Source organism: Rhinopithecus roxellana, chromosome 8 (genome assembly GCF_007565055.1).
Source record: "Rhinopithecus roxellana isolate Shanxi Qingling chromosome 8, ASM756505v1, whole genome shotgun sequence".
Taxonomy (NCBI): Eukaryota; Metazoa; Chordata; class Mammalia; order Primates; family Cercopithecidae; genus Rhinopithecus; species Rhinopithecus roxellana.
In genome coordinates this window covers 139,727,777-139,871,955 of record NC_044556.1, presented here as the reverse complement: position 1 = coordinate 139,871,955, position 144,179 = coordinate 139,727,777, and positions in this window count along the sequence as shown.

Genomic DNA, 144,179 nt, shown 5'->3' with positions numbered 1-144,179 from the left:
TGTTTCTATTTAATTAGTGTATGTTACTTAAAAACAAGGACTTTGACTTCTATTTACTTTATCTGGAACAGCTAGTCCAGTGGTCTTCACAAAGCCTCAGTGAAGGATTTTCAAAGGAACGAGTAATTATCAACAATTAAATAGGATTAAGCCATAATAAATGTCTTAATATAAGCTAAATAATATTTACTATTCTCTACATTTAAAAAATAGATAACTTCTATAAGAAAAATATTTTCTTGTAAACTCATTGTAAAAACTAATGCAAATAATCTTTTTATGATAAACCTAAAATTTAAATGCCAGTATTCTGCATCTCCTAGTTATATCCAGACTGAGAATGTTTCATGGATTCAGCAAAAACTCCTTTGAAAGTATAAGAAGTAAATTGGAAGGATCTAAACAATAATTTTTACTGTTTCTCTCTTTCTTTTAGGTGATACCTTATTTTTCTATGGTAGCTGAATGTCTTTAACAAGCTTAATAGATGGAATAAATGCCATATTGAGTCTAGTGAAAGAGAATATAATTATAACTTTTCAGGATCATATAAAACATAAGCTAAATTTATTGTGAGTTCATTATTCTTAGAAGGATTTTTTCTTAAATAGTTTTAATATTTTGACATTTTGTTTTCTAGAAATGTGTCTTTAGTTTTAATAGCATAGTGTATTAAATGTCCATATTTTCTAACAAGTATATTTTGTATCTAAAACATTGCCTATAGACAGTGCAACCAGATGATTAGGAATTACGGTTTTGGAGCTGGAATACAATTCATGTTTCAGTGTTCAGTATCTGTTCATATTGGCATAAATTACATAAAATCTCTCTTCTGTCTTTTATGTGATTAAACAAATTAAACTGATACCACTTCATAGGGTTGTTTTGAGGGTTAAATATGTTAATATTTGTAAAGCACTTAAAACGTGCATAATAATAAGCACCCAAAAATGTTAACTATCATTATTGGTCTTCATTCTTTACTTAGTTTTACAAATTTAGAGTAAGATAGTCAAATATTTTATTATATCTATGATCTACCATCAATGTATCATTATTGTCAAATTAAATGTAGTTTAATTACAGTAATAATTATGAGAATCACACTCTTTGTTATGAGTAAATGCATGGAAGAAATTTCATCAAGTGGTTTAAAGAAGCCAACATTCTGTTTTGAGTTTCAATTACTTGCAGTTAATTAAAAATATATACTTTAATAAGTTATATAAATATGAAAGCATTGAGCAAAAGAAATAAAAATCTTGGCTAGACCTAGTAGCTCCGGCCTGCAATCTCAGCACTTTGGGAGGCCAAGGTAGGAGGAATGCTTGAGCCCAGGAGTTTGAGATCAGCTTGGGCAACATAGTGAGACTTCATCTCTACTAAACATTTAAAAAGTTAGCCAGGCATGGTGGCGTGTGCCTGTGATCCCAGCTACTCAGGAGGCCAAGGCCAGAGGATAGGATTGCTTGAGCCCGAAAATTCAAGGTTACAGTGAGCTATGATCATACCACTGCACTCCAACCTGTCTCAAAAAAAGAGAGAGGGAAGAACTCAAAAGCAGATCTAGTTTGTCTTAATACTATGGATTTGCATTCTATAACCACAAAGCCCTTCAGAAATTCACATATGAGAATGTGGGAAACTACTATGATCTAAATGTTTTCTAAAGGAGCAATGACTATTAATAACATTTTATCCTTTTTGTGAATCATAAAGAGGCTCCTCCATCATTATAAATCCATGTAGTTGCAATAAGCTTTTATTTTTAATTCAACTTATATAATTGCATATATTTTAATTTTGTACACAAAACTCACAACAGTATCAACATGCTTGAAAAAATAATAACTATAATCAGTGTAAGTGTCATTTATAATTGATTATTACTTATATCATTTGAATTTGATCTTTGCTAGCTAATTTACTAACAAGTGGAACAAAATCACTATTATCATGAAAAACTCATATAGATGCACTGTACACACAGTATCGAATCTCAAGCAGGGCAGATTCCTCGGATAGCAAAACTGCTAGCTGTTCTCATTCTATCATGTGAAATATTTCAACAGAAAAAATTTATTTCTATTTATTTTAGTTGGTGTTGTATAAAAAATGCAAAGTAATTGTATCTTAATATTTGAATCTAAAATTTGTGTTTCACAACTTTAGAATAGATGTGCCACTATATCCAGGTTATAATCTAAGGTTATAACACATTATTCTCTATAGAAACAAATTCTCTTTTATACCTACCTTTAAATTATGATTGGCCAGAAAATTTTACTAATGGTATTTTCCCCAATGAATGTATACTTTATTAATAGCATATACTGAAATGCTATTTAAATATTTTTATTGTGTTTTCAATAGAGCACTTAAAATTATTTTTTATTATTATATTCTATTGGTGGTATTTGTTGGATTAAAATATTCTCATAAAACATGCCCTGGAACTAATAAAGATTTTTTTAAAGCAGCCTCTGTCACATAAATAAATGCAAATAATAAAAGTTGCTAGAATGGAAAGCTTGTTAAAGATCACCTCATTTTAGGTTTTATTAACATTGCAATGGAGATGTAAGTATGTTAGAAATCGATCTAGACAAAGTCATTATTCTTCAAATACAAGACTTTTTAGTAATATTTATAGTCATAATAAGCACATTGTTTTCAGAGTAATGAATTTTATAGGTTAGAAAACATCATTTGGAGATATTTAAATATCGCTATAAAAGTATTTCCCTGTTAAGATGGACAACTAATAAGATATAAAGGTTTACTAGATCCATACTGACAGAACATATAGATAAAAGTAGTAACTAATCATATTAGAAATTTTCTTGAATTTCAATCAAGCTGATTGAGTTCATTAAATTATCACTTTTGATAATAAACACAGTATTTCTGTTGTACCATGTGTCTACTCTTCATGAATTTATATATTATATATATATATATAATATATAGTCATATATTACATTGGCTTCTTTTGCTAATTAATTAAATACAGTCATGTGTCCCATAATGACATTTCAATCAATGATGGACTGCATTTACAATGGTAATCCCATAAGACTATAATATCACATTTTTATTGTACCTTCTCTATGTTTAGATATGTTTAGTTCACAGATACTATTGTGTTACAATTGCCTATACTTTTCAGTACAGTAATATGCTGTACAGTTTTGTAGTCTAGGAGCAATAGGTTAAACAATATAGCCTACCTGTATAGTAGGCCATACTTCTAGGTTTGTGCTTTAACAAAGAGGAGAACACATTTATGTAAATATGTATAGGTAATGTCCAAGTATGTATTAAAAATGTCTCAGAAAACATCTCAGAATATAATCTTGAAAGTTCTTCCTGGATTTCCCATTGAATTTCAGAGCTGTTAAATGTACATGGAAAACATCTGTTCCTTGCCTCCCTTTTAAAATACTTATCATGCAATTATTTTTTACAATTAGAAATAATGTTTGAAACTGGAGAATTAGATTAGAGAGAAAACATTGAGTAAGTTTTAATGTGCACTACTCTGATCACTAGAAACAGCTATTCAAATGGAATTCTGGCACTGATACAGATTTAACAACAAATATAAACATAAATACAAATACCGTGTATGGTTAAAACCATGAGTGATGTTTCTGGGTATTTTATTACCTCAAACCTTCAAGTCATTAGATGGATATCTTTCAGAAAAATATATCATTCGTATGTTCACCATTATAATTAATGTGACACTGTGAAAGATGGGTGATTTGTGGGTGCATCAACAAGTGTGATCATGAAATTTATGTGTCAACTTCACTGGACAATGGGGTGACAATAGATAAAATACTATTTCTGAGTGTCTTTTTGAGGGTGTTTCCAGATGACATTAGCATTCGAATCAATGGACTCAGTAATGTAAATTATTGTCCCCATTCTGGGTAGATATCCTCCAATTCATTGAGAGCCTGAAGAGAATAAAAGGCAGAGAAAGACATAATTCACCTTTTCTTTTTTTCTGCCTCACAATTTGAGCTGGAGCATTTCATCTCATTTTCTCCTACTCTGGGACTGGAACTGATATTGTCTGGCCCCCTGGTATTCTGGTCTTAAATCTTGGATTGAATCACAGTCCAGAATTTCTGGGTCTCCAGTTTGCAGTTGGCAGAATATGGGACTTTTCATCTTCCATAATTATATGAACTAATTCTTCATAATAACTCTAAATCTTTTCCTTTCTTTCTCAAATTCTCTCTCTCCGTCTATCTCTCCTTCTCTGGGAAGAGTTCACTATGACAAAGTAGTGAGAGAAATAACATTTTGGTTGTCTTTCCTTAAAATGTACAAGAAATTTGAACCAATATTATTACCCATTATGCTTATGTCATAAACCCAGTGTGTTAGGGATGTTGGGATGGTAAACTGATGAGTAGTTACTTCCAGACTGCATACGATTAAAATGATCTTATTTCTTTGTTTGACTTGGTCATGTAAAGAAAGATTTAAGAACTAATATTTTTATAATATCCCTATGCCTATGTGGAAATGCCACTAGAATGATCTTAGATACAAACGGAAAACTTTAATACTAGGTGCTATAAAATTCAAAGAGCATTTTGAGAGAATCAGTTTATCCTATTTTGAGACCAGTGTAACTTACGAGGGTATTATTAAGGATGGGGAGAGCATGACTTCTCCTACATTTTATTGTAATCACATTGTTGAAATGTTAACTTACATTTTACTTTTATGATAACTGTACCAGTTATATAGTGCTGCTTAACAAAGTATCCCAAATTTAAGTTACTTAAAGTAACAAAATTGATTATTTTAAAATTCCTGTATCCAGGAATCTGGGCAAAGATTAGCTGAAACTTTTCTCCAGCAAGCACAGTGTCCACCAAGGCTGTGATCTCATCTGAAGGTGTAAGTGGAAAATAACCTGCTTCCAAGCTCACTTATACCATTGTTGGCAGAATTCAATGTATTGAATGTTTTTGGACTGTTGGCCTTAGTTTCTCACTCACCATTGGCTGCCTTCAGTTACTTTCCATGAGAGCCTCTCTATAGAACAGTTCACAACATGACAACTTGCTTTATCAGAAAAAGCACCCAAGAAGAGCCACAGATAGAGAAAGGGTACAAGCAATATAGAAGTTAGTTTTTTATAATCCAGTCTCAAATGTGACGTCCCATCATTTTTGCAATATTCTACTTTTTGGGAGGACACCACTAGGTGAAGTCCATATTCATTGGGAGGATGTTACACACGGGCCAGAATGTCAGGAAGCAGAGATCATTGGAAACCAGGTTAGAAAACTGCCTATCACCAAGCTGTTCTTAGGAACAAACAAATAAACAAAAATTATGTTCTTGAAATAAACTCAAACTTTTTTATCTGGTTAGTCTTTTTTCCTCACTTACCTATTACTAATTCATAATAGAACATTTCAATGTTATTTTGATTTATATGCTGAGAATATTTTCTTAAGATTTCCTAAACTATACATTTCTTTTCTGTATTGTAGCCTTTACTGAGTGAGATTTTGCAGTGGTATGCTGGTAAATGTTTAACAATAGACCTTGAAAAAAAGTTTGAGTTTATTATACTTTTACTGATATAATATAGGACACAGTTTACAAATAATAATAAAAATACAATACTGTATTGCAATTTCATGCAGCCAATTGATTTTTACAGTACATTTTTATTGATTTTTGCTGACCTCTTGTATCTGAGGCAAACTTACGTTTGCAATTTAACTATGATTTAACAAAATCAGACTATAAATAGATGCTGAATCACTATCCAATTCAGCATTCATTCACATCATTGATGAGAGCATGTTTTCTCAACATGAATGTTAGTTGATAATTTTATTTGTTTAACAAGTAAGATGAGAGTGAAACAACAGAAAGGCATTTTGGTAATTCACTCATTTGTCAAGAATATGGATGAGTTCTTTACTGAATCAGATAAGAATGTTTGACTACTAGAAGCATATGTTCTCATTTTTGTGGGGGGTGTGTGTGTGTGTGCGCGCACTAGTCACAATGTAATGATTACAAACCTGGCAGCTTTTTAAGTTTAATTTACATTATTAATGTTTTCACATCACTTTCCTAAGTCTAAGCATCAATAAAATAATGAATCAATTTTTTGTTTCCAGCATTTGTCAAATTCTATGATGTAAATATGGTTCCATCATGACTAATTTCAATCTGCCAACACGACGTCACCTAACACAGAACCAAGAAGAGATGTGCAGAAACACATGATTATTTAGTATTTTACCCTACAGACGTAATGAGCACAAATAACTTTAAAAACATAGGTTATAGTTCACGTAGTAAACTTATGAGAAAATGACAAATACTGAGTATTTGCCACCTTCGTTTTTAATAATCTGTAATTGCACATTCATAAGATTCAGTTTTAAAAAGTGATTGTATTTAAAAACATACCCATAAAATCTATGAAAACTTAACAATTGACTTTCATAAGCCAGCACAAGCCAGCTCTAATACACATGGATTATTTACATCATGTTTTCTCTTAATATTTAAGTTCCGAAAAAGGCTGCTTTGCTTTTTGCTTACAATTTTTTTCTACTAAAAAAGTAGTAAATTGATAGTTAATGATTTTATGAAGAATCATAATTTACAGTTGTATTTTTACATTGCATCATTTCAACAAAATGGATGAAAATAAATGTTTGCTACACCTGTTCTTGGGCAGCGGTCATGAAAATATGAAGAAAGTAGAGGTTAAGGACACTTACTAACTCTGCTTAGGCTCGAATGATCCAAAGTTTCCTCAATTATAAAATGAAGAGAAACAATATTCATCACACTAGGTTGTTAATAGAATTAAATAAGTTAAAGTAGTCAAGTATTAATAGTGAAATTATAGATCAGGAACCAGTATAGCAGGCAATGCCTCAAGCAGCATGACCTAATGAGAATTTGAGAGGATCTTACGTTATGAGAAGGAACGTTCTGTTTTTAAGGTATGACCCCTACTAGCTTGATACTTAACACAGTCAGGATTGAGCCATGTGTTAGAGTTGGCAGATAAGTTATTCCCCCTGAAGTACTGAGTATGATGTACTGATGCAGCAGTCGTACCTCATGTGAAGAAGATAGAATTGTATTGCATTTTAATTTAAAACATTTGGGAGGAACATTTTCTTCAATGTAGAGAAATAGGCTTCACAAATATTCATAGAATTTAACATTCTGTCCCCAAAGCAAAATAATTCTGCCATGATAAAATAAGCAATCTGTTTCTACATTGCAATGTCAATATATAACTATATCTTGAAATATATTGCCTATGTAATTCAAAATATACAGCTATAGTAAATCAGCTCTAATTCCAAATGTATTTGAAGTAAACTTCAACTTGTCATTGCTAAAACATTCTGTAAATATCAAATAAAAAAAAACTATAAAATTTACATGCTATCATTTTCCATATAGTAGAGTAAAACTTATTTTAAGTGCTTACTTTGTATTAAGAAAAATAAAGGCAGTTTCAGCAAAGCTACACTTCGTAACCTGTATCACCATATCTTTAAAGATTAGGGCCCTCATTAAAACTTGTTTTACCACTTTCTAATGAATTTTTTCTAGTCAATGTTTAATCACCAAGTTTTTAATTTTCCATTTTTTTTTCTTTGTGCATAAGGCACAGTGATTTCTGGCAAGCAATGCTATGGTAAATGCAGGTAAGCATGGCATTAAGTTCTGCTGCAAGGTTGTAGTATTAGTCACTGAAAATCAATGACTTAAAGGGTGAGTCAATAAAAATTTATGACCAGTCTTAGAAAAGCAACATGAAGGATGTATTTTACTCTCAGTTAACACCAATGTTATCATATAGTTAACACAGCATATTATGTCACAAACAGGGAAAAATATTATGACAGCCCAGTTTAAGGTGAGCTTTTGGCACCTGATTGCAAATCCATAGTTAATAGCCTATCACCAGCTCTGTGGAGTCAAGGAATCCTATCCAACAATTCCAGAAAAGCAGAGAGTATAATGACTTACAACCCAGCTCTCTTAATTCTCTGGCATCGGAAAAGCACTTGACTTCTTTGTGCCTTCATTTCCTTATCTGTAAGAGAGAGATATTGAAATAGTTTAACTTAAGGAACTACGAAGGTTAAATAAATTAGTATAAGTAAAGCACTTAGAACAATGCCTGACATTGAAATTAGTCAATAAATGTTATTTACATTGTTTGCTTGTATATAAGACAACATAGTCAATAACATTCTGTATCACTTTTATTCAAGACCTGAAACAGAACAAAACATGAAGTCTTTCAACTTTAAAATATAACACCTTTTATTTGCAAGACCAGGATTCTGTTTTAATTCCTTTTAAAAAATAAACAAGGAAAATTTTATATATTTCATATGTCAGCATCAACATCTTTGGGATTACTAGCCTGGCTGTATTAAATCATAAAACAAATTCATGTTGCAAAAGAAATATGTGTTATACACATTATATGCTAGTTATGTGTTCTATATTTATTCTTCTTATTAAAAATATTAAAGAAAACACTACATTTTCATTTTAAACTGCTTATTGGAATTTAAATAAATATAGGAACTAATTTATAAAAGTTATACAATATGAATACTGGGAAAAGTTATACAGTATGAATAAATGGGAGAAAAGGTGATGAAGCAATAGGCTGGGAGATAGTTTTCACAGTATAATTCATTCACACATATACACTGATATTCACATATACACTTGTATGCACACCCACATTTACATATACGTGTTATCTTGTGAATCTCTCTATTGATTTTACATTTTAAAAATTAATAGGTGTATGAATAAGCCTGTCTAGTAAAAGCAGACAAACTTGTACATCGTAGAAAAATAAATGTGTAACAATATTCAATAAAATATTGACAAAGTTAGTAAGGTAAGGGTGATTTGAGGCATTCTTATGGCTATTTGTTCCTTATCTAAATAATTAGGTAAAAGATTGGTGAATTTGTATGTATTACCCCATTTTTAAGCATTATACAAAAGCTTAAGTAATTTGATTTTTATCCTTTATAATCTGTTTTTTCTTTTTCACCAATTTGCAAAGTGTAAATTTTATTACCAATTTATGAAAGAGATTGTCTTTCTGAGCAGTAGTATCCTGTTTTTACACTAAGAAAAATCTGAATAAAGAAACATCAGAATTTTAATTAGATTTTCAAAATCGTATTTAATCAGGAGATTACAAACCCATTTTAATAAGTACCAATTGACACACTTGGGGAATTGTTAACCATGATTGTCATTTGGAAAACTTCTAATAACTTAAAGTAGAAAAAGCCATTTATATATTTTTTTCTTTCCAAAATAAGTATAATTTTTTCTAATAGTTTTTTTTTAATTTAACACAGATTTTGATCACATTTTGCATGTTACGCAAGATTTATAAATGCAGTAATATACTTTCCCATTCCAAAATGGAAGCTATTTTGCTAAATATCACAATATTACAATTTTATTGCATCTGGATTGATATCAATGGAACAGATATGATGTGATTCACTTAACTAGCTAAGTGAATAGTTTTAAACTAGTTTAATACAGTTCCTCCATTATCATAATTAAGTATTTCCCCTTAGTTATACCCAAAAGTTGTTCATTTCTTCTCCTTCAATTTTAAAGGCTCAGGAGTGTTGAGGTCTCTGGGCTGCAGAATAACCATGGAAAACGGGCCATTTACACATAAGCAGAGAGAGGAAGGTAAAGTCTTAGATGCAAAGGTGTGTTGCTTACATCCAGAGCTGATAGCTCTGTTGGCCTGTGGTGCTTCCTACAAATAAGGCCTACTTCCCAGTATCAAACTGGCTTCCAGCCAGGTCTCTGGAGTTTTCCTCTGTATACCTTCTCTCTCTCTTCTCCTCAGAATGTCTCCATTGTAATCTTTATGTCTGTCAGAAATTTAGTCTTTTTGTTTTCACAGACTAAGGCATACTGGAGAAGAGAAGATTCCATTGTAACACAATGGAAATAATTTAGTAAGAACAGTGGATCATACATAGATATGAAAATCAGCTCCAGGAAATATTTTCCTACTATTTCATATCCTCATGTGTTAAGAAACTTCGAAGAGTTTGGGAGGTCAAGTCAGGCAAATCACCTGAGGCCAGGAGTTCAAGAACAGCCTGGTCAACATAGGGAAATGCCATCTCTATTAAAAATACAAAAATTAGACAGGCATGGTGGTACACACTTATAATTCCAGCTACTCAGGAGGCTGAGGCAGGTGAAGAGAATTGCTTGAGCACAAGAGTTCAAGAGGCTACTGTGAGCTATGATCATGCCACTGTACTCCAGCCTGGAGTGGGGAGCAGAGAGACACCTTGTTTAAAAAAAAAAAAAAAAAAAAGTACAGGCAGGGTGGCTCATGCTTGTAATCCCAGCACTTTGGGAAGTCGAGGCAGGCAGATCGCCTGAGGTCAGGAGTTCGAGACCAGGCTGACCAACATGGCAAAACCCCATCTCTACTAAAAATACAAAAATTAGCCAGGTGTGGTGGTGGGCACCTGTAATCTCAACTACTTGGGAGGCTGAGGCAGGAGAATCACTTGAACCTGGGAGACGGAGGTTGCAGTGAGCAGTGATCGTGCCACTGCACACCAGCCTTTGTGACTGAGTTAAAAAAAAAAAAAATATATATATATATATATACACACACACACAAACACACACATACATACATGCATACATATGATGGCTTACACTGGAAAGATATTGGAGAAATAAAATTAACAAGATTTTGTGAAAGTTTTTAAGTGAAGAGAGCAAGAGATAGGTAGGGCATACAGTACTGTTCTTCCAGTAAAGGAGAAAATCAGGTTTGGGGAAGCCTTGTGGATTCTGTGATAATCATGTTGAATTTGAACTGTTTGAGATATTATTGAATTGCCCTCAGCAGAAGGGACCTACATCACCCAAAGTGATACCCCTTCCTGAAAATCAGCTTGCAAACATTGATTAGTGGAGGACATCAAGGTCCTCTTATTTTAATTTAGAACATGTGTGAAGCAACATGTCAGCTCCAGAGTTTCACATGGCACATGGGTTCATCACCAAACCACAGTTTCCCTGAAAAAAGCTTTTCAACACAAAAGCAGGGAGTGCCATAAGCAAACTAGACTAGTTGTCCTTCAGTAGCAACTGGATTGTAGTTGCTTCTCACTCTGCTCTATCCTTTTTCCTGCACTCCCTTAACTGTTGTTCATGGGAATGTTCCCTATCAACCCAATACAACCAAATCTCCATTTCAGAATCTGTTTTCTGGGGAATCCAATCTATAATAGATGTTTGTTTAAAAAAGATCATGTTCCGGCCGGGCGCAGTGGCTCAAGCCTGTAATCCCAGCACTTTGGGAGGCCGAGACGGGCGGATCACGAGGTCAGGAGATCGAGACCATCCTGGCTAACACGGTGAAACCCCGTCTCTACTAAAAACTACAAAAAACTAGCCGGGCGACGTGGCGGCGCCTGTAGTCCCAGCTACTCGGGAGGCTGAGACAGGAGAATGGCCTGAACCCGGGAGGCGGAGCTTGCAGTGAGCTGAGATCCGGCCACAGCACTCCAGCCTGGGTGACAGAGCGAGACTCCGTCTCAAAAACAAAAACAAAAACAAAAACAAAACAAAACAAAAGATCATGTTCCACAGAGAAAAAACATTCAGTGCTGTAACCAGCCTCAAGGGGTCCAATATTTAATGGATGTAGATAAGATTCCAAGATACCCAGAGCAAATTATCACTTGTTCTTGCTTGTCTCTCTTTCTTCTCCATTTGTGTATACTATCTTTAATTTATACACCTCACATCGCAAGTATTTATATTATCCATAAATTTATGTATGCATGCAGAATGAAGATTTTAGATTAAATCTCTGGAATCTCACTTTCCGTTGGAATATATAATCAAGTACTAATAATACATGAAATAGGTTAAAATTAGAATAGGGCTTTTTGAACAAAGTTTTTTTTTCTCTTTGTATTCGGGTTAAAGATTCATCTAGTATTTATTAGACTTTGTTACTACTGCTAAATCATTATTCTCTGAGATCAATTTTCTTTTTTTTTTTTTTTTTTTTTTGAGACAGAGTCTCGCTCTGTCGCCTGGGCTGGAGTGCAGTGGCCGGATCTCAGCTCACTGCAAGCTCCGCCTCCCGGGTTTACGCCATTCTCCTGCCTCAGCCTCCCAAGTAGCTGGGACTACAGGCGCCCGCCACCTCGCCCGGCTAGATTTTTGTATTTTTTAGTAGAGACAGGGTTTCACCGTGTTAGCCAGGATGGTCTCGAACTCCTGACCTCGTGATCCGCCCGTCTCGGCCTCCCAAAGTGCTGGGATTACAGGCTTGAGCCACCGCACCCGGCCGAGATCAATTTTCTTTTACACTTTTTGTTGTTGTTGTTGTTGCATTGTATTAGTCTCTGCTTAAAACTAGAATTTTTGACTGGGTGCAGTGGCTCACGCCTGTAATCCCAGCACTTTGGGAGGCCAAGGCAGTTGGATCATGAGGTCAGGAGATCCAGACCATCCTGGCCAACATGGTGAAACCCAGTCTCTACTAAAAATACAAAAATTAGCTGTGCGTGGGGGTGCTTGCCTGTAATTCCAGCTACTCGGGAGGCTGAAGCAGGAGAATGGCTTGAACCAGGGAGTCGGAAGTTGCAGTGAGTCGAGATCCTGCCATTGCACTCCAGCCTGGTGACAGAGAAAAAAAATTAAAAAAAAAAAAAAAAAAAAAAAAAAACTAGAATTTTTCCAATATTGTTCTCATAACCCCTGATTTTAAAACAGATCTTTTCCTACAGCGATGGACATACTGTCATCATCTTTCTCCAAAACAAAAGGTGTAGTTTAAATCTTCTTACATGGAGTTCTCTAAAATTTTCCCCTTTTGTGTTTTTCTAACATGATTTCAAGATTTAAAATATTTTACGTCTGTGATGGTTAATACTGTTGTCAACATGATTGGACTGAAGGATGCAATATTGATCCTGAGTGTATCTGAGAGGGTGTTGCCAAAGGAGATTAACATTTGAATCAGTGGGCTGGGGAAGGCAGACCTACCCTTAATCAGTTGGGCACCATCTAATCAGCAGTCAGTGAATATACAGCAGACAGAAAAATGTGAAGTGAGAGACAGGCCTAGTCCCCAGCCTACCTCTCTCTCCTGTGCTGGATGCTTCCCGCCCTCAAACATCGGATTTCAAGTTCTTCAGTTTTGGGACTCATACTGGCTCTCTTTGCTCCTCAGCTTGCAGATGGACTATTGTGGGACCTTATGATTGTATAAGTTAATACCTAATAAACTCCCCTTCATGTATACATACAGGATGAATGAAGATTTTACATTAAATCTCTGGAATCCCACTTTCCAATAGAATATATGAACAAGTATTAATAATGCATATAATAGGTGAAAATTAGAATAGGGCTTTTTGAAGAAATTTAATATTTTTTCTTTTTATAAACATTCATATTAAATATATATATTATTCATCTAATATATATATGATGTGTATATATATATTACTGTGCATATATATGTGTATATATATGTGTGTGTGTATATATATGCATGTGTATATGGGACCATGGGTTACACCGTTAATCCCAGCTGGTTGAGTGGCTGAGGCAGGAGAATTGCTTGAGTCTAGGAGTTCTACGCTGCACAGGACTATGATGTTCACACTGCATGCACTGCAGCCTGGGTGACAAAGGGAGACTTTGTGTGTAAAAAAAGAAAAAAATATATATATATCGAGATGTTAAAACCAATGTCAAATTGAAATAATTCTTTACAAACTTGTCAGTTTCATACAAAGCCCTATCATCACTGTGAATAACCATAAGAGTTATTTTAAGAAACAGATACCGATCACTTGAGTTTATCAAGTTATGCTCTTGTCTTTCCCCCATCTCTCCCACTCTGTCGAGTTAATTGATAGAAAGTATGCCACAGACTCTCACACACTATTCTTCTCATAAACTAGTTTGAAAACTGTTATATTCAAGTGGCAGAATTGCATTTTCAGTTCTGGCCTCAACAGTATCACCCATTCTGCATGATCTTTTACAATGTCAATTTACCACTCCTCCCCCAAAAGTAGTACCTAATCTCCCCTTGCTGAACCTGGGTAAATTTATGAATACTTCAAACAATTAAATATGGCAAAAATGGTGCTATGTGGCTTCCAATGCTAAGTGAGAAAAGCCCAAACTCCTTTTGCGTGGAACTTTTGAACACTTGGACTTTTTTGGACCAGCTTTGTGCACTTAGACCTTTTTGAGATTTTGGACACAAACTTCACAGGAGAAATTCAACAACTCTGAGACCATTAGGTTGTAAAGGCCATATATAGTAGTGGTCAGCCAGGATTAACTGCTTTACATCAAGATATTTTGGGGAAGAGGGCACATGGCATAAGAGAATATTTAATATTTATTTTATAAAGAATCACAGTGGAAATATTAATTTGACATTCTTAATTAGTAAAATTCAAAAAATATTCAGTATGTATGTATTAATGTGTGAGTTACTGGATAAAATTAAAATTAAACAGCATTAAATATATTAAATAATTTTTAATAACAGTTTTTTAAATAATTGGGTATTTCCAGTGTTAAAACATGAAAATATTAGAAAGATACAATTTCTCTCAGTAGAAACACTGTGATCATGACCAGTATCCTGGAGAATAAAATAGCTTCATCTAAAATATTTCGATATTTTTCAGAAAGAAGTTGCCTAGAATAAGAGCAGTATTTCATATGTGTTATAAGGAATAATAGCAGAAATATTAATTTTGGCAGTCTTAATTATCAATATGAATCCTAGCATTATTTTGCAATGCTCAATTCTAGTCATAAATTTAATGTTTATAAATTATTGCCTTGTGCTCATTTCCATCTACCTTATACAGATATAGAAACTAAAATATCACTGTTAGAAAAATTATTCATAGTATGGATTTAGATTATTGTGCAAGGTAAATTTTACTTAAAAGTAGGACATTTCTGCCTTAATGGGTTATATTTAAATCTAGATCAAATATAGTACATTTGCTCAGTACAAATTTTCCTTGGAGTGGCTACATATAACTCTTCAATTAAGAATATTGAATGGATGTCATGTCTATTAAAAACCACAATATGTGAAATTTATGAGTCAAGTACTTAACTTGGAATGTAATTGTTTATCAGTATATCTTAAAATATACCAAACCAAGGCTTATTTTAACACAATTTCTCTTTTTCAATTTTGTTACAGCATTCCTTTTTTTCTCAAAGAAAAAAAATCAGAGATAATTGATATGATTATACTTAACCTTATTTTAACTTATATCATAAATTGCCATAAACAGAAATATATCTGTGAGGGTCTTATTTCTGCCCATGTTTACTACTTAAATTCTAACTAATGGTTTTTCTGGTACATTAATACTTACAGCAAGCAAATGTCCTAGACTACTTAAGAATGGGAAAGTATTGATCATAATTAGGATTATTTATTTTATTTGACATTAAACATGCATCTCCATAGCATCAGAGAGGTTTTAAACATGATAGAAAAATATGATAGCCATTTATAATTTAATGTTTGAATTGTGACAAATATTTTGTATTATCAAAATTTCGTGTTTTTTTTGAATTTTTTAATGTTGATATCTTAAATTGAGGCAGAAAGCAGAATTTTTTTCTACAATGAAGAAATCAAACGTCTCTTGGCATTTTAATCCTGAGGAAACCTCAGTTATTCAATTAAGTCTCTGCCATAACTGTAAGGGATTAACTGACTTTGTGAATTTTGGAAATATTACTGTCTCTTTTTTGCTTGATAAATATATGTAAATGCTACCAAACAGAAGTATGGTAAAAACATAGAATAATTATAAGCTGAATTTTCATATTACTGTAGATCACACCCTAATAATTGCCTCATATTTACTTTTTATTATGAAAAACAAAAAAATTACTAATTGTGACATTCAAATTATTTTCAAGATACAGAATTTTTTGTAAACCTCAATGTACATTTTAAATTGAGTAATTCAGTCATATTAATTGTGATAATAATAATGTGATACATTACTATTAGACATGAGTAATAGTAATGTGAGTAATAGTGTTTGTTGTGTGGCAAAGAGACACGAGGGCATTTAGAGAAATCCTGGAAGCGCTCCAGCAAAGGCTGGGAAAGTTGCCCAGTGAGCCCTTCGCTCACAGGAGGGGAAGAATAGGTCAGAGATTGGCAGGTGCCAAGGGAAGGACAACATTGTATTTAAATCACAATATTGACATCATAATTAAGCTTTCCAAATAGGATATTTGTTTGAATACTTCATATTCAATAATATTGCTATCAAGTGCACTTTCAAAATATTTAATACATTCTCTAAAAATGATAAATTTAGAATATTTTCTCACAATGCACTATAAAATTATTCCTTTATTATTTTTGCTACCTAAACTTATATCTAGTATATTTTTTGTGGAAATAAATAAGAATTCATAGGATAATCTCCTTGATCTAATAAGTTTCTTGCCTATTTTTTGTAAATCATGCATGATTTTGTGCTTTCATTTTCAGAGTATATATATTTTCAGCAACACTGGTGTGATTGAGAGTTGTGTGTATGAGTGGCTGGAGTGGTGTAAAAGTGAGTGTAGGAGTGGGAATTAATTCTCATAACTTATATAATTAAGATAGTATCAGAAAATAATTATGTTGTCCACTTAAATATCTCTTTAGAAAAAAACTGTTTCTTCATCTTTATCCATCCCGATAATTGTGATCTGCAAGTTTTATGTACAATAACACAAAAATACAATGGCAAATGTTTCTATATGTTGTAAGATTTCTTTATATATGGACACACAGAATAAATAGGCAAATGTTATTATTGATTCATCTGCATATTCTTATAATATGTCTAAAGAAACATGATTCATCCAACATTTTCATTGAGATTAAAATAATTCTTACACATTGGCTATGTTGACTATCAAGATTTCTGATTTTAAGAAAATGTAATTTGCTAGGTAAGAATATTAAGAAGGAAAGTTGACTCATATCTAGAACAACCACCACCAAAGTTAAAGAACAAATCAATAGCAACCAAACATAAGATAGCCCATATTTTGAAATTAGCATGTAGATTTATTCACAGTGACACAATATTTAAAAAATTGATAAATGGAAATTTTTGAAATGGAAAATAATGACAAGTGATGTATATACATAAAATTGTATACTATTTAAATAAAATTTGCTTAGAAACAAAATAAAATGAGAATACAGCAACACAAATAGCTGAAGAAATAATAATCTGAACATTCCCACATTAAAAAATATATATGTGTATTAGTCCATTCTCACACTGCTATAAAGAAGTACTTAGAACTGGGTAATTTAAGAAGAAAAGAGGTTTAATTGACTCACAGTTCTACAGGCTCAACAGGAAGCATAATTGGGAGGTCTTAGGAAATTTACAATCATGGCAAAAGGTGAAAGGGAAGCAAGAACCTTCTTCACGTGGTGGCAGGAGAGAGAGTGAAGGAGGAAGTGTCTCACACTTTTAAACAATCAGATCTTGTGAGAACTCACTCACTGTCATGAGAAGAGCAAGGGGAAAACCCACCCCCCGATCCAATCACCTCCCTGAAGGCCCCTCTTCCAATCTGACATGATTATTTAGGCAGGGACACAAATCTAAACCTTGTCATTCTGCCACTGGCCCTTCCCAAATCTCATGTCCTTCTCACATTGCAAAATACAATTATTCCTTCTCAAAGGTCCCCCAGTCTTGACTCATTTCAACATTAACTCAAAAGTCTACATTCTGAAATCTCATCTAAGACAAGGTAAGTCTCTTCCACCTATGAGCCTGTAAAATTAAAAACAATTTAGTTACTTCCAAGACACAATGGGGGTGCAGGCATTGAGTAAATGCTCCCATTTTAAATGGGAGAAATTGGCCAAGACAAAGGGGCGATAGGTCCCATGAAAGTCTGAAATTCAACAGGGCAATCGTTAAATCTTAAAGCCCCAAAACACACTCCTTTGACTCCATGTCTCACATACAGGGCATGCTAATACAAGAGGTGGGCTCCCAAGATTTTGGGCAGCTCTGCTCCTGTGGATCTGCAGGATACCACCCACTCTATGGCTTTCACAGCCTGGTGTTGAGTGCCTGTGGCTTTTCCAGGCACACAGTGTAAGCCGTTGGTGGATCTACTATTCCAGGGTCTGGAGGACAGTCACCCTCTTCTCACAGCCCCACTATGCAGTTTCTCAGTGGGGACTCTGTGTGGGGGCTCCAACCCCACATTTCCCCTTCACACTGCCCTAGTACAGGTTCTCCATGAGTGCTCCACCCCTACAGCAGACTTCTGCCTGGACATCCAGGCATCCTCTGAAATCTAAGCAGAGGTTTCCAAACCTCAGTTCTTGCCTTCTGGATACCTGCAGGCCCAACACCTCATGGAAGCTGCTTGGGGCTTGCAACCTGTGAAGCCATGACCCTTGCTATACCTTGGCCCCTTTTAGCCATGGCTGGAGCTAGAGTGGCTGGGACCCAGAACACCATGTCTCAAGGCTGCACTGAACAGGTGGGCCCTGGTCCTCCCCCACAAAACCATTTCTCTTCATAAGCCTCTGGTCCTGTGATGGGAGGGACTGCTGTGAATGCCCTGGAGACATTTCCTCCCCTATCTTGGTTATTAACATTCTGCTCCTCTTTACTTACGCAAATTTTTGAAGCAGGCTTGAATTTCTCTTCAGAAAATGTGTTTTTCTTTTCTACTACATGGGCAGGCTGCAAACTTTCCAAATCTTTATGCTATGCTTTTTTTTTAAAAATATAACTTCTAGTTTCAGAGGAAATCTTTGTTCGTGCATATGAGCATATATTTTTAGAAACAGCTAGGTTATATCTTGATGCTTTGTTGCTTAGAAATTTATTCTGCCAGATATCCTAAATTATCTTTCTCAAGTTCAAAGTTCCAAAGATCTCTAGGCCAGGGGCAGAATGCCACCAGTCTCTTTGCTAAAGCATAGCAAGAGTGACCTTTACACCAGTTCCCAATAAGTTCCTCATCCCCATCTGAGACCACATCAGTTCCCAATAAGTTCCTAATCTCCATCTGAGACCACCTCAGCATGGACTTCTTGTCCATACCACTATTGGCATTTTGGTCAAAACTATTCAGTAAGTCTCTAGGAAATTCCAAACTTTCCGACATCTTCCTGTCTTCTTCTGAGACCTCCAAATTGCCCCAACCTCTGCCTGTTACCCAGTTCCAAAGTCATTTCCACATTTTCAGGTACGTTTATAGAGGTGCCCCACTTTTTTGGTACCAATTTTCTGGATTAGGCAGTTCTCACACTGCTATAAAGAACTACCTGAAACTGAGTAATTTAAGAATAAAAGAGGTTTAATTGACTCACAATTATGCAGACTTAACAGGAAGCATGACTGAGGGGCCTCAGGAAACTTGACATGAGATTTTGGTGGGAATACAGATCCAAACCATATCAATATGTTAAATGGAAGACCCAGGAAGCCCAATCAAGCCTAAGTAGTAAGCAGTGTAAAATCAAATAGGATCACTCCATAAACATCAGAATTAAGTGAGAAAAACAAAGGTAAAAAGAAAATCTTGAAAACAGCTATAGAAAAGAGACACGTTATATGTAGTTTAAAAATGATATGAATGTGGAGCAACTTCCCAGGAAGCAATGGAAGGTGAGAAAACAATGGAATGACAGCTATAAATGTTCCCAATGCTGACAGCTATAAATGCTCACAATTCTGGGAAAGAATACACACAAATACACACACACACACACAACTGTCAACTCAAATTTTATAACCAGTGAAATTACTCTGGAAAAAAATGAGGAAAATAATACATCTTCAGATAAATGAATGCTGAGTACATAGCCACATCCACTTATTCCTTGTTATTTGGGGGTAGTTTTACAAAATATTTTACATGCACATCTGTTATTGACCCATAAATCAATGTTATAATTTATGGTGTAGTCTTTGTCCTTACATGATACTTTACACATTTATACCCACACTTAACTGTTATCCTTCCTTGGGTTTAAGTAAAATCTGGTGACATTTCAGTCTGAAAAAGTCCCTTTAATATTTCTTGTAGTCTAGGTCTGCATATAATGAATTCTTGTATGGAGTTTCATGTTTAATGCTTAACATTTAAAATTATGAAAAAAATATATAGAGGAAGTATATAGATAAAATAGTACATAAAAATTTAAGGTTATATCAAACATTAAATATAAATCATTCTAAAATAATTGTAAGACAGACGCAACATGCAATAACAAAATCAAGGCCCATCCCGAATTGGAGTAATTTATTTCCCATTCCTTTAGGGGATCAGCCCAAAGTGTCTGACCACAGATGTTTCTCCAATTGACATTCATTGGAAAAGCCACCATGCTCAAGATCTCTTAAACTCTCATCTTGTCCTTGCAACACAGAGATTTAGTGTCAGCAAATAAGCCAGCATTGGAAATTACATGGCATTACCAAGTGTGTTAAGACTGCAGCTGCTTAAAAGCAGGCATGAGATGAACAAGTACGTAATGAAACTATTTTCTGCAAATTTACTGCACTTTTTCATTTCTACACATTTTTATTGATATTAGATTTTACTGATACAATATTTTACACGAACTACTTTTATTAACAGTTTTATTGCAACTGCCAGCCAATACACTTTTAAAAGCGCATAAAGGTCTGTTAGAGAAATTGAAATCAAGATGATCTCTTGTGAGACTTAATTTTATGTGTCAACTTCAATGGGGCACAGTGTGCTCAGATATCTGGTGAAACATTATTTTGCATGTTTTTCTGGGGGTGTTTTTGTATGAGATCAAGGTTTAAGTCAATAGACAGAGTAAAGCAAATTGCCCTTCATAATGTGGGTGTGCCTCATCCAATTTTCTGAAGGCCAAATAGAACAATGTTTGAATCTCCCCTGAGTAAGAGGAAATTTTACTGCCTAAAGAATTCTCCTCATTCAACCTAGGACATTGGTTCTTCCTGGTCTCCAGCAACCTGCCAACCTTTGGATTCAAACTGGGACTACAGATTGGTTCTACAGATTTGGACTTGCCATCCTCCATAACCATGTGAGTAAATTGGTCATAAAAAATCCATACATATGCACACACACACATATATATATACTGATAATGTGTGTGTGTGTGTATATATATATATAATTTGTGATATATATCTAGATTCTTATTGGTTCTGTTTCTCTGGAGAACATGGAGTAATACACCCCTTTTCATTCTACATTTACCTAGCTATTTTGTTAAAAAGGAAAGAGGTTTAATGGACTCACAGATCCCCATGGTTGGAGAGGCCTCACAATCATGGCAGAAGATGAAGGGGAAGCAAGACATGTCTTACATGGCAGCAGGAAAGAGAGCTTGTGCAGGGGACCCCCCGTTTATGAAACCATCAGATCTCGTGACACCTATTTATTACGAGGAGAATAGTATGGTGGAAACCACCTCCATGATTCAATTACCTCCAACTGGCCCAGCCCTTGACACGTGGGGATTATTACAATTCAAGGTGAGATTTGGGTGGGCACAGAGAATAAAACCATAGCAACATCTATACAGATTAAGATAAACTATTGTTCCCATCAACAGTAAGAGGAGAAGAAAAATGGTATATTGACATGTAGGCAATTGAAGTACTTGTAAAGAGGTTTCTTTCTTCTCTTTCTCAATGAGGGGTGCGTCTACTTCCTAAAGCTAACTGGCCAATATTCCAATAAAGTTACTGTAAATCTGGAGAAAGTCTAGTTCCCTGGTAGGATGTGTGTCTAAACAGTGGTCTTGTTCTCCAGTGCCTGCACACAGGAAAAGATATGGACAGACTTTGCAGCAGTTTCACACTTGACATTTCCACAATGTGAATTTTCCCTGGTATGAGAGCTCACCATGGGAGGTGAATGGGCTTGAGCAGTCTTGTTGACACTTCAAAAAGTGGCATTCACCAAGCTAGTGAATATGCGTCTTCCTTGAAAGATGATATAGCCATATTCTTCACCTCCATTGATCATCTGATTTTTGTTTAGTAGTTTAAAAAATCTATCCATGTATGCATTCATATATGAATGTGTAGATATATGAATGTACATACGTATGCATGTCTTTTATTGTATGTCAGATGTACCTCATTTGGTGAGAGCTGGAGAGGAAAAAGAATAGCAGCAAGAAGTCAAAATAGAGTTCCATTTTCTGTATCAAGAAACATTAGTAGGGGAGGCCCCCACAGACTTCAGAAGAACCTCCTGAAGTATGCCATCATGAAAGCCAGCAGAGAGCTCATCAGTCAGCCTTAGTCACAGAAGAAAACTGGCCACACGCAGCCACTTATGGAGATCCATCCCCTCTGACTCTTCCCTGCCCTAGCACCAGGATGGGAGCTAATGGAAAGAAACAGAGGGAGTCAATGAAGCATAGACCACCTGAAGCCCATTGAAATATAAACAAATTGAACTACACTTTGAAAGGAGTTTGAAAGTTTTAATGTAAATAAAACTGAGCTTTTATTGTGACTAAATCTACTGTATTAACTAAAATTGACTCCAAAAGTATAAAACAAGGCTCATTTGTTATTAAAGGATATTTTAATAAGTAGGTGAGAGTAAGGGGAGATTCGATACATAGCAGAATCAAGAGACCAATATTAAAGAAAATAAACATGATCTACATTTATGCTATCATATTTAGAGCATTCTTGAATTAATGCTGAACTTTGTAAACTCAGTTATATTTTTACCATTGACTGATGGTATAATATGTATGTATGTATGTATATGTGTATTTACTAAAACAGGGTCTTGCTCTGTCACTCAGGCTGAAATGCAGTGGCATAATCACAGCTCATTGCAGCCTCCACCTCCTGGCCTTAAGCAATCCTCCCACCTCATCCTCCCAAGTAGCTGGGACAACACGCATGCACCACCATGTCCAGAGCAATTTTTTTTTTTCTTTTTATGTTTTGTAGAGATAAGTTCCCATTATGTTGCCCAGGATGGCCTCAAACTCCTGAGTTCAGGCAATCCAACTGCTTAGGCCTCCCAAAGTGCTGGGACTATAGGTTTGTGCCACCATGCCCAGCCTTGATGGTATAATTTTAGTTGTATCTATTTTCACAAGTTCCAGTAACAGTTAAATATTTTTCAGTAGTTTTAGCTCAGTCTTTTTGTTAGTATTTATTTGTTGGTAAACAAACAATTTAAAACAATAGGACAACTTTAATTAAATGAATCAATTTTCTATTCAGAGGAATCATTTCACATGGAAAATAATCACTGTTTAATCTGTTTTGTAACTCTATAATGTAGTACTTAGGAGTGTTTTCAATTAACACAAGTGTAATCTAAATTAATGAGATAATTATATAAAATCTTTATTCATTTTCTCTGTGTAATGATGGACACCATTAATGTCTTTCTCTCTCAAACATTGTCACATCAATAACATTTCTCTAGGGCTCATGATCAACAGATTCCTATTTGCTTCTAAAATATAGAACACAGTCACTTGATCCTTGAATCAACCAGTAAATATTTAACCAAAATAAAGTACCAATTACATTTGAGGGCCACACAAAATAATTTTCAAAGGTAAAGTTGCTTGAGACACTTTAATATTTCACAATAAATATTTTTCTCAATTTTTTTTTTTTTTTTTTTGAGTTGAAGTCTTGCTCTGTCGCCCAGGCTGGAGTGCAGTGGCGCAATTTTGGCTCACTGCAAACTCCGCCTCCCGGGTTCAAGCAATTCCCCTTCCTCAGCCTTCTGAGTAGCTGAGATTACACATGCTGGCCACCATGCCCAACTAATTTTTGTGTTTTTAGTAGAGACGGGGTTTCACCATGTTGGTCAGGCTGGTCTCAAACCCCTGACCTCGTGATCCACTCACCTCGACCTCCCAAAGTGCTGGCATTACAGCCATAAGTCACTGCGCCCGGCCCTATTTTTCTCAATTTCTAAAAACTAGACAGAAAATACATTGCAAGCATAAAGACTTCAGTTACAGATCTTTGTTTAAAAAAAGAAAGGCAATAGTAATCCTCTGTTTCAATAACAAAACGATTTATTTTGTTGAAAATTCCTTGAAAAACCCTTTATATAACCATATTCTTACTTCACTTTTAAGATCATCTGATTTATGTTCAGTAGTTTAAAAATCTCTCTATATATGCATGTATGTATAAATGAATGTATGTATTTAACTATCTCTAATCTATTTAGTTCCTTTGTTCTTATTTATGATGCCCTGATTTAATCAAAGAAATGTGATACCACTATTGTGACATGGTTACTCCCCATGCAATATAGTATATTATTTCATCAGCCTCCTCAACCGTCCTCTTGTCTACTTGATTTTAGGGTTTGTTCTGTGTTTTTTGTTTGTGTGTGGTTTTTTTTTTTTTTTTTTTTTTTTTTTTTTGAGACGGAGTTTCACTCTTGTTGCCCAGGCTGGAGTGCAATAGCATGATCTTGGCTCACTGCAACCTCTGCTTCCCAGGTTCAAGTGATTCTCCCTCCTCAGCCTCCCGAGTAGCTGGGATTGCAGGCATATGCTATCACACCCTGGCTAATTTTTTGTATCTTTAGTAGAGACAGGGTTTCTCCATGTTGGTCCGGCTGGTCTCGAACTCCCAACCTCAGGTGATCCACCCACCTTTACCTCCCAAAGTGCTGGGATTACAGGTAAGAACTACCACGCCCAGCCTAGGGTTCATTCTTATTATCAGGCTGCTACCAATACATTTATATTGAAACCAGACCTTGTTTACTCACTTTGGAAACTTAACCTCTCTCTTACTACCTCTCCAGAAAAATGACAAGCCTGTATTTATGGTTTTGCACTGTAGGTGATTATAGAAATAACTAAATCTGTATAATTGTTAATGTGGCAAGCACTATACTAGGTACATTATATAAATAATTTTATTTACACAATCAAAGTATAAATTAGTTACTATTATAATCCTCATTTTACATATGAGGAAAATGAGACACCAGTATTTAAGAACTATACCTAAATTACACCACTAGGAAGTAATAAAACCCACATTTAAACACACATTTCTCTCCCTGAAGAGCTTGAACTCCTGACATTTATGTTATACTTATTAGTTATCATTTTTGACTCTCATTTTATCATCTAGAAAAACAACTGATTCATGTATCCATTCATTCAGTTAGTCATTTAATTGGTGTCTACTATGTGGTATAATATATGTAGGTACAGGCACAACTATTAGCCAAGAACAAAATAGACTATGTGTCCACTCTCAAGGGCGTTACTTTGTAGTGAGAAGTCACGGAGTGAACAAGGAAATAAATTGCTATAACTGGTCATGTGGAGACAAGAGCTTCTTTGAAAAGATAATGTAGGCTAAAGAGAGAGAAAGTATTGTAATGGGAGTTCTATTTTATATAAATGGGAAAGACTCAGCTAAGGAGACAAATAACAGTAAAAAAAAATTCTAGAAAATATCAAAACACATTTAATTAGGAGAATGTTCTAGCAACAATGTGTCCGTCAGTGTGGCCAGAGCCCAGTGAACAAGGGGAGCATCGTAGTTGAAAATTTCAGAGCAATACCAGGAACTAAATAATGCAGAGCCTTGGAAAACGCTATTGCCAATGACTCTCCAACTAGGATATGGAAACCTACGTGGTAATTTGAATAGGGGAAGTTTAATGTCACTAATTATTGCAGAGATTTATCTATTAAAGGGTAAGAGAACACTAAAAAATATAGGGATAACAGATACAGGGAGCTGCCACTGCTCCCTCTAGCACTTTAGGCAAGTACTCAAGGAAGATACAAATCTGAAAGAACCCTCGACCCACCAGAATTGATATCTAGACCTCCTTGAAAAGTGTGGTTGTGGTCTGCTAGGTAGCAGAGATTGCTGAGGCACTAACTGACAAAGCTTATTGGGAAGCTGCTTCCTGAGATGCCACAGGTGAGGTGCTGTGTCCCCAGCAAGGTGATGTCCACTGTTGGCTACTATGCACCATAAGAACAAGGTAAGAGAAGCACTCAGGAACTAGGAAGTAGAGTCCCATCCTTCTGCAGTGCCCCTGTAGCACTAGATGATGTTTAACAATGAGCCACAGACAAAGCAAAGCAAAAATGTTCCAGTATCACAAGTAGGGTAAACACGGTAGGTGCAAAACTGATGGTAATTGTTCAACATCGCAAGAAAACTGGGTATTGTCCTCATTTCAATAATCTGAACTGAAGTGTAGCATTTTAAAATATATTTTTGAAAAATAAGCAAGGCCACCACATGGAAAGATAAAACGAACAGTAGAAGGAGAAAAAAAAAAAAAAATATATATATATATATATGGAATCGAGAAGGATAGGCTGATAATCAAGACCTGAAATGATGGTGGCTTGGCTAGGGATAGTCACAGTAGAGTGACAAGAAATGGATCAATTGAGGTCAGCAGTTCGAGACCAGCCTGGCCAACATGGTAAAACTCTGGCTCCATTAAAAATACAAAAATTAGCCAGGTGTGGTGGCACATGCCTATAGTCTCAGCTACTCAGGAGACTGAAACAGGAGAACTGCTTGAACCTGGGAGGCAGAGGCTGTAGTAAGCCAAGATCACACCACTGCACTCCAGCTTGTGTGACAGAATGGACTCCATCTTAAAAAAAAAAAAAAAAAAAAAAAAAAGGCTTGGATTCACAATATATTTTAAAAGCATCACCAATAGGATTTACTGATGAACTGGTTTGGAGTATGAGGGAAAGAGAGTAGTCCCAGAATAGTCCAAATTTCTTATGTAAGAATAGGAGTGACATTTAGTAGATGCTAAAGGTGGGGAGGGGGGCGGGGAGACAGAGGGGTGGGGGGACAGGGGGCGGGGAATAAAACTAAAAAACAGAAAGCTTGTCACTTCAAGGAAAACTGACAATATCCTATGTTAATTATACAATTAAACATTTAATTTGAAAATTCAAATTTTGGAAAAATATTGTCAACTGCTTTCCCTAAACTAGTCTCCAAAAACAAAGTGTTTTTCCTGATTAGATTGACAATGCCTTTTTTTGATGAATGTAGGTTTTTCTTAAATGGACAACTTGTTCTCTTTGATTTGGAATTGATACAGTCTTTTACTCTCCTTTTAGTGATTTATTAGAAATTACAATATACTTTTTGACTTATAATTTAATACTTTTAGTACTTTTACCATTCTTCTGGAAAATGCAAGGACCTTAATTCTATTACCCCTTAATTCTATTACATGTACTTGAATTGGGTCTCAGTTGTATATTTAATACCTCTAAGGCATTGCTAGTTTAGTCAATTTCTTTGTTTTATTGTCTTAATATTTGTCATTTTTGTTGCTCTTCATTCATCCCTACATCTTTGAAAAGATTTGTTCGTGACCATTTTCCTTTTTCTTCCTTCTTAATTAATACTCTTTGGAATATTTTTTAGAGTGTACCTACTCATTAAAAAATTCTATTAGTTTTTATTTGAAAATATTTTAATGTTATCTTTATTTTTAAAATATATTTTTGTTGTGCAGAAAATTATTGGCTAGTGGTTAGTTTCTTAGATCACACTGAGGTCCTATTCACTTCTGTTTGTTCTTGGCTTTCTACAATTTCTTTCTTTCTTTTTTTTTTTTTTTTTTTGTGAAATGGACTCTCAGTCTATCTCCCAGGCTGGAGTGCAGTGGCATGATCTGGGCTCACGGCAAGCTCTGCCTCCCGGGTTCACGCCATTCTCCTGCCTCAGCCTGCCAAGTAGTTGGGACTACAGGCGCCCGCCACCACAACCGGCTAATTTTTTGTGTTTTTAGTAAAGACGGGGTTTCACCATGTTAGCCAGGATGGTCTCCATCTCCTGACCTCCTGATCTGCCCACCTCGGCCTCCCGAAATGCTGGGATTACAGGCGTGAGTCACCGCACCCGTCCCCTTCTGCAGTTTCATTACTGGAGATTTGCTGTCCTGAAATTGTAGGTTAATATATTTCATTAATTTTAGAAAATTCTTAGCAATTGGCTTTTAATATTTTATGTGTCATTATTTTCATCATTTGCCTTCAATTTATATTAGATTTTATTACATATCCTCAGTGACTCTTAAGCTCTCATATACACGTGTATTGACGCTTTTTTGTGTATGTGTATATATATATAAATATATTAATACTTTTTTTCTGGTTAGTTTCCTATGATATCAATTCTGAATCACTTCTTTTTTACATAACTGTGTCTAATTTGCTATTCAATTCATTTATTGAATCATTTTGTTTGTTTTTTCTTCACATTTTTAGTCTTAGGATGTGTGTGGTTTTATTTATCCTAATATACCACTTTTACAGTATGTACTATCTTGTTGAAGTTTCTAAGCTTGACTTCATCTCCTTGAACATAGTAATAGTTGCTTTAACATAGACTTTTTCTTTTATTCTTTTGTGTGTGTTGATTTCTTCTCACAGTGTCTTCTCTTCATCAAACTTCATTTCTTTGAGTGGATGTACAAAATGTGGTATATGAAAAGCTTATTTGGTCTGTTCTTAGATGCCTGAATAATGCTTTCTCTCAAATGATTATTAATTGCTTTTGCCAAAAGGATAAGGACAGTCAAAATTCTGAATTACTTTAATAAAAATTCGGAGTTCAAAATTTTCTGGGCCCTCAGGTGAATAACAGCCAGCCTGCATGTGGTAAATTGCTTGAATTCTGATTCCCTTTTACTAATTTAGTATACTAATAACTTTCAGTATCTTTGCTCAAACCGGGTCCTCACAACTTATTGGGCCTAGTTTCCAACTCTTGCTTCCTTAGGTTTTCAAGTCTTTAGCCAAAGTTTCACTAAACTGGTTAGATGTCTTATCTAAAATAACAAATGACTCCAGGGCAAAAGCAGCTCTTATCTCTGTAAATGCCTTTTCTCTCCTAGATCTGAGCCTGGCAATTCTTGACTGTGCATTAACTCTGTCCCTGTTAGCGAAAACAAAAAAATAAATAAATGATTACCTTCTATTTATTTTATAGTCTTAAAATGCTGTCTTACATACAAAAATGGTTTAAATTATTCTAAGGTATCTTGTTTGTCATTATCAGAAGCATAAGTTTGACAATTATTTACTACAAAACAATGGTATTTGAAATTTTTTCTCATTTGTGATCTGTTTTGCCACTGACCTCACAAAATCATGTTTTAAAAATGTGCTTGATTATACCCAACAATATTATTTCACTTGAACAAATTAAGAATGTTTTGTTCTTTGTCCCATTCTTGAAACTTTTACATTATAATTGGTTAAATGAAAGGAATTAAACATGTATTTTAAGCTGGTGTTACAAAGCAGTGCTTAATAAATATATATACGATAAAAGAGAAATTGTAATATTCATCAATATATCTTCCAAGAATCTAATTTAAATATATCCTATACTGCAAATAAAAATGCTCATATTTATAAACATGTCTTTTGTTCTCTCAAAGCAAATAATTATGTTTAACAAAAAGACATAAGCTCTAACAGTCAGTAATAGTCACTGATGTCTCTCAGAATTAGTCAATGTAGATTGTGATTTTTGTGATGTTATTTTCTCATCAATGCAAGCCCAGGAAGAGAATGATTAGTCCAAATCTGTCAAGGGACTCTGACTCCATCAGAAGAATACTTTAAAAAGTGATCTGGGCACAGAAATTGATGTTAGTATTCATTTGTTCAATGATTTATTATACACATGTTGAATCCCTGCCACGTGTAAGGCATGGTGCTGACAATACAAACAATATTTAGTTAAGACAAAATCATAATGATTATAATGGCATCTGCAATAACAAGGTGCTTCCTTTGATATTAAGCTGTGTAACCTTAAAAAATAAGGAAATTCTGTCATTTGAGACAATGTCAATAAATCAAGAGTATATTATGCTAAGTGAAATAAGCCAAGTGCTGAAGTATAATCTTGTTTATGTGGAATTAAAACATGCCAAACTCATGGAAATAGAGAGTAGAATAATGATTTCTAAAGGCTGGGGTTAGGAGGCAAGGGGTGATGGGGAAGAGTCAGATGTTTGTTAAATGGTACAAGTTTCAGTGAGAAAGGGGAAAGAAGTTTTAGTGATCTGCTCTGCAGCAGTGTGACCATAGTGAATAATATTGTACTGTATAGTTCACAGTTGCTGAAACAGTAGATTTTAAATGTTCTCACCACAAAAATATAAGTATGTGAGAAAGATGTTTATTATCTTGATTTAATAATTCCATAATATATACCTATATTAAAAAAATCACATTTAACCCCATAAAATATGCCACTATTATATGTCAATTTAAACATGTAAAAAAGTAAAAACAAACAAACAAGCAAACAAAAAACTTTATAAAGATCTTATTAAAATTTAAAATATAGTGCCCGAGCTATGGAATATATCATGGTCAGTTTTAATCCAGATATAAAAGATGAAGAGACAGTGCAAGGAAAGATTTCTCAGATAGTAAAAAGGTCCAAAATAGCTCAAAATTATCTTATTAACTGTTAGTACTGGGAGTTCACAGTGAGGTAGGAGAATCAGAAAATCTCAGCAAATTTAACTTTTAAAAAGTCATGCGTATGGTGCTCCATGTTCTGAGTAAGCAACTTGTGATTTTCCAGGAAAATCTGTTCAGGAAACAGAGCTATTATTTGGTCATGGACACATATATTTTTAGTCTGGAAGAACATCATTATCTTTTTCATGAAGTAATTGCAGTGCTTATGTCATTTATCTTTTTAAGTCAACAGAATAGTTATTATATGATATTTTTCCAAATGAATAAAATGAAAAACCAAATGTTAAGTCACAGTTCCATAACATTGCTGGTATATGGAATGGTTGAGATGATAGGATGCTTTTGTAACTCCAAAAGAGAAATATCTATCTAAGAAATTGAAACCCTAAGAAATTATTGTATTATCTGATAAAAGTCTATCTTATGATAAGCTCTTTTCCAGATTTTTCTAGAAATGGAGACAGAGATAAAATTTCATGTGGTCCCAAGAGAAAGAATCATAATTAATTGTTTATGGGCTTGACAGTTTAAACAAAGACCACCCCGCCAAGACACAGTTACTAATATTTACATAACTGCTGGTACCACTGAACTAATCTGATGTATTAAAACAGTTTTCTCTGATCATTCAGTATTTGTCCATGACAAATCAAACTATCAAATTTATATGCAAATTACAAGTCAAATCTTAATTTTAAAACTCTAAACTCTGAAGATTTGCCTTAACAATGACAAAGCAATTTATTGAGAACAGATGTTTTTCACCATCCAATCAACTATTTCACCTAAGAATACACTATAGATATATATTTAATTTCTATTGAAATAAATTAATATAGTGGTTAATACTACATAGTCCCAGGTTTACTTGATTTATAAAAAATCCAATGAAAGATGTTAATCCTGCAGTATCAAACCCCAGTGACTTTGCTAATTCTGATTCTGAATTCAGTGATTTGGAAACAAATTTAAGTAAAATATTAATAATTTCATGATACCCTCTTACTTTTTTCAGAATTAGAAGAGTAATACGTTTATTTTATCTCTGCTTGCTGATTATTAAAGAATTTTCTTAATATCTATTTTTTCATTGCAAATGCAAGCACTGAATTTTAAATAACATTATCTTATTTTTAAAAATCACATACCTTCCACGCATCTGCAACCATCTGATCTATGAGTGGAAAACTTGAAAGTGAATAAATATCAGTGGGATACTCTAAGAGTCACATTTAATTGGCTGGGCCCAGGGCTTTTAAATTTCTATCTAGAATCCTCAGAGATTAATATAAAAGAAATCATATTCTGCATAAAAACAGCTTTAAATGTTGGACATGGTTTTAATATTAGAGTACTTTTAAACTATACTGTAATCTACACAATCGCTTTGTTTTTCTTGAATATTTTCTTTCCTCCATTGGTAAAGAGTTTAGCATATTGTGCGCATATTTTCATTTCTGTTTCTCTCACGGATGAAAAAGAAAAAAAACAACAATGATGCAAGCGAAGTTGTATTTAACAAAATAAAGCAACTTAACCACAAATAGGTTTTGAATTTAATTCTACAGTACATGTTTAACAACAAATTTCTTTGTATTAATAGTAGGCCATTTCACATACAGGTGGCAGAGCAAGTTTGAGGACCATTGAACACAGCTAATTTTGCTAATGTATCACAATTACAGAAACACCTGTGCTAAATAACCTTGTCCTATTTCCATGAAAATGAATAGTGTTCAATAACCCTCAAAATGTCTCATTTCATGCTGATTCAGATTTTCTCTAGCTATTTTTTTTTCTGTGACATTGTTTCCACAGTAACATAGCACATTTTTTAAAAGGCTATTGTTATTGGTTTATATATATATATATACACACACACACAGGTATATAATACTTATTTCATTTTTGTTTTATAAAAAAACACTGTCTTGAAACTACTATCATGGATACTCTAATTTTTTTGCCTACAAAGGGCAAAAGGATGTAATTTGTTTTAAAAAGTCAATCCAAACACTGTCACTCTGGCTGTATAAGGGGAGTACATACTGTTAAATTGCACATAGAGATGATCAGTGATTAAGAATGACTTGAAATTAGCTGTGTGTGGTCACATGTCTGTAGTCCCAGCTACTCGGGAGACTAAAGCAGGATAATGGCTTGAACCTGGGAGGTGAAGTTTACACTGAGCCGAGATTGCATCATTGCACTCCAGCCTGGCGACAGAGAGGGATTCCGTCTCAAAAAAAAAAAAAAAAAGACTTGAATTGCAGCTTCCTGTTTTAATGTTCCAAAAGTTACTTATGCCTGATGATGTGTTAAATAGCCAAAAATTGTAAATGGGGAGCTAACAATTTACCTTTTCACTGAGACAGTGGTATACATTTGTGCTTCTAGAATCTTTATCCACTTGACTTTATAGAAAAAAAAAAAAAAAAAGACTAAAAACAAAGCAGAAACTATGTGCTCCAAGAGCTTTTGATTTAAAACCAAAAACAACCATGGGATACTTAATATTAAAAGAAAATACTTAAAACATGTTGAACATGTGTGGAAAGTTAGCATACTACGCATTAGATATAGATGTATCTACAGGCAGTCGGGGTGATTAAGTATAGTAAATATCCAGTTGATACTATCTATTTAAGAGCAATATTGACAATTATATGTGAGAAGGTCATATTAGTATTCAACAGCAAATTCAAAAGATAAAGTCAATGAAATTTTCTGTATCCTTCATTATAACAGATGTGAAAAGCTTGGACAACATGCAGTAAGTATACTGTGTGCCCAACTCGGAGATGCTCAGACCTGTTTAACCAACTATGTGACAGAATGAATGAATGTGTGCTGTAAGTGAACCCCTTTCGGGCATGAAGGTAATTATTTTCTATATGAGTACATCAAATCTTCATTTTGTTTTCTAAGTGTAAATAGAATTTTCTGTTTGAGTAAAATATAGTTCTTGCTTAATTTCAACATTTATCTTCTGGTACAGACATTTGCTTGGAAGCACAGTATAATTAGCTGCAACCTTGTTATCATGAAACAAGTTAAGATATCAATAAGTATTCCATGACTTTAAACCAGAATACACAAGAAAGATTTTTAAAATCTAAATTATAACATGGTAGTATGAAATGTCTGTATATCCTTAAATGTAACTGCTCATTATTTTTAAAGCAATAATAGTTGTCATCTATTTTGGCAACTATTATAATTTAAAGTAAGTTCACCTGTAAGTTGATAATACAGGTAAATTTCCATAAAGTTCTACAATACCAAACAAGGAAGCAACATTTAGATTTAATATGTATTTTACATAAAGTATGATGTAACACTAAAATTACAGGACTGCACTGTCTGCAAATTATCTTGACTAGCATGAAGTTATGCTAAAAGACTAAATGCTAAGGGCAACTTAAGGGTGTTTTTTTATTTAAGGAAATCCAAATTTATGTTAATAAATGAATTAAATTGAACTTAATTGATTCAATGAAATTTTAATAGGCATATCAGTTTATCATATCTTTGTTAAAATAACATGTACTCCCCTACAAAGTAAATTCTAAATTCACAATAATGTTTAAGCCAAAACCTTAAAGATTTGGGGAAAAATACAATCTAAAATCAAATACTCTGTGTTCTATGCCAACTGTACACCCCTTAATATTTTTACCAGAAACGAGTATCTTGGAAAAGTCTTCGAACTACATAGTAAAATACACTTGAAGTAAATGTGACATTTTGTCAATAGCTTGTAAACAACATTCAATTTGACAGCACTGTGACTAACATCAGGGACTGCTCTGGACTTAAGTAGTGGAAATTAGCCACCCTACAAACACAGAAACTTCTTAGAACTGGGGATTTAAAAAAAAAAAAAAATAGTACTTGCCTCGTTTACTCCAAGAAGATGATGTTTAAATATTACTATCTCTATTCTTTGATAAAATATTTTTCCATTAAACAAAATGTTCTCATACTTTCTGTTTTTCAACTTCTACTCCTGCAGTTGATCTATTCTTTCCTTCCTTCACCTCTCTCCTAATTTTATGCAACACCCAGTTATAACTCTAACTGCCTTTCTCATTTTATATTCCCATGCTTTTTATTTCCACCAAGAAATACCATAATTGTGGTAAAAAACTTGCCGAAGTTGCAGAGCTCTGAATCCTGTCCCTGATCATGTATTTATGCCTTCTCACTGAGATTTCATGGGGTTTCATCCTATTATTTTATTTACACTAGGTATATTTCAACTTAGCTAGACCTGTTTTTTTAACCTGATTTTTTTTTCCAATTTCAAGCTTAACAATCCCAATTGTGCTACTTTTACCAATGATTTTTATCATAGAAAATGGTTCCCTTTTGCACTGTGATACATATCAAGCAATATTTCTTTTTAACTCCTTATCCTCTCTTCAGAATATTCTTGTATAGTATTGCCACAGAGTAGATGCTAAATAAGTACTTTCAAATTTATATTGTTCCTTCTTGCCATAAAATAGCAATAACTTCTATTATTTGTTTTTACTGCAATGTATATGCCCCTCTGTAATCTTGCCCTGACCTATTTGTCTAATCTTATTTCTTCTCCCATTTGTTTACACTAACAAGAAGAATAAAAGACTTTATGGCAGAGGCAAAACTTATTATTTACTTAAAAAATTATACATATGTATATATACACACATATGCAATTATACAGATACAACATACTAAATGTATATATAATTATACTATATACTGTATGTATAATTGTATGTATAAATATATAGTGTCTATGGGTGTGTGTGTGTGTGTGTATATCTATACACACACATATGTATACATATATATCAGTAAAGCAAATGTACTGGGTTGAATTGTGTCCTCCAGAAAGTCTTGTCCACCTAGATCCTAAGTTAACTTATTTGGAAACAGGGTCTCCGCAAATGCACTTAGTTAAGATGATGTCATACTATGCTGGATCAATGTAGACCTTAAACCCAAAGACTGGTATCTTTGTAAGAAGGCCATGTGAATACACAATCACATAAAGCAAAGAATACCATGTTACAAGGAGGCAGAGATTGGAGTTACATTGCTTGAAGTCAAGGAATGCCAGGGATTGCTAGTAACCACCAGAAGCTAAGAAAGATCTCCCCTGAAAGCCTCCTGAAGAAATCAATTATGCCCTCACTTTCCTATTGAATATCTGGCCTCCTGAACTATGAAATAATATGTTTCTATTGTTTTAAGCTACTGATATGATTTGGTTCTGTGTCCTCACTCAAATTTTATGTGATAATTCCCAATGTTGAGGGAGATACCTGGTAGAAAGGGATTGGATCGTGGGGGCAGATTTTCCCCTTGCTGTTCTCATCATGACAATGAGGGAGTTCTAATGAGATCTGGTTGTTCAAAAGTGTGCAACACTTCTCCATTCACTCTTTCTCTCGTGCCACCATGTAAAGACATGCTTGTTTCCCCTTCATCCTTCTGCCATGATTGCAAGTTTCCTGAGGTCTCCCTAGCCATGTCTCGTATACAGTCTGTGGAACTGAGTCAATTAAACCTCTTTTCTTTATAACTTACCAGTTTCAGGTAGTTCTTTATAGTAGTGTGAGAATGGACTAATACAGCCACTGAGTTTGTGGTTATTTGTTATAGCAGCCTTAGGAAATTAACACAGCAGGCTAAGGGAAAATATGAAAATTATGCATAAAATGTAATTTTTCCTTTAAACTTTTTCTTTCTAAAAATTACCGCCAGTAAGGGATTATTATTCCAAGATTAATATACAAAACATATATGTAGGTCAGGACATTTTTGGAGACCTATGGCATAAACAACATAATGCGATCATTAAAATTGTAATATTGACCTGCCAAGAGAGGTATTCTTTTGTAGTCACTTAAAACTGTTAAGCAGAAATCATGCATCTTATAAAACTTAATGTATTTATTTACTGTTACTGATATTTATGACATATTGAAGTATTTAGGTTTTAATTCTTTATTATACAGAGTATGATTTGTCTTACACTTTTTAAATTTTACTGCTAATTTTATATTTCAATATTATATATAGAAATATAAATTATTTCTATACTATACATAGATATATAAATTGTATATTTCTATATCTAATTTACTTCTTAAATGTAAATAACTTTGTACTAGAAAATACTCACTTATTCATGTTCTCAAAACAGCTTCTTCTATTTAATAAATATCTATTTTCATTTTTTCTACAGATTATAAATAAAATCAGTATTTTAAAAATAAAATCTGTTTTAAAATATTTATTTTTTATTATATATACTTAAAATTTATCTTATTTTACCCTAATTTGTTGACAACTTACTTAAAACATACATACAATTAAAAAAAAAAAAAAACTCTTTTCATGTACCAGGAGCTGATTACTCAGTATTGAACAGTGCAAATAAATCTCTTGTTATCATTAAGTTATATTCTATGTTCTTATTTTTTTCCAATAAAGTTACTGAAATGCTTTCCAGCAGTATTGAAATGTGTTCATATGATCATCTATCTAAATTTATTGTTGAAAGTGAAGAATATCAAAAGAGGGAAGTATATAATTAAATGAAATGATTTGGTAGCTTCTAAGGTGGTTTTAAAATTGTTTGAGTGAAATATAATGCTTACAGCATTTCTCCATGTAACTAACTTACTTTCAAAGATCATATCCAGTAAGTTGGATATCAAGTAAAGTGATTTTTGTAATCATCCATAGAATGGTCATCTTGTTGCTAGTTATTGTCAGACTCTCATCCTTACATAATTTTACATAAATGTGATAGAGACATGGGAAAATACTCCACTAAATCCCTACATGTGCAAACACACAGTTCCCCAGACACACACAAAGGGACAGGGAAAGAGTAAATGAAGTTTTCCTCTGTTAGGAGGCTAACAGACACAGAATCATTGATCGATATGCCGGACATATATAACCATGGACCTCTGCAAAGAATTATTGTAGGAGAGATTATACTATTTTTCAGGCTTTAAAAGAAAAATAATTATGACTGACATTTTATTCCAGAAACACATGTTTACTAAAATCAAATAAAACTCATAAAATTCATATCAAGCTTAGCTTTTTTATAAGTGGAAAATTTTTGAATGATGTTCTTCTGCTAAAATTCCAAAATATTTAAGAAATGGGTCACAGACGTGTGTGTCTTCTCTGACAGGTTTGGTAACATTATTTGTTTATTTTGTTTTTGCTTGTTTGCTTTTCTTTTTTATTCATTTGTTTTAGTTGACAAATAAAACATATATATATTTATTGTGTACCAACATGTTATTTTGAAAGGTGCATACATTGTGGAATGACCAAAGGGAGTGGATTAACATATGCATTACTTCACATACTCATCTTTTTGTGGTGAGAACACTTAAAATCTACATTCTTAGCAATTTTCAAGAATACGATGTATTGTTATTAGTCACTTTGTTATGAATGAATCCCTTCAAATTATTATTACTCTTATCTAACTGAAAATTTTTATCCTTTAACCACTATCACTGCAACCACCCTTCCCCAACCCCCGGTAACAACCAGTTTCACTCTCTACTTCTATGAGTTCAGCATTTTTAGATTCCACATTTGAGTTAGTTGATGTAGAGTTTGCCTTTCTGTGTCTGGCTTATTCTAATTTACCTAATGTCCTCTAGGTTCACCTATGTTGTCACAAATAAGATTTCTCTTTTTTTTTAAAGGCTGAATAGTATTTCATTGTATATATACACCACATTTTGTGTTTTCATTCATGGGTTGATGGGCACAGGTTCATTCAATGACTTGATTATTGTAAATTACATTGCAATTAACATGGAAAGGCAGGTATCTCTTTCACATACTGTTTTTATTTCCGTTTAGTATATAACCAGGAGTCAGATTGCTAGATCACAATGTGGTTCTATTTTTAATTTTTAGAGGAATTCTCATACTATTTTTCATATGGTTTGCATTCCTACCAATAGTTGGCCAGGTTCCCTTCTCTCCACATCTTCACCAACACTTCTTATCTATTGTCTTTTTGATAACAGCCATTCTAACATCTTTAAGGTGATATCTCATTGTGGATTTCATTTACATTTCTGATGACTAATGATGTTCAGAAGTTTTTCATATACCTCCTGGTCATTTGTATATCTTCTTTTGAGAAGTGTCTATTCAAGTCTATGGACCAGTTTTTAATCTGTTGTGTTGTTGTTGTTGTTGTTTTATTGATTGAATTGTTTGAGTTTTTTATATATTTTGGATATTAGCCACTTATCAGATATGTGGATTGCAAGTATTTTCTCCCATTTTGTGGACTATCTCTGCATTCTTGATTTTTTTCTTTGGCTGTACAGAAGCTTTTTGATGTAATTGCATATGTCCATTTTTGCTTCTCTTGCCTGTGGTTTAGAGGTCTTATTCAAAAAAGCATTGCCCAAACCAATGTTATGAAAAATTTCTCTATGTTTTCTTCTAGTAATTTTACAGTTTTGTGTCTTACATTTAATGCTTTCATCCATTTTGAGTTGATTTCTGTATATAATGTGAAATAAGTGTCTGATTTCATTCCTCTCTATATGGATATAGAGTTGTCCCAGCACCATTAGGTTTGGTAACATTTGATTGTAAATTTTGATTGTGTGAGAAAAATTCTGCCCCACTTTTTTTTAAACGCATGTTTTTGTAAAGGGAGTTAGACATTGATTCAAGAGCACAGTCTATACTGTCTACTAAGCATGCCCTTCTTCTGCTAGTTTTCCTCTTGAGAATTCTAACATATGGGAACGCATACCTGTCTACATCTGCTCATGGAAGTGAAGGAAATGGCTATTTGAAGTTGTTTGGGGTCTACAGGTGATCTGAAAGATAAAAATAAAACAATAAATTATATTTGAAATAAAATAAGACAATAAAACAATAAACTACTTTCAATCTGTTATTTTCTCTTCCTTTTTGCAGTCTGCAAGAACCATAATAGAGGTAGTCTGTGCATTCCCTAAGCACAGTGTCAAACTATTCTATCTCAGTTATTCAGTACAAGAAACTCATTCTAACCTACTGTTGGCAAGATGTCAAAAAATAAGCAAATGTTGACTGAATATTTTATTTACACTGTTGATAAAAATAGTATTATTTTGGCAGACAGTTGTGCTATGTACCTGCCACTCTTTCTTTTCTCTGTCGTTAGTTTTGAAAAGTCATACTTCAAAATGCATTGTTACAATAATAATTCCCCTTCTATATGCTAGTAACTATGGTTTTATAAACTAAACTCAAATTTTAGGGCTTTTCATATCAAGCCTGGTAAAAGGAGTAAAGCTTATTGCTCATTAGTCTTTCTAAACACAATAATTCAAACCTGTTTGATTTTAATACTTATCCTTTTTGAACATACACTTCATCAATTTCCATGAAAAGAGACCATTAACATGTCATGCATATGGAATATTATTGCGAAAAGAAATGATCCTGAAGGCAAAAGAGAAGTGTCTGAATAGTATTAGGCATACTTATTTCAGTGAATGTACACAATCATAATATGCCACTTAAGGAAATCATCTGTTTGAATATTACCAGTTAGGGTTAATTAGGAAAATAACCCATGTAAAGCATTCGTTTACCATTACTATTACAAATTACAAACAGTTCAATTTAAAGTGACTTTCTTAAGCATATCTTTTTTTATATAAAGGTAATATAATTTTGTGAAGGAAGTAAATTTAAGAACCATGTATAATTTTCTTTTCACAGAATTGTAACAAAAAAGTGAAGACATCATTTTAAAAGTTTTCTGAACATGTTTATCTCCTTAAGATTTGTGCAAGTATATTTATATTTAATGTTATTTTCAACCATTGCTCCACACGAGGTAAATTTGTTTTTTTACAAGAGGTGTAGACATTGCTTTTAATAGTTTTGAAGAGGAGTACAAATGCTCTTAAATTTCTAATTTACTGAAAATCTCACTTTCTAAATTTGACACACCATAGTTTTTCACAAAAACTGAGAAAGGATAAGTAAGATATCTCTAGGTAGTTCATTTCTAATGTTTTATCACAGAAAAATAGCATGATAAAAGCAATACAATTATAAGCTTATCAGTATTAGGTTTTTAAAATCCTCTTTCTGAATATTTGGACAATTTACTACCATGTGATCAAGTTTATTTTGCTTTACTTTGTAAAGTATAACAAGTCTAACTTTCTAGACATGAAACTGATCAGATATACAATTAATTGAACATATTGGATTGAAGTAATTTTTGTACTATAACTTCAGTTACAATTTAAAAAAAAATCTGTAATTCACAGTTTCTTACATGTCAAAGATTTTCTGCATAGCCTTGTGTTTCAGTGATTGGAATACCAGATAAGAAAGGTATTTTTAGTATTGCTCAGAGACAGGTGGAACGCTGAGGTATCAAAGTAGAGAAAAGTAAGAGACAATTGGGCCTTCTAAGCTCCATTAGCAACATATTATACATTGGTACAGGACATGCAGTTATACTTAATGACCCAAAAGACTGATTGCATGCAGCATTACTGAAAATGATGTATCTAAGTTGAGATTAAGGCATGGCCAAGACTAGATTTGGATGAATTTGACATTACCAAAAAAAAAATTGACAATACCATTTGCAGAATTAACTTCAAATCAGATGCCTTTCAAATGGAAGATGTAGTCTGCTTGTTTAGATGGCTGTGCGAACTTATCAGAGTCTAAAATGCTTAATAGCCACACGGATGCCAAATTGACTTTATATAATAAGACATATGTTTAATTCATACTTTAACAACAAATTGAGTGCTTTCTTATATAACTGGTACAATGCAACATTGTAAGTAAATAAATATAAATGTTAGAAAGTTATTATTTATTTATTTATTTATCTATTTATTTATTAAGATGGAATCTCACCCTGTCACCTAGGCTGGAGTGCAGTGGCATTATCTCAGCTCACTGCAACCTCTGCCTCCCAAGTTCAAGCAATTCTCCCACCTCAGCCTCCCAGTACCTGGGATTACAGGTGCGCACCACCACACCCAGCTAATTTATTTTATTTATTTTTATTTTGTTGTTGTTGTTGTTGTTGTAGAGATGGAGTTTCACCATGTTGGCCATGCTGGTCTTTAACTCCTGAATTCAGGTGATCTGCCTGACTCGGCCTCCCAAAATGCTGGGATTGCAGGCGTGAGCCACAGCGCCTGGCCAGAAAGTTATTTCTAAATTCTATGAGAAGTTAATAATTTAGATGATGGTAGGATTAACCCCTAAACAGAATATGATAATAGTAAAGAATATAACATAATATAGCATATAACATATCACAGTAGAATATAACATAATGTAACACAAATAATGTAATTTAATGTATGTAACATCTGTAGTATATACAAAGTACTATAGGGAAGATTTTTATTCAGGTCAATATGCTGATGTAAATAATAACTAGTTGAGATACAGGTACTAACACCAACAGAATTTGATGAATTTCTTCATAAATAATGTGATTTCTCCATAAAAATATCATGCTTTAGAACTTCTTGGATATTGCAGGAAACTTTCTGAATGGACATCCTCTATATTTTTTATACAGGGCATTGGTTAACTTGAGTTACTTTACCCTAATTGTCTGTATTGAAGACTGCAGGGATGAGTCAGGGAGTGACATCATTTAGATGGTTGTCCTCTCCAAATCTTATGCTAAAATGTGACCTCCAGTGTTGGAGATGGGGCCTGGTAGGAGGTATTGGTTTATGGGGGTAGATCCCTCGTGAATGGCTTAACACCATCCTCTTGGTGATGAGTGAATTCTCCCTCAGTTAGTTCACATGTGACCTGGTTGTTTGAAAGAGTCTGGGACCTCCCTCTTCTCTTTCCTGCTCCCTGTCTGGGTATGTGATGTGTCTGATCTTGCTTTGCCTTCTTCCAATTCTGTAGCTTCTCAAGGCCTCTACCAGAAACAGATGCTGGTGCCACGCTTCCTGTACAGCTTGCAGAACCAGGAGCCAGTCAAAAGTCTTTTCTTTATAAATTACTCAGCTTCAGGTATTTTCTTACAGAAATGCAAAACCAGACTAATATAGAAAATTTTTCACAATGTTCAGTGGTGATGGCACAATATAAGATGTTGTTTCAGCTGAGTATCTTTATTAAAAATGCCCAGGGCATCTTTATTTCTGTTACTTTTCCAGGATCTTGCCAAGTGTTGAATTCAAAATCACTGATTAAAAATTCTAGTTATCCATATGCTTTTGTAAAAGTTGCACCTTTTATTTTTCCTTAGAGAAAGGTTACAATAAGGCTGTTCACATATATTAAATAAAGACATTCTGTGGTAATTGTGTTACTCTGTAATAATTCAAATTAATTTTTATTTTCCAATTTGTGCATGATTGCATTCAATAGATGAAAACTTTTTTTTCTTGAAAAATAGTGAATAATTGTACTGCTACTTTTTTTTTCTTACATTTTCTGATTAAGATTCTATGTTTAAAAGTTAGGTTATCAGATAAAAGAAATAGTGATGTGACACTTTCAGTATACTCTAACTGTTAACAATAAGCAATGAAATAGCAAAAATATAGTTTGGTTAGGGTGAGTAGAAAATTGCAGAAAATTAGTACTCACCAAAAGCTTTGAACCTGTGACTTTTAAACTAATTATGCTATATATTTCCCATGTATTGTTTCAGATGTCATAATTCAAATGTATTATTGTAGTATCACAAGAGTACTACAGTGGAAAATTTTATTTCCTATCTCCACCTGGAATTCTGACAGGAATCTTAAACCCTATGTATCAGAATTTAACATACTCACCACCACTCCCCCAAATCTGTTTCTTTTAGATTTCTCTAACTCAATAAGCGACACATCCATCCTTCCAGTATCTCAAGCCTAAGGTATCTGAGCCATTCTTAACAGTTGCAATTTTCTACTATTCACATGGACTCCTTCAGTACATTATTTTGCCTAAATTATATATAATGAATATTTGACATCTCCCCACTGCTAATGTTCAATGTTACAACCTTGACCCAGCCTCATTACCTTTTCTATGAATTACTATAATCTTCTAGCAGATATTCCTACTTCTATTCTTGCCTTCATCAGTCTCTTCTACAGATGGCAGTCACAGTAATACATTTAAAATTTAAGTCATATTGTGGCACTACTCTGCCCCAAATATTTCAATAAGGTAATCTCTCACAATAAAAATGGAATTATGCAGCCATAAAAAAAGGATGAGTTTGCGTCCTTTGTAGGGACATGGCTGCAGCTGGAAACCATCATTCTTAGCAAACTATCACAAGAACAGAAAACCAAACACCGCATGTTCTCACTCATAGGTGGGAACTGAACAATGACATCACTTGGACTCGGGAAGGGGAACATCACACACTGGGGCCTATCATGGGGAGGGGGGAGGGGGGAGGGATTGCATTGGGAGTTATACCTGATATAAATGGCGAATTGATGGGTGCTGACGAGTTGATGGGTGCAGCACACCAACATGGCACAAGTATACATATGTAACAAACCTGCACGTTATGCACATGTACCCTAGAACTTAAAGTATAATTTAAAAAAAAAAAAAAAAAAGCTTATCCTAACGTAGTCAGCTCCTTTGTGTTTCTTTTTGTTTTTGTTTGTGCATGTTGGGTTGAATTTTCTGTTCTGCTCTCTTTGATTTACTCTTCTCTATTCATACTGTCATCCTTGTTCCATAAACATGGTGGACATGATTCCATCTCAGCTTCCTTGTATTTGAAGTTGTTCTGCCTATGTTACCCCTGATATTTGCTACAGGTATTCCTCAGTACCTTTTTGTTGCTCATAGGCTATTTACACTTTGTGGTCATTTGTGTCTAATTATATTTTCAATTGCAACAACACATCTTCGTTTCCACCAATACTAACAACCTTTTGTTTATCTTTCCTGCTTTATATTCCTCATTTAGTACCATGCAACCTACTACGTGGTTTATTTATTATGCATCAAATTTTTATGGATTTGTTTACTTTCTATCTTCCCATAGGAGCATGGATTTACAAGGGCAGAGATTTTTGTTTTGTTTTTATTATCATAATGTTGTTTTCCACCATCGAGAACAGTACCTAACAGACGTAGCTGCTCAAAATGAAACCCACACACTGACACACACCTTTGTTGAATAAGTGAGTAGTTCTTTTAGACTTTGTTTATTAAGCAGTCTCCAATAGTCTCACTCTTCTCAGTAGCATTTTGTTAAACCAGTAGGCACCCTCAAACAGAAGTTAAGGCAGACCCATTTTTTCAAGGGCAAATGGAAATTTGGGGGCTGGCCATTGGCCTGAAAGGACTAATTTTTATTTCACCAAAAATAAAAAAAAAAAAATTTGCACTAAAACATACACAGTTTTTGCTGGTCCATGCTAACAGCGGATTCAGTCACAGCTATTTATGTCCTCCAGTTTGAAGTTTCTCACTTTAAAAGCCTTATTGCCTGACAAATATTTGAAGTTCACATAATTAGCAGCATAGAAAATAATACAGAATCTCTCTGTGTTATATCATGAGAGTGAGACTTTTTTTCTATAAGAGTTGGGAATTTTTGAGGATGTGGATGGTACCATTTTGAATTCCTAAAACTTAATATAATATCGAACACAGAGTGGGCACTTGATTTGTTACTTTGAATGAAGAGAATAAAGGCTTTTTAAAAAGCATCTCTCTTAAGAAGTTTGGGAATTATGAAATCATGCTAACTAACTTAAAATTGTATAACCTATGTAAAAGTAATATATTTATAAAAGATTAAATATTTAAGTGTGATAACAGTAATATATCAGCACTAATTAATTAATTTTTAAATAATATTATTTAGGAACTAATTATCTCTATACTTCATAGGATTTATTGATTTTACTATTAATCCAGATAAAGTCAGTTTAATCACTTTGTTTTAATTCAGATGTCAAATTACTGACTTTTAGCAAAATGATCTTACCTACTAGGAAAATAGCAATAACAGTAGATTCTAAGAGGCAAAAAACAACATCTGACAAAACCCACACTATTGAGTGAAAATAAATGTAGGCATTCTACAGTAATATTTAACACTAAGTCAGCTCTTTAATTGCATGTACTATAAAGTATTAATTATTTCTAGTAAAAATAAAAATAAAACAATCCACAGAATAAAATTGTAAGAAAGATTTACTTGAACAGATTGCAAACACTAAAGCTAGTTGAATATTGGTCTTAAGTAATTAATTTGAAGTTAAATCTACAAATAATAATGAAATAAGTCTAGATAAAACTGAAAAAATAGAACAAAGTATATTTTTTCCAATATATGGCAAAGATTACCTTCTGTCTAGTTAAACTAAGAGTATTTCATAAAAAATATCAAATTCCAATTTGTGAATTAAATGACAAGACACAATTTTACAAATTCTCAAACTAAATAGTAAATGTAATAAAGAACACAAATCATAAGTATGCCAAAAATAGATTATATACAATTATTTAATGTATTTTTGATGTTTTAAAATGACATTATGAGAAGATATTATAAAAAATGTACTTGCCTTAGTCTTCACATAGAACATATAGTACATTTTCTATATTATGAATAATTAATATTTTTGGAGGAGAACTATAGGATCATTGAAGCATAGGCAGAAATTTGCATTTGCACTTGATTTGAAAGAGTTGTCACTGTGAAAAGTAAATTGATTCTAATTTTATTCTTTGTAGATCATAGGAACATATTTTGATGAGATGTAATTCTAGATGATCAAAGAGAAACTCCATAAAAATATTTATACAGAAAACTATAAAAGTAAAAATTTCTATATTAATTTTAGGTCCACTGATACTTAATGACATATAACCTAGATGAGAACTATTTCTACAAATGATTTTTATAATGGCATACATATCAGAAATTAATTTTAACCATATATCAAATAATACTGTTGAGGAAGTCTCAAAAATCAGTCATAATTTAATCAAATTATTAAAGTTAATAGACAAAATATAGAAATGAATTACTTAAGTCATTAATAAATGTTCAATAGAACTTAAATGGGTTTATCTAAATTAGAATGAAACATAATTTATTGATTCAGATTAAGATGCTCTTCTGTATTAATATGACATTCAACTCTTTACCAAAACTATGAAAACTTAGTGCCCCACACAAAGAAAATAACTTAGAACCATTAATTTGAGTGCTATTGAAAATAAATTTTGAGAAATAAATGTTTAAAGTATGATAAATACTTGCCATTTGAATATGTGAAAATGCTAAAGTATAAACAACCCTTTAGAAATAACCAAACATAGAGTTTTATATTAACTGGTGATAATCTCTTCATATCATATGGAAAACATTGAAAATCATTAGTCCATATTAAAAAATAGTATCATTCTACTATAAAATATATACCTACTTACGCAGATATGGCAGATTATAAGGTTAATTTTTTGGAAGTTCATGACCACCACCACTCTGTAGCCCTTTCTTTCCATGCAATTAACATTTTAACACAGGCAGAATATTGCACATATGTAACTCTTGTTTGAACAACATTATTATAAAATGGGAAGCAGCTTAAAATTACATTTTAAGAAGTGTTAAAACTTGACATTATACATAGCAACCATTTGATTAATAATGTTATGCCTGCTGTTGCATTTCATTTTTAATATCTACTTTTAAGCATTTACGTTTGCGAGATTATTGGGGTGATCAGACCCAACACCAGGCCGTGGGGGCTATGGCATCCAGCAGAGCAAAAGGAATGAGACAAGACAAGTTAAGAGTGAAAGTGGGACCAAGGGGCCAATGCTAGTATGGAGGCTGCAAAGGCCCCAAGCTCTGGAAGCCCATGCTATTTATTGGTGATCAAACAAAGAAGCAGGTGGTGAGGATGTGGGGGTTGAAAGAAAGCTGTGCATCAAGAGCATGATCTACAACTATGACAATTTAGAATTTTCTTTGAAGCATATGGAACATGTTCTGCTACTTGAGATAATCAGAAACATGTTCTAGTTTAAGAGACAATCGATCTGTAAGCCTGGGAGTGCCAGAAGCAAGGAGCCAGCAACTCTAGACACATTCCACAGTCCACGAGGGGTTTTGTGCCCTGAGCCCTGGATTCCATCCAAGCCACAAGGGGTTTTATGCCCTGGACTTAGACTGTGGTGCAGCAGGTCAGCCTTCCACCCTTTGACACAGAGTTTGGTGTTCCAAAGGCCATGAGGGGTTTTAGACCCTGGACCCTGGACATGTTCCAAGACTCTTTTACATTATGTCAGACATGCAAGCCCTGCCTCAGTCTTTTTCCCAACACTCAGCTTTTCCCCAACATAAGATCCTAATATAATTTTCTTATTAGGAAATAAGAATTTGGAACCAAGGAATTTGCCTATTTATCTCGAGTAACTGGCTTGAAATTTAGTGGAAAGGGGTAATTCCATAACTTAATCACTAATAAATTTAAATTGTGTCTATTAAAGTTTTGTTTAGTTATATATGGCTTAAATTATTTGGGACAATTCAACTAAACATTGGTCTTTAATATTTGAAATTACAATAATTGAATAATGAAAAATTATTCCCATGCATGGAGTATATATTTGATTTACTTTTCAAGGTCTTTCAACTAGGCTTAGGAAATAAGGCTTATTTTTTAGCTTCCTCTTATCCCATACATTTTGACAGTAGCAGATGCCTTTATGTTCTAGAAACTTGCTACAGTCTATTACTAGCACAGAGTAGATGCACAGTTATGTACTATAAAGATATATAAATCATATAAAACTCTAATTATATTGTATTACTTTTTTTTTTTTTTTTTTTGAGATGGAATTTCCCTCTTGTCCCCAGGCTGGAGGGCAATGGTGCAATCTCCACTCACTGCAACTTCTGCCTCCTGGGTTCAAGTGATTTTCCAGCCTCAGCCTCCCAAGTAGCTGGGAATACAGGAGTGTGCCACCAAACCTAGCTAATTTTTGTTTTCTTAGTAGAGACGGAGTTTTACCTTGTTGGCCAGGCTGCCCTCGAACTCTGACCTCAGGTGATCCACCCGTTTTGGCCTCCCAAGGTGCTGGAATTACAATCATGACCCAGCACGCCTGGCCTCATATTACATTTTAAAGGTGCAGATGACTTGCATTAGGGATACGGTTTAGATTGTAAAGGTGCACTAGGTTTACATGTGAAATATATTACATACAAACAAAATGACATTAAGAAAGTTAGATTATGCATTTTGGTCTTCAGTTTCTTTTTTGTCCAAGCAGTCCTAATAATAAGCTGCGCCAAGGTTATAGATAAGAATGTGGATAGCATACTTTATAAGTTCTTATAATTTCTAAATAAAACATTTTCTTTCCTTTTTTCACTTTAGGTGCATCACAATGTTTATGAGCTAATGAATATTAAGAAGTTAGATAACATTCCTTTGATCTTCTGCTTGCGTGATATTTAATAGTGTTATTCTAAATGTATCTTGGAAGTAAGAAAAAGTTATGCATTTTATCTTGGACAGGGATTAAGAAGTTACTTCTGCTATCAAAGGTAGAGGCAGAGATAAACTGTTAGAATAGGGGACACACAAAGTTAGATTGCTGCTTTCAGGTTAGAGCAGTACAGATTTGCAGCATCATGAAGAAATTCCCATTACCATGTGAACCAGTGTTCCAACATTTTGTGAAATTATTGAACAAGCCAAAGTCTTCTTTAGAAACTATTGATAAAGATGTATTTTTGTTTTTACTTTTATTTTAGGTTCAGTGATACATGGCAGGTTTGTTATATAGGTAAAATCTTGTCACAGGAGTTTGTTCTACAGATTATTTCATCACCCAGATACTCAGCCTAGTACCCAAGAATAATTTTTTCTGCTCTTCTCTCTCCTCTCACCTTCCACCCTCAAGTAGACCCCTGCGTCTATTGTTTCCTTCTTTGCATGCGTGAGTTCTCATCATTTAACTCCCATTTATAAGTGAGAACATGCTGTATTTCATTTTCTGTTCCTGCATCATTTTGCTAAAGATAATGGCCTACAGCTGCATTCATATTCCCACAAAAGACATGACCTAATTCTTTGTTATGGCTACAAAATATTTCATAGTGCACAATGTACCACATTTTCTTTACTCAATCTAACACTGATGGACGTTTAGGTTGATTCTGAGAAGTGAAGCCAGCTGTACATCCTGGGTCAAGTGGGGACTTGGAGAACTTTTCTGTCTAGCTAAAGGATGTAAACACACCAATCAGCATTCTGTAAAAACGCACCAGTCAGTGTTCTGTGTCTAGCTAAAGGATTGTAAATGCATCAATCAGCATTCTGTAAAAATGCACCAATCAGCATCCTGTGTCTAGCTAAAGGATTGTAAATGCACCAGTCAGCACTCTGTAAAATGGACCAATCGGCACTCTGTAAAATGGACCAACCAGCAGGATGCAGTGGGGCCAAATAAGGGAATAAAAGCTGGCCACTTGAGCCAGCAGCAGCAACCTGCTCTGGTCCCCTTCCATGATGTGGAAGCCTTGATTTTTCACTCTTCAGAATAAATCTTGCTGCTGCTCACTCTTTGGGTCTGCACTACCTTTATGAGCTGTAACACTCAACATGAGCTTCATTCCTGAAGTCAGCCAGATCACAAACCCACCAAGATGAAAAAACAACTCTGGACGTGCCACCTTTAAGAGCCGTAACACTAACTGCGAAAGTCTGTGGCTTCACTCCTGAAGTTAGCGAGACTAAGAACCAACCAGAAGGAATAAATTACAGACACAATTCAATGTCTTTGCTCTGAAATGGAATGTGTTTTCATGGGATGAACACATTCCATGTACAATAAACACACATGTGCATGCCTTTGTAGTAGGATGATTTATATTCCTCTGAGTATATACCCAGAAATGGGATTGCTGGGTCGAATGGTAGTTCTATATTTGCTCTTTGAGGAATTGCCATATTGCTTTTCAAAATGTTTGAACTAATTTATACTCACACCAACAGTATTTAAGAGTTCACTTTTCTCTGAAACTTTGCCAGCATCTGTTACCCTTTTACTTTTTAATAGTAGCCATTATGACTGTTGTGAGATGGCATCTCACTGTGGTTCTGGCTTGCACTTCTCTAATGATCAGTGATATCAGTTTTTATTCACATGTGTTTTGGCCACATGTGTGCCTTCTTTTGAAAAAAAGTCTCTTCATGTCCTTTGCCCACTTTTTAATGTGGTTGTTTTTATCTTGTACATTTGGTTACATTCCTTATAGATGCTGGATGTTAGACATTTGTCAGATGCATAGTTTACAACTTTTTTTCTCATTTTGTAGGTTGTCTAGTTACTCTTTGTTAGTTTCTTGTGCAGAAGGTGTAAAGTTTAATTAGATCCCATTTGTCAATTTTTGCTTTTGTCGTGATTGCTTTTGGTGTCTGTCATGAAATCTTCGCCAGTTCCTATGACCAGAATGGTATCACCTAGGTTATCTTCCAGGGTTTTTATACTTTTGGGTTTCACATTGAAATCTTTAATACATCTTCAGTTGATTTTTGTATATGGTATAAGGAAGGGGTCCAGTTTCAATCTTCTGCTTATGACTAGCCGTTTATCCTAGCACCATTTATTGAATAGGGCTTCTTTTCCCAATTGATTTTTTTGTATTGAAGGAAAAAAACAAATAAGGTAATAGAAAGGAATAAAGAGCATCCAAATAAAAAGGACAGAAAGTCAAACCATCCCTATTTGCAGATGACATGATTCTATATCTAGAAAACTCTGTAGTCTCATAGTTCTCTCATTCTGTAGGTTATCTGTTTCCTCTTTGGTAGTTTCTTCTGCTGTGCAGAAGGTTTTAGTTTAATTAGATCTGATTTGCCAATTTTTGCTTTTGCTGTGATTTTTTTTTTTTTTTTTTTTTTTTTTTTTTTTTTTTTTTTTTGGTATCTTTGTCACGAAATCTTTGCCTGCTCCTTGTCCAGAATAATATTGCCTAGGTTATTTTCCAGAGTTTTTACAATTTTGGGATTTATATTCAAGTCTTTAATCCATCTTGAGTTGATTACAGCTAAACAGGAAGGTGAAAGTTTTCTACAATGAGAATTACAAAGCAATGCTCAAATAAATCAGAGATGACACAAACAAATGGAAAAATATCTTATGCTCATGGATGGGAAGAATCGGTATTGTTAAAAGGGCTATACTGCTGCCCAAAGCAATGTAAAGAATGACTCTTACATTCTTTACATTGCTTTGGGCAGTTCTTATTAAACTATCAATGACATTATTTATCTAACTAGAAAAAAAAAACTATTTTAAAATTCAATACTCAAAGAAATCAGAGATGACACAAAGGAAGAGAGAACGTCAAATATCAGATGGTTGTAGGTGTGTGGCCTTATTTCTGGGCTTTCTATTCTGTTCTATTGACCTATGTGTCTGTTTTTGTACCAGCATCAAGCTGTTTTGGTTACTGTAGCCCTGTAGTATAGTTGGAAATTGGGTAGTGTGATGCCTCTAGACTTATTCTTTTTGCTTAGAATTGTTGTGGCACAATCTCGGCTCACTGCAACCTCTGCTCCCGGGTTCAAGTGATTCTCCTGCCTCAGCCTCCTGAGTAGCTTTGATTACAGGCATGTGCCACCATGCCTGGCTAATTTTTGTATTTTTAGTAGAGATGAGGTTTCACCATGTTGGCCAGACTGGTCTCAAACTCCTGACCTCATGTAATCCACCCATCTTGGCCTCCCAAAGTACTGGGATTTAAAAAACAGGCTATTCCTTAGCTACACCAGCGAAAGTTTTTACTTGGTTAAATGAATATTTATTTACTTGGAAAGCTTTCTCTCTCTCTGTGTGTGTGTGTGTGTGTGTGTGTGTGTGTTTTAATTTCTAAATTTATACAGAAGAAGTATAGCTTCCCTTTACTATTCTTATACACATTTGAAGGTGGATTTCAGTTGCCTTTATATTTACTGTATTAGTCCATTTTTACACTGCTAATAAAGACATACACAAGACTGGGAAGAAAAAGAAGTTTAAATGGAAATACAGTTCCACATAGCTGGGAGGGCCTCAGAATCATGGTGGGAGGCGAAAGGCACTTCTTACATGGCGGTGACAAGATAAAAATGAGGAAGAAGCAACAGCAGAAATCCCTGATAAACCTATCAGATCGCATGAGACTTATTTACTCTCACGAGAATTACACAAGAAAGGAAAGACAGACTCGCATGATTGAATTACCTCCTCCTGGGTCCCTCCCACAACATGGGGGAATTCAGGGAGATACAATTCGAGTTGAGATTTGGGTAGAGACACACCCAAACCATGTCAATTATCAAGTGTGTTAATAATAGCATTGACCAATGTTCTACTGAAGTCTTAAAATGAAAATTCTTAGTGTTAGTTGGTAAAACTATTTGTAAACAGCTTTCCCCAGTCAATTTTTTTTTCTCCTGACTCCAAATCTCATCTGACAAATCCATTTCACTCTTGATTCAAATTAGTTTCATAGAATATTGTATACTTCCCCCAGTATCGCCAAAATACTTTAAAAAAATAACTGACCCTAAATATTCAATCATTATTTTGAAGTGTGTTAGTTGCTTAGTTATAAATTGTACATGAAGTTATTTGGTAACACACCTCACAACCACGTTTTTATAAAATAATCTCCCATGTGTAATTAGCAAACTGTACAGATAAAGATTTGCTAAACAAATTGAGAAATCTAATTACAAATTATTCTTCACTTAAAATGTTAATTCCAGATTTGAAGAGACTTGAAGATTATAAAATCTGTAGAGATCTTTAATAAGAAAATTAATATAAAATTCACTCAATAAATAAATACTGATCTATATCAATAAACTAATTCACAACAAATTTTTAAATTAAATAAAAGCTAAGAGCTAAACCACAACATTCAGAAAAATGTTATTATCATTATTATTATTATAATTAGGATTATATATTTGTTTACTATGGCAAGAACCACATCATACCTACTCAGTTATCAAATTTTTAAGGGTCTAGTACCATATAGTTAACTAAATACACAACATAGATCAAAATTGAGGATATTGTGCTAAGTGAAATAAGCCAGTCGTAGAAGCACAACCACCACGTGATTCCACTTATTTGCGGTATCTAAAGTAGTCAAACTTAAAGTAGCAGAGTATAATAGTGGTTGTCAGGGACTGGGGATAAGAAGAAATGGATTTCAGTCATGTAAAAATGTTTTTTATTTTTAAGTTTTAGGGCCTGGCTAGTTCAGTTTGTAGAGCATGAGACTCTTAAAAAAAGTTTTAGGGTTATCATTTTGAATTAACTGCCTGACATTTTGTTTTCTACATTTTTTAGCTGATACTCTTGTTTCTTCATGTGACACAAACTTTGTAAATTGCTTTCTGTAGTGAGAATGAAAATATAATTTTATTTTTTCTAGCATGATTAATTGATTTTGTAAAAAACAATAATAATAACTAATGTTGACAACATGGTTTAGAAGAGTCTCTTTCAACTTTACAAGCCCTTATAACAAAAATACATGATAGGTTCCTCAATAACTTCTTGCTCAGACTTTTCTCCATATCCAGGGGATTGCTTTCTGGAAACTCCAGCCTTGATACATCCCTAGGCATAGTCTCTGAGACCACTGTGAAGCAGCTTGTCCAGCTGCAGCAGGTCCCTGAGGTCTCTGCTGAGTCCTGAGAAACAGTAGACAGCACCAGGTGGCTATGATCATGTACTAATTACTTCCAGCTATGATTTTTTTTTCACTTCTTTTCCATAGAAGCAAAGGTAGAGTTGGGATGCTGAATGAGATCCACTAGGGGCAGGACTTTTCTGGGAATCTGCTGAGTAACAAGCTACTGACTCAACCTACATGCCAGGAGCATCCACAAGTCACAGAGGATGACTTCCAGGCAGAATGCCATACTTCCACTCTGTGATTCTACATATAATGCTAGATCTACTGCTTTTCTCTTAACATGTCTAAATGTTTAAATCCATCCAAGAGCCATATTGACCGATGCAAAATAATTAACTGCTACAAAGGAGCCTGTATTGTTAAGTCTCATTGTATGAAGAGAGACACTCACACGGAGGAGATATGAAAATCTTAATTTTCCATAGAAATTGTTTCAAATCTTTTAACCTGGCATATATCTCTGTTTCTAGGATTTTGATTTCTGTCTCCTATTCTTATTTATTTGCTTATTTATTTTGAGACGGAGTCTTGCTCTGTAACCCAGGCTGGAGTGCAGTGATACGATCTCGGCTCACTGCAAGCTCCATGTCCCGGGTTCACACCATTCTCCTTCCTCAGCCTCCCGAGTAGCTGGGACTACAGGCGCGTACCATCACGTCTGGCTAATTTTTTGTATTTTTAGTAGAGACGATGTTTCACCATGTTGGCCAGGATGGTTTTGATCTTTTGACCTCGTGATCCTTCCACCTCGGCCTCCCAAAGTGCTGGGATTACAGGCTTGAGCCACTGCCACTGGCCTCATATTTATTTTAAAATCCTTTTCCACTCATGCTTTTTATTGTAAAAGAAGCCAAAGGATGTACAGATTAATAAAAAATGTTTCAACTTAATTAATTACTTCAGATAACACTTTAAATTGATCCACACTGAAGGTATTATTAAAAGGATAGATAGGTAGTGTAATGAAGAGATGAAAATAAGTAAACAAAAAAAGCTGGTTCTAGTAGGGCAGTTTCAGTTAATTCATTTTCTAAAACATCAAAAGAGTTTGTCTTCTGTCTAAATAAACTCATATTGGTGGAACAATTGGATTATCTACCAGTAACTGTCACATCCCTTCAGACGCAAATCACCAAAAACATATTGACAATTTGTGACTTCATATTCTCAGAAAATATAAATTTAAAAACTAAACTTTATGAACATTTTGGCTCTTTTCGTATAATCTTTTTAATATTAAAATGATTACCCCAATAGCATATCCTCTAGTACATTTCACTTAGATGCATGAAATACAGGATGCCTCAAAGTACTGCAATAGTCTTGGCTTGTATTTTTAAAATATTGTTATAATGTTTAAAGTTATTATATTGATGAGACACAAATCGGTATTGCTTTGGAGACTAATTACCTTTTTTTCACTGTGTGTGTGTGTGTGTGTGTGTGTGTGTGTGTGCACATGTGCGCATGGCTCAGAGAGCTTGCCCAACTGGACAGAGCCAGTCTATGTGGGAAATCTAATATAAGCATTGCTGGAACAGCCAAATCTTTCCTAAGGTACTTAATGTACAGACCTTGACCCTCTTGTATATAATCCTTGGGCTTGAAAATCAATTGATACATTTCTTATTATTTAGGAAAACTAAATCTTCCCTAACCCTTACTAAGCTAACCCATAAATAAATATGTAAGACAAAGGAAAGTTTGGATTCACTCTATCCACATGTTCTTAGTACCATGCAGAGCCAAACCAGTATATCCAGAAAGGCTCATTCCTGATAGAATCTTGGCTGGTGAGAATACAGACATCTCTGTACAGCTTATACCATTTAAATATGAAAGCTCAGGAAACAGTAGTTATGCTATATCTCCCCCTTTAAGTTTTTTCTCTAAAAGTCCTACATTTGCTTTCATTGTCCAATGCTTGCTACATGTGTTTATGACACCTTTGCACAATGAATATAGAATCTATGTAATGTTTGCCTTAGAAATATTTTCCTCCTAATGCATATATGAACTCTTGAATATTTGTGAATGAAAGCAAAAGTGAAAAGTTCAAAACTACTTAAAATATTCACTGACAATGGAAAATTGTTTGCCTTGGTGAATTGATAGCACAGATAGATTTGCTATCAACTTTCATGACTATAAACACAGAAAACTTCTCTTTTTTTCATTAGTTTTCTTCTATTTACCAATGTTGACACTGTTGGCAGATGAATTCTAAAAATTTGATTAACTGTGTTCATAATAAATTTATAATTAGTGTGTGTTTGTTCATTTATTAAATATTTATGTAACAGTTGGTATTTTTTAGGTACTTTTTAAGATGATCAATCAAAAAGAAATCCCTTGACAGAAGGGATAAATTAAATATGACACACATGCACATTATGGTGCATTTCTTACAAGTATATTAGAGAAATATTGTGGCATGTTGGCAGCAGAATTCATATTCATAAATGATTTCATATGCATTGATTTTTGTATATATTTCTGCCATGGTGTATATTCTACAACTGAGTGAAATTTGATTTTTTTTTTTTTATTTTAAGTCAAATTTACTGAGGTACAACTTATATTGAGATAAATACTGCTGATGTTCAGTTTCAACTCCAACATGTAAAGAGCTTGGAAACTGATACGTGGGTTCTTACAAAACATTTCATTTGGGATAACAAAACGCTCAGTGAAATCAGTGGCTTTTCTTGTATTCATCAGATAATAGGTTGCAAGGCAAATTGCCACCATGGACTCTGGCAAAACAGGTGAATCTAGAGAATCACAGCCAAGGTCTGATTTTCTGGAGTAGAAGCTGTTGGAAGCTATAAACTGATATAAACACTTAAATGGTAATTTTGATCAATTCCTAGAGGCTGACTATAAACTACCTTGGAGTTACACATTGCTTAGCTGCAGTGTTAGGGGAATGACCATACTTTCAAGGAGGTTTACCTCTAGGCACTTCACCATATTCTCATATTAAGATCCAAGAAAGATTCCCTCATGTGGCTCAGTTTTTTTATATACAACAGCAGTATAAGATTTGTGAAATAAGTAATAGATAGGTTAGATTTCATTAAAATTACAAACTTTCACTCTGCAAAATGCAGTGCTAAAAGAATTAAAAGACAAGCCTTAGCAAGAGAGGTAATACTTGCAAAACACATATCTGAAAACACAGTTGGATCCAAAATGAACAAAGAACTTTTAAATCTAACATTAAGAAAAGAAACAACACAATTAAAAATAGTCAAATTTCTGAACAGATATGTCACCAAAGGAGATGTACACCTGGCAAATAAGCATATGAAAGGCGTTCTACATTGTGTTGTTATGGGAATATAAATGAACACCACAGTGACATATGACTACATACCTATTAAAAGGATCAGAAAAAAAAAAAAAAAAAAAAAAAAAAAAAACTAGCAATACCAATTGCTGGTGAAAATACTGAGCTACAGGAATTCTCATTCATTACTGGTCATACTGCAAAATGGTATAACTACTTTTTTTTTTTTTTTTGAAATGGAGTCTCACTCTGTCACCAGGCTGGAATGCAGCAGCACTGATCTCGGCTCACTGAAACCTCCAACTCCCTGGTTCCAGCTATTCTCCTTCCTCAGTCTCCCAAGTAGCTGGGATTACAGACACGTGCCACTACGCCCGGCTAATTTTCGTATTTTTTTAGTAGAGACGGGGTTTCACCATGTTGGCCAAGATGGTCTCGATCTCCTTGGCAGTTTCTTATAGAGCTAAACATAAATTTTCCATTCAGCAATCATAGTTCTAGTTACTTATCTAATGGCTTCATATAAATATGGATAGTTACATATGCATGTATTCATAGATATTTTTATACACACAATTTAGTATACAAGCATGTATTCCTATGTTCTGTCAGCTTAGAGGGACTAGAAACAACTATATCCTTATAGAAAAAATCTTACCTAGTGTTCAAATCGTGATTTCTCATTCTCCAACAAAAGGAACTAGGACACTTAGGAAAAAATAGTTAATTATAGGACCGAGGCAGAAAACAGGCAAGATGAGCCTGGAATCTCTTATAGTTCTAGAGAAAAAGAAATCGGTCAAAAAATATGATGGGGGCATGTTAGAGGGACAAGTGTGATCTAAAAGGACTCCCAAGGAGTTGAGCCAAAGCTGGAACAATTTTAGCAGCAAAATAAATAAAATGGTATTGAGTCATGGTGTCCAATCTAAAATAAATATCCATGAGTCTATGTTGTTATAAATAAATTATTGAACAAATGAATAAATAGAAGAAAAGGCAAATCTAATCTCAGAAAAATGTGAAGTAGTTTTTGTATATACTCTACTCTCAAGAAGGTGGAGCATAATTCCCCTTGCTTGAATGTGAACTTACTTAGGGGTTTGCTGCCAAGGGGGTTAAACAAGTAAATTTACAGTGGAGAAATCTAGCAAATATTACCTTAGTTAGTTTCTCAATGATAGCAGAAACAGCGAAGCCATGTTACTAGTGCTTACACTTGATGTGATGTGATTAAAATGGAATTTTACTTCTTTAGTCTTCTTACCAAATACATATAATTACAGTTTAATCATGTGAAAAACATCAGGCATATTCCAATTTAGATACATTTACAAAATAGCTGATCAGTCCTCCTCAAAACTACCAAGGTTACGAAAAACAAAGAAAGTATGAGAAACTGTCATAGCCAAAACTGTCTTAAAGAAACCTCATTACTAAATGTAATATGGCACACCATGTGGGTTCCCACGACAGAAAAAGGGCAGTAGGTAAAAACTAAGGAAACTTGGACCAAGCATAAATTTTAGTTAATACTAATATATACTTATAGGTTTATTAATTATAACAAATTTACCTTACTCATAGAAAATGTTAATAACAGAAACTGGGTGCTGGATATATAGAAATTCTCTGGGCTACCTTAACAATTTTCCTGTTAATCTAAAACTATTCTAAATAAATAGTTTATTTTTTTACATGCAACAATCAGAGTGTACAGGTAATAATTATGAGAAATAAATTCCTCATGTGCAAGGGATTGAGTTAGTTATATAATACATCCGTAAACCTACACAATTATCTTGGGGTTTTTTATAGAGCTACAGAAAACCTCATTCATTGCTGGTGGTAAGGCAAAATGTTATAATTACTTTGAAGACTGTGTGGCAGTTCCTTACAAAGCTAAAAATGTGTTTACTATTCAGCAATCATAGTTCTGTTTATCTAATTGCTTTGTATAAATACAGATGAATATATATATATATATAGAGAGAGAGAGAGAGATGTATTCATAGACGTTTATATACACAGGGTAGTATATAAATGTGTATTCCTATGTTCTGTCAGCTTAAAGGGACTGGAAGCAACTATATCCTGATTCCAAAAATCTTACCTACTATTCAAACCTTGGTTTCTCATTCTCCAACAAAAGGAAATTAAATGCAACAATCTAAGTGTACAGGTAATAATTTTGAAAAAATCACACCCTGTGTACAAGTGCTCAAGTTAGCTATATAAAATTTCTATTAATCTAGAAAGTTCTCTTATGGTCTTTTAAAGAGGTATCGGAGCTAAGATCACTACTGGTTTTATTTTATTAGTGTGGATCATTTTTTACCAGATTTCAAATATCCTATTAATGGAGCAATATATATGTAAGTTTATGGTTTCTCCCCTTTCACACACACATACACAGAAATAAAAATAAAGAAAAATTTTCAAAATTTATTAATTTTGCTGCGTGTATTCATTTTACCCCCAACCCCTGAGTTGGATTCCCTTTAATGGATATGTGACTATAAGTTTATCTATTTATCTCTTGATGGGAATTTGGGTTCTGCACCAGTTTTTAACTATTCTCAATAAAGTCGCTAAAATATTTAGTCAGAAGTTTTCATATGGACATATGTTTACATATATATGGTGCAAATACCTCGGAGTGGAATAGCTAGGCCATATGGTATGTGCATATACACTGCCAAACTGTTTTCCAAAATAGTTCCTTCCAGATATATGAGAGTTCCAGTTGCTCCAGTACTTACCATCATTTGGCCTGTGTCTTTATTTTTGTTGGTTTAGCCATTCCAATACGTGTAAAGCATTTTATTTTCACTGTGTTTTTTCATTGTGGCATGTCTCTGGTGAGAAAAGATGTCGAACATATTTTTACTTGTTCAGTGGTCATTCCTACATCTTCTTCAGTAAAGTGTCTTTTCCTGTATTTTGTGCATTACTTACTGGGTTCTTTCTCTTTTCAGATACTGAGTTATAAAACTTCTTAATTTGTTCTGAATACAAATTTTATGCCAGGTATGTATTTTGATATTTCCCTTCAGTCAATAGTTTGGCTTTAAAATGTGTCAAACTTAGAAAAGCCCAGGACCTGATGACTTCACTAGTAAATTCTACCACATATTGAAAGAAGAAATAATGCTGTCTTCTCAAACTCTCCCACAAAATATTAAAAGGAAAGAATGCTTCCAAACTCATTTCATGAAGACAACATTATCCAAAACCAAAGAAAGACACACAAATAAAGAAAACTACAGTCCAAATTTTTACTGATCATAAAGGCAATAATCCTCAACAAAATGCTACCAAACTACATTCAACAGCAGATTAAAAAGATCATTCATGCTTGAACTGGGAGGTGGAGGTTGCAGTGAGCCAAGATTGCACCACTGCACTCCAGCCTGGGCGACAAGAGTGAAACTCCGTCTCAAAAAAGGAAAAAAAAAAAAAAAAAAAAAAAAAAAAAAAAAAGTCATTCATTCACCATGATCAAGTGGGATGGTGAAACACATGCAAAACAATAAACATGATAGGTCACATTAACAGCATAAAGAAACAGACTATATAATCCTTTCTTTTCCTCCCTCCCTTCCTTCTTCCCTCCCGCACCCTCCCTTTCCTTTTCACTTTCCCTTTTCTTTCTCTTTTTCTTTTTCTTCTTTTTATTTTTCTTTTCTTGACAGAGTCTCCTTCTTTCGCCCAAGCTGGAATGCAGTGGCGGGATCCTGGCTCACTACAAATTTGGCCTCCTGGATTCAAGTGATTCTCTTGCCTCAGCCTCCCCAGCAGCTAGGATCACAGGCTGGAGCCACCATACCTGGTTTTGTACTTTTGTTTTGTTTTGTTTTGTTTTTAGTAGAGAATGGATTTTTCCATGTTGCCCGGGCTGGTCTTGAGCTCCTGAGCTCAGGAAATTCCCCCTACCTCAGTCTCCCAAAGTGTTAGGGTTATAAGCGTGAGCCACTGTGCCCGGTCTAATCCTTTCTTTAGGTGCACAAAAAGCATTTGACAAATTCAACACTCGGCAGGGCGCAGTGGCTCATGCCTGTAATCCCAGCACTTTGGAGGCCAAGGAGGGCAGATCACTTGAGGTCAGGAGTTTGAGACCAGCCTGTTCAAAATGGCGAAACCCCGTCTCTACTAAAAATACAAAAATTAGCCGGGTGTGGCGGCATGCTCCTGTAATCCCGGCTACTCGGGAAGCTGAGGTGGGAGAATTGCTTGAACTAGGGAGGTAGAGGTTGCCATGAGCCAAGATCCGCCACTGCCCTCCAGCCTGGGTGAAAGATGGAGACTCTGTATCAAACAACAACAACAACAACAACAATTCAACACCCTTCCATGACTTCCACGATAAAATCTCTCAACATTAGTTATGGAAAAAAAAGTACCGTACCATAAAAACAGCTTTATATGACAAAGTCAGTTAACATTATACTCAAAATGGAAAATATGGAAAACTTTTTTTTTTTTTTTTTTTTTTCTCAGCAAGACAAGGAAGCCTGCTCTTGCTAATTCTGTTCAATATGATAGTGAAAGTCCCAGCCAGAGGAATTAGTCAAGATAAAGATTGGAAAGGAAGAGTATATACATTGCTCATGTTTGTTGCGGATTACACAATCATATATGTGCACACATACACACACACACACTCATATATATATTTAAAACTCAAAACTTCTGCCAAAAACTCTTAGAACTAAGAATCAATTTCAGTAAAGTGGCAGGGAGCAAACAGAAATTCAGAAATTAGTAGTGTTTCTACACACTGACACCAAACTCTTTGAAGAAGAAATCAAGAAAGCAATATCATTTATAATAGTTGCAAAAAACAAAATGAAATACCTAAGTGTCAGGTCTCTGAGCCCAAGTTAAGCCATCGTATCCCCTGTGACCTGCATGTATATGTCCAGATGGCCTGAAGCAAGTGAAGAATCACAGAAGAAGTGAAAATGGCCAATTCCTGCCTTAACTGATGGCATTCCACCATTGTGATTTGTTCCTACTCCACCTTAACTGAGCAATTAACCTTGTGAAATTCCTTCTCCTGGCTCAGAAGCTCCCCCACTGAGTATCTTGTGACCCCCTGCTCCTGCCTGTAAGAGAAAAAACATCTGACTGTAATTTTCCACCACCCACCCAAATCCTGTAAAAAGGTTCCACCCCTATCTCCCTTAGCTGACTCTCTTTTGGACTCAGCCCACCTGCACCCAGGTGATTAAAAAGCTTTATTGCTCACACAAAGCCTGTTTGGTGGTCTCTTCACATGGACGCACGTGAAACTAAGAATACATTTAATGAAGGAGGTGAAAGATTTCTATATTGACAACTATTAAAAATTGATGAATAAATTGAGGAAGACACAAATAGATGGAAATATTTCTCACATTCATGAATCAGAATAATTCATATTATTCAAATGTTAAAATTCTTATAGTGTCTACAGACTCATTGCACTCCATATCAAAAGACTTATAACAGTCTTCACAGAAATAGAAAATATATTCATAAAATTCATATGAAATCACAAAATACCCCAGATCGCCAACAGATCTTGAACAAAAAGAACAAAGCTGGACTAATCACATCATCTGACCTCAAAATATACTGCAAAGCTATAGTAGCCAAAACAGAATGGTACTGGCCTAAAAACAGACATATACAATAATGGAACAGTATAGAAATCTTCTATATAAATCCACACATTTAGAACCAACGAATTTTTGACAAAGGTGCCAAGAACACAAGTAAGAAAAGAGCAGTCTCTTCAATAAAGTGTACAGGGAAAACTGGATCTCCAAATGCAGATGTATGAAATTAGACCCTCATCTCACACTGTATACTAAAAATAACTAAATAAATTAAAGACTTAAATGTAAGACCTGAAACTATGAAATTAATAGAAGAAAACAGTGGAAAAGCTTCATGATATTACCTGGGCAATCTTTTTTTTTTTTTTTTGGATATACTCCAAAAAACACCAGCAATGAAAGCAATAATATCCAAATGGGATTACATCAAATAAAATGTTTCTGCACAGCAAAAGAAGCAATCAACAAAGTAAAGAGACAACCCACAGAACCGGAGAAAACATTTGCAAACTATATATCGAATGAGAAGTTATTATATATAAGATTATATAAGAAACTCACGCAACTCAGGAAGAAAACAAATAACCTGAATAAAATGTGGACATTTCTCCATTTAACAACTGAGTGGACATTTCTCAAAAGACAACATATGAGTCACCAATGAATATATGAAAATTACTCAACATCACTAGTCATCAGGTAAATGCAAATGAAAACCACAAGAGCTATCACCTCACACCTGTTAGAATGGCTAACAGGGGTGTTATTAAAAATGATCCAAGGTAACAATGGTTGGCAAGGATGTGGAGAAAAGGGAATCCTTGCATATTGTTGGTAGGAATGTAAATTAGTATAGCCATTATGGAAAAATTATGGGAAATGATATGGAGGTTCTTCATAAATGTAAAAGCAGAACTGAGCATATATTTCAGGAAACCAACTGAGCCTATATTTCTATTAGCATTTTGTTACATTTTCTGTATATCTATTTTCATGCCAATAGCATGCTCTCTCGATTACTGTAATTGCATCTTGGTTCTTAAAATCGAGTGGTGTAAGTCCTCTCGATTGTTCTTATTTTTTCAAAATAGATTTTATCCAGTATAGGTGATTGGCATTTTCAAACAGATTTCAGTTCAATACATCTATTTCCATGAAAACATCTTGCAAGCATTTTGATTGGGATTGTGTTGAAAATATAGGATAATTTAAAAAAATGTTATTTAAATATATTGAGTCAGTTAATCTTTGAATAGGATGTTTCTTTCCACATGCTTATTCCTTCTTAATTTCACCCAGTGATATGTCTTATAGTTTGTTAAATTACGACATATTTTGAAATTTGATTTCCCACATATATGTCACTACTTGATTGAGAGAAAAAGTCATGTACCATACTGTTTTTGAATTTTGAGTTTTGCTAAATCAACATATTGATCATAATTTTTTTGTGTGGAATTACTAGAATTTTCAGCTACAGTTTAATGATATCTGTGATTTAAGACAATTTTACTTTCTTCTTTTATACCATTATGCATTTTCTTTCTTATGCCTTGTTTTTTTTAACCTTATTCCATTGGCCAAAACCCCTAATAGCATGTTGAGTGAAAGTTGTGCAGTGATGAAAGTGTATATTTTTTCTTTGTTCCTTTTTTTATAGAAACATGTCCCATTTTCAGACCTGAAATAGCCTGTCAAATGCAGGTACATGTGTGCATGTGTGTGTGTGTGCAGTCAACACATTCATTATATTATTGTGCTTACTATTAGGCTGAAAATGATCCTGGTTGGCTATGTTCCATTTTGTCACTTAAATTTTCTGTTTCTACTGAAATTAGCAAACATATATTTTTACATCATTATTCTGTTATTATGCTGGATTGCATTCATTTTTTTCCTTTTACTCATTTTTATTGAAGTATAATTTGCATTCAGCAAATTTATCATAAAATGTGTACAGTTCTTTTATTTTTGATGAATTATTATAGTGATCTAACCACCAATGCAGTCAAAAAGAAAACAAGTACATTACTCAAAATACTCTCTGATGCTTTTCAACATTATTTCTTTTGCCTCTCCCCATTCTCCCCATCTCCCTGTCTGTAAGTCCTGGCAAATACTACTGTATTTCTGTTGCTATAACCTTTTTTTTTTAGGGATATCAATTAAAGGTAAGCATATAGTATTTAGCCATTGAGTCTGGCAGCTTTTACTTAGCATAATGCATTTATGATTCACCTATGTTTCTGAGTTTAACAAGAAGGTTTTAAAAATACATATATTTTTAATTGCTAAGCAGTGATCTCCATAAATGAATGTACCAGAGTTTATTTATCCATTTACCAGTAAGAGAATTTAGGATTATGACTAGTTGTTTGCACTTATGAATACATTTTCTGTAGACATTTGTATAGAGTTTTCTTTGTATGTACTTAGATTTTTCTCTGTTTGGGGCATATGCCTAGGGTTCTAATTGCTGGGTTGTATAACATGTGTTTTTCTAATTTTCTAAGAAACTACAAAACTATTTTCCAAAGACTCTGTATCTTTTTGAGCTTCAATCAGCATTGTTTACAATTTCCAGATGCTAGGCATCCTTGCCAGCACATGGTACCATCAGGTTTTAAAATGTTGTTTGTTTTTTCATTGCTCCTAATAAGTGCATAGTAGTATTTCACTGTGATTTCATTTGTCATTTGCATAATTACTTATGATATTGAGGACTTTGTGTGTTTCTTTGCTATTCATCTTTATACATTGAAAAAGGAGTTGTTTGAAACATTTTTTAGATACAACTCTTATCACATAATTATTTTGCAAATATTTTTATCCTGTATGTTCATTGACTTTTCATTATCTTAAATTATCTCTTGAATTGCAGAAGTTTTAATATTGATGAAGTCCAATTTTTAGCATTTTTCTTATGTGGGTCATCATTTTTATGTCATATCTAAAATTTTTGTCTAATTCAAGCTTATAAGAATTTTTGGTTATAATGTCGACTAGAATTTTCATGGATTTAGGTTTTATCTTAAGGTCTGTGATTCATTATTGAGTTAATTTTTGCATGTGGTGAAACTACAGGTTGAGGTGGAGTTTTGTGATTGTTTTTGGCATGTGGATATCAAATGTTTAAGCACAATGACTGAAAAGACTATCCATTCTCAATAAGACATTTATTTGGAATACATTTTAGTCTGCCCAAATGAAGTATTTGTGTTTATTTTTGTTATTGTTAATGATGTTTTTCTACTTTGCATTATTGCATTTTCATTTTGAAAAGTCCCCTTTTGACAAACTTTTATATGTAAAATATAAAAAGTTTACTAGATGCTAAAGAAATACAAGGATACCTGAATTTTTAAGCAATAAAATCCTGTATTTATGCCAATGAATACATTGTAACCCTTATTTTCTCATTCTATTGTTATATTGATATTACTTTATTAAACAGAATTATCAAAGAGCTTTTTATTTACAGCTTCCTTTGAAAGCCATTTTAAAGCTTCTGCTGTTTAGAATAGTCAACAAATGAATTAGCTGTGGCAATTTGGAAAATAATAATGAAAATTAGCAGTAGTTTAGCTTTTTTAACCAAAACATATACAACAAATAGCATTTTAATCACATAAAGAAATTATGCTATATGGATATTGAGAGTATGCATTTGTCCGCTGAGAATTCTGTGTTCTCAAATATATGTGACCAGATAATTATGCAGTATAATGATTTCGACTGTGATTTATATTTAAGTATAAGTTCCTAAGTAGCTGTGTGTTTGTAGTCAGTTATAAATGGCTATAGTCATAAGTTCTTGATATAAAATAGCTATTAAAACATACACAACTACACTTAAATACATTCTAAAGAGTGTGGAGTTATGTAAGAAAAATTCAGTTATACAAAACAAAGAAAATACTCAGAAACTTTTAACAATACAATCTGGTTTCCAATATATTTAGGAAGCATTATAAAAAGGGAATTGTACTTCCTGTACAGTTTCCAGTTCTAAATCATAAAGCATTCTCCTAAAATGGTTTAAAAAATCACCTGTTACAGGAGATATAAGTAAAAGAAGATATCGAGTGAGGTTTTGCCAATAGTCCAGAAATTAAATCTAAGCTCCTATTCTGAACAGAAAAAGAAGGCTGAATGCTTCATATCCTACATTCAGAAATCAGTGAAAAGTTATGGCTACCATGTTTCTCCAGAGATTATTCTGAGTAGTCAATTCAGAGAATTACCTATCAACAATGTATTCATTTCCAGGACACTTAGCATATATTAAGTGAAGACTAGGAGAGAATAAACTAATTTGGGGGAGTTCAGTGATTATCAACATTTTGTTGGGTATTTTCTTGGTCTTCTTTTTTAAAAAGCAGACTTGCAGACCTGTACATCTCTAAAAACCAGGGCAGAGGGAAAGAGAAATGCAGAAGATGGCATAGTTGGGCTGTCATATGAAGGAGATTAAAGACTGGACTACCACAATTTCCCACTTTAGTAAAAATACAGAATTTGGCTCCTTTACATGCCTGTAGAGAAGGTTGATAAGGTGGTGCTACGGATTTGGGTAGAGAGCAAAGTTATGCCATGAAAAGGTACACTTAGAAGAAGAATTTAGTATGGTACCAGTGATTGGTGGGCAGGCAGATGATGTGTTCACACTTTATCAGGGACAAGCAAAGTCTCTGATTTCTTCACAGGAGATAATTCACTATTAGTGAGTCATGTCAGACCGACCATATGCTATGTCATGAATTTAAAAAATCAATAAAAAGTAGAAATTTTGATGCAAAAAAAACACAGCAATGCCTCTGCAATGGTGGACCTTGCTATTTGCAAAGGCATTTTGCATATTGTAAGGATATAATCCTTTGAAATTCTAAGGATGGTCTCTGGCAGGCATGATTCTGTGGTGGCCCCTAAACTTCCTATTCCTTTGTGGGCACACATTGTATAGTCCCCTCCCACCCCTTGAGTGTGAGTAGAACCTATGAATGTAATGGGATATCACTTGTGTGTTTAGGTTATTAATTAGTTGATTTTGAATTAGTCAAAAGGAAAACTATCCTGGGTGGTCCTGGCCTAATCAGAGGAGGCATTATAATATCTCAGAAAGATTTGAATCAGGAAAATGATTCTCATTTAGCTCTTTAGGTAGAAAACTATAAAATGGCAGAAGAAGGTGGCTAAATAACATGTAATGTTTGTAGGCCCAAAGGGAATCTGGGAGCTGAGATTGGGTTCTAGTTAAAAAGCGGCAAGGACACAAAAACTTCACTCCTACATACAACTTCTGATAATTATCAGTAAGTTTGTACAAAGACTTCAAGCCTCAGAAAAAACGACAATCTTGGCTGACACCTTAATTTTAGCCTGGTGTGACCCTGTGCAGAGAACCACCATGTTGTGCCAGGACTTAAGACATACAGAAATGTTGAATAAATTGGTATGTTTTAATTTTGCTTAGTGTGTGGTACTTTTCTGTGCAGCAATACAGTAGTATAAATTAATGTAGTGGCAAGGTGAGGTGGTTCACATCTGTAATCTCAGCACTCTGGGAGGCAGAGGAGGACGGATGACTTCAGGTCAGGAGTTTGAGACCACTCATGGCCAAAATGGTGAAACCCCATCTCTACTGAAAATAAAAAAATAAAAATAAATTAAAGATAAAAAAAATGTCTGTAATCCCAGCACTTTGGAAGGCCGAGGCAGGCAGATCACGAGGTCAGGAGATCGAGACCATCCTGGCTAACATAGTGAAACCCCGTTTCTACTAAAAATAAAAAATAAAAATTATCCAGGCATGGTGGTGGGTGCCTGTAGTCCCAGCTACTTGGGAGGTTGAGGCAGGAGAATGGCGTGAACATGGGAGGCGGAGCTTTCAGTGAGCAGAGATGGTGCCACTGCACTCCAGCCTGGGCGACAGAGTGAGACTCCGTCTTAAAAAACAACAACAACAAAAAACCAAACAAACAAAAACAAAAATACAAAAAACTAGCTGGGTGTGGTGATGTTTGCCTATAACTCCAGCTACTTGGGAAGTTGAGGCAGGAAAATCATTTGAACCCAGTAGGTGGAGTTTGCAATGAGCCAAGAGCACACTATTGCACTCTAGCCTGGGCAACAGAGTGAGACTCTATCTCAAAATTTAAAAAAAAAAAATCAATTAATTAATTCTTGTAACTAGTAACTACAAAGTAGCTTTGATTAAAAAGTCAAATGATTTAGTAGAAAAAGTAGATAACAAGCATGAATCAATAAAGAATTTTAGTAAAGATGGATCTTATGAAAAGAATAAAATGGAAATGCTGTAATTTGGAAAAAAATGGAAAACATAAATTAAGAAGGTATTTAATAGGATCACTAGATTTCATAGATGAAGAAAAAATCAGCTAACCTGATGATAAAGTACTAGTAATTATCCAAATGGAACACAGAGAGTAAATAGAGTAAAAAAATAAAAACAAAATAGGACATCCACTAGATGGTAGGGAAAGGTTTATAGAGCAACAATAAATGGTGCCAATATACATGTGATATGAGTTCCAATAGGAAAAGAAAGAGGATATAGGGTTAAAGTTGTATTTGAAAATATGTTTGCTAAGAATATTCAAAATAAACAAAAACACAAAAGAACATTCTCAGAAAATCAGAAGGTTAAGTAAAAATAAAACACAACTAGGCACACTATAATAGTGAAAAATCTGGAAAAATAAGACTAAGACCTATTTGGGGTGCTGTAACAGAAAATCATAGACTGGGTGGTTTACAAACAACAGATATTTATTTCTCATGGTTCCAGAGTCTTGCATTTCCAAGATCAAGGCACTAGAAGATTCAGTGTCAAGTCAGAACCTGCTTCCTGGTCTGTAGATGGTTGTCTTCTCACTGTAACCTCATATAGCAGAAGGGGATAGGGAAATTCTCTGTGGCTTCTTTTACAAAAACACTGATTTCATTTACGAGGGCTCCACCATCAGGATTTAAGCAACTTTTCAAAAGTGCCAACTTCAAATACCATCACATTGGAAATTATGTTTTTCACCTACAAATTTTGGAGAGACACAAACATTGTCTATAGCACAAATTCCAGGAGAGAAAAAAGGCATTCGGAGAAAAAGAAATATTTTATTTCTTTTATTTATTTTCTACTTCTGTGTAACATATTACTACAAATTTAGTAGTTTAAAACATCACATTTATTATAACGCTGTTATGCATCTAGCACATTTTTTTGTTTGTTTGTTTGTTTTTCTCAGCTTCTTATAAGGCTGAACTTAGTGTCATTCAGTGCCATTATTTTATTAGAGGCTTGGAGTTCTTTTTCGTGCTAACTTTTGGCAGAATTCAGTTCCTGCGGTTGCAGGACTGAAGATTCTGCTTTCTTTTTTTGCCTTTCAATGGAGTTGTACTCAATTCCTAGAGGTCACCCACCTTCTGCGGCACCAGCTTTCTCTATAACTTGGCAATTGTACACTATGAGAGAGAATCTTGGAAGAAATCTTAAAATCACCTAGTGTAGTCTGCCCTCTTGAATTTCCAAGGTTCATATTCTTCCTAATGGCAAAATACATTTACTCCCTTCAGAACATTTTGTTTCATTACCAGGTCAAATCTAAAGTATTATCATCTAGATCTAAATTGTATGATCTCATCAGCTCAAAGTCTAAAATGGTCCCTAAATCTCATAAACTTAGAGTTTCAAATTTTACACTTTAAATCTTCAAATCAGGTCCACATAGGTATAAATTACTTAGTAAATCTCCTGGGGTCACATTTTTCTCTCAATCACTTTTCTGGACATGTGCATGTAAAGAGACAAGTTATTTTCGCTAACACCAATAGACATTAGTGGACAAGCACAGAATAACAGTTATGTGCATCTGGTTAAAAATGAATGAACGAGAATGGCAGATAAACATGACATCCTTAGCTGGTACCTTCATTTCAGCACTGCACAGAGAACTATTATCTCATGCTAAGACTTGTACATACCCTGGGCCACTGATCCAAAACAGTTTTGAAAATGTTGGATTCTTCTTCAGTTTCTTGATTAAGTTTCTTCTTGATTAAAGCCTGAAAATAATATCCCATGATTCTTGGCCCTACTCTCAAGGGTCTTGTATCTGCTAAGCTACATTTTCTTTTCAGTGAAAAGTTGCAAATATTTGCAGGTGAGCCATTTTATTAGTATTTTTATATCTGTCTGACTCCTGAGAGTATATTATTGGATGTTTAAAACCCCCCTCTCATTTTGAACTTTATTGATCTTTTCAGTGAAAGCTAGGGGTCCTTTGCTTACAAAATCTAACAATCTTGCAAACTTCACTTGAGTTTTATTGGTTTTGTCTCCAATTAGACAAAAGGCACATTCACAAATCTTTTATGATAACCCCTTCTCTATATTTGGCTCCTGCTTTAAAGCGTTCTAGAGTTTCTTCATTTTGCTTAAGAATATTTCTGAAGACTGGGCGCGGTGGCTCACACCTGTAATCTCAGTACTTTGGGAGGACAAGGCGGATGGATCACGGGTCAGGAGATTGAGACCTTCGTGGCTAATACAGTGAAACCCAGTCTCCACTAAATATACAAAATATATATATTAGGCAGGCAGGCAGGCGTGGGTGGTGGCAGGCGCCTGTAGTCCCAGCTACTCGGGAGGCTGAGGCAGGAGAACGGCTTGAATCTGGGAGGCGGAGCTTGCAGTGACCAGAGATCACGCCACTGCACTCCAGCCTGGGCGACAGCGCGAGATTCCATCTCAAAAAAAAAAAAAAAAAAAAAAGAAAAGAAAAAAAAATAGAATATTCCTGAAGCACACCCATTAAGTCTTAAAAATACTGTTTGTGTGAATTTATACTCTGGGCTTTGGCTTTTTATAAGGCTTTAGCACAAACCTATCCAATCACACACTTAGCATTGACTATATGCTACAGTTTTGGCTGATATTTAAGATTTTTATCACCATTAGCCATGCAAAATGGTGAACCATTTTCAAAAACATACACTACTAATTCAATTTTGTGTAACAATTCTTTCATCAATTTCTCTCTCCTCTTGCATTTTACTATAAAAAGCAAGAAGAAACAACGTAGCACCTTCAGCATATTGCTTAGAAATCTCCTTAGTAATATGTCAAGTTTTGTCATTTATAATTTCTGCTTTCCACAAAACATCAGAAGACAAAACTGTTAAGCTCTCTGCCAGTAAACAGCAAGAATCTTCCTCCAGTATCCTAGAATATGATTGTGACATCTTTTCTAGCTCTATGGCAGCATTTCTAAAGTCATGATATCCACTAAGGGTCTCTTCAAGGCAATTTATATTTTTAATACTAGTCTTTCAAAATTCTTTCTGTCACCATTTTTGAGATGCAAAATTACTTACTCATGTTTTTAAAATATATTTATTAAATCAGCACCCCACAAATATGCATTGGCTTTTTACTACCACCTAACAAATTAGCATAGATTGTGACTTGAAATAGCCTACCTATTTCATCTCTGGGTTACTGTGGGCTAGGAGTTTAATTCAGTTTTGCTGAGTACTCTGCTCAGGGTATTACTAAGATAAAATATGATGAATAGTTTTTATGTCCTAAGCTCACTACTTTGTTTGCACAACTCAGTTCTGCATGGTTATAGGACAGATGTCCCTACTTTTCTTCTGTTTGCCAAGGGGAAGCTATTATCAAGTCCTAGAGACCACTACCATATAGCCGTCTCCATATAGTTTGATCTTTCAAGGCCAGTAGGGAAAATCTCTTGCATTAAATAGCTCTGACATCTTTTATAAACTCAACTTCCTAGGTCAGTTTTGGATAATCTCTGTCTTAATTAACTAAAAATCAAATGATTGCAACCTTATTTACATCTGGCAAATCATTTGGATTAGGAAATTTAACATACTCAGAAGAATGGTATTCCACCTTAAAATTTTGCAACGATAAGAATAACAGCAAACAAATCATTAAAGCTATGAAGCCAAGAGAAAATGGAGTAGCATCTTTAAAAACTGAGCAGAAAATGAAAGAAAATGACAACAAACCTGGTATAGAATTCTATATTCAATGAAAATGTTTTTTTCTAATGAAGGTAAAATATTATTCTCAAGCATATTAATACAATTTATGGCCAGGAGATTTGTACAATAAGAAATGATTGAACATCATATACAAGAAGAAAGCTATTATACCAGATAAAAATTTGGATTATCACAACTAAATTAAGAGTGCTTTAAATAGTAAAAATGTTAAAAAGTATAAAATATTTTTAAAAAAATGTAAACACTTTAAAACATAATAGGGAGAATTCTGCTTCAGAACAAGATGGAGTAATAGACCAGATGTTCCTTTTCACCTGATACAATTAGAACAAAGAAAATCTATAGTGTTTTCTAAAATCCTGAATATTAGGCAACAAAGTGTAGTAATCCATGACAGACAGAGAACAAAGGATATGGGCGCTCTGATTTTCGTTGTTATTGCCTTGAGATTTTCTATACTGTAACATAAAGAATAAGGTGGATCACATCAAATTCCTTGACAGGAGGAGATAGAGCTGAGAATCTGGCTAGAATAAGGCTACTAGAATTCACAGGACTAAGTACCAGAGTGAGGAAAGTTACATATAGAAATTTTTAAAGATCTGCAGAGTATCCCCACTGTGTATTTGTATTTCTTGTAGGTAGGAGGTTAATGGGAAGAAACTACCTGAATTTGAGGAAAGGATCACCTGAAAGACCTGAAAGGAATAGAGGTAACTTTTTAAAAAAATTTATTTATTTTTTTTTTTTTGAGACAAAGTATTGCTCTGTCACCCAAGTTGTAGTGCAATGGCGCAATCTCGGTTCACTGCAACCTCCGCCTCCTGGATTCAAGCGGTTCTCCTGCCTCAGCCTCCTGAGTAGCTGGGATTACATGGTCCTGCCACCACACCTGAATAATTTTTGTATTTTTAGTAGAGACGGGGTTTCTCCATGTTGGTCAGGCTGGTCTCGAATTCCTGACCTCATGGCCCACCTGCCTCGGCCTCCTAAAGTGCTGGGATTACAGGTGTGAGCCACCGTGCTTGGCCTAGAGGTGCCTTTTCTAAAAGTCGGAATGAAAAAATCTCAAAATTCATTGAGCATTGCCTAGATTTTACAGAAGTGTTCTGTTCTGATACAGGGGAATAATTGTGTTTAGATATACCATTGTTCTGGTACCTCTTAAAATATCTTAAAAGCAAGGTCTATGTGGATGAAAATATTTCAAAAGAAATGTATTCCAGAACTAGGAGAAAATTCAGTCAATCTAAACTGACAAAGACCTATCACACATCTTAGAATTGGCCAAAACATCAAATAAACAATTAGTATTACTGTATTTCTTGTATTTAAAAGTGACGTAGAGACATAGAAGTTACAAAAAATACTAAAGTTGAACTTTTGGACTTTAAAGCTACTATATCTGAACTAAAAAGATACATTGGAGAGGACTAATGGCATATTAGATGTGTTACAGAAGAAAAAAAATAGTGAACTTGAAGATTTAGCAATAGAAAATATTCAAAATAATACACAGAGAAAAGTAAAATAAAGACAGGAAGAGTGCTTTAGCCAGCTGTGGGATGATTCCAAAACACATAATGTTTATGTAATTTGAGTCTCTGATAAAGAGGAGAAAGATGTAGGTACAGAAAATAATTGTTTTTAATGGCTTAAAACTTCCAGATTTGATAAAAATGTAAGTCCAAATGTTACATGAAAGGGGTTTAATTCAGACCTCAAGAAAGTGTTCTTGGATCTCACACAAGAAAGAATTCAGTGTGAGTCCCAGTGCAAAGCAAAGCAAGTTTATTAAGAAAGTAAAGTGGTGAAAGGACAGCTACTCCAGAGACAGAGTAGGACATTCCCAAAAGTAAGAGAAGGGATGCATCCACCGTGGGTACAATGGGTGCATGTATGGAGAGATGTGCTCTGCTACAAGGGTCTGTGATAGAGGATTAATTTTCTCAATTACTGCATTTTGCAGGAATTGATATTATTATCTTTAAAGCAAAATTAGGAATGACTTTTTTCTCCAGCTATTGGGATATTGGACACTCAGGTCTGGGTCTTTTAAGTAAACATTATTAATTTGTTCCATTAACTGTAAACATCTAGAGGCTAGGAATGCCTAACATTCTGGGAATGAAGCCCAGCAAGTCCCAGCCTTATTTTCCTAGCCCTCACTCAAAATGGAGTCGCTCTGGTTCCAATGCCTCTGACACAGAGATCTAATTATATAAAAAATTAAAGCACAAGAAAACGTGAAAAAAAAAACTACAGCAAAGTATATCACAATTAATCAGTTCAAAACTTGGAATAAAGCTTAAATCTTAAAATTAGGCAGACAGAAAAAACAGAAACACAAAAAAGGGGAATGGCAAATATTGCAATGAAAATATCCAGGTTTTCATAATAAAATATTTATTGAAAAAAATAAAAAATATATAAAATACAATTCTATTATCATAAACATATATATTTTAAAAACAAAACTCTTCAGAGCTAAAGTAGGTTTCATTTAGACAAAATTTAGCTAGGTCTTCACCCATTATTTTTATCCAATATGGATTCTGTCTTTACTGAACTGTGAAAATAATTTAAATTAATGTAGTTATTCTTATGGTTAACTTTAATATGTCATTCTATTTGTTTTCTATTGATACCATCTGTTTTTTGTCCTTTCCTCCCCATTTTAGGTTCTATTTTCTTCTTTTAAGTAAAAAAAAAAAAAGTTAAATTATTACATTTTTATCTACTTTGGCTTATTGATTACACAACTGTTTTGTTTTAGAGGTTGCTCTAGGGCTTAAAGAAATTAAAGGAAACAAAAGTGTAATATATCCCATGTACATAGATTGGAATAATTAATTGTTGAAATATTCATATTATTCAAAGTGATCTACATATTCAAGCCATTCTCAATCAAAATTCCAATAATACTTTTCATAGAAATAGTACAAACAATCATAAAGTTAGTAGGTAACCACAAAAGACCCCAAATAGTCAATGTACTTTTGAGACAGAAGAAGAAAACTGGAAATATCATATCCCCTGATTTCAAACTATTACAAAGCTGTAGTAATCATAACAGTATGGTTCTGGCATAAAAACTGACACGTAGACCAATGAAGCACAACAGAGAGCCCAGAAATTAATACACACGTATATGGTCAACTAATCTTTAACAAGGGCACCAACAATAACCAAGGGGAAAGGAAAGCCTCCTCAATAAGTGGTGCTGAAAAAATTGGATAGCTATATGCAAAAAAAAAAAAAAAAAAAAAAAAAATTAAATTATATCCTTGTTTCATACCAAATGTAAAAATTAACTGGAAACCCTCTTTAGTTTGATTGACAAGGGGCAAATTAGCCTTTCTTAGAAGTTTGTAGAAATTATGAAGAAATCTTCTAAAGTTTCATAATTTGTGCATATTTAATATTAAATGGCATTTGGCATGGAGATACATATATTTGTATATTTTAAAAATTATAATTGTATTACAGATGTTAATTTTAATTTGCAGTCATATATTTTTCACCTGTCATTAATTACTCTTGTAAATAATTTTAATAGTAGAGTAGGAGCCTCTCATGAAGCGATTTATATATGTAAATGTTTTTGCTGTTGTTATAACCTCCCAAAAAAGAAACCTGTATTTTTTCCTAAAATATCACGGAAATAAAAATAAATGATTAAAAGATATGCAATATGTATACACTTTTATACTAAAACTGAATGGAAATATATAAATTAACAGATGAGCCATAAATATAAAGAGACTAAGAATTAAAGAAGCCAATTCATTGAATATTGTATATCTGCTTTTACAAGGCATTATTGATGCTTGCTAAAATTTAAAGATTTCAAAGATAACTGAAAACCTTATGTTAAATTATATTTTAGACTATATACATATAATAAATATAAATTTAATCATTTTTAGAATAGCATTACTACTCAACTATCAAGGAGGTCAATGAAATCATGAATATATTTAGAAGAATAGAAAATGTTTATAATCTAATCTTCTTAGGAAAGAATGGTCAAAAATCTAAAGAGATGTAAGCAATATCCATAAAAATTTCTATAATTTGTCAAGATATTTTCATTTATTTATTTTATATATGTGTGTGTGTGTATATATGCATATATATATATATATATATATATATATATATATATATATATATTTTTTTTTTTTTTTTTTTTTTTTTTTTTTTTTTTGAGACAGAGTCTCACTCTGTCTCCCAGGCAGGAGTGCAGTGGCCCGATCTGGGTTCACTACAAGCTCCGCCTCCTGGGTTCCTGCCATTCTCCTGCCTCAGTCTCCTGAGTAGTTGGGACTACAGGCGCTTGCCACCACGCCTGGCTAATTTTTTGTATTTTTAGTAGAGACGGGGTTTCACCGTGTTAGCCAGGATGGTCTCCATCTCCTGACCCCTCGGAGATCAGCCCCCCTCGGCCTCCCAAAATACTGGGATTACAGGCGTGAGCCCCTGCGCCCAACCTTGTCATGATTTTTTTAAATGATAATTTCTATTTAATTAACCTGCTATTAACTTTATGTGCTATTCTTATTTTTAAGTGGAATATTCCAAATAATAAACACATGCATTATACTCCTCACACAATAATGTATTCTCTGTAAATGCCTGTATGTCATGGGTTCTTCTCCACCTTCTCAGGAATTCTCTGTGTATGTTCATGGTCAACAAGCATTACATCAAAAATACTTTTCTACAATTTGGTTTTCATTTTTATATTTTAAACTTTAGACTACTTTTTAGCTACTTCACTTAAAAGACAATATATTTTATATGTCAATTAAGCTATTTCTGTTTAATTGGACTCTATTTATGAATAGTTGTTGCCAGTTTGAGGCCTAGTGATATAATGCAATCCATGTTATTGATCATTGATATTTACAGTCAGCTATTTGCATACTCTAGATATAATTTTGCTACTGTAAAATTTAGACTCATAAAATTATGACTTACCGAATTTTATTCCCCTCAAATACAAGTACTGATGCCAGTAGTTATGACAGTTGGTTTCACCGAAACATGTAATCCACATGAGACTTTTAAAAGTCTTTAAACACTCTTACATGTTCTTAATGACGTTTTAAATTTCTTTATGTAGAGGTTTCTACTTATATGATCTCTTGTTCTATCATATATTTATATGTTAATTGGCTTATAATGTTTATTATTTTATTGGAGTTTGTAAGAGTACCTTGACTGTAGGAAATTAACTGTATTATATAACTGCAACAAATTAATCATGAATTTTATATTTTGATCTCTTGTTGACATTTCCTGCTATGAATTAATTTCTTTGTAGTCAATTTGTAAAATATTTTATGTCTTTCATATTATTTATTACATTTACTAGGACTTCTAACACCATTTTTGAAAATTTTCAATTTCATTTATATAAGTAATATTTTAATTTCATTATTATGCATTAAAATTATTGATCCACATAGAAAACTTTTTGTCTAGAAAAGTTAAAATTGGAATCTAGCCTTTAAGAAAAAAACAAAAAAAGATTTTCTGTAGGCAATTTACTGAGTTACTTCTCTTTCCCCATATAAAATGTCAAATGCTTTGTTTGTATTTACTAAATTTCCATATGTATTTATGGTCAAGAATAGAATTTGTTTTCATTTATTAGACTTCTGACTATACCTGATTTATCCTAAATACTTTTATTATAACAGTTTTATAGTAGTTTGATATCCTACCATGAGATAGTTTGAATATTTTGCCAATATGAATCAAACTTCTTTTTCTTTACTAGACATTATTTAATTTATCTTTTAAAAATAGAGGAACTTTTCAGGTAATCAAAAAGTCTAGCAATAAACTAATTCCTTGTATTTTCCCTGTGTAATTGTTTCCTGAAACAATTTAAGCAACAATGATTTCACATACTAGATTTGGCAGGCTGCTTTTGTTATTTCAAACCACTGAAGACAATAATTTTTTTTTTTTTCTTCCTGTCTTTATTTTCTCCATGTCTTCAGTTCTGTGCTTTCCACTTTGGGTAGGGAAGGACATGAAAGATTTTACTGGTTACAAAGCGGCTTATTTATCTCAGGTGGAGGAAGGATGATTGGCACTGTTGAGACTCCATTTTATCTCACTTTATTTGAAATGGTTCAATAGACAAGTTCATCTCTATTCTTTATCGGCAACAGTAAATGTCGATAAGCAAAATATTTGAAACTTAGATATTTTATTTTAGCTGAAGTTTTTCAGGCATATGTGAAGGAAATATAAACTACTCCAAAAATTTCTGCACTTCCCACTTTTGGTAGGGAATTACATGGAAGATTTAAAGATTATGTTGAAATGTTGTAAAAGTGTAGAAATTTTTGCCATTTTATTCCCATGAGAAAGAAAATCTTACAACCTGTGGTATCAAAAGGCTTTTACCACCTTTCCTCCACACTGCAAAAATTATGGGACTGGCAGAAGAGAAACCTCATTTCTCAAGATTTCTCAAAAATTGCCTACATTTTTATATAGGCAATAAAAAATGACTAAATTTCAGAATTTTTTATTTCAAAAATATTTACATTTCACTAGGGATTTTGGTTAATTTTAAACACATGTTTTTCACATATACAGAAAATTGTTTCCACTATTTTTAAATTTGTACTTGATTCTTTTCATCTCTTATGCAATTGCTGCTTTCACAACTTCTAGAAAAATGTTAAATAAGAGTGATATTAGGTATGTCAAGTTAGATTATTTTGCCGTGGTGACAAATGACAAACCTTCGTACACTCTTGTCTATCTCAGTTTAGCTGAAGAGCCTCTCTATTTCTGTTGTATCCCAGGACCAACGACACAGGTGTAGCCTTTGTTTCAATAAAATTGGTCTCCTAGCAGATGGAAAACTAGAGTATCTGAGAAATAGGATAATTATTAAACTAGATTCTACTTGGAAATGACAAGTCATTTCCACTCACACTTCATTGAACAAACATGCTATGTGGCCAAGTGGGTAGGAAGGACCTGGTAAAAAGTGGATGCAAATATTTTGAACCAAAAACAAGGGACATATCATTCTTGCTTTTATATTTAATGAAATTATTGTGTATATTTTAACATTAAGGATGATGATGTCTTCAGTCTCAATCTCTCTGTCTCTCTCTTTCACACATAAACACACACACAAATCCCATACACAAGTATAATCTAATTACACACATAGAGTAAAATAAAAATAAGGCTATACATGCAAATACATGCATGCATTTATACATATATATTATGTGAAAGGTAGATATATCATGTGAAACATATATATCATATATATCACGTGAGAGAGATATCCATCCATCCATTCATTCATTCATTATTAAGAGTTTTGACTTTTTAATATAGGAATCAAAGTACATTTTTCTCTAATATCTTTTCAAAATCCAATATTACAATAATGCTTTTTATTTATTTTCACACGATCTAAGTAATATTATTATAATATAATAAATTACATTGCTTTGTTTCCCAATCTTAAACCATTTGTATTCTGGAAATAAACGTCATTGGCTCATGCTCCGTGCTCTTTTTTACTATTTTTCTGTTATGGGATTATGTTCGTAAATATTTTATTTAGTATTTTATTGAGATGCAGGTGAACTATATTTTGAAGCAGTTTATTTTATTATGCTTTTTTTTTTTGACAGATTTTGGTATTAGTTTTATGCTGACTTGATTAAATATTTTGGAAACTTTCCTAGAATAGATAAAATTGCTTTTAAATGATCTTTTCCTTGAGTTAAAAAATAAGAAATCATTTTTACTTTCTCTGGTAAACAACTTTTCTGTGGAAGTGGAAAGACTCCTTTACATTTTTGGTATAACTTCTGTGGTAATGTATGTGTTTTTTTGGTTTTTGGTTTTGCACAGTTTTTCATGTTTTCCAATTTAGTGTTCAAAATAAATCACAGTGGGATTTTTAAAATTTTTTCTGTATCTCATTATTTTATATCTCTATTCTTATTTCTGATATTTTGAGTTGTCTTAATTTTATTTTTACTTCATTAGTTTAGCTAAATATTTATTCAATATTTTAAAAGGACCACATTTTTAATTCATTTATCAGGCATTCTTTTATTACTTTTTTATGTTATGCACTAATTTCTCCATGTTTATTAATATTGGAAATAACTATATAAGTTAGTTTAGTTATTGCTGACTTATAAGCTTGCTTAACAACATTCTTTCTCTTTTTATAGTTTTTAAATAATTTTTTTACATTAAATATACTATGGTAGTTCATCTTATATTTGAATTAAGAGTCTATTTTCCTGATTTTAGGCCAACAAATTACTAACTGGAATACTGGGAATTTTTCCTAAGCTCCAATTTTGAATATTGTATTCACTTGTTTATTACAGATGAGAATGAAACTATTTTGTTATGAAGATTAAATGATATATTGGGTAGACATTGTTTTACACTATGTGCTTGAGAAACAATAAACATACTTAAAAAATTGCTTTTATATTTTTCTACCAGCCTTTGGATTAATGAAAATTTGCATCTTTTAAAAATTTTTGTGGCAAACTTTAGGACACAACAGCCCCAAATTATTTAGTTATTTGTTAGTTAACCACATTGTTTATTTTGTTGATTGGCATTGTATAATATTTACATGCTGTATTAGTCTGTTCAGGCAGCTATAAGAAAATACTATTAACTGGGTGCTTTTAACAACAGACATTTATTTCTTACACTCCTGGAGACTTGGAAGTCCATGATTAAGGTGCTGACTGGTTTAGTGCCTGGTAAGGGCTCTCGTCTTGTCGTGCAGGGCACTGTTTTCTTTCTGTGTCCTCACATGGAGGAGAGAGAGAGAGGAAGCTCTCTGTTGTCTCCTTATCAGGCACTAAACCTCTAACAAGAACCCCACCATCATGACCTTATCTAAATCTAATTACCTCCAAAGGCCTTACCTCCAAATACCATCACATTAAAAGTTAGGACTTCAACATACGAGTTTCGGGGCAAACACAATTTTATTTCATAACATATACTGCTTACTTTCTGTTTCCATCTTCAGAGTTGTTTCTTTAAACTTCCTAGCTAATTGTAATATTTTGGAGGAACACTTCAATTATAATTTCCCCCTTATTGATTTTTTAATACAAAATACAATAAGCAGTGAAAAATGCTAATAGTTATTTCATAGTTGATCCTCATACTATACATATCTTGTGATACATAAAAAGTGTTCTATTTTAGAACACTTCAGAAATACAGATTTTGTATAATGCACGTAATGCTATAACTCAAGCATCTTTAATAAGCAGATTAGAAATAGAAGAGTGTTTTTCATGTTCAGTCAAACTCGGTTACATTTCAGGGCCAAATCACCAAATATAAGAATTTAGATTTATCTGTTTGTATTCAGTGATTCAACTGTTTATTTACTGTACATCAGGAACATACATTTGATTCTCCATTTTCATATCAGCAGGGTGTTGATAATGTGTATTTGTCTAACAGCAAGTAAGAAGACTAACTTTTGATAGAACCTTAACCCAATTTGGCATTTCTGTGTGTGTTTAAGTGTCTAGACTAGCACTCTCCAATACAGTTTTTTTCTGAGGCTGGAAATGTTTTCTATCTATGCTATGAAATATGCTAACCACTGCCCACATGTGGCTTTTGAGAACTTGAAATGTGTCTAATGTGACTAACTGAATTTTAAATTTTATATCACTGTAACTAAATTACATTTGAGTGAGCTAGCCATATGTGACTAGTGACTACTGTACTGGACAATATGCGTCCAGGCCAATATCATTGGTAACTAGATTGATCAAACAATTCACAGAACCTTCACAATTACTCCCATTCTCCTTTAGACCTCTATTCATTTATCTTTTTATCTCTATTTATTTTTTGGACTAGTCAATTTCCAAGCATGGGGTCTGCCACTCCATCTCTCAAAACTTTAATCACTCATTTTTTACCTTTAAATAAGTCAAAATAGACAATATGATAAACATTGTAGAAAACTAATGGCAATGCCACAGTAAACGTTTTCCTTAAACTCTTTTTTTCTTTTCTTTTCTTTTTTTTTTTTTTGAGACGGAGTCTCGCTCTGTCACCCAGGCTGGAGTGCAGTGGCCGGATCTCAGCTCACTGCAAGCTCCGCCTCCCGGGTTTACGCCATTCTCCTGCCTCAGCCTCCAGAGTAGCTGGGACTACAAGCGCCCACCACCTCGCCCGGCTAGTTTTTTTGTATTTTTTAGTAGAGATGGGGTTTCACTGTGTTAGCCAGGATGGTCTCGATCTCCTGACCTTATGATCCGCCTGCCTCGGCCTCCCAAAGTGCTGGGATTACAGGCTTGAGCCACCGCGCCCGGCCTCCTTAAACTCTTTGATATGGTTCAATAAACAATCTTGTTTTTAGTGTAATCTCTATATGTTGATTTTATTATCTATAAGATGATGATAACATTAGGAAGGTCTACTTCATATAATACTGAATTAGCCAACTGAAGTAATGCATACATCATACCATATCATGCTTTACAAAGCATGAAGTCAGGATAATGAGGTGGTTAAGAGCAGGAGCTTAGAGGTCAAACCAGTCTAGGTTCACTGATAGCCCTGCCATTTAATAATTGTATTACACTGAACACGCTATTCAACTAAGTTTCAGATTCATCATCTGTAAAATATCAGTAATAATGGTTAACTTCAAAGATGTTTGTTCAGATTAAATAAGACAATGTTGATAAAGCCCTTGGCACAGAGTACAAAGAGGTTAGCAAAAAGCAATAGCTCAAAGGAGAAGCTGTGTTCATGTTATTGTTCTTGTAAAAGCATTATAAATACAAGTTGTTTCTCCAGGATTTTTTTCAAAGCTCCTATTTCCAAGTTAAAAAACACATCTCCCAACCCATGGATTAAAAACAAGTTAATTTGAATATGCTTTGCTTGAATTACAAAACAATTATAAAACATGAAAGCAGTGGGGTGTCAGCACTGGATGATTTCTGGTTGCATTTAGGCAGTCATGCAGTATATTGTGAAGCTATCTATATGGTCACAGACCTCCTCAGACAGTAAGAGTAACAGCCTAGTCTGATGATCTTGAAAATTATGATTAATTTAATAGCCTGGCATCACAGTCATTTCTGTAGCCTGCACTTTGTCTAAATTTGACATGACAAGGGTTCTAAATAGCAAAACGTTTATGATCTTTCTAATGACAGTTAAAGTGGCTGACTAAATCACTTGGAAAATTTAAGAGATTGAAATGAACAGACACATCCCCCGGTGATTCTAATTTTTAAAGTTTCTATAAGGATATACAAGAAAAAAAAGAACAGAAATTTTTCTCACTTGAAACTGAGTCACTACTTTGACAGGCATAAAACATACTGGTGTTTTTCAGGTACTTGAGGGTTATTGAAAAAAAAATTTGTCCAGCAAATCTTCAGATCAGAAGTTGAAGTTCAGTAGTTGCCTCCCTTAATATTCCACAAATATGTTAACTCAGCCCCTAGTCTCTTCTAAGTTATCTTTGTACCTCTATTTATTTCTAGGACAATGGTAAGTCATGACTTTAGGTAATTTTTTCTCTCCACCAACATCATTGTATTACCTACTTCATTATCTGTCTGAGATTTAAACTCCTTTATGCTCTGGTTCTGTTTTTGATTATCACTCTCTATGATAGAGTGCTTTTATAATAACATGTTTATGAGAAAATAATTAGGCTACCTCCTAACTGCATATTAGCTGTTCTGTAATGCCATTGCCACTCTGTGTGTTTAGTTATGGGTAGAGTGGAAGAGTGTCATGCTACAGAGAACAATAATTTAAGAATAAAGAATAATCGCAGTATAGTTAGCAAGCATTATTCTTGACCTTTAAGACATAAATATATATTTTTAACAGGACAAAACATTACAATTTATTTACAGTTTGCATAGAGTCTTGTCTAAACATCTGCCCATTAAAGAGCTAAAAACATACCCACTTTTTTTTTTTTTTTGAGACAGGGTCTGGCTCTGTCACCCAGGCTGGAAGGCAGTGGCACCATCTTGGCTCACTGCAACCTCCGCCTCTTGGGTTCAAGCGATTCTCCTGCCTCAGCCTCCAGAGTAGCTGGGACTACAGGCACAAGCCACCACACCCAGCTAATTTCTGTTTTTTCAGTAGAGACGGGGTTCCACCATGTAGGCCAGGGTAGTCTTGATCTATCTCTTGACCTCATAATCCACCTGCCTCGGCCTCCCAAAGTGCTGGGATTACAGGCATAAACCACCATGCCTGGCCCTTAAACACAATGTTAGTCATATAAACTTTTATATATGACATATCAAATATTACCTATAATTATATAAAATCAATCTTTTAATTTTTAATATACTATTTTAAGGAAAGCACATGTAATGATAAAGTATTGTTTTTATAAATAATTATAAATAATTAGTACATTTGGAAATACATTATTTTCTAAACATAACTATTAGTTCCACTGTATAATTTTTAAATATCAGTATCAACTATTTTAAAACCTTATTTAATAAATCAGATTCACGAACTGTATCTGATTGTGAGAAACATAGCATTACTTGTCTGTTAAAAAATTAATCAAGAAAGAACATGCTGATATTTAAACAAAAAATAAATGATCTTATTTAAGTTATATTATACATATCACATTATCTATAGATTAGATTCCTGGTGTTAGATCCCACCAAAGAAAAATTTTCCTCAAATATTTCTAAATATTTTCTATAAAAAGTTATGACATTATTCACATGTTGTCAACCCATTTCCTTGTCAAAACTAAAAACTAAATATATTTTTACCTATAGAACTTTATTTGCAATGAATATTTTTGCTTAAAGTTAAATAAAATACATAATGACAAAATTTTATATTATTTACTACAGTTCTCTATTTTATTCAAACAAAAGCAATGGCAACAACAAATATTTTACTTTTAATGTACAGATACACGTAAAATCTGTTTAGCCAGATTTAGATACAGTGAATATACAAAGAATTCTGAAAATTAGTGTCTTGAAATTGCATCCTAAATATTTATGGCATGTGTGCTTGTTGTCAGGGACCTTGAATGGAGGGACCGGCTGGAGCTGTGGCAGAGGAACATAAGTTGTGAAGATTTCATGGACATTTATCAGTTCCCAAATAATACTTTTATTATTTCTTATGTCTATCTTTACTTTAATCTCTTAATCCTTGTCATCTTAAGTTGAGGATGTACATCACCTCAGAACCACTGTGACAATTGTATTAACTGTACAAATTGACTGTAAAATGTGTATTTGAACAATATGAAATCAGTGCACCTTGAAAAAGAACAGAATAACAGCAATTTTTAGGGAACAAGGGAAGACAACCATAAGGTCTGACTGCTTTTGGGGTCGGGCAAAAAGAGTCATATTTTCTTCTTGCAGAAAGCCTATAAATGGACGTGCAAGTAGGGAAGATGTCACTAAATTCTTTTCATAACAAGGAATATTAATATTAATATCCTGGGAAAGGAACGCATTCCTGGGGGGAGGTCTATAAATGACCGCTCTGGGAATATGTGTCTTATGCAGTTGAGATAAGGACTGAGATACACCCTGATCTCCTGCAGTACCCTCAGGCTTACTAGAGTGAGGAAAAACTCCTCCCTGGTAAATTTGTGGTCAGACCAGTTCTCTGTTCTCAGATCCTGTTTTCTGTTATTTAAGATGTTTATCAAGATAATACGTGCACCACTGAACACAGACCCTTATCAGTAGCTCTGCTTTTGCCCTTTGCCTTGTGATCTTTGTTGGACCCTTATCAGTAGTTCTGCTTTTACCCTTTGTCCTGTTCCTTCAGAAGCATGTGATCTTTGTTAGACCCTTATTACTAGTTCTATTTTTGGCCCTTTGAAGCATGTGATCTTTGTACCTACTCCCTGTTCTTATACCCTCTCCCCTTTTGAAACCCTTAATAAAAACTTGCTGGTCTGAGACTCAGGTGGGCATCATGGTCCTACCGATATGTGATGTCACCACTGGCAGCCCAGCTGTAAAATTTCTCTCTTTGTACTGTCTCTCTTTATTTCTCAGTCAACCGATACTTATGAAAAATAGAAAGGACCTACATTGAAATATTGTGGGCAGATTACCCTGATAACTGTTGGTCAAGAATGAGTCAGTCTAGTGCCAAAAACATAATTTATAAAATAAAAAGTAGATAAACTAGACTTCATCAGTTAATTTTTTTTTTGAAAGACACTGTTAATATAATGATGAGAGAAGCCATGGAGAAAATATTTGCAAAGATATCTCTGACTGTGGGCTTTTTCCAGAATATATAAAGCACTGTCAAAGCACACAGGAAAGAAAACAACCCAATCAGAAAGCGGACAAAAGATGTGAAGATATATTTCACCAAAGAGGAGATGGGAATAGTATATTAGCTATCTGTTGCTGCACAGCAATGTTAAAACACACTTGGCAGCTTAAAGAACACATCTTTAGTACCTTGTGGTCTCTGTTGGTCAGGAATCTAGGTATGTCTAAGCTGTACCTTCTGCTCCAGAGCCTCTCACTAAGCAGCAGTCAAGGTGTTGTGCAGAGCTGGAATCTATTCTATCAAATGGATGAATGATAAAAAATTATACTGAGTGAAATACATCAGACAAAAGAGTATGTGTGATATAATTTTATATAAAATTACAGGAAATACAAATTTGTGTTGACAGAAAGCAGAGGAGTGATTGCCTGGGGATATGGGAAAACAAATAAGAGGAAGGGATTACAAAAGGGCATGAGGATAGGTTTAAGGCAAGAAATATATTTGTTTTCTTGATTGTAGTGGTGCCTTAATGGAGTACACACTTACATGGAAATGTATTACACTCTAAATATGTGCAGTTTAATCTCTCCCATTCTGTAGAAAAACAAATCTATCTTGGCTCCAATTTCTTTTCTCGTTTGTGCCCAAAGTCACCTTTAGACAAAATATCATCTGAAAGTTTATGTAGACTGTTTCAACATCCTCTTAACCTCTTTTCCCACTGCCCCTTTTAGTCAAATACAACATTTTTTGTACACCTCTCTACCAAAAGATTCTTCAAAATCACTAATGATACTCATAGACTACAAGAATGCATTCTCAGTCTCATCTTAGTTAACGGTAGGACTTAATGCAATTAATTATATACTTTTCCAAGGACACATTTTTCCTTGGATTTTAGCATACCATGCTCAACTGCTTATCCTTACAATCCTCTTCCTACTTACTCAAAACCTCATGTTTTAATTAGTTCTTATTCCCAGACTTTTAAATACTGGTGAGTCTCATAGCTCAGACATGGTCTCTTCACATACATCTTTGCTTCTTTGCTCACTTTCTTGGTATTATGCCTTTAAATACCATCAATAAACTGATAATTTCTCCAATCTAGATCTTTTTCCTGGACTTCAGGTTTCTATGTGCAGCTCCTCATTGGATATCTCAAACTTAACATCTACAAGTTGATTTTCTGGTTTCCTCCATAACCTGAAATCTACCCATTCACAGTCTTTCCCGTCTCAGTAAATGAAAATGTAAACTTGTAAACTTTTCATTTATTTCAACTAACAATTCCTGGTGTCATTTCTAACTTTCCTCCTTTTCTCATGCCCTTAAGTCTCTCCGCCACTGGTATCAGCTCTAGTCCCAAAGTATACATAGAGTCTCATCAAGCCTTCTTTATATTCACTGTCTTCACCTCAGTGAAAATCAAAATCTCTTTTTTTTTTTGTTTTGTTTTGAATATTGCAAAACTCCCTAACATTTTTGGGAAACATTTTTCTTATCCTCCTGTAGTTTATTTTCTACTGAGAAATATTTTAAATATGTAACTCAGATTTCTAAAAATCATCTTTCAAATCCTCTAATGGGTTTTTTGGTTTGTTTCAGAGAATAAATTCCAATCCACTTTTTAATACTCTCAAATTCCTATGCATCCTAGACCATTTTTACCCTCTTACTTCCTCTCACTCATTCCAGCCTGCTAGCCTTCTGATAGGTCCTGATAACACCTTGACTAATTCTGCCTTGCAACCTTTGTATATGCAATTCTCTCTCCATGTGGCTTTCTCATCCATGGGAATTTTTTTACCTTGATATCTTATGAAATTGTTTTTCTTAAATGTCTCTTTCCAAGTGAAACAGTCTCTGATCTTCCTACTTAAAATGATATTGCTTCCTGGGAATTACATAGGAACTCCTAACCTTTATTTGTCTTCGTAGAGTTTTTCCACATTTGACATAGTACACAAATTCTCATTTATTTTCTTCATCTCTAGTTTACCTCCTATCACTGAGAATTCAACTGAATTTCATTGCTTAGAGTAATGCTCTTGCATATAAAAGACACTCAATAAATACTTATTATAAAGAAATGAAATGCTACTTTAGCAACTTGAAGGGTTGGACATTAGCCCGTGATTAAAAGATAATTTTCTTTTTTTTTTTTTTTTTTTTTTTTTTTTTTTAGACAGCGTCTTGCTCTGTCGTCTTGCTCTGTAACCCAGGCTGGAGTGCAGTGGCACAATTTTGGCTCATTGCAACCTCCACCTCTGGGATTCTAGATATTCTCTTGTCTCAGCCTCCCAAGTAGCTGGGACTAAAGGTGCCCACCACCACACCCGGCTAATTTTTTTATATTTTTAGTAGAAACGTGGTTTCATCGTGTTGGCCAGGATGGTCTTGAACTCCAGATCTTAAATGATCCACCCACCTCGGCCTTCCAAAGTGTTGGGATTACAGTTGTAAGCCACCACACCTGGCTAAAAGATAAATTTTATGGGGTAAGTCATACTAGATTTCTGATACTCTGAGTGAGCTACATTGATAATTTAAAATCCTGAACTTAGGTGCTTTCTTTCTAAGCTTACCAGTGCAATCAGATAGTTACTGCTCCCAGTAGTTATTGTATTCCTGAAATATCTAAAATAGTTCTAGTGTAGTGGCCACTGGAATTGCCACACCTTCCTTAGCACATATATTATACCTCATGAGCATAAGTGATACACTTAAGTAACTATATTTCACTGAATACTATAGGTTACCCATGACACATATTCCAATAAAATTTTTAAACTTATTTTTTACTATTACAACTAGTTTGTGTACTCAACTCTTAAATTCTGATTTGAGTATTGATTGGCTGGAACAATATCTAGTTACCAAATTACATTTAAATTAAATTTAGGAAAAAAATTGCCCAATAGTTCTTCATGTAATAATAATAATAATAATTATTATTAATTATTATTATATAAACACACATTACACACATAATAGCATGCACATTACATACATGGACAAAAATACTGAGCATGTGTTGGTATTTTATTCTTTAAACTTCTGGGAGTTATATACATTAATATCATCCTATGTTTTCTACTTTTACCTTTCTACTATTTTTCTTCAGATTTTATCACTTCTTTTGTCTATTTTCAAGTTGACAGATTCAATTATCTAACTCCTGTCTGTGGTTTAGCCTATTCATAAATTTAGTGTTCGATATATTTTTCAACTCTATTTGTTTCCTTTTTATAATTTGTATTTCTCTACTGATATTTCATATATTTTCATTTGCTATAAGCATATTTTACTTTAAGTCATTGAGACTAATCATGGCATCTGTCTAAAAATACTTCTCTTACATATTTCAGCATCATCCCCAGATGACCCAGATGTGCCAGACTGAGAAAACTACTTACATGAAGCTAGAGAGACACACGTAAAAGGAAGGACATTTCAGAAGGAAATAAGAAGAACCACAAAACAGTCAAGAATCCTTTTCAGGCAGTAGAATTAAGCCAATATATACCTACCTGGATTTTGCAATTGGTATGGACCATTGATTCATGTGGGCCCCTTGTTTTCTCTTTTGAATTGAAGGGACTATAGTGGTTATCCTATGCCTGTCTCACTATCATGTGTTGGGTGTGTGTCAAGTCTCTTGTACATAGGTTTTTCAGATTGATAAGAATTATACTCAAGGATCTATAATTAAGGAAGTACACTCAAGGAGCGTCACATAAACTCATACGTAATTGGATTGGTTCTCAGAGCTGTTAGGTGACTGGTTCACCTTCCAGCCATAATAAGATGAACATTTAAGAGGCTTTGAGAAAGAGATGGTTGTATTTTGCATGTGATGAAATGCAAATTGCTGTGGAAAGGGGATGAACTGTGTCAGAATGTATTCTCCAAATAAGATTACAGCAACATGTATGGTTTCACATGAACTTCCAGAATTGTGCCCCCTCTAATAGGAAGTAGAATCTCTATGTCCTCCCTTTAAAACTAGGAGTGGTTTTGTGATTAAAGACAAGAATGTGGCACAAGCAATTTTGTGTGATTTCCAAGGCCATATTATAAAAGGAGATAGTTTCTGACTTTTTTTTTTTTTTTTTTTTTTTTTTTTTCAGAACACTTAGCTTTACAAATTAGCTACCATCTTGTGAGAATGTCCAGCCCACATGCAGAAGCAAAGTTCAGGTGTTGCAACTGACACTTTCATCTAGTAACTCAGCCAATTACCATCATCAAATGCAATTGAACCAGCCTTAAGATTGTTCTAGCCACTAGCTTTAAGTATCTCCCCCAAGCCCTGAAAAAATCACAGACTTCAGAACAAAAAAATTATAATAAACCTCTAAATTATGATTTTTTATGTTTTTCAGTCATAGTAACTGAAAAAGGTTACTTTTGGTGAGGAGAACAACACAGGGAATAGAGAGTAAAACTGAACTTTGAAATATCCATAATGTTTTCATTTTTACCAAAAAATGTATTTATGGCCGGGCGCGGTGGCTCAAGCCTGTAATCCCAGCACTTTGGGAGGCCGAGACGGGCGGATCACGAGGTCAGGAGATCGAGACCATCCTGGCTAACACGGTGAAACCCCGTCTCTACTAAAAAATACAAAAAAAATTAGCCGGGCGAGGTGGCGGGCGCCTGTAGTCCCAGCTACTCGGGAGGCTGAGGCAGGAGAATGGCGTGAACCCGGGAGGCGGAGCTTGCAGTGAGCTGAGGTCCGGCCACTGCACTCCAGCCTGGGTGACAGAGCGAGACTCCGTCTCAAAAAAAAAAAAAAAAAAAAAAAAAAAAAAAATGTATTTATGTACTGTGTTTTAAATTAATGTGAAGTAAAAAAGGGAAAATTTGAAATGAACTATGTTAGAGATATAAAATATATCATTGCCTTTTAAATTATTAAAGATAATATTAAAAGTATGGAATTTAAAAATATTATTTAAATTACTCAGATTGTCATTCAAAATTTTAGAATGAGACAGTTGAAAATGGGCATCATGTTATAAATTCTGTATCCTGCTCTGAGTGCACATAGTCTGATATTAGGAAAGTCAATTAATGTCCTTAGTACTATTTTCCTTCTCTATAAATACTTTTGGTGAGGAGAACAACACAGGGAATAGAGAGTAAAACTGAACTTTGAAATATCCATAATGTTTTCATTTTTACCAAAAAATGTATTTATGTACTGTGTTTTAAATTAATGTGAAGTAAAAAAGGGAAAATTTGAAATGAACTATGTTAGAGATATAAAATATATCATTGCCTTTTAAATTATTAAAGATAATATTAAAAGTATGGAATTTAAAAATATTATTTAAATTACTCAGATTGTCATTCAAAATTTTAGAATGAGACAGTTGAAAATGGGCATCATGTTATAAATTCTGTATCCTGCTCTGAGTGCACATAGTCTGATATTAGGAAAGTCAATTAATGTCCTTAGTACTATTTTCCTTCTCTATAAATACCATATCCTTTAATTCCATTATTTATTACATGTGAGAAATGACCCACACATAGTCAATTAACCAGATGCATCCCTTCAGTCTGGCATAACACATATGATTAATAAAATATGTGGTGAGACACATTAGTCTCTACTTTTTAAACCAACATTCAAGTACATATGGATACATTTCCTTTTCCTTTCAATTGTCTCAATTATATAGACAAAGACAAAAGGTTATATTCTAGCTTTTAAAGAGATATTCGTTATAAATTTAAATATGAGAATATTGATATCATTCACTTGTCTATCTCATTACTCAGAGATAGCCTAAAACAAAAAGAAAAAGAAAACATATTTATTAAAATATATCACCTTACATAAAATTAATTTGACTCTATGCCTACCCTTCATTAGGATATATGCTAACTAATGAAATATTATTTTAAAGGATCTATAAATGAAGATCAAATAATCTTTAAGTACAGTTTTAAAAAAGGCTACATCTTGCTCTTGCTGTTCCTTTCATGCCCTAATTTACAGTTAATTTTCACGAGTTATAAAGTTCTGTATTACACATCCCCCACCCACGACACCTCCCAGCTTTTAAAAGAGCTTAACGATTTATTATAGCAATTTAGCAAAAGTACTCCTGCCTCCTGTCAGAATTTACTGGCATCTTTGCTCACAACCTGGACGTAAAAATATGTCAATGTGACCCTATCGGTATCCTTGTTGCATGACATTGATTGCATATTCCCTTTCCTCTGCTTTTATGCTTGTTTGATAGATCAGATCAACCTGGAACACGTCTACATTTCTGCACTAAAATTTTTAATTGCATAAAACAAATTTCTATTAGAACAATAAAGGTGAAAAATAAAACAGTAAATTTTAGTTGGAGACAATTTCTATAACCCAGTAAAAGACAAAAAAAAAAAATCCTGTATTTAATGAACTCAAACCAATCATTTACCATTATAGTAAAAATATTCAGCAGAAATTGAGATAGCTTTCTCAATGAAAAGTGATATGTGGACAATCATCCTCTAGTCCGCTTCATATTTTTCTAGTTTAGTTCTCTAGGAATAATGATAGTGTTTTCTCTTCACTCTTCTTCTGTTACTTATTTTTCTCATGCAAAGATGTGGACCCTTGTGGGAAATAATGTCTAAGATCACCAACACCTTAATAGCTTGTTAATAATACTATAAATGCAACCAGTTTTCCATATAATATTAACATCTGTGTCTGTCACCATCGTGTCAACGTTTGTGTGCTCCTATAAAATTTACAAGACACAGAAGAATGCTTTTGCATTTGCTTCTCTGCTGAATTGGCTCATGTGATATTAACATCAATAATCTTTTACTATTTACATGTCAATGAATGCCATATATCAGAAAATTTATGCTCTCAATAAAATATTGTGGCAGATAAAATGTATTTGACATAATGAAAAGCAAAGTTTTTAAAGTAATGAGGATATTATCCTAACCTTTTATTTAGTTGGAAAGCAAATGCTTTTGCAATTGATCCAATTTTTTATTCTGAAAAATTTTAATACATTTTTATAAAATGAAAGATTTACTTATTTTATGTTTCAAAATTCTATATACTTGTGCAGTCTAATGTCTCAGGTAAAAAGGTCAAATTTAAAAAGAGCAAATTTAATTACAAGTAGAAGAATGCTTGTTTGTCTGAGGGAAGCATTTACATAACAGACTCACACACATATTCACAAACATACATGTAAGTATAGACATAGATATTAATGATACAAATATATAGGGGTTTGTATCTTAAAAATTTAACTTTCTAAGTAATTTATTTCAAATTTGAAATTATTATGGTTTGAAATGATACAAATGATAAACCCTATAGAATGGTAACACAGTTGAACAAGTTATATGGTCACAGAGTACCTCAAATGATGAGCCATACATGCTGTTTTGAGGTTAGTAGTAGTAATTTTTCTCACTAAGACTTCAATTCTCATTAAATAAGCACAGCTTTTTAAAATTTTTATTTTATTTTATTTTATTTATTTTTTTGAGACAGAGTCTCGCTCTGTCACCCAGGCTGGAGTGCAGTGGCGCAATCTCGGCTCACTGCAAGCTCCGACTCCCGGGTTCACCCCATTCTCCTGCCTCAGCCTCCCGAGTAGCTGGGACTACAGGCACCCACCACCATGCCTGGCTAATTTTTTTTTTTTTTTTTTTTTTTTTTTTTTTGTATTTTTAGAGAAACAGGGTTTGACCTGTTAGCCAGGATGGTCTTAATTTCCTGACCTCGTGATCCGCCCGTCTCCACCTCCCAAAGTGCTGGGATCACAGGCGTGAGCCACCACGCTGGCCATAAGCACAGCTTTTACAGAGAGACTATGGCCTAACAAAACCTCACATACTGAGGTCATCCTTAAGCTGTTAGGTTCTGCCCACACAAAGCCAGGATGAAAGTTTTATTTCTCATAGTTTTCTGTGCTTGTGTCCCATAATACCCCCCAAAGGTGAGCATGAAAAGTTCACTTTTTTTGTTCTTTGTTATCAAACATTTAATACATGTATAAAAAAGTGACTTTAGTTTTTAAAATAAAATGTTATGCTATATTTTTATGTCTATACTTATAATATTGGCCCGTATTCTTTTGTTACTACAAGCAGAACAGGATAAACCTCCCTTCTCTGGATTAAATGCCATGACCACTGATCTTCAAGTATTATTTTTCTTAAATTAGTTTTTAAATTAGAAATGTATCTAATTTATATTAACCATTTCCTTTTCAATGAAACCACATTTCTTTTAATTAAACAGTAAATATTTGTTCTGTTATTAAAAATGTTCTGAAAACAGAATGTTTATTTTTAAAAAACATTAGAATAAACTGAAAACTTCTTCATGTTACTACTCTAAAAATACAGACTCTGGGTTTATTTGGTGTTAACATGTCTTCCAAATATTAAGGAATAGATATTTAATTACCACCCTCTTTGTTTTAAAATTTAGAAAGTGTTTCAAGCTTTTCACACCTAACCTGTAATGAATAAACACTATAGTAAAAACAAAGATTCAATAGACCAAGCCAACCAGCAATAAAATTAAACATTTCTGATTCAAATATCAAAAAACCAATTTCAATAATAAATACATGGTATGAAAACCCCATAAAGGACTAGTAGGATATATTATACCTGAATGAAATTATCGGTTGAGAATAGGAAATCTATGAACTTAACAAACCAAGTTAAAGAATATTCATGAGGAAATTAGACTGCAAGTGTTGTATTATTTGACAAGCTACTTGGTAGAACACAAAGATATCCTTAAGGAAGTTGCAAATGCATTTTAAAATGTTATTATTGAAGTTGATTTTTAAATATAATAATGAGGGCATACAAATGACTTTAAACGTATTCAGAAATAGAGAAAAATAAATTTAAGTTACATAAAATATATTTAAAAAGATGTTTGCCCTTTTTTGTTCCTTGAATAAAGGGAGCAAATATTTTAAATTCCATGCATTTTATTTTAAAATTTAGGAAATGCTCACAGCTTTCTACACTAAAATTTACAGAAACAGAGATAATGTAATCAAGCAATAAAACCAAATTAAACAGATTTTTCTAGACTGATAAAATAAAAAGACTATTTTTAAAAGTCTAAATATGCACTTAAAGAAAGAAAACTATTATTTATTGATCCAGTTATTTGAAAATATTTACTGATCACTTACCTTGCGTCAACTGAACTTCATATTATGGAGAGAAGGAGAGCAGTGAAAGCATATGTAAAGTTGTCCATCTTCATCAAGCTTCAGTCCTACAGAGGGAGAAAAAGTAGTAATCAAAGTAGGGACTTTAAAACAGGAGTGTCATAATACAGCTTAGACTTTTAATTATATACCGGTGTTGCTGTGTTGAGATAGGATTGAATAAAAGGCAATGACAGAAGTTTAAATTAGGATAAAATATGGCTATCCTACAATTTTGAAGCTCCCTGAAATAAGAATTCATAAAAATTATTGATATTTCCCCAAGCAGTCACTGCAGTAGAGTCTCAGCTTTGTGAGGGAAGTAATATTGGTAAGAGTGAGAAGGTGAATTCAAAAATACCTTTTGGAATCACTGTACTTTAAAGGTAAAGTTAACAGGATTTTCATATGTGTCAGATGTGAAAATGTGTAAGTATGTGAGAAAGAGAGCATGAATGAGAATCAGCGACATAAAGTAACAGTGACAGAGCTACAGAGATAGAAAATTAAAAGAAGACACCAATAACATTGAGCTGAGGAACTATAAAATGGTATTTGACACTAAACAAAACAGGGAAGAGCAAGTTTGGGGAATATCAGTAGCTCAGTTTGAGCATATTAATTTTGAGATCCCTAGCCAACATCCAAGTGGAGAAGTCAGACAGTGTTGGGTGTAGTGTTTAGTGTTCAGGTGTAACATTAAATACAGGAACAATAATGGGACAAAACTTAGTAAATAATCAAAGATAGGAAAGATATGCAGTCAAAGTATTGACCCTAGTGGCTCTTTAGCACTTAAAAATGCTGAAGGAAAAGTAGGTTTAGTGTGGTGTTCTGAAATTCTATCAAGGATGTTGTTCAAAAAAGGAGAGATCAACTGTGCCGAATGCTGCTAATACATAAATTAAGATGAAAGCTAAAAAATTGTGTTTCAGTTCACAATTTAACAATATGGATACTGCTTGTGCTTTGATAAGAGTAATTATGTTGGCATGAGTAGGTGAAAACCATATTGGAATGGTTGCTCAAATGAATACGTGATCTCTGTATTCTTAAGGAATTATTTTATTGGACAGCAGAGGCACAAATAGGATTAGTTTTAATTCTGGGATTAGGACACACTCTAAACATGTGTCCATGGGTGCTCTGCTTTTATTTATCTAGTTATTATATTTATTATATTTTAATAATCTAATAATAAACTATAAAACCTACATCTATTTAGTTGACAAACTACAAAGATTGATACTAGAGATTGTTGGATAGTATGTGGCTCCACATATTAACTTATGAGTTACTGATGGGCAAGTAAGCTGGTAAAATATTTTTGGAGAACAGATAATACCTGCTATATTTAAACATCAAGATACCAAACATCCCCATATTTTATATTTTAGTGTATTTCCAGAGGAAAAAAACAAGACATATGAAAACGTCCATTATTATTAAAAATAATCACACTGCATTGCCTGAGTTGTTTTTATTAGCAATTAAGTCTCTGATTTCAACAGTACCTTTATCTAATTATATTTTCTATTTTTTTAAAAAAATTACCACTCTTTGAGAACAAAGAATACTTAAAAATAACTTCTATTTTATTTTAAAATGCAGGACACCTGTAGAAGACCTGCAGGTTTGTTACATACGTAAATATGTGTCATGGTTGATTGCTGCACCTATCAACCCATGACCTAGATGAACCCCACTTGCATTAGCTATTTATCTTGATGCTTTCTCTCTTCCCTCCTCCTAACAGTTCCCACTGTGTGTTGTTTCCATCTCTTTGTCCATCTGCTCTCATTGTTCAGTTCCCACTTATAAGTGAGAAAACACGATGTTTGATTTTCTGTTGATAGTTTGTTGAAGATACTGGCTTCCAGTTCCATCCATGTCCCTGAAAACGACATGATCTTTTCTTTTCTCTTATTGCTGCATAATATTTTATGTTGTATATGTATCACATTTTCTTTATCCAGGCTATCATTGATGGACATTTGGGTTGATTCTATGCTTTTGCTATTATGAATAGTGTTGCAATGAACATATGCACATACATGTATCTTTACAATAGAATGATTTATATTTCTTCGGGTATACCCAGTAATGGGATTGTTGGATCAAAAGGTATTTCTTGTTCTAGATCTTTGAGGAATCACCACACTGTCTTCCACAATGGTTGAACTAATTTACGTTCCCACCAACAGTGTAAAAGTGTACTTATTCTCCACAGCTTCACCAGCATCTGTTGTATCTTGACCTTTTAAATAATTGCCATTCTTACTGGCATGAGATGGTATCTCATTGTGATTTTGATTTGCATTTCTCTAGTAATCAGTGATGTTGAGCTTTTTTTATATGTTTGTTGGCTGCATAAATGTTTTGTTTTGAGAAGTTGTCTGTTCAAGTCGTTTGCCCACTTTTTAATGTTTTGTTTTGTTTTGTTTTGTTTCTTAAATGTGATTAAGTTTCTTATAGATTCTGGATATTAGACCTTTGTCAGATGGATAGGGGGCAAAATTTTTCAGGCATTCTGTAGGTTGTCTGTTCACTTCTTTTGTTGTGCAGAAGCTCTTTAGTTTAATTAGATCCCATTTGTCTATTTTTGCTTTTGTTGCCATTGCTTGTGTTTTCATCATGAAATCTTTGCAGTGCCTATGTCCTGGATGGTATTTCCTAGATTTTCTTCTAGGGTTTTTATAGTTTGGAATTTTACATTTAAATTTTTAATCCATCTTGAGTTAATTTTTGTATAAGGTGTAAGGAAGGGCTCCAGTTTCAATTTTCTGCATATGGCTAGCCAGTTTTCCCAACACCATTTATTAAATAGGAGATCCTTTCCCCATTGTTTGTTTGTTCCAGGTTTGTTGAGAATCAGAAGGTTGTAAATGTGCAGTGCTACTTTTGAGATCTCTATTGTTTTCCATTGGTCTAGGTCTGTTTTAGTGCCAGTATCATGCTGTTTTGGTTACTGTAGCCTTGTAGTATAGTTTGAGGTCAGGTAGCATGATGCATGATGCTTCCAGCTTTGTTCTTTTTGCTTGGTATTGTCTTGGCAATATAGGCTCAGCTTTGGTTCAATATATATTTTAAGTAGTTTTTCTAATTCTGTGAAGATGTCAGTGGTAGCTTAATCAGAATAGCATTGAATCTATAAAGTACTTTGGGCACTATGGCCATTTTCACTATATTGATTCTTCCTATTCATGAGCATTGACTCTTTTTCCATTTGTGAAACAGTTCTTCTTTTTTTTTAGACGGAGTCTCGCTCTTTCACCCAGGCTGGAGTGCAATGGCTGGATCTTAGCTCACTGCAAGCCCCGCCTCCCAGGTTTACGCCATTCTCTTGCCTCAGCCTCCCGTGTAGCTGGGACTACAGGCGCCCGCCACCTCGCCCAGCTAGTTTTTTGTATTTTTTAGTAGAGACGGGGTTTCACTGTGTTAGCCAGGATGGTCTCGATCTCCTGACCTTGTGATACGCCCGTCTCGGCCTCCCAAAGTGCTGGGATTCACTTTGTTAACTGTGTTCCTAGATATTTTATCCTCTGTTTAACAACTGTGTGGGAGTTCATTCATAATTTGGCTCTCCGCTTGCTACTATTGGTGTATAGGAATGCTTGTGAATTTTGCACATTGATTTTGTATCCTGAAACTTTGCTGAAGTTGCTTATCAGCTTAAGGAACTTTTGGTCTGAGATGATGAGGTTTTCTAGGTATAGGATCATGTAATCTGCAAAGAGAAACAGTTTGACTCCCTGTTTTGCTATTTGAAAACACTTTCTTGGTGTTTTAGACATGAAGTCCTTGCCCATGCCTATGTCCTGAATGGTACTACCTAGGTTTTCTTCTAGGGTTTTTATGGTATTAGGTCTAACATTTAAGTCTCTAATTCATCTTGAATTAATTTTCGTATAAGGAGTAAGGAAAGGATCCAGTTTCAGCTTTCTACTTATGGCTAGCCAATTTTCCCAGCACCATTTATTAAATAGGGAATCCTTTCCCCATTTCTTGTTTCTCTCAGGTTTGTCAAAGATCAGATGGCTGTAGATGTGTGGTATTATTTCTGAGGACTTTGTTCTGTTCCATGGGTCTATATCTCTGTTTTGGTACCAGTACCATGCTGTTTTGGTTACTGTAGCCTTGTAGTATAGTTTGAAGTCAGGTAGTGTGATGCCTCCAGCTTTGTTCTTATGACTTAGAATTGTCTTGGCAATGCAGGCTTTTTTTGGTTCCATATGAACTTTAAAGCCATTTTTTCCAATTCTGTGAAGAAACTCATTGGTAGCTTGATGGGGATGGCATTGAATCTATAAATAACCTTGGGCAGTATGGCCATTTTCACGATATTGATTCTTCCTATCCATGAGCATGGTATGTTCTTCCATTTGTTAGTGTCCTCTTTGATTTCACTGAGCAGTGGTTTGTAGTTCTCCTTGAAGAGGTCCTTTACATCCCTTGTAAGTTGGATTCCTAGGTATTTTATTCTCTTTGAAGCAATTGTGAATGGAAGTTCATTCATGATTTGGCTCTCTGTTTGTCTGTTACTGGTGTATAAGAATGCTTGTGATTTTTGCACATTAATTTTGTATCCTGAGACTTTGCTGAAGTTGCTTATCAGCTTAAGGAGATTTTGGGCTGAGACAAATTGACAAATGGGATCTAATTAAACTAAAGAGCTTCTGCACAGCAAAAGAAACTACCATCAGAGTGAACAGGCAACCTACAGAATGGGAGAAAATTTTTGCAATCTACTCATCTGACAAAGGGCTAATATCCAGAATCTACAAAGAACTCAAACAAATTTACAAGAAAAAAAACAAACAACCCCGTCAAAAAGTGGGCAAAGGATATGAACAGACATTTCTCAAAAGAAGACATTCATACAGCCAACAGACACATGAAAAAATGCTCATCATCACTGGCCATCAGAGAGATGCAAATCAAAACCACAATGAGATACCATCTCACACCAGTTAGAATGGCAATCATTAAAAAGTCAGGAAACAACAGGTGCTGGAGAGGATGTGGAGAAATAGGAACACTTTTACGCTGTTGGTGGGATTGTAAACTAGTTCAACCATTATGGAAAACAGTATGGTGATTCCTCAAGGATCTACAACTAGATGTACCATATGACCCAGCCATCCCACTACTGGGTATATACCCAAAGGAGTATAAATCATGCTGCTATAAAGACACATGCACACGTATGTTCATTGCGGCACTATTCACAATAGCAAAGACTTGGAATCAACCCAAATGTCCATCAGTGACAGACTGAATTAAGAAAATGTGGCACCTATACACCATGGAATATTATGCAGCCATAAAAAAGGATGAGTTTGTGTCCTTTGTAGGGACATGGATGCAGCTGGAAACCATCATTCTTAGCAAACTATCACAAGAACAGAAAACCAAACACCGCATGTTCTCACTCATAGGTGGGAACTGAACAATGACATCACTTGGACTCGGGAAGGGGAACATCACACATCGGGGCCTATCATGGGGAGGGGGGAGGGGGGAGGGGGAAGGGATTGCATTGGGAGTTATACCTGATATAAATGACGAATTGATGGGTGCTGACGAGTTGATGTGTGCAGCACACCAACATGGCACAAGTATATATATGTAACAAACCTGCACGTTAAGCACATGTACCCTAGAACTTAAAGTATAATAAAAAAAAAAAAAGAAAAGAAAACACTTTCTTCCTTTCTCTTGCCTGATTGCCCCAGACAGAACTTCCAATACAACATTAAATAGGAGTGGTGAGAGAGAGTACACTTGTCTTGCCAGTTTCCACAGGGAATGCTTCCACTTTTGCCATTTAGTATGTTATTGGGTGTGGGTTTGTCATAAATGGCTCTTATTATTTTGAAGTATGTTTCTTGAAAACCTTGAGAGGTTTTTAACTTGAGAAGGGATGGTGAATTCTATCAAAGGCCTTTTATGCATCTATTGAGATAATCATGTGGTTTTTGTCTTTAGCTCTGCTTATCTGATGAATTGCATTTATTGATTTGCGTATGTTGAACCAGCCTTGCATCCCAGAGATGAAGCTGACTTAATTGTGGTGGATAAGCTTTTGGATGTGCTGCTGAATGCAGTGTGCCAGTATTTTATTGAGGATTTTCACATTGATGTTAGCCAGGGATATTGACTTGAAGTTTCCTTTTTTTGTTGTATCTCTGCCAGGTTTTGGTATTAGTATAATGCTGGCCTCCTAAAATGAGTTAGGGAGAAGTTCCACCTTTTCAATTGTTTGGAATAGTTTCAGAAGAAATGGTATCAGCTCCTCTTTGTATCTTTAATAGAATTCAGCTGCAAATCCATCTGGTCCTGTGCTTTTTTTGGTTGGTATGATATTTATTACTGTCTCAATTTCAGAACTTGTTATTGGTCTATTCAAGGTTTCAAATTCTTCCTGTTTCAGTTTTGGGAGGGTGTATGTGTCCAGAAATTTATTGTTTTCTTCTAGATATTCTAGTTTATTTGCATAGAGATATTTGTAGTATTCTCTGATGGTTGTTTGTATTTTTGTGAGGCAATGGCGATATTGCCTTTATCATTTTTTATTGTGTGTATTTGATTATTCTCCCTTCTTTGTTAGTCTATCTAGTGGTCTATTTTATTTTATTTTATTTTTTTAAGAGAGGTCCTGGATTCATTATTATTATTTTTTTTTAATTTTTCTTGTCCCTGTCTCCTTCAGTTCCACCTTGACCTTGGTCATTACTTGTCTTCTGCTAGACTTGGGGTTTGTTTGCTTTTGGTTATCTAGTTGTTTTAATTGTGATGTTAGGGTGTTGATTTGAGATCTTTCTGGCTCTTCGGTGTGTGTATGTAGGGCTATATATTTCCCTGTTAACACAGTCTTAGCTGTGTCCCAGATATTCTGGTACATTGTCTCTTTGTTCTCATTGGTTTCAAAGAACTTCTTCATATCTGTCTTAATGTAATTATTTACCCAGGAGTCATTCAGGAGCAAGTTGTTCAATTTCCATGTAGTTGTGTGGTTTTGGGTGAGTTTCCTTGAGTTCTAATTTGATTGCACTGTGGTCTGAGAGACTGTTATGATTTCAGTTATTTTGCATTTGCTGATGAATGTTTTACTTCCAATTATGTGATTGATTTTAGAGTAAGTGCAATGTGACACTGAGAAGAACGTACATTCTGTTGTTTTTGGGTGGATAGTTCTGTAGATATCTATCATGCCTATTTGATCCAGAGAAGAGTTCAAGTCCTGAATATCCATGTTAATTTTCTGTCTCAAAGATCTGTCTAATATTGACAGAGGGGTGTTAAAGTCCTCCATTATTATTGTGTGGAAGTCTAAGTCTCTTTGTGGGTCTCTAAGAACTTGTTTTATGAATTTATGTGCTCCTCTACTGGGTGCATATATATTTAGAATGGTTAGCTCTTCTTTTTGAGTTGATCCCTTTACCATTATGTAACACCCTTAGTCTTCTTTGATCTTTGTTGGTTTAAAGTCTGTTTCATCAGAAACTAGTATTGCAACCCCTACTTTTTTCTGCTTTCCGTTTGCTTGGTAAATTTTCCTCCATCCCTTTTTTTGAGCCTATGTGTTTCTTTGCACGTGAGATAGGCCTCTTGAATATAGCACACCAATGTGTCACAACTCTTTATCCAGCTTGTCATTCTGTGTCTTTTAATTGGGGCATTTAGTCCATTTACATTTAAGGTTAATATTGTTATGTGTGAATTTGATACTGTTATCATGATGCTACCTGGTTATTTTGTAGGCTTCTTTATGTAGTTGCTTCATAATGTTACTGCTCTGTGTACTTCAGTTTTTCTTTTTTAGTGACTGGTAACAGTTTTTTCTTTCCATATTTAGTGCTTCCTTGAGGAGCTCTTGCAAGGCAGGTTTAGTGGTGGCAAATTCCCTTAGCATTTGCTTGTCTGAAAATAAACTTATTTCTCTCTTCTTAACTTATGAAGCTTAGTTTGTTTGGATATGAAATTCTTGGTTGGAAATTATTTTCTTTAAGAATGTTGAATATTGGCCTCCAGTCTCTTCTAGTTCATAGTGTTTCTGCTGAGAGGTCTGCTGGTAGGCTGATGGGCTTCGCTTTATGGATGTCTTGGCCTTTCTTTCTGGATGCCCTTAACAATTTTTTCCTCCTTTCGACCGTGGAGAATCTGATAATTATGTGTCTTAGGGTTGATCTTCTCATGGAGTGACTTACTGGGGTCTATGGATTTCCTGAATTTGAATGATGGCCAGTATTTTTAGGTTGGGGGAGTCCTCATGGATGATATCTGGAAGTATGTTTTCCAATTTGGTTCCATTCTACCTGTCTCAGGTACCCCAGTGAGTTATAGGTTTAGTCTTTTTAAATAATTTCATAGTTCTCAGAAGTTTTGTTCATTCTTTTCATTCTTTTTTCTCTAATCTTGTCTGCCTGCCTTATTTCAGCAAAATAGTCTTCAAGCTCTGAAATTCTGCTTTGTCTATTCAGTTATTGATACTTGTGGTTGCACTGTGAAGTTCCTGGGTTGTGTTTTTCAGCTCATTCAGGTCACTTATGTTCCTCTCTAAACTGTTTATTATGGTTAATGACTCCTGTAATGTTTTTTCATGCCTGTTAGCTTCTTCACATTAGAATAGAATATGCTCCTTTAGCTCAATGAAGTTCGTTATTATTACCCACATTCTGGAGCCTATTTCTGCCAATTCATCCATCTCATCCTTCCCCAGTTCTGTGCCCTTGTAGAGAGGTGTTGTGATCATTTGGAGGAGCAGAGGCATTGTTGCTTTTTGAGTTTTTAGTGTTTTGTTGTTGATTCGTTTACATCTTCATGCGTTTATCTAGTTTCAATCTTTGAGGCTGCTAACATGTGGATGTAGTTTTTGTGGGGACATTTTTGTTGCTGTTGCTTTGTTTTTCTTTTAATAATTACGCCCCTCTTCCATAGGTTTGCTTTGGGCCCACTCCAGAACCTATTAACCTGGGTCCTTCCAATGCCTGAAGGTGTCACCAGTGGAGGCTGCAGAACAGCAAAGATGGTTGTCTGCTTCTTCTTCTGGGATTTCTGTCCCAGATGGGCACTGACCTGATTCTAGCAGGAATACTCCTCTATAAGATGTCTGGCAACCCCTGTTAGGGGGTCTCACCCAGTCAGGAGGCATGGGATCTGTGACCCACTTAACAACAGACTCTGGCTGCCACTTGGTGAAGGGGGTGTGCTGTCCTGGGGAAATCCCACTGGACTGCCTGGATTCCTCAGAGCCATCCAGGGGAACGACTGAATCTGCTGATCTGTGGAGACCACTGGCGCCCCTCCCCCAAGTGGCTCAGTTCCAGGGAGATAAGAGTTATGTCCCTATACCCTGGGCTGCAGTTGCTGAAATTCTTGCACTGAGGTCCCGCCCAGTGAGGAGTGATGCGTCAGGGTCCAGCCTAAAGACGCTGTCTTGCCACAGTCTACCACAGCGGCTGTGCTGCACTGTGGGAAATTCCCCCTGGGTTCTAAGGGTCCTGTTTCTCCAGCATCTGCAGGGGAATAATGGCAGAATGAAGCTGCAGTGATGGTTGCTGCCCCTCCCCTCGGGAGCTAAGTTGTCTTAGGCAGCCTGTAGCTACAGCGATGATGGTTTCCCCTCCTCCTGGAAACTTGGTAGTCTTAGGCAGTCTCCAGCCAAGTGGCCACTGAGAATCTGCCAAGTAGTCAAGTAGCTCTGTGACTGAAACCCAAGGTCCTGGTGGCATGAGTTCAAAAAAGGAATCTCCTGATCTGCGGGTTGCACAAATCTGTGGGAAAAGCGTGGTTTCCCATCAGGGTAGCATGAGCACTGCCTGCCTCGCTTGTCCGAAAGTGGGAGCTCGCCTTGCCCTGTGTGTCTCCCAGGTTGGTCGTCACACCACCCAGTGGTCTTACCAACTGCCTAGTCAGTCCCAATGAGAGAATCTGCATACTTCAGTTGCCAGTGCAGAATTCACTTGCCATTTTTGTTCTTGGTGGGAGTTCTGACCAAAGCTATTTCTAGTCGGCCATCTTGGCCCCTCCCCCATAACAATATATTTTATATCAAGTCTATATTCATTGTCCATAACAGAAAGCAGCATTTTGTAGGTTTTAAATAATTATTTGTTGACTTAATAATTAATAACATAAAATAAATTATTTATATTATATATATGCAAACAATATATATTATTTTGGTATACAGTGGTAACGTTTATTATGTATAAAATTATTTATATCTTTTTAAAAAATATTTTTAGGCATATGAGTTATTGATATACATAGATATGTTGTTTTGTTTATACGAAAAAGTTTGCAGTTAATATACATTTTTGGAACTTAAGCATTTTTTATCTTGTTGCTACAGCAAATGTTGTGCCTTTTAAGAATATGACTCTGAGTTTCACTTAATTTTTAACAGATTTCTTAATAATATATATTCAATATTATTTTGCATAATACATAAACAGGCACCCTATCAGAAGCAAATAGTCATCCACTCTACCACTGCCACCCCATCCCTTCACTTAATAAAGTTCCTGAAGATGTTACCTATCACAAAGGACTTTGTGTTCAACCTGAATACTTTTTAGACCTTTTATTTTCAATTAAGTATGAAATAAAATAACTTAGCAGTAATAAAAGTCACACTTCTTGGAGAATGACTCTTTTTTTTATTTTTATTTTTTCCTGCTTAACATTTTGCAGCAAAATTGAGTACACTTCTCTTTCCCATAAATCAATGTTGGTTCTACAATTTGAACACTTCATTATTGGCTTTCTTATTACCATTTGCTTGTAGTTTAGATACAATGAAATAATGTACAAAAAATATGCCACTTTCTTCCCTTCTCTTTTCTCCATATTACACAATTGTCAGTTTTCCTTTCTCTCCAACTCTTTTCCTACATGTTTTTGGCTGCCTGTTTTTTTTTTTTTTTTTTAATAAATTTCTGCACATTTTTAATCTTAGTACTGTAGAGACCAAATATGTGGTAAAATTATATATATATATATATATATGTATAATAGTGTAATACATATAAATTAAAATATATTCAAACATTAAACATAATTCCCTCTCACCTTGTTATGTAATTATTTTATATAATCAAATGTCTGCCAGAAATATATCAAACACCAATTGTTTTCAAGTTCTGCTTTGTTATCTAATTGCATCAGAATTATTCAAAAGTCCTACAATAAGTACAGATAAATTAACACAAACCTAGACTGATGAAAACAAAATTTCCAGAAGAAACCGATTAATACGCATTGGAAATGTCTCCCTCAGGTGATTTTCATGTGATATATGATCCAAGTTTAGGATGCACAGGAAAATTACCTCATGTTCCTCAAAGCAATCATGGGTAATATTGCACTAAAAGTGATTTTAAAAGAATCTGAGGGATTGGCTGAGAAAAGTGGTAGAATACGGTAAAATTTTGCCTAATACAAGAAAATGAATCAATTTAATTGGGCAGGCAGGTGCTAAAAATACTAACCTCACTGTAAATGCTGAGTTTCAATTTCATAGAGTTAGAAGAAATAAAAATGTCATCCCTTCAGTGATTGGCGTTGAGTAACCAATCCTCATCTGTCACCTTGCCTAAACTTACATTTTTATAGTGCAGTTTTGCTGAGCTGTCTTTATTTATTCTATTCATTATGTACTTTAAGGTCTTTTAAAAAATTACTCTTTCTGTCTATAATGCCAATTTTAACTTTCATAGCTTTTTAAAGCTTTCTTATTCCTAAATACCCATCTTAGATGACTTCTGTTAAAATAACTTCTTTTTTTGTTGTTTTGGTGTTTTTTTTTTTTTTTTTTTTTTTTTTTTTTTTGAGACGGAGTCTCGCTCTGTCGCCCAGGCTGGAGTGCAGTGGCTGGATCTCAGCTCACTGCAAGCTCCGCCTCCCGGGTTTACGCCCTTCTCCTGCCTCAGCCTCCCGAGTGGCTGGGACTACAGGCGCCCGCCACCTCGCCCGGCTAGGTTTTTGTATTTTTTAGTAGAGACGGGGTTTCACCGTGTTAGCCAGGATGGTCTCAATCTCCTGACCTCGTGATCCGCCCGTTTCGGCCTCCCAAAGTGCTGGGATTACAGGCTTGAGCCACCACGCCCAGCCTATAATAACTTCTTATAAGAAATATATTATAAGAAGATACTTCTCTTCTTTTGACTATTCAAGCTTACCAATTACTCCTTAACTCTCTACCTGCTTCAATCATTGTATTTATTACATTACATTGAAACCACCGTTTTCATGTTTGCCCCTCTTAATATACAATGGGCTCCTTAAGGTACAGATGGTGATTTTTGCATCTTTGTAGCCCTTACTTAGGTTACACTTATTGTCTCATGCATGAAAAGCTTCAAAAAATGTTTACCTAACCACTAAATGACACAAGATAACTGGGGAAGTTCACATTCATAGAACAATCAGACAAACACTAAAAAGACCAGAGATCTAGGTGAAGGTAGCATGGGATCCAAGAAACTTTTATTATTATAGTGAAGATTATTGCCAAGAATTAATAGATTATTCATCAATCTTTCTTATTGTAATTGTTTGGTTAGTGTTACATAACTCATTACTAAACATAAAATCATTTCCTGGTCAATGCTGCACACACACACACACACACACATGCACAGAAAAAATCATTGTTTAGCTCTACATTCCTTTTTTTTTTTTTTTTTTTTTTTTTTTTTTTTTTTGAAACAGAGTTTTGCTCTGCCGCCCAGGCTGGAGTGCAGTGGCACAATCTCTGCAACCTCCACCTCCCGGGTTCAACCTCTCCTCTGGGTTCAACCTCTCCTCCTCCGCAGTGGCTCACTGCAAGCTCTGATTTTTGGGTTCAAGCTATTCTCCCACCTCAGCCTCTGGAGTAGCTGAGATTACAGGTGTGCACCACACCTGGCTAATTTTTGTATTTTTAGTAGAGACAAGGTTTCACCATGTTGGTCAAGCTGGTCTTGAACTCCTGGTCTCAAATGATCCACCCACCTCAGCCACTCAAAGTGCTGCCATTACAGGGGTGAGCCACTATGCCTGCCTTGTATTTCTTATCTTTATGCTCACTTGTCTTTTGCCATAGATTTTATGTTGGACATGTAAGACAAATCTTATCTTGCATTACTTCTTTAGTCTTCTCAATATGATTTGAGATTAGTTTCATGAGGGAAATTTAGAAATTTCTTAAGTTATACCAGTAACACATTTACATACTATTTCTAGTGGCAGGAAACTTCTACACATGACTAATCACATATGCCATGCTGATTTTATTAGCTTCAATTTCATATTGTGTTTTTAGTTTGTGAATATAAACCATGATATAAATTTTATTAGTAAGATACATCACAATAAGATTATGTGGTTGCAACCTTTGTTTTGTAGGTTTAAATGTCAAAAATATCAGAATAAAATGTATTGTAAATTTCATGAGCCATAGTAATCCCCAAAACTACCATTTATCATATCATGAACTTTTCTGAAACCTTTAATGACTCCCCATTAACTGCATGTCCATGTTTGACATTCGAGGCTGTTGCAGCTAACCTGTCTTCAGTTAAACACAATTGTGTTTCTGGCTTACAAGAATGCTTTGACTTGCCGATAGTAGTCTTTCTGCTTCTTTCAATATCCACTATACTAATATTAGACTTATTCTGCTTTCAAACCTTGGCTCCCTTTACTTTTCTGGTATTTTCCACTCCACAGTCTTCAATGATCCAATTCCAAAAATTCTTGTTCATTTTCAGTTTTAATTTTCACCCTCTCTGGGATGGCACTGCTTGTAAAAATTCAAGATTTAAAAAAAAAAAAAAAAAGGCAATGGAGAGTTATCACAAAACATGATACATTTTTAAGTAGAATTTTAATGTTCCTAAACTTCATGTAAAATCACAACAAAAACTTTTAAAATTAGGATGTATATGGAATATTTCAAAACTTATCTTAAATGTTAAAAGGTTTGTAATTAAATATTATAAAAGCAATCTGCATTGTTTCTAGAAAATTGAGAAATCCAGGAGTCAGAGGGAAAAATTATTGTTGTACTTTTTTGCTATGAAATAATCACTACTATGGCACATTCTTTCTAGCCTTATTGCCATGGATTTTTCATACCTAATATGAATTTTATGAACACAATACATTGCAATATGCAATGAAGTATTATGTTGTTCATTACTAAATTATGAAGAGTTTAATTATGTTATATAAATTTGAAAAGGTAAAGGAGAGATAATTTTACATAATTCAGATTTTTCTACTTCTCATTTTATCAATAAACATATGCATCTGAGTGAATATAGATGAACGATTTTGTTCTGAATTTTTTTCAGATAGTTTCAAGTTCCATTTTCTTATCACTATATATGATTCTGTTGTTAAAGTATATTCACTTATTTAAAATATGCATTTAAAGGAACAAAAACATCTGCATTTGATGTTCAATCAAATAACAATGTGTTCTAAGGCCAAAAGAACAGCAAACTGCTTAAGAATTATAATGGAATTCTATGTATGAATACAGCATTTTATAGGTCACTTAAATTTTTTCAAGAGAATGTTTGACTAAATGTAATCTGCATTTTATGTAATGATATTATAATGTACCTTTATAAAGTATATTTCTTGACTGTATTAAATTTTTGGAAATACTATTTTATATATGTAAAAATATTACAAAGTCCTTGTAGAAACTTGAAAACTGTATTATCTCTTAAAGACAATAAATATTCTCCAATAAAATGACAGACAAAATAAAATTGTTGGTACATTTTTTCCAGTACATGTTGTACAAATTACATGCATTTTTTTTTAATTCCAGCAGATCCATTTTGATAATGTATTAAGTGTTAAGTCATACGTAAGGAACTAAATACAAGAAGTGAAAAAATAAACATGGTCTCAGATATGAAATTTAACATTATACTATATATATTTCAAATGATTATTATAAGAACTTTTTTATATTTTTACATAGATGATAGTACATTGACAAACTTGAGGATGTTAATATTTGCCAAAGAGCCAAAATGAAAATGAAAACATTGCTTAATTCATTCAGTATACAGTTTAAAGTTACAGAAAATAAGACACATTTCTCGGCAATTGAATATCTACATATTTTTCTCTGCAGCTTGGGTTTTGTGGAATGAGAGAAAAAATTCTTCTTCAAGAGAAAATTCTTCTTCCAGTACAATCAAGGTACAAGAGTATCTATAAATCTAATATTTTAAATGCTTATCAATATAAAGACAAGATGTTATTTCAGAATACTGAGCTCAATCATGTTACCTACAAAAAAAGTCAAAGCTGAACAGTGTTATTGGATAAGGCAAAGCCCAATAGAAGGAATTTGCTTTTTATTCTGTTACCTCAGTATAACACAGATTATACTGGCTATACAGACCCTAACTTTTCAACAGCATGGCTTATAAGGTGAGTAAAGAATAGTTCTTTTTCTTTTAGTTTTTTTGAATTGTCTCAGAATAAAAAGTGTGTAAAGAGTTTATAAGTAAGTTTTTACTGTAAGTTTATTCTAAAATGATAGCAATTTTTGAGAAAATACTTTTTTTTTTACTCTCTCACTAATGCCATGTTAGTAGTATTTATTTCTTCTAGAAATAATGCATCAATAAAAACTGTACTATATGGGTAATTAACGTGATTTCTTGAAGAAATTAGTTAGGCCACAGGTTAATTATGTATTGTTCATTGACTTTTGAGTGCCAACAATAATATTCTTTACAAGGAACAGAGATTTAGTTTTTTAAAAAAAGAAAAGTACATGTACAAGGAAAGTAGTTACTACGTGGAAGTGACAATATGAATAGATTGTAGGGCATCATCAATAGGTAGTGAAATTTGCTTGGATAATGGACTCCAACTGCATTCATGTTGCTGCAAATGGCATAATTTTGTTCTTTCATATGACTTTCATATGGCCTTGGTGTGTATGTATTATATTTTCTTTATTCAGTCCACTGAATAATGGGCACCTACGTTGAGTCCAAGAATTTTCTATTGTGAATAGTGCTGCGTTTAACATATGACTGCACTTTCTTTTTTTTTTTTTTTTTTTTTTGGTAGAATGATTTATGTATTTCTTTGGATATATACCTAGTAATGAGATTGCTGGGTTGAATGGTATCTCTGTTTTTACCTCTTTGAGAAATCTCCAGATGGCTTTCCACAGTGGCTGAACTAATATACGTTCCCACTAACAGGATATAAGCATTTTATTTTCTCCACAGCCTCCCCTGCATCTATGTTGATTTGGAATTTTTAATGATACTCATTCTTACTGGTGAAATATATCGTTTTGGTTTTAATTTGCATTTCTCTGATGATTAGTGATGTTGAGCACATTTTCATATGTTTGTTGGTTACTTGTATGTTTTGAGAAGTGTCTGCATATTAACACTAACAGAAAACCAAATAACATGTTTTCACTTATAAACGGAAGCTCAACATTGGGTACTCATGGACATAAAGATGGTAACAATAGACACTGGGGACTAATAGGGTGGGGAGGAAGGATGTGGGACAATTATTGAAAAATTAGCTCTTGGATACTATGCTTACTATCTGGATAATAGAATCATTGGTATCCCAAACCTCAGTATCATGCAACATAACCATGTAACTAACCTGCACATGTATATCCTGAATCTAAAATGAAAGTTGAAATCATTTGTAAAAATTTAGAAATAAAAGTATGAAATAATTAGAAAAAAAATAGGTGGCAAAAAGCCAACCTTTCAATAAAAATTTCCATATACAAGAAAAAGAAAAAGCAATGAAAATGATATATTTATAATTAATTTTGAAAAATAATGTTTATGGCATAAAAACAGACATCTAAACCAGTGGAACAGAATAGAGAACCCAAAAACAAATCCACACACCTAAAATGATCTTATTTTTGACAAAGGTACTAAGAATATACGCTGAGGAAATAAAACTCTTTAATAAATGATGTTGGAAAAACTGAATATGCATATGCAGAAGGGTAAAACTATGCCCTATCTCTCACCATACACAAATATTCGAATCAAAATGGATCAAAGGGTTAAACTTAAGGTCTCAAACTATGAAACTACTACAAGAAAACATTGGTGAAAATCTCAAATACATTGATCTGGGGAAACATTTATTGAGCAATACTCCACAATGACAGGCAACCAAAGCACAGATGTACGCATGGGATCACACCAAATTAAAAAGCTGTGCACAGCAAAGAAAACAATCAACAAAAACAAGAGATAACCCATAGAATGTGAGAAAATGTTTGCAGACTACCAATCTTACAAGGGATTAATGACCAGAAATATAAGGCGTTCAAACAGCTACAGAAAAAACAAAAAACAAAAAACAAAAAAAAAAAAAAACAAAAAAAACACAAAACTCACAATTCAATAAAAAATGGGCAAAATACTTGAATAGCCATCATTTCTCTCTTTTTATGTTATGGTTTTTTTTTTTTATTTTTTATTATACTTTAAGTTCTAGGGTACATGTGCACAACGTGCAGATTTGTTACATATGTATACATGTGCCATGTTGGTGTGCTGCACCCATTAACTCAACATTTACATTAGGTATATCTCCTAATGCTATCCCCTTCCTGTGTCCAAGTCTTCTCATTGTTCAATTCCCACCTATGAGTGAGAACATGTGGTGTTTGGTTTTCTGTTCTTGCAATAGTTTGGTAAGAATGATGGCTTCCAGCTGCATCCATGTCCCTACAAAGGACACAAACTCATCCTTTTTTATGGCTGCATAGTACTCCATGGTGTATATGTGCCACATTTTCTTAATCCAGTCTATCATTGATGGACATTTAGGTTGTTTTCCAAGTCTTTGCTATTGTGAATAGTGCCACAATAAACATGTATGTGCATGTGTCTTTATAGCAGCATGATTTATAATCCTTTGGGTATATACCCAGTAATGGGATGGATGGGTCAAATGGTATTTCTAGTTCTAGATCCTTGAGGAATCGCCACACTGTCTTCCACAATGGTTGAACTAGTTTACATCCCACCAACAGTGTAAAAGTGTTCCTATTTTTCCACATCCTCTCCAGCACCTGTTGTTTCCTGACTTTTTGGTGATTGCTATTCTAACTGGTGTGAGATAGTATCTCATTGTGGTTTTGATTTGCATTTCTCTGATGACAAGAGATGATGAGCATTTTTTCATGTGTCTCTTGGCTGCATAAATGTCTTCTTTTGAGAAGTGTCTGTTCATATCCTCCACCCACTTTTTGATGGGGTTGTTTGTTTTTTTCTTGTAAATTTGTTTGAGTTCTTTGTAGGTTCTGGATATTGGCCCTTTGTCAGATGAGTAGATTGCAAAAATTTTCTCCCATTCTGTAGGTTGCCTGTTCACTCTGATGGTAGCTTCTTTTGCTGTACAGAAGCTACCTGACTTCAAACCATACTACAAGGCTACAGTACCCAAAACAGCATGGTACTGGTACCAAAACAAAGATATAGACCCATGGAACAGAACAGAACAGAACCCTCAGAAATAATACCACACATCTACAACCATCTGATCTTTGACAAACCTGACAAAAACAAGAAATGGGGAAAGGATTCCCTATTTAATAAATGGTGCTGGGAAAACTGGCTAGCCATATGTAGAAAGCTGAAACTGGATCCCTTCCTTACACCTTATACAAAAATTAATTCAAGATGGATTAGAGACTTAAATGCTAGACCTACAACCATAAAAACCTGAGAAGAAAACATAGGCAATACCATTCAGGACATAAGCATGGGCAAGGACTTCATGTCTAAAACACCAAAAGCAATGGCAACAAAAACCAAAACTGATAAATGGGATCTAATTGAATAGGCATTTCTCAAAAGAAGAAATATGAATGGCACACTGTCTATATTAGTCCATTGTCATAATACTGTAAAGAACTGCCAGAGACCGGGTAATTTATAAAGGAAAGGAATTTAATTGACCCACAGTTCAGCATGGCTGGGGAGGCCTCAGGAAACTTAGTCATGGGGAAAGGTGAAGGGGAATCAAGTCCCTTCTTCACAAGGCATCAGGAAAGAGAAGTGCTGCACAAAGGGGGAAGAGTTCCTTTTAAAACCATCAGATCTCCTGAGAACTCACTCACTGTCATGAGAACTGCATGGAGGAAACCACCCATATGATTAAATTACCTCCACCTGGTCTCTCCCTTGACACATGGGGATTATGGAGATTATAGGCATTACAGTTCAAGATGGAATTTGGGTAGGGACACATAGCCTAACCATATGTCTGGTATGTGAAAAGTCACTCAACATCATTTATCCTCAGAGAAATACAAATCAAAACTATAATTAGATATCTCACTCTGTTAAAATGGCTTATATCCAAATGACAGGCAATAAAAATGCCAGTGAAGATGTGGAGAAAAGGGAATTCTTACCCACTATTGATGGGAATGCAAATCAGTATAACAATTATGGAGAACATTTTGGAGGTCCCTCAGAAAAGTAGAAATTGAGCTACAATATGATCCAGCAATCCCATTGCTGGGTACATACTCAAAAGAAAGGAATCAGTATATTGATGGGATATCGGCATTCTCATGTTTGGTGCATCACTATTCACAATAACCAAGATTTGGAAGCAACCTAGGTATCCATTAGTAGTTAAGTGGACAAAGAAAATGTAATCCCAGCACTTTGGGAGGCTGAAGCAGGTGGATTACGAGGTATGGAGATCAAGACCATCCTGGCTAACATGGTGAAACCCCATCTCTACTAAAAATACAAAAATTAGTTGGGCTTTGTGGCGGTGCCTGTAGTCCCAGCTACTCGGGAGGCTGAGGCAGGGAATGGCTCAAACCCGGGAGGCAGAGCTTGCAGTGAGCCGAGATGGTGCCACTGCACTCCAGCCTGGATGACACAGCAAGACTCCGTCTCAAAAGAAAAAAAAAAGAAAAAAAAAAAAAAAAAAACAGAAAAAGAAAATGGTATACTTATACACAACGGGGTACTATTCTGCAAAAAACAAGAATGAGATCATGTGCAACAACATGGAAGGAACTGGAGATCATTATATTAATTGATAAAAGCCAGGCTCAGAAAGACAAACATTGCATATTCTCACTTATTTTTGGGATCTGAAAATAGACAAATTAACTTATGGTCATAAAGAGTAGAAGAATGGTTACCAGAAACTAGGAAGGGCATTAGGGGAATCGGGGAGAAGGGAGGAGGTGGGGATAGTTAACAGGTACAATAAAAATAGAATGAATGAATAAGACCTAGTATTTGATAGCAAAACAGGGTGAATATATTCAAATAATAATTGTATGTTTTAAAACAACTAAAAGCCTGTAATTGGATTGTTTGTAACACAAAGGATAAACACTTGAGGGGATGGATGCCCCATTCTCCATGGTGTGATTTTTGGACATTGCATGCTTGTATCAAAACATCTAATGTACTCCATAAATATATACACTTACTATGTACACATAAAAATAAAAAATAAAAAGTAATATGTAATGTTTTATATACATGTCAAAACAAATAATACATTCTCAATTACAAAATTATTTTAAAATTTAAAATAGAAGCTAAAATGTCTAGTGATAATGATGTACTTGATGATAAAAATTAAAGGTCATTTTGGGTTATATAAGTTAAGAACAAGAACTTATTACTCAAATGAAAGGGAAGAATTTATTGTTCTCTACATCCATTTAATGCCCTAGGAAAGACACAACAATAATGTGGGTAATTAGAAAATTTAGTCTTACTTAAAATTATTTTCTCTTTTAAGCTCAATGGTTAGTTCTTAGAAATATTCTGAGATTGCATATCCCCACTTATGTAACAAGGACAGAAATAATGAGATAAGAGAACTGCGGGCATCTAAACATTATTATTTAAAAAATTTAGAACCATTGAATTTGTCTTTGTATACTTAGAAAACATCTATTTTCAAAACCCAAATAATCATAATACATCACAAGAGAAGAACTGTTTTCTTTAGTAGAAAAGAAATGCTGGATGCTAAGTACAAAAGATATAAAAATTATTTTATATTAGTACCTACTAACATTTTATTTATTACAATTTTAAAGTCAGAGATCTTACAATAATCTTTAAATGATTAATGATATTTCATTATTTTTTTCTTTTCTTTGTAAACAATATTTGAATCTTGAAATACTAAACTTTATAAACAATATTAAATAGTATATACAACTGAATTAAGATCTTCAAATATACTAGAATGCAGACATTGGTAAAAAAGAGAGAAAAACACTCAGCTGCATAAAACAGTACATGCAAAATTAAGAAGCTACTGAGAGTGTTTAAAGTACATATTCAACTCTAGTCTAATGTCTACTATAAATAATGTCTCTTTTCATTAAAACACAAATTGTTCATGAAAAAATAAGCATGTTACATTAGGGAATAATCAACATAATTTTACTCCTTGAGTACTTAGTTGTGCCTGGTATTTTATTGGTTCTCTTTTTATGTCCTTATGTCCCTGATCATTTCTTTCATGTGTTTTTTTTTTTTCCCTGAAATTATTTTCCTAGGGAAGTAGAGGTGGTTACATTACATGTATCATTCAATATAGAACCATGCAGTGCAGTAATAGTTACATGTAAAGTACATTTTAGTTTCAAGAATATTAACTATTAGAAACAAATGGTTCAAATACATTTTTATGAAGTGAAATTAATATAATTAAAAAAATATATTGATGAAAATGCCTTGTCTTCTCACTAAAATAAAACTTGTGGAGTAGCTAAATGCAAGTTTTTTTGTTTGTTCAGAGAAACATTTCTGAACTTCATTTGTGGACAAGAACGTTCACAGTATATTCCTTCAAATTCCATTGTGGTTAGTTCTGAGAGTAGTGTTGTGCCAGTGTCCCAAAGGCATGACTGGTGGTGTTCTTTATTTTTTTTCCAGCTACTAAACTTGTGTGGTTGTCATGGACTCATCTACAATACTGTGGGTAATAGTGCACAGGCAGGACATGCCCTAAGGATTTTTTCCCACAGTATAAGGACAGAGATTAGCTGTTTCTCTTCTGGCTTACTTCAGAGTGCATACCCAGTAAGGAGGAATAGGTTATACTAAAACATTCATTTTGGCTATCTTCATTTATCAAATCTTCATTTGATATATGTTGACAATCTTATACTGAGCACAAAATCCTAAAATCTTCAGCAGTAACATCACAGAAGGTCATACATCTATCTCCTTTGTGTGTTTATTATAGAACATTTCTTTCCAGGAAATTATGGCAGATATTTGTAAAGTATCAAGAGAGCTTTTAGATGGCAATTACAGCTTAACTGCATAGGCTGACAATGACAGTGCCACATTTACATCAGCTATTACAATGTCTTCATTACAACATTGTTTGTCTCTCCACATCACCATCTGCCCCCTGATTTTGGTGAGATTTTGTTCATACAACTTTATGCTATAAATTTAATGTTTGGTACATAACACTGAACATAGTTTCCTAACAATTCTATACAATCTTTTCCAACTAAACCCTTTTAAAATTAACTACATAATGTGTATCCTCTGGTGAGGTATCTGTAACCAAAGGAAAATTCCAGTTGATGGATTTGAATCTGGCACAATATCCTTAAATTCCACTGCAATTGAAAAGACATGAAAGTAGAAACAATCGCAGCAAATTGGGTAAACTTATGCAAAGCACAAATTGTATTTTTTTTTATTTCCTTACAATTGCAAGAATTAATCTTCCTTTCATCATTTTCATCTTGTCAAGCTAGAACTCTGACACTCTGTGGATGAGTATCAGGTGACTGGTAGCTTGAATCATCAGCTGAGTTGAACTTAACTTCTGAAATTTTTTATACTCCCTGTAGATAGTTACATTTCTTACCATGCCAAGAAGGATAGGAAGCTTACATCTGTTTTATATGGATGGTTTTTGAAAAAATATATAAAATTTTGATGTCTGTTTGTAAAGTTTATTATGGATACAGAGGAAATAATAGTAGACCACGGAAATAGTTCATTAGGAAGTACTGAATGTCACCATTTGAAATCAAGAAAACTGCTTGTTTAGAATTCTACAGCAAAATGGAAAGATTGATTTGGATGACAGTAGTAGTGGAACAACAGTCCTAAATTTTATTATATGATGAAGGATTTAGTGCCAGGGCTCCTGATGCTAATGCTTGAATGATATAAACACACACTTGTATCCTATTTCTCTACCCTTGCTCCAGCAAGTATGTGAATTCAGAAACAGTCAGTGACAGCTAATAATGCATAATGCCACCATCTCTACTTACATACAGACTGGGAAGGAAAATAAGTCTCTCAGAGTCAAACTCATTACTTGTGAATCAATTCTCAGACCGAGAATTTCACTTACTACCTATGACTGAGTTATTGACCTCTTCCCTGTAAGATTATTTTCTGCAAGTGCTCTAGATGCTTATTTTTACTCTCAACATGCCCCTGTATCATGGATATCAGATTTATTTTACTCACTCATTAAATATTGCATGAGTATTGTATGCCATGCGTTGTTACAGGAACTGGGGAAGTTTTTACTTTCTGAGAAATTTCGTCCAAGTGACAGGTGATAGAAATAAAATAAAACATATCTGTGTTCTGTAAGATAGTGCTAAATGCTGTGAAGTACAATAAATTCAAAAAGGAGTTAGAAGATGTGGTAGAGGTTGTAGTTTTACCTACATACAGTGATCAAGAAAGGCCTGCTCCTCTGCTGTGGAAACATTTGAACAAAGACAGAAAGGAGGTAGGAAAGTTGGTAACTGGCATTTACAGAAGCACACTCCAGGCAGAGAAAGAAAGCGCAAAGGAACTGCAGGAGTGTGTGACATGGTTAAATAATAAGGTTGTCAGTGGGGTGGTATGTAACATGTAGTGCGAAAAACAAGTCACAGTAGTAATGGGGGAAGATTCATAAGAGGTCATTCCATGTAGAATTGTATTCCCACTTATGGTCTCCATGGATTCCTTTTCACCTTTATGGCCAGGGATTCATGTTTTGGCTGTCTATTCATCTTCTAAACTTCTAAACTCTGTCTGATCCCCTCAATAATGTAGATTTCTGGACCTAAATACTTGTACTCTATTTCTTTACATATCTTATTTGTTGCTAGATTAAATGAACATTTTTCTTTGAAAGTAGAGGGAATATGAGTAACATTGAAATAAAAGCATAATAATAGCTAGTTATGTAGATTAATCTTGTTATTTTAAGATAGATTATGAAGAGGTATTGCCTACTCAAATTAAAAGTAGCAAAAATAACAAAACCGATGACTGAGACAACATAGTTTAGGGTGCTTACTGTGGGGGCATTCACTAAGGAAATAAAAGAAGGAATCAAAATCTTTCTATGTCATAGCAATGATCTCATTGAGGCCGGGCATGTGGCTCACATCTGTAATCCCAGCACTTTGGGAGGCCGAGGTGAGTGGATCACCTGAGGTCAGGAGTTCAAGACCAGACTGGCCAATATGATGAAACCCTGTCTCTACAAAAAATACAAACAGGCCGGGGGCGGTGGCTCATGCCTGTAATCCCAGCTCTCAGGGAGGCAGAGGCGGGAGGATAGCTTGAGCCCAGGAGTTCGAGACCTGCCTGGGTAATATAGCGAGACCCTGTTCTCCACAAAAAGAAAAAAAAAAAAAAAAAAAAGACAAAAAATACAAACATTAGCTGAGTGTGGTGGTGTGTGTCTGTAGTTCCAGCTACTCCAGAGGCTGAGGCAGTAGAATCAATTGAACTCAGGATGCAGAGGTTGCAGTGAGCTGAGATGGCACCACTGCACTCCAGTCCAGGCAATGGACAGAGACTACATCTCAAAAAAACAAAACAAAACAAAACAAAACAAAACAAAACTCACCGAAGTCTGGAGTCCCAATGCATAACATTGGAGGGGGCCACTCATTTGCACACATATTATTGATTACCTGTAGAAATATTTTACAATCTGGTAAGAAAAGCAGAATAACAGAATAACCAGGTGATAGAAGTAATCAAGTTATTAAGGTTTATCTACAATGTAATTGAGCATAGGGTTTACTGTCTGATAATTGGGTCTACTGTAGCCAGGAAAATGTTGAAAAACTGTGTTGACGCAGAATGAATGAGCCAGAAGGAAGTCTTAATTTATGGAAAGTGATTTCTGTTTAACCATCTTAATAAGAAACACAGCATAATTCTGCAAAGTAGCTAGATAAATTTAGGTAGCAGAAATCAACTTGTCGAAATTCCACCATAATCATCAGCACCATTTGCTTAGATTTAACACTCTTAATATCAGACATTTTAAATATGATAACAGACCAATTTAATACGTATAAGAGAATTATGACAAAAGTAACGAGAAACAAATTAAGATATTAGAAGTTGAATACAACTCTTTGGTTATAATCTTCATAAAACAGACATGATTAGAGTAGAGCTAATATAGCATAGAGAGAATATCTATATTATAGAAGTGATGAAGAGCATGGGCAAGTGCCAGTAGTTCATGAACAAACATACCTAAAAGTCAGCCTCACTTTTATTTATCTATTTGCCTGTTGAATTAGCATGGCTGATACCCGCATAACTATCCTAAATGTGTCTATATCTATTTTCTACTCTTTTTTAAGGTTTGTGACATTTGGTATGGGATCAAGTATAATGCTACATGTTGCGAAGGGACATTTCCTTAAAATAATATTGTCAATGTTAATGATTAACATCTTCAATATGAAAATTTCCCTGATTTTCCTAGACTAAGGATCTCTTCTTTTTTCGTCATATATATTTGCGTCAGATGGTGTTAAATGTTGTGAAGTAGAATAAATTTATAAAGGAAATGGAAAATGTGGTGGAAGTTACAGTATACACACACACAGATATATGATATATACACATGTGCCGTGATTATATATATGTACACACAGGCATATACATATACTTAAATACATACACACAAACCACATGGTTATAATTCCACATCATATCTCATATTATAGATGATAATTTCTTGATGGTTTCAAGTCACATATTTCTTTGTTTTCCTATTGTTTCTCCACTTTCTCACTCCACAAATAGATGCACATCTTGAGATTATATTACTTAATTGCAAGCACTCATTAACAATTTAAAGTATATATGGGTATTATGCCATAATAATTTCATCTTGGTCACAGGGTTGAATGGCATTATCATTTTTATTACACATAACCTTGACCAGGTGATATTAACACCTGATGTTAATGATGTAGATGGAATTCTTAATGAGATCCTGTGTTTTAACAAAGCAGGAAGCTGAAGGCAGAGATATGAGCTAGTATTTAAGAAGCAAATATTGGAGAGTAAAGGTGAATAATAAGAAATAAGAGAAACTCAGAAGTATTCAGTGTCATAGAAAACAGAAGGCTTATATTTTATGCAGAAGAGTGGTGAGGTATATGAAGCATTGATGAGAGTCAAGCAAGATGAAGTTTTGAATGTGCCTACTCAATGTACTGTCATGGAGGTCATTTTGGACTTATTTATTTATTTATTTTGAAATGGAGTCTCACTTTGTTGCCCAGACTGGAGTGCAGTAGCGTGATCTTGGCTCACTGCAAACCTGCCTCCAGTGTTCAAGCGATTCTCCTGCCTCAGCCTCTTGAGTAGCTGGGATTACAGGTGCCCACCACCATGCCTGGCAACTGTTTTTTTTTTTTGTTTGTTTTGTTTTGTTTTGTTTTTTTTTTTTTGTATTTTTAGTAGAGACAGGGTTTCACCATGTTGGTCAGGCTGGACTCGAATTCTGGACATCAAGTAATCCATCTGCCTCGGCCTCTCAAAGTGCTTGGATTATAGACACAAGCCACCCCTCCCGGACCATTTTGGACTTTAAATAAAGCTTTTAAAATCAACTGATGGAGTTAGATTTCTGTTTACAACATGCTGTAACAGTGTAACAAGTGGGATATAAAGAAATGAGATAAATGTGTAAATACAAGACCTTATAAGAAATTATGCTGGGATAAAAAGGAATGGATAGTACCTGAAGAGGAGAATTATGTTGTTTTGTCTATAAACAAAGAAGTGAATATCTAAGTAAAAATAGATTTATAGATTTGAGGATTAAGGCTGCGACTATTTCAGTGATTTTCATTTTCTATAAGGAATAGGTGATTAGATCATATGCCAAGAGTGAAGATAGAGCTACTGGGTTAGAGGCTTGAGATATAGAGAAGTTATGAAATAGAAATTTTGGAAATTTGAATTAAATGGTTAGTAGGAAAAGAGAAAAACTGTGGAACAGTATTGAAAGCCCCGTATAAGTCTGCCCAGTTTGTGATATTCTCTGGAAGTGCTGATCATTTTGGATCAGTTTTGAAAGGACTATACATTATTGCCTGAAACAGAGGGACTATAAGGGTCGTTTCTTTTGCTTGTAACATCAGGCATAAAGATAGCACTTATAGTCATTTAATCACTTATCATTGTCCCTAATGCAATTTTGCACTTGAATGATCTTGAGAGAATAGCTGTTCTTTCCACTAGAGTATGATGCTTTCCTAATGAACACCTGTGCATGATATAATAAATGATTCATTGAACTGCCGACACCAGGAATCAAATTCTGATCTATGAGAACTATTTCACAATCAACCAACCTCTACTAAAATATGCATTGTTGCTTGCTTTGTGGAACTAAAAGAAAGCAGAAATAGAAAGAGAAACTTTTTTGTAGTGAATTAATGAGAACTAGACATGAATGTTCGTATAAGGAAAATGCATGCCATGTTATTGCTTGTCACTTCTCTGGTTGTCATGGTGATCTGAAGCAAAAGCTGGTATATAATTAAACAAAGGTATTTGTACATATTTACTTTGTACATAGAAGTAGAAAAAGGAAGTATGCCAAAATGCCATAAAGATAACTTTAGAAAATATTGTAAATGTTCTCCCCTTAAGAAAATGGTTACTCATTTTTAATGTGTAAAGGAATCAAATTTGGATTATTTTAATAATGCAGAATTTGAGTTGGTTACTTAAGAGTTGGGAAACAGGAATCTGCATTTTAAGTAATCATACTAGCTTTCTCTGATATGAGTGGTGTAGAAATCATACTTTGAAAAACAGAACATCAAAGAGTCATTTACTGTCTTTTACAGTATGCTATACTTTATGATTTCATTCTACTTTATGATATTTTAAATAATATAAATTATACTTTCATGATACAATAGGTCAGAAAATGCAGGAATAGTCACTAATTCGTTTTTATCCCTCTCTAGACCTCTTTGAAGAACTTCATGGGATAGTATTGCTAACATAATACATAACATTTCATGCTTCTACCTAGGTATACACACACAGACAAATTATTATTTTTTTAAAATGAGTAAACACACACACACACACACACATGCATGGTTTCTATTAGAATGGAACAAAAAATCTATGGCAATGTATGCAGATATGGACAGGCCACCAACAGCTGTATTACTCACATGTAACAAAAATATGTGTAAAGTAATAATAAAAAAAAAAAAAAGACAAAATAATGCATGCGTAACCAGACAGTAGCAATTTCTATAGTCCCCACTGGTCATTCAAAGAACAGTAAAGACTAATAGCAATTAATCTAAACTAAAAGACCTATAGACTGTACCTTGTTTAAGCACAAGGAGACAGAAGAATGATCGGTGGGCTTTATGAATGTCTGAAAGCAAATTACTCTTTTTGGACAAAGCCCTCCACCATTGAATATCAATTGGATAGAGTATTCAAAATGATCAGAATGGTTGCAAAAGAGAAAATAAGGATACTTTATAGATAACATGGGAGGGGGTTAACTGTGGAGGACTATCTCAGTGACTACAAGACCATATCTCTAATACACAATTAAAACAATTAAAATCTCTAGAGTCACGAAAGTAGAAAAGCTAACTTAGGAAAAGTTAGCTACCTGACTCTAAAAGTGTTGATAATGTTCATTGTATTTTAGATAGGTAACAGAAAAAAAAAAAAATCGTAGTTACTTCTCATATGAATTATTTTATGGACAAATAAAAGATCAGAAGACCACACAAAAAGGGCTGAAGCAAATCAGAAAATAATGAAAATAACGCTTCTCCAAAACCTAAGAGTATTGTAAAGTAATATTTTCAATGAGCAAAATAAAAGCTATGAAAAATAACATACCAGAATTAGAAAAAAATATCAGACATTAGATGATTAGAGAAAAAAATTAAAAGTGAGGTGAATTCACTCAGAAAATACAAAAGAAAATGATTTTTTTGAGAAGACAGCCACCAAGAGAACAATAGAGAATAACCCCAGCCTTAATGAACTAAAAGATGACTAAGGAAAAAAATGATATAACAAGCAAAACTAACAAAGGTATAGTAAGCATTAACAATTATAGATAGAAAACACAGGTAAATATTATATATATATAAAACATATATATAACATATATATTATATATATATATATATATATATTCATCCAGGAAATAAAACTTAAATTGATATTTAACAGTGGAGGGCTTCGTCCAAAAGGAGTAATTTGATTCTAGATATTGATATAGTCCACCAATCATATGTATATTTTCAGTTAATCATATACATATAATACATATAATACATGATCATACATATATAATAATATATATATGATTTCCTGAATAAGAGAAACAATCACCATTAACAGAAACATAGCATCATTGTAATATATGTAAAATTATCTGAAATTTCAAAACATTCTTGAAACCATATAAGCTTTTAAAGGATAGACCTAGTATCTGGGAAAATTGAACTACATAGCGAAGAGAAAAATATATCCAGTAAAATGACTGATCTTTAAACATAAATAAATAAATAAATAAATAAATAAATAAATAAATAAATAAATGGTTTGAACATCTAGGCAAAAAGACAATGCCGCTTGTGAAAAAAAAAGCCAGATCCATATCCTCAGAGCTTTTTAAATAGTAAAATGTCAGAAAAAAACTGAGTGGCTTATCTGAGACGCTCAAGAAGAAAATATACACGATTTTGCTTTAATTGAAATAAATATTTATTTTTATATGCATATTTATCTATGTATTTATATTTTTATTTTAATCTAGCCAAACTGATCTTCAATTATTGAAATTCAAAGACTACTTTTTATAAACATTCCATAACTCAGAATTTTTTTCCCATTCTTCCTTTGCTAGTACCTATTCAAGAACAAATGTAAACCTCCAAAATGGCTATAGAGACATCTTCTTGTGGACTGGTGGATTTTCAGAAACCCATTAAATATGTGATGAGAAGAAAAGTACACAACAAATAGTGTCAGATGATTTAACAACATTTCCATTCTGTTTTCATTACTCATGAGGACCAGATACCTTTCATCTGATTCATTCTAAGCTCTACATTGGATCTCGAAGAGCAGAAAGTTAAAGGATAGTTATCCCTTTGCTTTCAAAACCATTGCAGTGTCTTTAAATTCATTGACATTTCTAAATAAGCTTAAAAATTTTCAGAATATTTAGTAAAATACTGAAAAATAAAGAGTTCCCATATAGCTCACAACAAATTTCCCCATATTATTAACATCTTGCATTAGTATGGCATTTTCACAATTAATGAACCAATATTGATATATTATTATTAACAAAGAACAAACGTACTTCAGATTTCCTAAGGTTTTACCTAAAGTCTTTTTTCTTCCAAGATCCCATCTTGGAAGCTAAGTTACATTTAGTCATTTTGTCTCCTTCGTTTTCATTTGGCCATGACAGTTTATGAGATGTTTCTAGTTTTTTGGTTAAAAAATAACATATTTAAGAGATGTATATGAAGTAGAGTATCATGGATGTAGAATAGAATTGGATAGAAAAAAGTGAGAAAATAGGTGCATCAAACATGACTCCTATATCCCCAGATAGTACAGTTATATCAAAAGCAAAGAACTAGAAGTAACCTTGTCTTTTCGTTTGATTGTTGTTTATTATTATTTTGTGCTTATTTTTACATGGGTAGGAATGTAGACAATACTTTCGAATTTATACTTTATTTGGATAAGTTGTTAAGATATATATATACACACATCTATATGAGATATGGAAATGTAAATATGTATTACTCATTTTGTTTAAACATATATAAAACTGCAGAAATATTTAGCATCTATGAGAACATTTAAAGGTTGTCAGAAATACTACACAATACAGAATATTTTTGTAATTGTTACATTATTTATTTTTTGTAAAAATCTATAAACTTTAGACATATATTTACTGATTTATTTAGTAAAATTTGAGACATGTACACAAAAGCCTTAATACTCTCTTTAAAGTAAAGATATTTGAATTCAGTCTTTCACAGATGGGAAAACAGAGGCTCGGGAAATCAAAACATCTTGACTGAAGCCACTGAAAATTAGTTGGTAGTCACGAAATTGACATGGCAAGAGAAAAGCCAATATCCTGACTATGTCAACGGCTTGTTGCCTGGATTGCTTCTCATGTAGTAGAATATCACATCACTGAGTTTATGTTCTACTTTCAGAAGCATTTAGCACCTATGTAGTCTGTTTGTAGTAATTCTTAAAGGCAAAACATACGGTTAAAACTAAAGTTCTGATTTGTCATAAATATTTCTCTTCTCCTGTAAATAAATATATATACAGACTCAGGTAAACTTTAAGTATTTGCATGTGATCTAGCTATAGTTTTATCTTTCAAATACATATATATGTTAATAACCTTTAATATTTCGAAGGTTTTAAAATATAACAAAATTTGTCAAACATCAAAAATGATGTCATGTTAAAATTCCATTTAAATTTTTATGTTGTAATCACTGTGATCAGATTTTATGTCTCTAAAAAAAATTAATGAAGCATTTGTTAATTCTCATCTGAAACATACATGTCATATTTTAAATCTAATAAGTAATTTATTTTAATAATATGTATGTGGCATATAGACATAGACGAAAGGATGTTCTTCTCTATGTTTATTTCCACTTAGTGTTTTGAATAATGACATTATCATAAAATATGTCATGAAATGTTTTGACATTGTGAATACCCATTTTGAAATATGCTATTAAAATTTAAATTAATATGCTTTAATAACTCTGTAAATGTAATTCTGCCAAAGACTCTCTCACACATCCTCCCTAAGATACACCTGGTAGAATGTAAGTTATTTATTCTTCTAGAACATCATAAATATTCATTTCAATATAATAAAAAGTTTAATACAAATATCAATAAAACATTATGAGCATTATAATAAGTAAGTAAAGTGTGATTGTCTTGTATTTCTTAAAATCTATATAGAAAAGAAGAAAATGTAACTGTTCTTTTAAGGATGCATTAAACAGTGGTGGTAATTATCATATTTTAGAGAAGTTAAAATCTACATTGATGCAATTATCAATGAAGGATACTGCTTGTTGCTCTAAATTCCATAGAGATATTAAATCCAAACTATCTTAATATTTTTAAGGATGATTTATATTCTTGAGGTTGTTGCTTACTTATTGTGCTACAGGCAACAAACTTTTTTGACCTCCGACTATTCTATTGTATGCTTCGTGGGTCATAAAATTTGCCATGGAAATGTAAATTAAGAATTAGAACTTTTGAAATAAAAGATCCGAAGTGAGAAACGTTTATAAGGCTAATATATCCGAGTAGAGAAGATAAAATAAGCAGTATACTACTGCTTTCAAGTGCACTAATGCTTTCCAATACAAAAGTCGAATTTTATAAAATTTACATGTTTAGACCAGAGGGTGCGAGTACAGTTCTTGTGACCCTGTTTAGCTGCCTTGAATAGTCCTTTTCTGAATTATAGTATTTCTTCATTTTCATTCACTCCACTACATAAAATGCAAAAACTAACATGATAGCCATTTCCAGGTCCCTATGTACTCACAATGCCCTCTAAAATGTATCACTCACTATGGTAAAATGTGTCTTTTAGGTTATGAGGTTTCCAATAAGCTTGCATCGTATTTATTTTCTATGCACACCTTTACCCTGTATTCCTAATAAACTTTTTTTTTGGTATGAAAATCAAGCCTCATGTTATTTCACCTCTGTTTCTAGAAATTAGATTAGAGATTTTCATAACTCTTTAAAGTATGTTGTAAAGGCTGAATACAAGTGAATGGGGAGCAGCAAAAAGGAAGAAGGTCCCTGTGGTAATGAATATGTGTAAGAGTCAGGGGTAGTCATTATGTAGTAAGCATCCTTGACCCAGAATTAACACTTTGTAGAATGACTGGCATATTGGGATGCTCAAAATTATTTAGTTAATGAATGCACAATTGGGTTAACAGAACTTAGATTTCAAACATAGCAATTTCCAAAGTTGTATTTGGAAAAATAAGCAAGGAGTTGATCTTTGAAAATGAGATACTATTTCAAAATAGTTAATCAAGAGAAAAAGATAGAGAGAAAAAAAGATAACTAGGTGGAACACCTAAATATATAGAAAAAGACCCATATAAAAAGAAGCTGGAATGAGCAGCCTATGAAATAAGGAGAGAACCAACTGACGGTAAATCAGGGCAGATTTCAAAACATTCTGGCTTTTGCCTTCAGCACTGAATGCACCATTCCTTTTGTGAGTGTGTGTATTTTTTCACTCTCCATTTATTGATTTATTAGTTGGCAAATAATAATTGTATCCAATTGTACCCAAAGCTGTCCTTACGTGCTATTTCACTTTCCTTGGCTTCAGTTAACCTGGTCAACTGTGATTCAAAAATATTAAATACAAATCTAGAAATAAACAATTCATATGTTTTAAATAGCACACCACTCTGAGTATTATGATGAAATCTGGTGCCATGCTGATCTGTCCTACCTCAAACTTAAACCATCCCTTTGCTCTTCATATCCATGCTGTATAGCCTATCTGCCCCTTTGTTACTTAATAGCAGTCTCACTTATTGGATGGACAGATCACAAGAAGAATAAGGGTGAATAGAGTAAAATAAGATATTTTGAGAAAGACTACATTCACATAACTATTATTAAGTATATTATAATTTATTATAATTTGTTTTCTTTCTCTTATTGTGCTTAATTTAGAAATTAAATTATTATAGGTATGTATGCAAAGGAAAAAAATGACAGTATATATAGGGTTAAGTGATATAAATATCCATGGTTTCAGGCATCCACTGAGTGTCTTGGAATATATTCCCCAAAGGGGCACTACTGTATTTGTGGAATACAGTGTGTTGTTTTGATACATGTGTATGGCAAGCTATTCTTAAGAAGATCACCAATAACCTTCACATTAGTACATGTGATGTCCATATTCAGTTTTCACCTTAATTGTCCTGCTAAAACTATTTGATACATCTTGTTATTCCTTTTTGATACATTTTTTACATAAATCCTAGTACATTATAATGATCTAACTTATCTTTCTATCTTACAGTTCACCCATTTGCAGTCTTCATTGCTGTTCCTTCTCCTTATTATCTTAATTCTGGAGACCCCATGATGTCAGATTTAGTTGCTTTTGTGTTTCTTCATACATTCTCCCTATTGGTGATGTGAAAACTTGTTGCTCTAAATATCATCTATATTTTGCTCACTTTTAACTTTTTATTTACAGGCCAGACATCTCCTCTAAGACACAGTCATCTACTCAGCTTCTCATTTGAATGTCTAACACTTTGTGTTCAGAATTTGGCGCAAGCAAGAGCAATGTCAACATTGCTCGCAGAATACTAGAAATGCATTTTTCTGAGCCCCACTCCAGAACTATGAAATTCAAATCTGCATTTTAAAATTATCTCAGGATAATTGAATGGATATAAAATTTGATAAGTATTCATTTCATAGCCCAAATTTAATAAATCAATAACAATATCTTCATCATACTATGCTGGTTCAAGTTATTGTCTTTCTATTTCAGTAGAAGAAAATTTCTTGATTGCAATTGCTGAGGCTAAATAAGTTAAAATGGCTCATACTTCCTTTGTTTTTCTCTGACATGACTTATTCAAGCCATCGGAAAATCCTCACAGCTTTTCCATTAAAATGTATCTAAAACTTATACCCTCACATCACCTTCACAACCTCCACTCTGTTCAGAACCCCTGTAATACCTCCCTGGGATTATCAACCTTTCTGTAGATCTTTCTTCTTGCCCTCCTACAGTATTCTCAACATATGAGTACAATTTCTTTAAAATACAAATCAGATCCCACTACCTCTCCGTTCATATCCTGAATTCCTGTTGACACCACTCAGAGAAAAGTCTGTAATCCTTACTATGATTTTCTGTCTGATTATACCTGGATCTAAACACAAATGTTTTCTGCAATTCATGAGGCCACTTCACTGGAGTCAAACCCTCCCTATTGTTTGTTACTTTACCTCTAGACATTTTGTTCCCATGGGATCTTAGTAGTCACTCTTGTCATTGCCTGGAAACCTGAACCTCCTCAGTCACTTAGCAAATTCTCTCACTTATTTTACTCTCTTGTTCAAATGTCTTTTGCTTCATGACAAGCCTGCATATTTATACTTTTCTTAATTTAGCATGTCTAATGCATATCAGTGTCTCCTATTGCCAGATGCCAGCTCTGTTAGGGCAATGACTACTATCTACTTGCTTTATGAATCTATCCAAAGTACATATTAACAGTAGCAAGGACATAAGGTGCTCTTAATATTTATTAAAGGAGTTAATGGTTTTCAAAATGTAGTCATTAACCAAATGTGGATATGATTACAGAAATTTTAATAAATTGATGGATTGTAGCTTTCTGATGTGTAAATTGGAAGGAAAGTATGCACTATTGACAACTTATTCAAGACACTTACCTAGCATAATATGTATTTGTTCTTTGCCCCCACACATCTATAATTTATTATTTTATCAGTATTCAATGCTTTTTCTTTGTGAAATATACCTCTCTTACAATCTCACCAATATTTATCTCACACCAGCATTAAAAGTCATCTCAAGCTAGTAGCTAGCATGAATTTCCCACATCCATAGACAGGTAACTCCTTCAGGGGTTGGCAAGTAACAAAATAGAGTCCATGCATGTCATTGACCTATGTTTGTGTTGGGAACAGGTCCCCCAAAATCTGGCCATAAACTGGCCCCAAAACTGGCCATAAACAAAATCTCTGCACCACTGTGATATGTTTATAATGGCCATGACGCCCACGCTGGAAGCTTGTGGGTTTATCGGAATGAGGGCAAGGAATACCTGGCCCACCCAGGGTGCAAAAGCACTTAAAGGCATTCTTAAACCACAAACAATTGCATGAGAGATCTGTGCCTTAAGGACATGCTCCTGATGCAGATAACCAGCCAGACCCACCCCTTTATTTCTGCCCATCACTTTATTTCCCATAAGGAATACTTTTAGTTAATCTATAATCTATAGAAACAATGCTTATCACTGGCTTGCTGTCAATAAATACATGGGTAAATCTCGTTCAAGAGTCTCAGCTCTGAAGGCTGTGAGACCCCGACTTCCCACTCCACACCTCTATATTTCTGTATGTGTATCTTTAATTCCTCTAGCGCCGCTGGGTTAGGGTCTCCCTAACTGAGCTGATCTTGACAGTTTGAGTTCCAAAGATGGAAATGTATCGCATGTTTCCCAAGTTATGGTGGTTAAAAACATGAAATCTTTAGCTCTTATGTCTATTATACCATTATGTAGGAAGCAGGCTTGTGGAAAGACTGAAACATGGGCATAGGCAGTCTACAGTGTCAGACAAAATGCAACTGGTCACTTCCATTGAGCTTTCCTATCAAGCCAAGCCAGAAGCAGGACTTACACTGAATTTTAAGTTGCATGATATAGACATGTCATTTTCTGTTTAAAACAAATTTAAGACTTATAACTTGCAATAAAAAGTCTTAATTTCAATTGGATATGATAGGGAGAATAGGCATTCTGGGATGCTAAAAGGAGTGTATATTCCGAGGTCTTTTAGTTAGTTTCATTAGTTTAATTTTTAAGATGAGACATAGTTCAGAATCTTTAGGCATAATTGAAAATGAGGGACTAGAAAGGAAAAAGTTAAGCATATCAAATATGTATGCGAGTTTTGATATAATTGAGTACTCAGGCCGGGCGCGGTGGCTCAAGCCTGTAATCCCAGCACTTTGGGAGGCCGAGATGAGCGGATCACAAGGTCAGGAGATCGAGACCATCCTGGCTAATACGGTGAAACCCCGTCTCTACTAAAGAATACAAAAAACTAGCCGGGCGACGAGGCGGGCGCCTGTAGTCCCAGCTACTTGGGAGGCTGAGGCAGGAGAATGGCCTAAACCTGGGAGGCGGAGCTTGCAGTGAGCTGAGATCCGGCCACCGCACTCCTGCCTGGGCGACAGAGCCAGACTCCGTCTCAAATAATAATAATAATAATTGAGTACTCAGGGGAGTAATAAGAGATGGATGTGACACCAGGCTTGGCGTCAGATGGGGCAATAATAACATTTCTAAAAGTACTGGGAACAAGCCTGGATGGATTAAAAAAAAAAATGAGGGATTTATTTGATCTGATAATGACATTAGTGTTTAGGAACTATCTACTATTTACATTATATAGTAAAATTTGGAAATGATTCAATGTTTTTTTATTAAGGGAAGAATCTGAATGAAAATATTCTGTATACTTAAGACTTGAGAGAGATAAGCATGGGGGGAAATGGTATTGGAAAGAAAACCTGTATGGAAGCAGTTGTAATCATCCAGTCATGAGAAAAGAGGATCAAAACTCAAGAAAACATAGAAGAAATGGAAATGAAGGGGATGACAAAAGGAATATCATTTTGACGTGTGCCATTCATATTCTTTTGGGCCTTATTCGTATTAGGAATATTTCAAGCTCATTGAACAGAAACTATAATATCTATTGGGTTGTGTGCTGTGCAAAACCTATTTTCTATGCTCAATAAATGTTCAACCATAATATCAATGAAGAAATACTTGACATAAGCACAAAGACTTTATGTAGGAGGAAACCATTTGTAGTATCATTAATTAATTCTGTCTTTTGAATAATTTTCCATCATTTTACATTTTTCTTATTAGGGAAATGGCATCTCCATTCATCAAATAGATATTCAATGTCAGCAAATCACCTTTTTAAGAACCAGGGTGACAAGAATAAATTCTTAAAAATAAATCTAGAAATTAAAAATATGCATTGCTTTTTACAGTTGTATGGAGTAGTAAATAATACATCCATAAGTGTAGACAGATGTTGAATTACATAGACATTTAGAGTAGGAACAATAACACTTTTGCCTGGAGTGCCTAAAAATGACATTTTGAAATAAGCAAGATTTAAGCTAGCTAGAGCTTGAAGAGTAGAATTTAGAGAGGGAAAATTGTGGAAATAAAGCAGTTTCACATTTAAGGGTAATGGTGTGATAAAAGAATAGTGGTGAAAAATACAATCAAAATATAATGTATAAAGTTGTGCAGTTTCAATGGTTCCAATGTAGGAAAATAATGGACGGTAAAGCTAGGAAAACACTACTTTTTTAGTGTCTGGAATTCAAGAATGAGGTACTTAACATCTTCCTTGGCACTAAGAATCCATTGAAAATTTTGAGAAGAAAGGCTATAAGGTGTAGTCTTAGGGAAAAAAGAGATTTATTGTTAAGTTCAGGGTGAATGGTGGAGGAGAATATTAGATGTAGTGAAACCTCAGCTATTTTAATAGTCTGGACGTAAAGAAATAGGATTAACATAAACTGCAGGATTGGTGAGAAATGAGGTAAACAAACAAATGGGGGGATACATACAGGAAAGGAAGAGTTGATAATGGTTTACATAAGGTGGGTGGGGTTGAGACAGAAAAATGGAGATGACCGTCATAAACTAGTGGTGCTCTAAAGATGCTGTGATAGCACAGGCAATCTATAATTGGCATTTTATTTTTGCATTTTTAGCAAGTTAAAAATAAATATTCCTAACAAAGACTTTGCTTATTCAAAGGAAAATATCCTGTAAAGACATATTTTGGTTAAGGCTTGAGAAAAAACTATAAAGACTACAACTTTCTACAGCCTCCCTAGATCACTTTGAAGCTTCACATCAGTTTCACATTGAAGTACATTTATTTACATAAAATTATAAAACAAATTTCACACAGAAAATACCATAGTAGTGGGAATACACTAAATCATCTGTATAATTGTAATGCAATTATAAAACACACTGAATCTTTTAAAAGTCATTTTATATATTAAAAATAACCTGTTTAGATGATATTTCTATACAGTATATTCAAATGAGATAAAGGAAATTTGTATCAAATCATTTCAGAAAAGATTAATCAATTTTGACGAGTAACCTCTGAGGAGGAGGAAGCAAGGTAGTAGGTGTAATACAAAACATGTGGTTTGAATCAAAATTGTCACATCTGGAAAATAAATTTAACATTTGGTTTACAGTCATACAGAAAAATAAAGAAATGTGCCTTATCTAATGTGGACTGAATGATATTAAACATTTATATGTAACCATTGTAGACCAGGCCTGGAGTAATATTTTTCTGCTAAATTCTAGTTAAGTTATACCGGAGTCAATAGAATGTATAACAAATTGGACAAAATAATACAATGCTATTTGATCTCTGTGGCCAAAATCTACTAAGCACTAGACATTTCAATAAACCACTTTAGTTAAATACTTTTATTTTAAATTTTACATAAAGTGACTGTATCCTAAAGGAAAATCTGGTGTGGGGATCAATGTGATAATAAGACAACATTCACCATTAATATAAATTTATTAAACAAATAATGATACTAAGTACAATATAAATGTACTTAGCTCCCTTAAGGAGCTAACCATTTAAACAACAAGATGTACATTTTATACATTTATATGCATTTATTTTTATATTATTCCTAATATAATCGTGACTTAAATGAATACTATTACGATTGTATGAAAGTCACATGATTGTTTTCTTGTTGGTTGACTTTCATTATGATAATATTAGGATTAAAACATATTGGTCATAAATTACAGAGGCACAGGGTCAGATTTCAGCTTCCCATCTCACCAGCTGCATGATCTTGGAACAGCTACTTGAAATATCAAAAAATCTATTTCTTTCTTTTTTTTTCTTTTTGATAGTTAAGACAGGTTTATTAGAGAAAACAAACATGAGAGGGATTTTTGGCCAAGTTAGGTTAGAGGCCCACTCTTTTTACAGATTGAGTCTACCACATGCATTAGGTAATTGTCCTAATTAGTGCTCTCCTCCCATTTGTCCCCACCCCTCAACAAGCCCTGGTGTGTGATCTTCCCCTCTCTGTATCCATGTGTTCTCATTGTTCAGCACTCATTTAGGAGTGAGAACCTGTGGTGTTTGGCTTTCTGTTCCTCTATTAGTTTGCTGAGAATGATGGTTTCCAGTTTCATCCACATGCCTGCAATGACATGAAATCATTCTTTTTTTATGGCTGCATATTGTTCCATGGTGTATTCGTGCCACATTTTCTTTCTCCAGTGTATCATTGATGGGCATTTGGGTTGGTTCCAAGTCTTTGCTATTGCAAATAGTGCTGCAATAAACATACGTGTGCATGTGTCTTTTTAGTAGAATGATTTATAATCTTTGGGTACATACCCAGTAATGAGATTGCTGGGTCAAATGGTATTTCTGATTCTAGATCCTTGAGGAATCGCCATACTGTCTTCCACAATGGTTGAACTAATTTACACTCCCACCCAGAGTGCAAAAGCATTCCTATTTTTCCGCACCTTAGCCAACATCTGTTGTTTCCAGACTTTTTAATGATTGCCATTCTAACTGGCATGGGATGGTATCTCATTGTGGTTTTGATTTGCATTTCTCTAATGATCAGTGATGATGAGTATATGTTGGCCACATAAATGTCTCCTTTTGAGAAGTGTCTGTTCATATATTTTGCCCACTTTTTGATGGGTTTTCTTTTTATTGTAAATTTGTTTAAGGTTCTTGTAGATTCTAGATACTATACCTTTTTCAGATGGATAGATTGCAAAATTTTCTCCAATTCTGTAGGTTGACTGTTCATTCTGATGATATTTTCCTTTGCCAAGCAGAAGCTCTTTAGTTTAATTAGATTTCATTTATCAATTTTGACTTTTGTTGCCATTGCTTTTGGTATTTTAGTCCTGAAGCATTTGCCTATGCCTATGTTCTGACTGGTATTGCCTAGACTTTCTTCTAGGCTTTTTATAGCTTTAGGTTTTACATTTAAATCTTTAATCTATCTTGAGTTAATGTTTGTATAAGGTGTAAGGAAGGGGTCCAGTTTCTGTTTTCTCCATATGGCTAGCCAGTTTTCCCAGCACCATTTATTAAGTAGGTAATCCTTTCGCCATTGCTTGTTTTTGTCAGGTTTGTTGAAGATCACATGGGTGAAGATGTGTAGTGTTATTTCTGAGGTCTCCGTCTCTGTTCTATTCCATTGGTCTATATAACTGTTTCGGTACCAGTACCATGCTGTTTTGGTTAGGTTTGGTTACTGTAGCCTTGTAGTATAGTTTGAAGTCAGGTAGTGTGATGCCTCCAGCTTTGTTCTTTTTGCTTAAGATTTTCCTAGCTATATGGGCTCTTGTTTGGTTCCATATAAAACTTAGTTTGTTGTTGTTGTTGTTGTTGTTGTTGTTGTTTGTTTGTTTGTTTGTTTTGGTTTTTTTTTTGTTTTTTTTTCTAGTTCTGTGAAGAAAATCAATGGTAGCTTGATGGGAATAGCATTGAATCTACAAATTATTTTGGGTAGTATGGCCATTTTCATGATATTGATTCTTCCTATCCATGAGCACAGAATGCTTTTCCATTTTTTGGTCTTCTCTTATTTCCTTGAGCAGTGGTTTGCAGTTCTCCTTGAAGAGGTCCTTCACATCCCTTGTAAATAGTATTCAGAGGTATTTTATTTTCTTTGAAGCAATTGTGAATGGGACTTCACTCATGATTTGGCTCTCTGCTTGTCTATTATTGGTGTATAGGAATGCTTGTGATTTTTGCACATTGATGTATATGTTGAGACTTTGCTGAAGCTGTTTATCAGCATAAGGAGTTTTTGAGCTGAGAACATGGGGTTTTCTAAATATACAATCATGTTATCTACAAACAGAGACAATTTGACTTCCTCTCTTCCTATTTGAATACTCTTCATTTCTTTCTCTTGCCTAATTGCTCTGGCCAGAACTTTCAATACTATGCTGTATAGGAGTGGTGAGAGAGGGCATCCTTATCTTGTGTCGGTTTTCAAACGGAATGCTTCCAGTTTTTGCCCATTCAGTATTTCTCATAGAACTAATGTTACTTTTATAAAATATTCATATATTATAAAATATAAATATTTATAAAATACTTATAAAAATATGAATATTTTATAAAATGAGGAAGAGACCTCGTGGTCCACCCACCTTGGCCTCCCAAAGTGCTGGGATTACAGGCGTGAGCCACTGCACCCGGCGCCTACAAAATATCTTAATGAATTATATTATAATATCCATATTGGAGTTAGCAAAATTTAGAAGTCAAAGAGAATATTTCATAACTGCAAAAACTCTCCTAAAGAATAATTCTCAGGAGGACTACACCTAATATTTGTAATACTCTCTTAGGATAATACTTGCTTAGGATTTGTATTTATACACACACACACACACATATATATACAAACACTATATATAATTGCTAAGGATGTATACATATACTTTACCTATTATATATAAGCTGTTTTATATATAATACATAATTATGTGTTTTGACTGATTTTCATTTAAATTAATTCATCTTAAAAATCTATTTTATACATTTTATTCTAACCAAATTAGACTATATTTCAAGTTGAATTATTATATTTAGTATTAGATTATAGTTTAATAAATGTATCCACTTTAATACATGAATATCATATATAATAGAAATCTTTTTAATTTTTAAAATGAGCATAATAAAAGAGGAAACATTAAGAAGTTAAGAAATTTTATTTAACTGTCCAAAGTGATATTTCTAGTTCAGACTGTCACTGAAATTAGAACAGTGTTGTTTCCTTTAAGATATTTTTTATTTTTTAACTACGGATTGGAAAATAATTTCACTTTCTGCCTTAGTTTCCTATGTAGCTGCATTTTATGCTCTGTTTAAAAAATGACATGGCCCCTAAACCTTTTGGTTAAACTTAGTTAGGCTAATAGGAGGCAGCAGCCAGGGTTTTGGGGTAGGAAGAAATAGTATTTGACATAGTAAATGAACGTTAAAGTAAATGTGAGTATTGGTATTAAGTTTTTTAATTGTTTTACTTTTTTTTAGTTTTTCTCAAGGTTTATTATTGCTTGGGCTGCTTTCTTAAAAACAAAGTTTTCAGTTACACATCAGTTTCACTGGAGCACATTCTCTTCCACATGAGATGAGGCTGATTTTGATTTATGGTGCTCTTTCCCATTCTTAGTGAAGGAGAAAATTAGCATAGTCAAGACGGATATTTTCTCAGCCTGAGATATCTTTTTTTTTTTTTTTTTTTTTTTTGCTATATTTCTGTTTCATCATTATGCAAGAAGAATCCAAAACGAAAACAAAACAGAAGTAAGTCTGAGGGACAGACATTACCACAATACAGCCTTGGAACTGTTGTATGTTATTTTAAAACCAGTCGCCCCCACAATTTCATCTCAGTACTAGTAACCTGCACTGTTAAATGTGACATACAGGTGGGGACTGTGTCTTTACAATTCCTATGACGATTAAGTGACCTAATATATGTAAGACTGTTGTAACAGCTCCAGACATCTATGTGATACAGAAGTATTTCCTATCATTAATAGACTACACTCCAAAATGTTCAAATAATGTCTACTGTGTAAACTATTTCTCTGAATTTAGTTCAATTGCATAATGAATTAATGCTAAAAATTGTAGCCCATATATTTGGCAACTGGAAACACACATAAAATAATTGATGAGTGAAAGAAGGAATCATAATGAAATAAATTAGAATTAGCGGAACCACTAATGGAACCACTACATGTATGAAAGTTTACGGATACAGCAATCATGCTAAAGGGGAATTTGTAGCAGTAAATGCTTACTATTTAAAAAGGAACACTATAAAATTAAAATAATTAAATATCGAACTTCAATATTTAAAAATAAACCACAAGATACACCCAACGCCCATAAAAATAGAGACAAGAGATTAAAATTTCTAAGCAGAAAGTAATGAAATATAAAGCAAAGCTATGAGGATCGTCAAAGGCAAACACTGAGTTTTTCTAAAAGAATAGTAAAGTGGACAACTGTGATAAGATTAATGGAGAAAACATTATTTCATCATATGCACTATCTTTTTCCATGAAAATACCTAAGAATTATAGAGATTAACTCATTCCCCAAACACAAATAAGTAAAGTAGTGGCTGAAAGGAAACCTCTTTGGTCGTGGAAGATACTATAAAAGATCACAACATATATAGACATTTACAAACAATGGACTGTTTCAAAATATTATATTGAGCTGAGTGTTAGTCTCAAAGTAAATCATTTTTGTAATAATATATGATACATATAAATATAGGCAGAATATCGTCCAAACGGTAAAAGTGTATGGTTTATTTTGTTTTATAGTAATTGTGGTGTTTTTGCTGTCTTGACTAAATTCTTATTGTATTAGTCACATTTTCAACTTTTTCATTTTTTAAAAAATACTGTTAGTAAAAGCCTTCACTTTCTGCCTTAGTTTCCTATGTAGCTGCATTTTATGCTCTGTTTAAAAAATGACATGGCCAATAAAACCAGCAATTTATTGACAAAACAAATGACTACTGTGTACATTGTCGGCAGAGTTAATAAAATGCTTTATTGATGTAATTTATTTATGCCATCTGAATAAGGGCATGAGGGTGAAAATCTTTTTATGAAGCCTGCCACTACTGCAAAATTTACATCACTTGGGGGAGATCAAACACATTCAAATCACTTTCCAAGCTGGCCTCATAATTTTAATATCCTGGTAATAATTAGAATAAAATTACATAAGAAAAAATTATTAGCAAATAGGCATGTATGTATGGCTAGGAGATGTTGAACAACGTTATGCTTTGATTCTACCTTTCATGGGAACTTTCATTTATTCATTCTCTGATTATTTACCGAGCCTGAATAAACGACATTGACCCTGTCACCATCAGGTTTGTACAGAGGCACTGAGAGAGAAAAACACACTGAAGATACTGAAGACACTAGAATGGATTATAAAAAATTAATAAAATGCACACATGCACACACACACACACACACATATATATGTGTGTGTGTGTGTGTATATATATATATGACACAATGAAGGAAATAGGTGAACATATTTTAATTCTGTTTCTGAATATCAGACACTGCATTTAATAGGTTTATTCGAAGTTGAGAAGTAGTTTAACAAATAAGCCAGGGGAAGATTTTATTTTTATATAAGGTGTGATTCTGAATTTTATTTTACTAGCAATTTCAAAGATTATAATCTTAAACATTTATATTTATATTTTATGATGAGAGAGTTAGTTCCATACAAGGCCATGAATAAACACTTCTAAAACATTTCTGCTGGAGTATTCATAAATGGCTAAGGAGAGTAATTATATATGTCCTTATTCTCTATAATGGGTCTAGAAGAGCCCTGAGAGTTTAAAAAAAAAATGTACTTTATCTTAAATATCTATGAAATGTTTGTTTTATATACAAGACTGTTTGGAAATAAGAGACTATCATTTCAGCATGGTTATCACATCCTGACATTTTATTACATATTTTCTTCATATTTTTTGAGTAAATATCTGAATACAGAATGACCCACCATGCTTATTTTTCAGCCCAGTGTTCCACTAGAATTCCACTTTGCTGATGGATGAATATAGAAATAGTCATTTGTGAATCACAACTCTGAACTATATTGTGTGTTCAAATCACTAATTTCAAAGTATGATAGAAACTTGGTGATTTAAAATTATGTGAAACTACTGATAAGGAAAATATTGGTCATAGTTTCTGGAATCAAGCAATCTTCACTTATTCACGATCATTTATGTCTAATTAGGAAGCTAAAGATATCCTTCATTTTCTCATGCTCCTCCAAGATATTGAGATATATTATTTTGTATATTTTACTCTGTCACCCATTGAAATAAATTAACTGGGATCATAAGTTTAACATTGTGGAAACAGAACACATCATGTGAATGTAATTGAATTTTACCCTTGTTTACTCTTTCTCTCAAAGCTGGATTACTTGTTAGTTTTCTCTGTGGATATGCTCCAATTTTCTGATTTCCATTATTACATATGTTCAGGCTAAATATCTATTGCGATTTTGGTCAAGTGTTTGGCCTCATGTTTCCACCTATTTCTGCTCAAGTGTTTCTGCTCCATTTTTGGTATCTAGCCTACATTTAATTTTATACATGTGTATTAATCCTGTATACATACTTATATAAATACATTGATTGATATGTATACTTAATTCAGCATATATGCATACATTAAATCAATATATATACACACTATATATACACTTCAGAATTTATAGTAACCACTTTTTTACAAATATCACCTTTTCCTTTAATCGTCCACTTGAGATATGAATAGTAATTATTTCTAATTGTGTTCCTCTCTATTATTTAGTATTATTTATCTCCTTGTTTAATAATCTCCATGTACACCTTTATTAAAATCATTGATGAAAAAATACTGATTGAGTTTGCTAAATGCCAGTAAGATCTGTTACTCCAGTAGGGCATTACAAGAATAATCAATAATCTTTGCATAAACTACTTAATTAGATCTGTGTGTACCAAATTTAATAATGTTTTAGTATATATTGTTCCACTTTGTTAAAGACAATATTCTGAAAAGTTTAGAAAAATTACTACCTTTTCCAAAGGTGGTAGTCTGAGAATGAATATGCAATAACCATGTTACATTGCATCTCTTTTTTTCTTTTTTTTCAGAAAAAAAAATTATTATTATTATTATTATTATTATACTTTAAGTTCTAGGGTACATGTGCATAACATGCAGGTTTGTTACATATGTATACTTGTGCCATGTTGGTGTGCTGCACCCATCAACTCGTCATTTACATCAGGTATAACTCCCAATGCAATCCCTCCCCCCTCCCCCCTCCCCCTCCCCCCTCCCCCCTCCCCATGATAGGCCCCAGTGTGTGATGTTCCC